General features: G+C 48.2%; 10 protein-coding genes, 2 non-coding genes and 1 pseudogene across 29 annotated transcripts; 6 read left to right on the top strand and 7 right to left on the bottom strand.

Annotated features, from left to right (window-relative positions):
- Positions 1–15,703: 15,703 nt before the first annotated feature.
- On the bottom strand, positions 15,704–22,959 carry TCF23 (transcription factor 23). The gene is made up of 3 exons (XM_037812613.1): positions 22,556–22,959; positions 21,551–21,793; positions 15,704–19,716 (listed from the first exon to the last, which is right to left on the bottom strand). The coding sequence occupies exons 1-3, from the start codon at positions 22,871–22,873 to the stop codon at positions 19,537–19,539; spliced, it is 741 nt and encodes a 246-aa protein (XP_037668541.1). The 5' UTR covers positions 22,874–22,959; the 3' UTR covers positions 15,704–19,536.
- A 14,199-nt stretch (positions 22,960–37,158) lies between these two features.
- On the top strand, positions 37,159–38,833 carry LOC119516412 (annotated as a pseudogene).
- Positions 38,834–40,859: 2,026 nt separating this feature from the next.
- Positions 40,860–41,132, top strand: LOC119516324 (non-histone chromosomal protein HMG-17-like). Its single transcript, XM_037812614.1, has one exon. It carries the CDS (start codon positions 40,860–40,862, stop codon positions 41,130–41,132), a length of 273 nt encoding a protein of 90 aa, XP_037668542.1.
- A 5,523-nt stretch (positions 41,133–46,655) lies between these two features.
- On the top strand, positions 46,656–47,937 carry PRR30 (proline rich 30). Its single transcript, XM_037812612.1, has one exon. The coding sequence runs from the start codon at positions 46,656–46,658 to the stop codon at positions 47,853–47,855; it is 1,200 nt and encodes a 399-aa protein (XP_037668540.1). The 3' UTR covers positions 47,856–47,937.
- Positions 47,938–49,444: 1,507 nt separating this feature from the next.
- Positions 49,445–53,271, top strand: PREB (prolactin regulatory element binding). Its single transcript, XM_037812608.1, has 9 exons — positions 49,445–49,788; positions 50,383–50,575; positions 50,766–50,986; positions 51,174–51,254; positions 51,369–51,493; positions 51,658–51,831; positions 51,937–52,009; positions 52,196–52,355; positions 52,555–53,271. Exons 1-9 carry the CDS (start codon positions 49,654–49,656, stop codon positions 52,647–52,649), a joined length of 1,257 nt encoding a protein of 418 aa, XP_037668536.1. The 5' UTR covers positions 49,445–49,653; the 3' UTR covers positions 52,650–53,271.
- Positions 50,327–58,492, bottom strand: ABHD1 (abhydrolase domain containing 1). 3 transcript variants are annotated; one of them, XM_037812610.1, is made up of 10 exons: positions 58,218–58,492; positions 55,458–55,618; positions 54,959–55,141; positions 54,726–54,771; positions 54,409–54,521; positions 54,110–54,283; positions 53,879–53,927; positions 53,617–53,782; positions 53,259–53,494; positions 50,327–50,597 (listed from the first exon to the last, which is right to left on the bottom strand). In XM_037812610.1, exons 1-9 carry the CDS (start codon positions 58,329–58,331, stop codon positions 53,283–53,285), a joined length of 1,218 nt encoding a protein of 405 aa, XP_037668538.1. In that variant the 5' UTR covers positions 58,332–58,492; the 3' UTR covers positions 50,327–50,597; positions 53,259–53,282. The 3 variants fall into 3 exon arrangements, with proteins under 3 accessions (XP_037668538.1, XP_037668537.1, XP_037668539.1); XM_037812609.1 differs by lacking the exon at positions 50,327–50,597 and having other exon boundaries at positions 53,218–53,494; XM_037812611.1 differs by lacking the exons at positions 50,327–50,597; positions 54,110–54,283 and having other exon boundaries at positions 53,218–53,494; positions 58,218–58,489.
- Positions 58,096–80,196, top strand: CGREF1 (cell growth regulator with EF-hand domain 1). Of its 6 annotated transcripts, none has more exons than XM_037812606.1 (7): positions 58,921–59,304; positions 61,707–61,825; positions 78,474–78,570; positions 78,885–78,950; positions 79,034–79,104; positions 79,237–79,361; positions 79,538–80,196. In XM_037812606.1, exons 3-7 carry the CDS (start codon positions 78,491–78,493, stop codon positions 79,985–79,987), a joined length of 792 nt encoding a protein of 263 aa, XP_037668534.1. In that variant the 5' UTR covers positions 58,921–59,304; positions 61,707–61,825; positions 78,474–78,490; the 3' UTR covers positions 79,988–80,196. The 6 variants fall into 6 exon arrangements, with proteins under 6 accessions (XP_037668531.1, XP_037668530.1, XP_037668534.1 ...); XM_037812604.1 differs by having other exon boundaries at positions 58,921–60,497; XM_037812602.1 differs by lacking the exon at positions 61,707–61,825 and having other exon boundaries at positions 58,098–59,064.
- A 1,043-nt stretch (positions 80,197–81,239) lies between these two features.
- Positions 81,240–91,822, bottom strand: KHK (ketohexokinase). 6 transcript variants are annotated; one of them, XM_037813108.1, is made up of 9 exons: positions 91,235–91,822; positions 88,022–88,138; positions 85,831–86,059; positions 85,528–85,662; positions 83,765–83,837; positions 82,947–83,093; positions 81,897–81,985; positions 81,617–81,774; positions 81,240–81,532 (listed from the first exon to the last, which is right to left on the bottom strand). In XM_037813108.1, exons 1-9 carry the CDS (start codon positions 91,272–91,274, stop codon positions 81,447–81,449), a joined length of 1,074 nt encoding a protein of 357 aa, XP_037669036.1. In that variant the 5' UTR covers positions 91,275–91,822; the 3' UTR covers positions 81,240–81,446. The 6 variants fall into 6 exon arrangements, with proteins under 6 accessions (XP_037669036.1, XP_037669037.1, XP_037669038.1 ...); XM_037813109.1 differs by having other exon boundaries at positions 85,831–85,965; positions 91,235–91,820; XM_037813110.1 differs by lacking the exon at positions 85,528–85,662 and having other exon boundaries at positions 91,235–91,821.
- Positions 91,823–92,088: 266 nt separating this feature from the next.
- EMILIN1 (elastin microfibril interfacer 1) lies at positions 92,089–99,611 on the bottom strand. Its single transcript, XM_037812653.1, has 8 exons — positions 99,173–99,611; positions 98,110–98,235; positions 97,404–97,627; positions 94,532–96,448; positions 94,002–94,118; positions 93,539–93,556; positions 93,244–93,381; positions 92,089–92,810 (listed from the first exon to the last, which is right to left on the bottom strand). The coding sequence occupies exons 1-8, from the start codon at positions 99,340–99,342 to the stop codon at positions 92,473–92,475; spliced, it is 3,048 nt and encodes a 1,015-aa protein (XP_037668581.1). The 5' UTR covers positions 99,343–99,611; the 3' UTR covers positions 92,089–92,472.
- Positions 99,612–105,958: 6,347 nt separating this feature from the next.
- OST4 (oligosaccharyltransferase complex subunit 4, non-catalytic) lies at positions 105,959–107,094 on the top strand. Its single transcript, XM_037812659.1, has 3 exons — positions 105,959–105,964; positions 106,076–106,213; positions 106,861–107,094. Exon 2 carries the CDS (start codon positions 106,077–106,079, stop codon positions 106,188–106,190), a length of 114 nt encoding a protein of 37 aa, XP_037668587.1. The 5' UTR covers positions 105,959–105,964; position 106,076; the 3' UTR covers positions 106,191–106,213; positions 106,861–107,094.
- Positions 106,968–127,656, bottom strand: AGBL5 (ATP/GTP binding protein like 5). 6 transcript variants are annotated; one of them, XM_037812654.1, is made up of 16 exons: positions 127,532–127,656; positions 126,159–126,419; positions 125,729–125,900; positions 125,239–125,402; positions 124,506–124,683; positions 124,081–124,259; positions 123,215–123,671; positions 122,548–122,717; positions 122,074–122,209; positions 121,213–121,415; positions 120,410–120,624; positions 109,973–110,128; positions 108,826–108,938; positions 108,478–108,524; positions 107,848–108,129; positions 106,968–107,486 (listed from the first exon to the last, which is right to left on the bottom strand). In XM_037812654.1, exons 2-16 carry the CDS (start codon positions 126,371–126,373, stop codon positions 107,315–107,317), a joined length of 2,859 nt encoding a protein of 952 aa, XP_037668582.1. In that variant the 5' UTR covers positions 126,374–126,419; positions 127,532–127,656; the 3' UTR covers positions 106,968–107,314. The 6 variants fall into 6 exon arrangements, 5 of the variants coding, with proteins under 5 accessions (XP_037668582.1, XP_037668583.1, XP_037668585.1 ...); XM_037812655.1 differs by lacking the exon at positions 127,532–127,656 and adding an exon at positions 127,168–127,519; XM_037812657.1 differs by lacking the exon at positions 126,159–126,419 and having other exon boundaries at positions 127,532–127,655.
- A 364-nt stretch (positions 127,657–128,020) lies between these two features.
- Positions 128,021–128,093, bottom strand: TRNAA-AGC. The gene has a single exon. It is a non-coding gene; the product is annotated as a tRNA-Ala (tRNA).
- Positions 128,094–128,458: 365 nt separating this feature from the next.
- Positions 128,459–128,547, bottom strand: TRNAY-GUA. Its single transcript is given in 2 exon segments — positions 128,459–128,494; positions 128,511–128,547. It is a non-coding gene; the product is annotated as a tRNA-Tyr (tRNA).
- Between the last annotated feature and the right edge of the window lie 8,182 nt (positions 128,548–136,729).

Below are 136,729 nucleotides of genomic sequence, written 5' to 3'. Positions count from 1 at the left end.
ACTTATATTTAAATTTTCTTCAGGAATTTTCTAGAATCAAACCCAGGTCTGAAGCAGACACAGAAAGGGGAATATAGTTGTGTGGTTGTTTTTCTTATGCTATATTCCCAAGTTTTTCAGACTCATTTCAGGTTAGAGTGGATAATGAATAGAGCCATGTTGGGTAGGCGTCTGAGCCATGAAGTATAATACTGCAGATGTGTTTATTCAGGAAATAGGGGAGAGATTCAAGTCATATAGATTCCTACTCTAAAATCATCATACCTAACTTTCCAGGATGCACATTTTCCTATATAGACCAGTCTCAGTTTCTTCAGTTAAGTCAAAACTTTATTTTATGTGTTCCTCTTTCCCCATATATTTTTACTCGTTAGTGTATTTCTTGAGCTGTTTCATATTATTTCTTTCCTTTCTGTGAAATGGTTGTTTTTTAAACTTGGGACCACCAAGCTGTAAAGATGTATGTTTTTACCTGACAGTTATACCACAGGTAGACTGTCCAGTTAAGTTGAGAAGAATGACTCGATAGCGGATACTCGTTTTAAAAATTAAATTAATCCTGGATAAGAGTTTGCTTTTTTTTTTCAGGAGTTAGTCCTTGACCACTAGTTTGGTATCATGTCTCTTTTTGGTGACCTGTTTCACCAGCAGGCCTGTTATTCTCCATGACTAACTGTGCAAGTGCTTATAATGGAATAAATTGCTTTTCTACATAAAAAAAAAAAAAAAAAAAAAAAAAAAAGAGCATGGCTTTTGTAGAGGACATGATACATCCAAACTGGCACACTAAGCTTTGCTCCAACTTCTGGTTTACTGAAGTCTTTCTCAGAAGGCATCATGTCTTGATGGTTTGACAGTCACCTGTCTTGAGTGCATCAATTGCAGCTGACTCCCTTCCTGAGCCCTATTCGAAGATTACATCTTTAGAAAGGTGCACCTGTATTTTCACAAGGACTCAGAGCGAGGCCAGCCACACTTTGCGGTTAGCTGCGGTTTCTGAGGTGTGGGACAGAATCTATTTTCATCTAACTTGGACCCAACCTAGAGGTTCTGATCCACCAGAGCTTTGATACAACTAAGTTTTTTAGGCCAACCTGATTTACACAACTTGTTTTTCTTCTTCATCCTTAATGTGGAGGACTGTTTCTGTTCTGATTACTGAGTCGTAGCTTTTTGTAATTTTTCCACATTAAAAAACTCAATGATCTTTGTTCCTTTATAACCTCACGGTGGCGAGCATCCTCGGTCCTCACTTCTGTCCCCACAAGAGGTCAGCTCCTACCTCTTTCAAGTACTTTCTTAGGTGACACACCCTCACACAATCCTGCAGCTCCTGCCCTGGGCAGCTGAAATGGTCATTGTCATTTGTTTTGCTGCTCAGCAGCTGACTCCGCTGCTCTGTTATGGCGCCTCCTTGACCCCCCACAGGGGCTGGGGAGGCAGCGTCTGGCTTTCCCATCTCCTCTGGCAGCCAGGCTGGGGGGGCAGCAGGAGACCCTGACTCGACCAAAAGATGCCAGACATCTTACCTGGGGTTTTTCATCAGTGATAGGGGGATGGAGGTGGTTCTTTTGGTCACTGCTTGTCTGCCTGGGGTGTGGCAGTCCGGGGCAGGGCAGCAGAGCCCTCCCTGGTCAGGTCCTGGGAGGGTCTCCGGAAGGTCTCTCAGAGGGGTCCTCAGCCTTGCTGTTGATTCTGTCAATTCCCCATATCCTTTCAGCAAATCTCTTTTTTGCTCAATTTGGGTAAAGGTGGCTTAGGGCTGTTTGCAGCAGGAACTTGCCCCTTGTGACACAGTCTCCACAGCACAAAAGAATTTGAAGTTGTGACATCAGCAGGGGTCTGGTGTAAGGGTGGAGATTGGCTGATGTCAGCCACTGTTGGTGATGGTGCTTTTATTACGCTTATGTTTATTTATGCAAATAATAAATGTTTTTGTTCTCCTTGTTAAAAAAGAAAAACAGTATGCATAAATCACAGATCCCCTTTGACCACCACCCCCAATGCCAGAACCTTCTGGTCACCCCTATCTCAAAACTATTATGGGTTTTTGTTACCCATTTATGTATGTATATAGAGTCTAGAGAAGATAGTCTACTACAGAAAATACATATTTTTTTCTATTACATAAAAGTTATGTGTTTTTCCCCACTCAAAAATACATGTTGGAAATCTATCCCTATTAGCCCATGGTGATCAATCTCATTTTTAAAAACTTGCTAGAAAAGGAGCTATAATTTGGACATACCTGGTTTATTTAACCATTATCCTACTTAGGTGTTTTCCAATTTTCCAGCAGGACATGCAATTTTGTAATTACACACATTCTCTGGGCATGTGATTGAATATTGCTACATATTGCCAAAATAGCCCCCCATGCCCACCACTTTTGATATTATCAAACTTTAAATTTTGTAAATATTTCATTGCTGATTTGGTCTGCATTTCCTTGGTTACCAGTATTTCCTTAATTCCTAGCAAAGGTGAACATATTTTCAACTATGGATCTTTTCTTTTTTCTTCTTTCTTTCTTTCTTTCTTTCTTCCTTCTTTTCTTTTTTTGGTAAGAATTTTCAGTAAATTGTCTCCACAGCCTTGGCCCATTTTTTTTCAGTCTTTCTCTTACTAATTTGTAAGATTTCTTTACCCAGTGTGGCTATTAATCCTTTGTCAGTAGCTCTCTTTTGATTTTATTTAAGATTATTTTTTTGTGGTCTGCAAGCACTTTTTTTTTTTTTAATGTAGTCAATTGTATCATTTTTTTCTCTATGTACTTTGCTTTTGGTATCTTAAGAAAGCCATCCCAAACCCAATGTCACAAATAGATTCTAATATGTATATTATAATGTTTTTATCATTTGTAGAAGGAAAACCAGGAAGCCAAGGAAAGACAGGACCAGGAAGTGAACAGCTGTGGCTGAAGCTGCAGGTAAATCAAGCACCGTGTGGCCTGGGAACCAAAACGCTGATTGTCATGGGCTTCAGAGAGAACGGGAGGGGCGGAATCAGAGGCAGTAAGTATAGACAACTCTTCTGAGAAGTTTTGCTATGAAAGGGAGCAAAGAAATGGGGTAGTATTTAGAGGAGAAAAGGGGGCCAAAAGAAGGCTTTTTTAATGCTAAAGATAGTTTTTATGTTGAAATAATTTTAAACTTATAGAAAAGCTGCAAGAATAAAACAATCGTAAAGCCCTTTCTCCATGAACCCTTTGTAAGTTGCTGGCATAATGCCCCATCACTCCTTAATACTTCAGTCTGTATTTCCTACAAACAAGGAGATTCTCCTTCAAATCTATCATATGAGCATTGTATTAGTTAGGGTTCTCTAGGGAAACAGAATCAACAAGATACATCTATAAATATAAGATTTATAAAAGTGGGGATGCATGAGTCCAAATTCCGTAGGGCAGGCAGCAAACTGGCAACTCCAATGATGTTCAATGAAATCCTCAGGAAAAAAACTGGCAACTTCGACGAACTCCTCAGGAAATGCTTCGCTGGTCAGCCGAAGAAGGAGTGAGGCTCCTCTTATCTGTCTCACGTACATGTTTTCAACTGATTGGATCAAATCCAGCTGACTGCATTCTCTCATTGTGGAAGACCCGCCCTTCACTGACATCATCAGTCACAGCTGCAGTCAACTGACTGATGATTTAACAAACCAGCCTTCCGGTTTATCAAGCAGATACAGCTGTCCTCACAGCAACGGTTAGGCCAGTGCTTGCTTGACCAGACACCTGGGTACCATCACCTGGCCAAGTTGACACAAGAACCTAACCATCACAAGCAACAAAAATCAGGAAACTAACATTGCTATATTGCTACCATCTAATCCGTAGACCCCATTCAGTCTGTGCCAACTGTCCCAATAATGTCCTTTATGCACCTTCATCCCCTAAAATATTCAATCTAGGATCCCCTATTACATTTAATTATGTCTCTTTAGTTTCCTTCAGCCTGAAAGAGTTTCTTGGTCTTTCCTTGACTTTCATGACCTTGACGCTTTTGAAGATTACAGGCTAGTTATTGTGAAAACTGTTCCTCAATTTGGGTTTGTTTGATGTTTCTTCATAATTAGATCCAGTTTCTGCATCCTTGTCAGGAACATCAGAGAAATGATGGGTCCCTCTCTTTGTAGCCTACTAAGTGGCACCTGATTTCAATATGTCCCATTCATGGAGTTAACCTGGATCACTTGATTTAAGTGGTATTTTCCAGGTTTCTCCACTGCAAAACTACTGTGTTTCTCTTTGTATAAATATTTTGTGAGCAGATACTCTGAAATTATATGAATATCTTATTCTTTATCAAACTTTTATCCACTAATTTTAACCTCTGTTGATGTTTCTTGGCTTAATTTTCACTGTGACATTTCCAAATAGTGATTTGCTAGCTCCACCTACATTTCTTGGTTGGCATTGTACTCTACAGAAAAGTTTTCTCTTCTTTCCATTTATTTAAAGAAGTATGGATTCAGGGATTACTATTTTATTTAATGCTTTCCTGATTATTTATTTTGATATTCAAATTGTCCCAGATTTGGCCAGTAGAAGCCAGTTGAAGTGTGTCTGTCCACCATTCTCTGTGCAATTCCTTACTTTCTGGCATACCAAGATGTTCCAAACTTGTCTTGACTGTCCCATGTCCCAGCCCTGGAATCAGCCCTTTCTCTAAGGAGCCTTGGTTCCTTTTAGTGGAGAACGGTCTTTAGAAACCAAGATCTGGGTGCCAGATGTGCATATTGTTGTTAGAGTGTTGGCGTTCCCAGGTTGTCTCACCAAACGGAGCTAGAGAATGCAATTTCTCTATTTTATCTATCTGTAAATATTAATAACCATGAATTCACACTGATACCTCCAATTCCAACCCAACACCACAGGGTTCACGCTTGTGTTTCCCCTCTCCATGTTTGCGATTCTGTTGTGAGACTCTTGACTCCATTTTCCTCAATATATTGACTCACTAGATCAACTCCTCCACTCCCATATATAATCGACCTCCCATCGCTGCTGCCATCCCCCCATGTGGGGGTCCTTTTCACCCTGCTCAGACTCTACCACTCCACCTTGAGCTATGCCCGGACACCCCACCCCCATCCCCACAATCACTTTACTCACCCTACTTGGCTACAGCATCTCACATCAGGCTGATGTCCCCCCTTTCCCTTCAAAGAACTTGTTTTGCTCAGCCCTACCTAATGACCTTTGGAATTATTTAAGAAGGAAGGAAAGAAAGGAAGGTGTGGCAGATTGAGTTATGCACCCCAGAAAAAAAACATATCCTCAATCTCAATCCGCATTCCTGTGGGTGTGAACCTTAGTAAGCAGGACCTCTCTGTGATGTTATTTTTAATTAGGGTGTGTGTATGATCCGTGGAGCATCTCCCACCTGACCCAGGATTGACCTCATCCCTGCCCCCCTCCTCACTCTTCCTTTCCTGTAACTCCCTGGAAGCACGCCGAGCTGTAACTGCTATAACCTTGAACACTGCCTGCCCGGAGCATATCTTGTTCTGATAAAAGAGCACGTAGCCAAATGCTTTCCCAAACTTGCATGTAAGCCTCTGGCATTTAGCCAGCTTTGTCCCCCAGCCCAATTTAATCTAAAGAGCAGATGCCATATATGTGGACATCCTTGCTCTTTTGCTGTCCGTCATGAGGTAGCTGCAGCGCTCCGTAAGTAAGTTCCCCTAATAAATGCTTATGGACTGATCACCCTGGCCTTTAGCGCCCCCTTCTTTGGAATCTCAACAGGCCCCATGGTGGGGCAGTTTGGGGCAGTCCCAGCTGGGTCTCCCCCTGTTTCTTCTTTCGGGGTGAGTCCTGCTACTGGTTCAGTGGGATGCAACTGTGTGTCCCAACTGAATGAGGCTGGGTCTTAATCTGGATTATTGGAGTCTTTTATAAGCAAAAGAAATTCAGACACAGTCAGAGAAAGACATGGGAAGGAGCCAGAAGCTGAAAGTCAATGGGACCCAGAAAAGCTAAGAGAAGACATCATCATGTGACAGGAAAGCCAAGGAACCCAAAGATTGCCAACCAGTCAGAACACTACCAACCCTGGGAGGAAGCAAGCATTCCAGCCTCTGAAATCATGAGCCAGTCAATTCCTATTGTTTAAGCCAAAGCCAGTTTGTGGTATTTGTGATAGCAGCCTAGCCAAACCAAGACAGAAGGAGAAGAGTTTCTTTGTTGTTTTTAATCCTGTTCATTTTTGTTTTTCAAATGTAGGAAATAACAGCATGTTGGTTTGATGATTGAAATGATCCAGTAAGAGGGAATGTTTGATAGTATAGAAAAGAGAAGGGAAGTACTATTTGAGCAATGCTCATAGTTAAGTGAGGGAAAGAGATCTGCTATACAAGTGTAAGTGTTGGCTTTAAATAAATGGAAAATATATTTAACAGTGAGAAAAGCTATAGTACCTATATACAGATACTGGTGGAGGGAAAAAGTGGTGGTGGTAGCTTATAGAAGGTCTCTTCTGATTACTTCAATGTTCTCAGTGAAATATCAAGCTAGAGCATCCACTGAGGGTGAGGCTGGGGAAAATGTGTTGATTCTTTGTCACCTTGCTGTGACCTCTCTCATTAGTTTTAATAGTTTGGGTTTTCTAGGTAGACAGTCATGCCATTTGTAAACAATGAAAATGTCTCTTCCTGACCTGTTTTATTTATTTTCTTCTTTAATTGCCTTGCCAGAATTTCCAAATAGTAGCTGTGATCATGGGCATCTTTGTCTAATCCTGAACTGAGAGAGAATGTTCCTAATGTTTGTTTATGAATGGGTTTGAGTTTTACGAAATGCTTTCTTGGCATCTGTTGAATTTGTATTCATCAGGACATACTGTAATCTGTTGTAACCAACAGATTTCAAAATACAGTGGCTTGAAAATAATAAAAGTTAATTTATGTCTCTCAGAACAATCTACAGGTGAGTGGGTGGGTGGGGGGTTCAGGACGAGGAGGGGATGCTGCTCCATGCTGTCACCAGGACCTGGGTTCCTTTCACCTTGTTACTCTCCATTACTAGGGATGTTGGTGTCCTCTTCGTGGTCAAAGCTGGCTCAACGTGACTTCCATATTGTGACTAGCATCAAGGGGGCAAGAGAGAGGGGAGGGCAGGCAACTTTCTTTTATGGAAACAACACGGAAGTTGAACCCGTCAACACTTCACTTCCACCTAGTCACATGGCCTCTCCCAGATTCAATGGCTGGGAAATGTGGTTGCCGTTACCATGTGCCTGTTACAAAGGGAAGAGTGGATCCTGGGGGACAATTAGCAGCCTCTGCCACGAAGATGAATACAATTTTCTACTTTAATCTAGCAAGGCAACAAACTACTTGAGAATTTATTGCTTTTGAATAATTTGTGGAAGAACAAGGTTTTACATTGAATTTGTGTCTAAATCTCTCAGAGACACTCTTTATTTTCAATTGGTCTGTGAGTTAACAATATGTGCCCAGTGCTTTTTAACTAAGAAACAAACCCTCCATTTATATATCAATGAATTTAAACATAGAGGTAGTGAGTTAATTTACAGTGTGAGAGCCAATTGTTGAAACATACTATAAGGAATATAATTTTCTATAGCAAACAAATTCAATTCCCTATAACATAGTCTAACAAATTAATTTTCCCCAATTAACATGTTTATGTTTTATGATCACCAGAACCTAGAAGTTGAAAGATACATTCCTGCAAGATTAAATAAAAACTTGTATGATCAATTGTTAAATGTCTTAGAAAGAATCTTAACTCATTATAACAGAAAACACAGCCTTTATAGATTTAAAATGAAATAAGAATTGCCAGCACTTAGTAAGCTTAAAATGTGTTCCTTATACTCCTATGTTTACGGGAATGTATATATTTTGTAACCCTCTCTCCCTTATCTAATTGACAAAGATTATTTTAAAATACCAAGTGATTTCCACAAGCATTCTTTTGTAATTTAGGCTTCTATAATTAAGGTGAGTCTATGACAGTGAAGCCTATAAATTAAAGAAATTTTTCTTTTATCTTTCGTTCCTGGAATAAAACTTCCTTGATTAAAATTGTATTACTCTTTTAGGGCAATGCTACATTTGATCTGTTAATGTTTATTTAGAATTTTATGCCTGTATTCATAAATAAACACTCAACTCTAAGACTTTTCCCCCCTTTGTTCTGTCCTTGTCCAGTTTTTCTATCAAGTTCCTGGTAACCTCCCCAAATCAGTTGGGTATTTCCTTATTTTTCTCTTCTCTGTGTAATATTGTTGTTAATTCTTCCTTGAAGTTTGGTAAAAATTGCCCATAAATCTGTGTATACCTAGTGCCTTTTGCAGGGGTGAAGTTTGCTTATCATTTTGAATATTTTGTGCCTATTGATCTATTCAGGTTCTTTGTCTATTGCCTACTTTTGGTAACTTAAAATTTTCCATGAAAACTATTTCAACTTGGTCTTCAAATTTATGGTTATACAGTTATATACAGTCTATGACAGAATCAAATAATTTAAAAATATAAAAAATCTTATAAGAGAATCATATTTTTGTAAATGCTGTTTATTGACTGGGTTGGGTGGTTGGTTGTTTCTATGAATTGGGGCCTGTTTTACATCTTTGGCTTGCTGTCTTTGAAGCTGCAGTGGTAAGCACAGCTCTTGAAACTTGCACAGAGCTTAGAAACTCATAGGCAGCTTTTTTAGGGGTAGTCTTCTTGAAATGAGCCAAGGGGGAAGCAAAAAGGTAATTACAGAAGGATGTGTGTTCCGTTTGTGAAAAGGGCCATTCAGGACCAGTCAAGCTCCTCCAGACCCCATCAGGAGGGGGTGGGCTGCCTGGACCCCAGACCCCAGCTCTGCTCCTCTCTGGGAGAAAGACAGGAGCCGGCTAAACCCAGACACCTGGGATTTCCAGGGTTTTCTAGGGGCTCCAACATTGGGTCCAGAAAACTGTTGCCATGTTTCCCTACACAAATCTCACTGAATGGGAGCAAGGGTTTGACATTTTAAGTTAAATCTTCCATTTAAGTCAAGTAAAAACATTCATATGACTGTATTTTAACTAAAATTGTGAAAATAGCAGGAGGAAAATGTCCAAATTATTAATAACCAGACAATTCCGTGGGATCTGTCATCACTTCTCTCCTGTGCCTCTGTGTTTTTTTAGGACAATCCAGCACTTTGAAACTTTTAAGTTTTATCTTGTTAGTTTTGGTCTAACATCCCAATTTGTCCAGGTAAGTTTGAAGACAGCCCTGATTTGACCATTTGCTATATTAAGTCATCTTCCCAGTTTTGCATTAACAGCAAATAAGTGGGCCTTTCATGTCTTCTCTCAAGCAGTGGATCAAAATGCTGAAGAGGAAAAGCCAAGAAAAACACTGACCGCGGTCCCTGGAGACCTCCCTCCTGCTTGAATTTATCGTATTAATCACACTCTCTGGGAGCCGCAGTCCAAAAGAGCTGGTGGTCCCATACCCAGTGTCCACCCCATCTATTCCCAAACCCTGCTCAGGTGACCAGTCAGAAACGAAGTTCATTTGGATCAACTTGTGCTGGGGGCTGTAGTTAGTTGTCCCCAAGCACTTGGAGCAAAGCAACGTAGACGGCTTCAGGAACTAACTGTAAAAGCCACTCAAAGTGGTCTGGAGCATAGATTGCAGACTCCTACGGAAGCCTGGAGGACAAAACCCAGCCCAGCATGTCCCCAGAATACCCAGTTTGATAGCACGGTCTTAGCTTACTTATTCCCTTCAGAAAGAAGGGTCCAGGCTGCCCGAGCCCATTTCAGCACGTTGCCAGTTAAGCCAAAAAATTAGAAGCTTTCTGACCTAATAGCAAGAAGGATGCATCAACTTTGTGACTTGAAAGTCCACCTAATTCCCCTTATCGCTGTCACAGCCTTAGTGGAAGTCTGCCCTTTGACACAGCAAATCTACATCTAACAATTTATCCTACGGATGGGAAGAAAGATGTCCACTGCAAAGATGTTTACACTAGCAGAAAACTTCCGCAACGACGTCATGCAGATAACGCGTGGAGCATGATGCCTGGTGCATAGACTCCCTACAAAAGGTGAACTCGCCCCGCCCTGTGCCTTCGGAGCAGGTGGCAGTCTCTGCTGACTCGCTCCTCCCCCAGGGCAGGGCCGCTGAGGACGATGTGGTGACAGTGAAAGGCCGGATGGACACGCCTGGTTTCCAGCCCAGCCCCTTCCACAGACTTGCTCGGGGACCCTTTGAGGGGCCCCTTCCCCACCGGGTGCTGAGGGCTGAGGCTCCCTGGAGTAAAATAGCTCCCCTGGAGTAGCCGCTCTCTGTTTCCTCCCTGCTTGGAAATTTCATATTTCCCTGGAAGCTGGTATAAACTTTGCATTCCAGTGCAGGGGGCAGAAGAACAGTTTTCCTCCCTCTCCACAGCTACCGGGGTCCCACATCGGTCAATGGCCACAGCGGGAGGTTGCACAGAGCCCGAGAGGACTTAAATGTCAAGGCTAATCCTTCTAGGAATGCTGCTGAATGTGACCTTCCTGCTTCCGGTTGTGGAGCCTGTTTGCTTCTCTCCAGAGTGGCCTGCAATCCTGAGTCTGAAACCCTGGCCCCAGCCCGCTGTTCTCTCACCTTCAACTCTCACCTTTGAACCCCACTCCGCTTCCGGATCTGCTGTGGACTGTGGTGTTATGGGTAGAGGGGCTGAGCCCGGAGTGGAGGGCTGAGGTGGGGTTGGGGAGGATAAGACGGGCGCGGAAGGGCTGGCCTGGGGTGGCTGGAATGGAGTTTGGGGCTGCCCCGGAGGCCACCCCCAGGGATCAGTGCTGAGAGGGGTGCTGTTAGGGGGGGTGATGTGGGATGGTGCGAGGCGGGGGGTGAGGTCAGGGGAGACGGGGGAAGCTGAGCTGCCCTGGTCTCCGTTTCTTCCTCCCGGCTGGGCCGTGGCGCCAGGCAGGGCTCCGCTGGCTCGGTGAGTTGTGGTGACTGGGCCTGTGCCTGCGAGGGGCGGCGGGGAGCTCTTCTGAGCAGAAACTGGGGCCAGCGTTGCCCTTCTTTGGTATTAGGGTGGAGGCCTGAGAAGGTTCTCGAATTTCAACAGTTCTGTTCACCCCAAGATCCTGGCCAAGTTACTGTCTCCTGCCGCCTCACGCTGCTGCTTCTCCCTCCCCTGCCTCCCCTCCCACACCCACTTCCAGGCCTTCTGGGGCCACCACCAGGCTGGCTGGTCCCGTCCGATAGGCACGAGGCCTGAGGGCAGGTGGCCTTGAGGGCCGCTCGGCCTGACTGGGCACTGCCTCCTGTGCAGCTCACCTGGCAGCATCACTCGGCGGAGGAGGAAGGTATGAGCCCGTGGCTGGGAGCCGGGTTGTGGCCACTGCCCAGCGGAACAGCAGCCGAGAGTCCATGTGCAGCCCCCAGACACGGGTCCTGGACACGGTGTGGACATGAGCGTGGCTGCGAGCACCTCCGCTCCCCCACCCCCAGCCGTAACTGAGAAAATAAGATTCAACAAATAGTTATGATGACTGAGTGATTATACAGCTGCCTTTTTCTTACTTTCTTGTATAGCGTAAGATAGTCAAAAGGAAATAACTGAAATTGATGAACTGTAACCTAGTGTTCCGGTTTGCTAGTGCTGCCATTTTGCAAAACACCAGAAATGGATTGGCTTTTATAAAGGGGGTTTATTTGGTTTCAAAGTTACAGTCTTAAGGCCATAAAGTGTCCAAGGTAAGGCATCAACAATAGGGTACCTTCAGTGGAGAAAGATCATTGGTGTCTGGAAAACTTCTGTTAGCTGGGAAGGCACGTGGCTGGTGTCTGCTTGCTCCCTGGTTGTGTTTCAAAATGGCGGTCTCCAAAACATCAGCATCAGCTTCAACAGCCGTCTTCAAAATGTCTGTCCTGGCTGCAGCTGCTCAGGTCCATCTATTCCTGAGCTTTTACAAGACTCCAGTGAACTAATCAAGGCCCACATTGAATGGGTGGGGCCACACCTCCATGGAAACATTCAATCAGAGGTCACACCCTAACCAAAGGTGTCACTTACAGTTGGGTGGGTCACATTTCCATGGAAACAATCTAATCCAAAAGGTTCCAACCTAATCAACACTAACACATCTGCCCCCACAATACTGCATTAAAGAACATGGCTTTTTATCAGGGACATAATATACCCAAACCAGCACACCCAGACACTTTGATATTTGAAAACGATTGTATAACTAGATAACCTTTATCTTGTGATTGTCAAAACCTCGTGACTGGCACCACTTGTACCCCCTTATCCTGTTTTACAACTTTAGGGTCTTATGATCACAAAGATAGTCCCTAATGTTTATTAATGAAGGAACTTGAGTCAGCCCAGAGCGAACCCTCCCCAATTCCTAAACTATCTTACTAGACAAAACTAGATCTAACCAAAATTGGCCTACCTGACATGCACAGTAGCTTAAACTTTAAACTATAAGTGAAGGTGAGAGAACAGCGGGCTGGGGCCAGGGTTTCAGACTCATTATAATACTAAAAATCACACCCATCATAAGGCCACCATTTTCTTACATATGTTCTGTGACTACGCTATCTGCACATGCTCAATAATTTGATCATCTCTAACCTTGTCATCTTGAGCCACTGTGCTCATGTGCCAGTTGGATATATTGTCCCCCAGAAAAGCCATGTTCTTTGATGCAATCTTGTGGGGGCAGACTTATTAGTCTTTTGATTAGGGTGGAACATTTTGATTGAGTGTTTCCATGGAGATGTCACTGACCCAACTGTGGGTGAGACCTTCGTTCAGGTTATTTCAATGGAGGTGTGGATCCCGCCCATTCAGGGTGGGTCTTGATTGGTTCACTGGGGTACTTAAGAGAGCTCAGGAGCCAACACAGGTGCTGATGCTTGGAGACACTTGGAGATGCAGACAGAAGGACGTTTGGAGATGCTGAGCTAGGAGATGAAGCCCAGAGTTTTCCTGGAGAAGCTAAGAGAGGATCCCCAGATGCTTAGAGAGAAACACCCTGGGAGAAAGAAGCATGGATACACAGGAGTAGAGAGAGAGGAGCTAAGACAGAAGGCCAGAGATACTTTGGAGAAAGCCATTTTGAAACACAACCCAGGAGCAAAGGACCAGCAGACACCAGCCACATGCCTTCCCAGCTGACAGAGGCATTCCAGACCCCTCGGCCTTTCTTCAGTGAAGCTATGCTCTCGTTGATGCCTTAGTTTGAACACTTATGGCCTTAGAATGGTAACTTTGTAATCTAACAAACCCCCTTTATAAAAGCCAATCCATGTCTGGTATTTTGCGTAACAGCAGCATCAGCAAACCAGAACAACTTGTTATCTTAAAACCTTTACATCTTTCGATACTATATAACTATCAGAGTTACTGGACTTCAGGGAGACAGATTTTAGGACGATAGGCCATCTGCTCTTGCTTCATGTAACACTAAATGCTTTCTCTCTTTGAAACCCGGGTGTCATAGATTGACTGTTATGTGCATCGGGCAGAGAACCCCACATTTGATTGAAATTGCAGCCTCGGGTGTAGACCTGGCCGCTCCCACCTTCTCCATCGCGGATTACGCCGTCTTCGTCCTGCTGCTGGTCCTCTCCCTTGTCATCGGACTCTACCACACCTGTCGTGGCTGGGGCCGGCACACCGTCGGGCAGCTGCTGTTGGCGGACCGCACGATGGGCTGCCTCCCCGTGTCGCTGTCCCTGCTGGCCACCTTCCAGTTGGCTGTGGCCATCCTGGGCGTGCCGGCCGAGATCTACCGATTTGGGACCCAATACTGGTTCCTGGGCTGCTGCTACTTCCTGGGGCTGCTGATGCCTGCACACATCTTCATCCCCATCTTCTACCGCCTGCGGCTCACCAGTGCCTACGAGGTGAGTGGGGGAAGAAGGGAGGCGCTGGGGTCACCAGGGTCAGGGCTGGAGGGGAGGGACGGGGCGTACACGAGAGATCTGGGAGCCTGGGCCCCTCCACCCAACGAGGGTAACAGCGAGGACGGCGTGTGCTTTCACGGCCTTGCTGGGGGAGGCTGGGACGGGGTGCCCGGCAGCGTGGGGCTCAGAGCAGATATCAGCTGGACATTCTCTCAGTTCCTGGGCCTCTTGAAGGAAGTTGGGTGTGAATTATGGAGGTTGGGGGGAGGGGAATGCATACGTGCAGACCTGCAGAACTTAATTTTCCAAAACACTTTTGCTTGACCTGGAGCTCCCATTTAACCAGGCTGTGTGGGTTTGTTGAACAGAGACCATCTTATTTTTTTAAGTGTACAAACCAGGGGGTTTTAGTATGGTCACTAGGTTCACTATTCAAAATTCAGTATTATTTAGGTTCCATATTTGAAATTTACTATTTTAACCACTTTTAAGTATGCAATTCAGTGGCATTAAATACTTTCACACTGTTGAGTAACCGTCACCTTTATTTAACTCCAAAACATCAGCAGTCACTCCCCCAACCGCTCCCCCCTGCCCCTGGTAACCACAGGTCTACTTTCTGTCTCTGTGGATTTGTCTATTCTGGATATTTCAAATAAATGGAATCATACAATATGTGGCCTTTTGCATCTGGCCTCTTTCACTTAGCATGTGTCAGTACTTTGTTCCTTTTTATGGCTAAATAATATCCCATTGTTTGGATTGACCACAATTTGTTTACCCATTCGCCTGTGCATGGACATGTGCGTTGCCGCCACCTTTTGGCTATTGTGGGCAGTGCTGCTCTGAACACACGTGCGCACATACCTGTTTTGAGTATATACCTGGAAGTGGAATTGCTGGCTCATATGATAATTCGATGTTTAACTTTTTGAGGAACTGCCAAACTCTTTTCCACCAGCAACAGGGATGGGGGCAGGGAGGGCTGAGTCCCGTGGGGGACTGCGGCTGTGTGACTGGGTGGTGTCCGGACCTCTTCATGTGGCACACCTTCTGGACCCCGGCTTTTGGCAGCGTCTTCATGATGCTCTCCTTACACAGGGTGAACCAGGCATGGAGGCGGCTGATGTGCTGGGAGCACAGGGGCAGGATGACATGGGCAGAGGCTGGGATGGCGGGTGGGGACAGTGGAGCCCAGAGGACAGAGGGCTGCCGGGTGGGGACTGGACGCACGTCAGAGACTCAGAAGCATCTTTGCCTTTAGGGGGAATGTGGGGCCGGACTCTGAACCCTCGGACCATTTTCCCAGGGTGGCCTTTGTCCTGCTTGAAGCAACTTCCCTGTAAAGGCTTAGCCAGGTAGTGCCTCTGTCATCCGAATTCTCCTCTCCCAGCCTTTCTCCACAGACTACTACCTGCCCTTCCATCCCTTTAAGCACGGACAGTCCCACAGCTGCCTCCCCGGCTTCTATCCCTAGGGGGCCGTGGGCTCAGTGGGCAGATGGGTCTTGGGCCCAGAGAGGGGTGCCGAGGGCTGGCCTCCCCCTGCCTGCCCTTCCTCTGCTCTCTCACCTGGCAGGGATCAAGCAATCTTGTCGTTTTTCCTGCCTTAGCTCCGTCACCATTCCTTTGTCTCCTGTTCACACCGCCCCACTCCCCGGGACCTCCCCATGGACACTGGCGTATGTCTGGAGAAGATGGGTGATGGCATGCTGAGGGGCAGCGGTGACGAGAGGCCGCAGCCGTGTCTGGGGCAGGCCACAGTCCCACCCTCGTCCTCCAGGAGCCCTCACTGTGACTGGGGCCCAGGCCCCAGGCTGCTGCCCACACTCACCCTGTGCCCCTCCCTCTGCCAGGCCTTCATCTCTCCAAGACCCGCCCCAAGTCCCGGGTCTGCTCCAGGGCAAGTGGCTGAGCTGTCTCGGGACTGGGGCAGGGCAGGAGGAGTGTCCCTTGACCATCAACGATCTGCTCTTCTGCAGTGGTATTAAAGATTTTGATCTCAGGACCCTTTTGCATTCTTAAAAAAAAGTAAGACCTCAAAGAGATTTTGCTTACGTGGGTTATATCTATTGATATTTACCATCTCAGAAATTAAAGCAGAGAAAACTTTAAAATAACATTAATTAACCTGCTATAAGTGATCATATATAACATTTTTGTGAAAAATCATTTTCCATATTGGGAAAAATTTAGTGAGAAGGGTGGCACTATTTTAGGTTTTTGCAAGTATCTTTAATTAGTAGATATTTTAATTAATAGATAATTTATCTATTAATATCTTAATAGACAGCTGGGTGTTCCTGTCTGCTTCTGCAGTCCATCTGCTGTGATATCACATGTCATGTGGCTTCTGAAAAATCCCACCACACCCTTGAGAGAATAAGAACGAAAAGGGCAAATAACATCTTGGTATTACAAAAATAGTTTGGGTCACCAAGATCACCCGTAGGAGTCTCAGAAACTCCCAGAGTTCCCAGACCTCTGATCTTGAGCAGAGATCAGCAAACTTTCTGGAAAGGACCAGAGAGTAAACATTTTAGGTTTTGCAGCCCATGTAGTCTCCGTCGTAGCCATTCAACTCTGCCACGGTAGCGGGAAAACAGCCACAGACATACATATAAATGAAAGGGTATGGTTGTATTCCAATAAAACTTTATGTACAAAATAGGAGGCAGGTTGGATTTGGCCCATGGGTCATAGTTTGCCAACATCGATCTAAAGACCAAGCTTTCAGGCCCTGAGTTTAGGGCTCGAGCCACAGAAGGGAAAGGACGATGCCACCTGGTGCACCATAGCTGGGATCCTCCCAGAGGAAGAGAAAAGGAATTTCTCAGAGACTAGATCTATTTCTAACTTCCCTATTTCCAATTTGGCAAAATTTATGGTCTCCGCCATAATACTGTAACTATCCTGCCACCAGATTTTCTTCTCCCACGGCCCAGTTCTAAGCCTCTCCCCCAATCCTGTCGCTCACCAGAAAGGACCCCTATATCCAACCCTTCAGGGGGAGAGCAGGAAAGTTTTCCGCACCATCATTGCCCCATCCCCAACTCAGTCACGGGCACATGGGAGGGGGCAGGTGATGCAAGAAGACTGTCGTGGAGCAGCCAGCCCTCTGACCCGTGCGCCTGCCACCTTCAAGTCATTTTGTCATCTGTGCTCTGTGCTTCTGTTTCCTTTTAGAGCTTCTTTCCCACGTATCCATTGTCCCAGGGAATAATAACTTCCATTGGGCCCAAGTCTCGATGACCTCTGCTGACCTTCACTGCTCTGGTCCATCCATGACCCTCACCCACTCACCCCACCCCCCTCCCATGGGAATACAAAACCCTTGGGTCCCAGAGAACAAAGGAAGTTGTTACTCCTGGTTCTGGTGTGTCTGGTCTCCTACCGGACAGTTCTTTCCTCCAGGGCAGCTTGTCAAGGGGGTGGGCCCCAGCCCTGCTCTGGTTAACTCCCTGCCTCCCCCGGCCTTGTCCCAGCCGGCTTGGTCTGCACCCCCGCAGGGTCCTTCAGCCCCTTGGCCTGACTGCCAGCTGCCATGTGGCCAGAAGAGGTGGCCTCTGGACCCTGTGGGGCTCTCCCGGGCACTAGGGGAGTCGGCTTTACCTGGAAAGAGCCTGAGGCCGCCCTAGAAACTTGTGCTGCTGGGCCCTGCCCTTCCCCAGCCCTCCACTCGCTTCCTCCTTATTTTGCCCTCCTGGTCTTCTCTGCCAGGGAACCTGAGGGGCTCTGATTTAACTCACCAAGGCGAGGCTCACCGAGGTTTGCTTCTGAGCAGGGCAGGGTGGAGCAAGCTCCAGACCGAAGTCTACTCAGTTAGGATACTACTGGGGGAGTTCTCCCCTCAAACACCACCCCCCAAGATGGTTTTCCCTTCACCCCAGAAAAAGATTGTGTGCCACAACCTGGAGAGAGAATTCAGCTGCTCCTCTTTCCTACCACCCCTGAACTCACCCAGGAGGACCCCAAGGCTTTAAAAATAGAACATTCAAGCTGGACTTTTATGGTCTTGTGGAAAACACTGCTCCTGCCCTCCCACACCTGGTCCCTATCCTGCCTGGCCCCCGTCCAGCTGCCCAGAAGGAGCTCTGGACAAGCTCTCCAGGGTCCCTCGGCAGATGCTTGGTCCCAGGCAGATTTATGGGTTCGACCTTGGCCCAGGCTTTCCCATGGCTCCCAGCCACAATCCAACTGCTCTCCCACGTCCCAGAAAGCACAGGCCTGGGACATTCTGTTTCTCTTCTACCTCCACCCCAACTTGCTGAGTCACACCCTCAGCCCCCTTTCTCCTGCCACCCTGGCCAGCCCGAGGCAGGGAGGGGGAAACAGCAGCTCATGATGCCAGAACCCAGAGCCCCGGCCACTCCCTGCCTGCCCGGAACTCATTCATTCCCATGACTCAGCAGCTCCATCTAAGGACATACCTGTTGGGACTCTAGTCTGCCTCCCTGACCCCCTCCTGCTCTGAGGTGCTGGAGTTTAACCAAAAGGAGTATCCTTCCCAATCTGGGCTTCAGGTAGCAGGTTTGAGGCTGGAAAGTTACTTTCCAAACGCGTAGCCGCTGTGAGTAGTCCTCTTTGGGCCAGATGGAGCCGTCTGTAGATCCATGCTGGGGCCGGACTTGGGGAGAAGCTGGAGGACGTGCCTCCGGGAGGAGCTGGCCCCCAGGGAGTTCATTTGCAGGTGGAATGTGGAAATTACTCCAGACACAGGGCCAGGAAAGCCATAGGCAAAAGTCACACAAGCAACCCAGACCTGGCTCGTTTCCCCTTGAGGTTACATTTCTAACATAATAGAAGATGACTATATTTATCATCACCTGCAAAAGATTAAACATTCTCCTTTTAAGGTCCTTTGAGGACGTAACTGACTCTACCGATACCCTTCTTATGCAAGGCCCTCGCTGCTTAGTTCAGTTAAGGTAGAGCCTCTGGGATAAGATCTCCAGTGAGACAGCTGGGACTAAACCAGATTTCTCTGGAAACTGGAATGTGAGCCGTGTACGCTTTATGGCTTAACCTGTAAATACTACTCATGTCAAGAAATGAGTGGAAGGGTACAGGGGGGCCCAAAGAGGAAAAACATGTAGGGATGAGGGGCAGCTGGAGAGACCCGTAACCCAGAGACAAAATCCTAAATTCCTGACTGCCTCTTTGATGTTGGGTGAGTGGATCCTGGTGCAATAACAAAGCTGATTCCCTTTAATTTCCCCTTTTGGCTATTGGGCCCAGCCCTGTTCTGTTCAGGCTCGCAGCTGCTAAGAGCCTCTCTGGCCCCAGCTTCCCCGTGGGACCCAGCGCTGCTGCCCCTACTCTACACCTGTGCAGCCATTCCTGTCCTCTTGTGCTCTCCAGGGAGTCTGTGGGAACCCTAGGGGAGAAAAGCAAGGGGTGGGGCCCTGACTCAACTGGGAACCCCACCAAACTCCTCTGTCTCCCAATTCTAGTTGCCACAGAAGAGCACTGGGAGTCAGGCCGGGGATGCCGGGGATGAGACTTTCCACCCTGGTGCTCCTCTGAGATCCTGCCCTCCTGGGAGCCCCTGCCCACTCCCCAGAGACCACTGATGCCGGTGGCTGAGAGTCAGAGTGAGGCAGGTGGGCCTGGGAGGAAGCCGGGTCCCTGAGCGTGAGCCGCAGTCTGGGAGAAAAGGGCAAACAGATCATTTGTCCCCAAGAGCTGGTGAGGGTGGCCCGGTGGGGAGGAGAGCAGCAGCCTCGCCCGAGGCTGGGGGCCCGGCCTCTGCGTCCCTCTTCCTGTGGCCCGAGGCGGCGGGTGGAGTCCAGTCAAGAGCGGGGCAGCCCAGGCCTCCAGCGTAGAGACGGGATCGCATCGGCCACTTCTGCAAGACATGGCCCGGGAGACAAGTGCTGTGCATTGCTGCAGGCCCCTGTCCTCTAGAAGGCTTGCAGCCCACCCCCAGCCTTCCCTAGCATCTCCTCGCGACCTTCCTCCACCCCCCACCCCAGCATCACAGCTCTGGTAACGGTGCCTCATGGCCCCACATGTCCTCCTGGACACCCTGAGCCTGGCTGTGAGGGGTGAGAGCCGTCTGAGGGGAGTGAGGCCCAGAGAGGGGCTCCCGCACAGCTGGGAGGGGAGTGGGCAGGGGGTCGGGTGGCCTGGGCAGAGCTGGCAACGAGCACTGGGGCGAGCAGTGGAGCTGGGAACAGAAGAGGCAGCTGGACAACCTGCCCCCTTTCTTTTGCCCTCCCCAAGCCCCCAGCGACTCTGGCCCCAGAGCTGTGCCAGGGCTGCCCACTCCCTCCAAGCTGGGCCCTCCAAGGACAGTGCATCTGTCCAGTGGGAATGTGGGCCACTGTCCGGAAAACACCGGGTCAATTCTGCTGAGCTCTGCCCTCCGCCCCGGCAGCCACTCCACGTGGGGACCTATGGGTGCTGCACTTGGCGAATGACCCACCCCACCAGTCACCAGAGTTCTAGGCCTGACCCGGCCCCTCACTGGTTCCTTCTTCAGCATTTCTAGTGATCACCAACTATACATACACAAGGCCCTTGCCTGGGCGGCATTTTATAGCTAAGGAAATTGCTAAGCCCAGCTCAGGGGGCTGCCCTTGGCATTTTAGAGTTGCCCCCATCTAGTTCCAAATTCTTGCATTTTAGCTATATTTGTATAGAAGAGGGGGAAAAAACTCAAGTTTCAAGACATTTCAGAACTAAGCTATTTAGGAGTCTGGTAAAAAGGATCCTCCATAAAGACAGAGATGTACCCATTACAATAAACTTTATTTATCTGTCAACTCATCCTTGGCGGGCAAAGGTGACCCCACAAGGCCCAACTCTTTAGCCAGCTCCCTCCCGCGCCACCCCCCGAGCCTGCCTGCTGGCTATGAGTGTGGGGTCTTGAGCCAGGCACCCCTGGGTTCAAGCCACACCCCCCACACCCCCACTTAACCTCCCTAAGCTTCTGTTTCCTCATCTTTAAAATAGTCCTCGCTTGCTTGTTGCAAAAATTAAAATGCACTAAAGCACCTCTCCTGGTCTGTCTTTGGCACTCAGTTAATGTTAGCTCTTAGGGTAATGGTGATTATTGTTAATTACAGTTTTCATTCATGATCTCATTTCATACCCTGGAGGAGAAGAAGGCTCCTGTTTTTATCTCCCATTTTATATATAATAAAACTGAAGTTCTGGAACGTCAGGCCACAGATTGGTGAGGGTTGCATGCCAGGATAGAAAGGCTGTGTGTGTTGCCAGGGGCCTCCCAACTATTGCACAGTGGCCCTCCAGCTTGGCTGCTTCTAGAGTGAGGCTTTGTCCGAGGACAGGATCTCTCCCGCGACAGTGGGCCACAGCACACCGAGGGCTGTGCAAGGGTGACTCCACCCAGGAACCTTAGGCCCCTTCCAGGTATGTGGTTTCCCTTCCCAGCCCCCTGCCCCGGAACAGGTTCCCTTTCTTCCTCCCACACTAAGAGCCCCGGAGGCTCTGGGCCTATGCAGAGTCCTTTCTTGTTGAAGAGACCACATTCCCAGGGAGGCCTGTGCAGCCCCCACCCACCCCACCCCAACAGCCAGGCCTGGCTCCTCAGCCTCTGAGACAGCAGGAAACTGCTGGCTCCAGAGTCAGCTCCGTATCCCTCTCTGCACAGCCCTGTCCCCAAGGCCCTGGGCGCCAAGGTCCCCACCCCCTCCACGGCCCTGGGCCCAGCCTACCTTGAGAGGATGCAAGTAGCGGAGTCCGCGCAGGAACGGTGGCCGGGCCGGGCCGGGCAGCTCGTGGCCGAGAGTGCGGGTGAGGTGGGCGATGTAGCTGGCAGCCAGCACCAGCACGTCCAGCTTGGAGAGCTTGGTGTCGGGTGGCACGGCTGGCAGAGTGGCCTGCAGAGCCAGGAAGGCCTGGCGCAGAGTCCTCACCCGGCTCCGCTCCCGCGCAGCATTCTCAGGGCTCACCTCGCCCTGCATGGGGGGCCTGGGTGAGTGCGTCTGACCCGGACCCCCACCTGCCCCTGACCTTGGCGGGCATTCTGGGAAAGACCTTCTGCCAGACTGGTGGTGGGCTGAACAGCGGGGACCAAAGGGCCTCAGGCCCCCGTTGTCTGGCTCTCAGCCCTGCCCCGTGTGATGCCTGAGGAGCTCGAAAGAAGGCCTTGCCTGGGGTCACATGGCAAGCGGATGGCAAAGCCGGGCTCCAGACCCCAGAGTCCTGGACTCTTCCTGAAACTCCACTCTGCCTCCCTGTAGCCCTTGCTCCATCCCACACCCAAGTCTGTACCCTGCTCATGCCAGGATGCCTGTGGGCGTGGGGTGCACAGAGCCATGCCCAGCTTGGTAGGGCCGACCCTTGGCCCAGCAAAGTCCTGAGATGAAGAGGCAGCTGTGATAAAGGGGAAAGAACACTAAGCCGAGGTTCAAAACGAAGGCCCTGCTGCTGATGGCTGTGGTGGGACCTTGGGGGTTCCCATCACCCCTGTGGGCCCCAGTTTCCTCATCAAGAGAAGGGAGTTGGGCTAGCTGTCTGAGTAAGGCTCTGGTTAAAACCAGCCTTGATTGATCCCAGCCACCCCAAGCTGGAACCTGGGTTTCTAAGGGGTCCCTGTCCCCCTCTTGGGGGGGAACGGTAATGCTCAGTGAGGCTCCGCTGTTGGAGGTGACATCTCATCCTTTCCCCCCTCCCAGCCCCTCACCCCAGCTATCTCCCCATGTCCAGTGTTTCCTTACCCTGCCATGAGCCCGGCTCCCGGCCCTGACCCCTCGAGGGCTAGGGGCAGGTCTGCTCCATCTTTGGTTGCTCCAGCTTGGCTCTTCCCACAGGTCCTGTCTGGCCCTGCTCAGGAGGCTCCTCTTCTTGTCAATGCCTGGTAGCAACTGAGGTCTGGCCTTAGCCCGGCCATGCCCCACTCCTGGCCTTGCTGATGCCCCTCGGGCCCCCCTCTGGGACATGCCACACCCCTGGGGTGTGGTGCTGCAGCCCACAAAGTGGGGACACAGTGCCTGTGGGAGCCCTTGGCCTCTAGCAGGCCTGGGCAGGCTGGCCATCCAGCCAGCAAGGGCTCTATCTGAGGATGCGCCAACCCCGTCCGGCTTCGCTCCCTGCTCTGGGAAAACCGCCCGCCCGGCACAGCCCCCGTGAGAAGCCTCTGGAGTGCGGCACAACCCCGCCAAGGGGTGGGGGTGCTGTGTGCTGGGAGTGGCCAAGCCCCGGGAGGAGGCCCCTGCCGAGGAAGGCAGGAGGATGCGTGGGGAAGGGGCTGCCTCCCCGGAGCCAGGCCCGACCTTGACAGTAGTCCTGGCGTGGGCCTGCAACTTCAGCTCTGTGACTTGAATCCCAAGAGGGCCAAGAGGCGAAAAGGAGGAGCGGGCCTGAACCTCCCTCCTCTGTGCCAGGAGACTGCCTGCACAATCCCTGAGAGGGCCTTTCTTCCCCTCGGCCAATGTGACCTCCCAGCCACACGGCGCCACTCCCCATCCCCGACCCAGAGCCTTGCCTTTTACCCTTCCACCCTCCTGGAACACCTTCCTCCAGCTCTGCCAAGTGAAATGCCCTCCATCCTTCGGGGTTGTGCCCTTTACTTGTGAGGACTTCTTCAAACCCCCCTGAGCACAGAGCCCCTGTCTCCCTGTTTGACACCTGTTTCAGCATGACCACACCCTGCCCTGGTTCCTAACAGTTCATGTTCACAGATCACTACGTACTGGGCACTGCACTAAGCAAGCTATATGTGTTATCTTATTTATAATGTAGGTAGAACAACCTTGTAAGAAAAAAAGAGACCCTTATAGCTTCATTTTACAGATGGGGAAACTGAGGCAAAATAACCTGCCCAGTGCCAAGCATCTACTAAGGTGGGGCAGGATGCAAACCCAGGCCCTCAGGCTTGGAAGGCCACCCTCCACCCTGACCCTCAACCCCTGCCATCCTGCCGCCCCAGGGTTCTCGCGTGGGTGTATGAGCCAGGAGCTCTTTGCAGGCAAGGACAGTGATGTTCGCTGAGTTTCATCATCTCCTCCATACGGCTAGTCAGGAGCAGGGAGCTGAAGGAACAGGAAGCTAAGTAGCCCCTGCCTGTCCCTGCAGCAGAATACATCTTCCGCGTCCTTTGTTCCCCAGTCTTGCAAAGACAAAGTGCAGAGAGTACAGAGAAGCAGAGGTGGACGCAGCTCCAGCCAGAGGAAGCCCAGCCAACCAGAGAGAAAGGAGAGAGAAGGAGAAGTAGAAACAGCCCGAATGTCCATTGACAGGGAAGTGATTAAGTAAACTTGGGTATTTCCATACCATGGGATAATGTGCAGTAACAACAAGAGTAAGACAGCCTGTTGTATACTGACCCAAAAAACTCTCCAAGACACCTAAGCGAGGAAACCTAGTTGTAGATCAGTATGTATAAGATTCTAATCAAGTAAAAAACCTCAAGATAGAAGGGTAAAGGGTTATATGTGTATGTAAATACATAGAAAGGAGACTGCCAAGATGCACACCAAATTGATACGGTGTGGCTCTGAGCCCCATCCCTCTAATCACAGAGCTGGTCCTTGTGGGTGGTCAGCCCCGCCTTAGACCGCAGCTATCTTTGCCCCCTTCCCCCAAGTCACACCCTACCAGGCATGGGGAGCGGGGTAGGGGTGGGGTGGGGGGGCATCGTGAATAGCAACGGCACGTCTATCATTTGGGAAATTCCAGAGGTTATCCTCCAGGAGTCAGGACAAAGTCTTACTATCCGGTAACCATACAGTAACCTTACAAGAGATCCTGAGACAGAATCACCCAGCTCAACTGCTCTGACCCACAGAATTCCCAACCCGCAGAAACCATGTGAGATAATAAATATTTGATTGTCATTTAAGGTTGGGGATAATTTGATAAACGACAATAGATAATGAATACAATATGTGTATGTGTTATCGAAACACATGTATTGTTGTATGAATGAATTTTAAAATTTCCATAAATGGTATTGTATTATATATTTCATTCTGTTAATTAATTCTTTTACTCAGCCCTATGTTTTTCTTAGATTGCCAAGAGTTTTTTTTTTTTTTTTACTGTGGGGGTGGGGGACTTACAGGTTACAGAAAAATCATGCAGAAAATAAAGTTCACATGTATAAAAACTCATTATTCACACCTTGCATTAGTGTAGTGCATGTGTTACAATTAATGAAAGAATATTATTATAATTGCACTATTAACTGTAGTCCATGCTTTACATTAGAATTCACTTTATGTTATACAGTGGGTGGTTTGGAGCTATATGTACCCCAGAAAAACATGTCCTTAAACTTAATTCATTCCTGTGGGTGTGAACCTATTTTAAGTAGGACCTTTTGATGAGGTTACTTCAGTTAAAGTGTGGCCCAGGATATGTCTTAATCCTATTACTGAAGTCATTTACAAGCAGAATGAAACTCAGACAGATGGAGAGAAAGCCATGAGAAGCAAGAAGCTGAAATTCAGCAGAACTTGTAGAGAACTGAGAGGCCAGGAGAGGCCGCCATGTGCATTGACATGTGACAGAGGAGTCGAGGACCAAGGATTGCTGGCAGCCAGTCTTTGAACACCAGTCTTACGGTCAAAAGCAATGCATTGATGATGCCTTGATTTGGACTTCCTCGTACCTCAAAACCATAAGGTAATAAATTCCCATTGTTTACGCCAACCCATTGCATGCTGTTTGCTTGAGTAGCCAGAGAAACTAAAACAGCAGTCCTATGTTTTGTTTTTTAATTTAATTCTAGTATCATACATGCCATCTAAAATTACCCCTTTAGCCATATTCAAATATATAATTCAGTGTATTAATTACAGTCCCAATGTTGTGCTACCATCACCACCGTCCATTACCAAAACTTTTCCATCACCCCAAATAGAAACTCTGTACAATTTAAGCATTATCACCCTCTTCCCTACCCCCATCCAGACCCTGATAAATGGTCTTCCAGTTTCTGACTACATAATTTGCCTATTCTCGTTATTTTATAACAATGAGAACATACAATATTCGTCCTTTTGTATCTGGCTTATTTCACTCAACATGATGTCTTCAAGGTTCATCCATATTGTCATATGCATCAGAACTCCTTTTCACAGCTGAAGAATATTTCATTGTATGGATATACCACATTTTGCTTATTCATTCATCAGTTGATGGACCCTTGGATTACTTCCATCTTTTGGCAATTGTGAATAATGCCTCTATGAACATTGGTGTGCAAGTATCTGTTTGAGTCCCAGCTTTCAATTCTTTTGGGTATATACCTAGAAGTGGGATTGCTACATCATATCATAATTCTATACATAACTTTTTGAGGAACAGCCAAAGTCTTCCATAATGGCTGCACAGCCTGAGACCAACAATGAATGACTGTTCCTATTTCTCCACATCCTCTCCACACTTGGTGTGCCCTCCATTTTTTTAAAATAGTAGCCATTCTAGTAGGTGTGAAATGGTATCTCTTTTTGGTCTGATTTGTAAATCCCTAATGATTGAAGATATTGAGGATCTTTTCATGTACTTTTTGGCCATTTGTATATCTTTGGAGAAACGTCTATTGAAGTTGTTCACCATTTTATAATTGGGTTGCTTGCTTTTTTGTTGTTGAGTTGTACAATTTCTTTATATATTCTGGATATTAAGCCCTTGTTGGATATAGGGATTCCATATATTTTCCCCCATTTTATGGGCTGTCTTTAGGTTTCATAATTAAGTCATTTGATTAATAAAAGTTTTAAAATTTTGAAGTCTCATTTATCTATTTTTTCTTGTGTTGCTTGTGCTTTGAGTACAAACTCTAAGAAACCATTGCCTAACTCAAGGTCCTGAAGATGCTTCCCTATATTTTCTTCTAGGATTTTTATAGTTTGGGTTCCTATTTTTAGGTCTTTGCTCCATTTGATTTTTGTTATATGGGAAATGAGGTATGGGCCCACCTTCATTCTTTTGCATATGGACATCCAGTTTTCCCAGCACCACTTGTTGAAGAGATTGTTCTTTCCCAATTGAATGGATTTGGCACCCCTGTCAAAAAGCAGTTGGCTATAAACATAGGGTTGATTTCTGAACTCTCCATTTGATTCCATTGGTCTATATGTCTGTTCTTGTGCCAATATCATGCCATTTTCATTACGGTGGCTTTGTAATAATTTTAGAATCAGGACGTGTAGGGCCTCCAACTTCATTCTTCTTTTTCAAGGTGGCTTTGGTTAGGTGGGGCTCTTTATCCTTCCATGTAAATTTGATGATTGGCTTTTCCATTTCTGCAGAGAAGGTTGTTGGAAATTTTATTGGAATTGTGTTGAATCTGTAAATAGCTTTGGGAAGAACTGACATCTTAACAATATTTAGACTTCCAATCCAAGAATATGAAATGTCCTTCAATTCATTTATCTTTTTTGTTTCTTTTAGCAATCTTGTGTAGTTTTCTGTGTGCAAGTCCTTTACATCCTGGTTAGATATATTCCTAGATATTTGATTTTTAGTTGCAAATGTAAATGGAATTTTTTTCTTGTGTTCTTCTTCAGATTGTTCACTACTAGTATATGGAAACACTACTCATTTTTGCATGTTGATATTGTACCCTGCAACTTTGCTGAATTTGTTTATTAGTTCCAGTAGCTTTGTCATAGATTTTTCAGTATTTTCTGTATAGGATCATGTCATCTGAAAACAGGGAAAGTTTCACTTCTTCCTTTCCAATCCGGATGCCTTTCATTTCTTTTTGTTGCTTAACTGCTCTGGCTAGAACTTCCAGAACAATGTTAAATAACAGTGGTGGCAGTGAGCATCCTTGTCTCATTCCTGATCTTAGGGGGAAGGCTTTCAATCTCTCACTGTCGAGTATGATGCTGGCTGTGGTTTTTCATATATGCCCTTAATCACGCTGAGGAAGTTTCTTTCTATTCCTGGTTTTCTAAGGGTTTTAATCAAGAAGTGGTAGTGGATTTTGTTGAATGCCTTTTCTGCATCAATTGAGATGATCATGTATTTTTTCCCTTTGTTCTGTTAATGTGGTGCATAACACTGAATTATTTTCTTACATTGAAGCACCCTTCTCTACGTTGGATATAACCCACTTGATCATGGTTCTTTTCATGTGCTGTTGGATTTGATTTGCTAGTATTTAGGATTTTTGTATTTATATTCATAAGGGGTATTGGTTTGTAATTTTATTTTCTTGTGGTATTTTTTATCAGGCTTTGAGAGATGTTGGTCTCCTAGAATGAGTTAGGAGTGTTCCCTTCTCTAATTTTCCAAAAGAGTATGAGCAGATTGGTGTTAATTCTTATTGGAATGTTTGGTGAAATTCACCTGTGAAGCCATCTGCTCCTGGGCTTTTCTTTGTTGGGAGGTTCCTGGTTAGTGATTCAATCTTTTTACTAGTTATTGGTGTGCTGGGATCTTCTATTTCTTTTTGAGTCAGTGTAAGCAGTTTGTGTATTTCTGGAAATTTGTCCGTTATATCTATTTTATGTAATTTGTTGGTGTACAATTGTTCATAGTATCTTCTTACAGTTCTTTTTATTTTTGTCATGTCAGTAGTAATGGCCCCTTTTCATTTATGATTTTAGTTATTTGAGCCAATATAACACTGCTTTTATTAGTGTGACTTGGTAACATGTCTTAATACTTACTAGGGCAAGACTTTACTTATTCTTGAAGACTTACCGTTATTTCTGGACCCTTATTCTTCCATACAGATTTTAGATTTCCTAAAAGAACTGAAATTTTGATTGGAATTTCAATGAATCAATGGGTTAATTTGGTGAGTAATGCTATCTGTATACTTTCAAGTCAATCCTTCCCAAACCAGCGAACATCTCTTCCTTTATTCTAATCATCTTCTATATCCTTTACTTGTTTTGTAGTTTATTCCATGAATGTCTGCATATTTTTGATGAAGTGAATCACTAAATAGTTCATAGTTTTTATTGTTACTGTGAATGCTACATTATTCTTATTGTATTTTCTAGTTGATTAAGCTTACTATAGCCAAATGCTATTAATGTTTTTAAGGTTATCTTTAATCCAGCAACCTTGTTTTACCTTTCTTGTTAGTTTTAATAGTCTGTTGATTCTGTTGGTTTTTCCAAGTGGATAGTCATCATCTACAATTAACGCCAATTTTATCTCTTCCTTTCTGATCTTTACATCACTTATTTATTTTTCTTTCCTTAGAGCTTTGACTGGTTCTTCCAGTATTATATTAACCAGAAATGGTGATAGTGAGCATCCTTTCCTTCTCTTAATCTTAAATGAAATGTATCTACAATTTCTCCATTAAACATATTTGCTGTGGGTTTTTGGCATATAACTGTTACTAAGTTAAGAAAGTACCTTACTCCTAGTTTGCTAAGAGGTGTTTTTAATCATAAATATTTGTAGAATTTATAAAATGTCTCTTTTCTGCATCAATTGAGATAATATGAGTTTTCTCCTTCAGTCTATTAATATGGTAAATCGTGTTGCTAGTTTTTCTGATAGAAAATTTTCCTTGAATACTTGTAATAAATCCCACCTGAGAGTGATTCTTTTTTTTTTAAATATACTTTTGGATTCATTTAGTTAATATGTTATTTAGCACTTTTGCAACTACTTCATAAGTGAAATAAGATTATAATTTTCTTTTCTTTAATTATCCTCATTTGGTTTTGGAGTAAAAGTCCATATGAATTGTAAACATCAATGATGTTGAAAGCAGTAAGCCACTCCCTATCCCTATGATTTCTCACAGCAAATCAACAATGTGGATTCTGATTACATTTTGACTTCCAAAATAGCTTGACTATAAAGATAGAAGATGCTAATTATTTCCTATTGGTGTGAGCTACATTTTTTAACATTAATTTATAAGTTGGCATTCTGAAGCTCACCTCAAATTATTGTATTTTTGGTGGCATGGTGAAGAGCATTTTCTAATCCTGGAAAGTAAAAGACCACAAATAACTGCCTTCCCTGAGATGACACAGCATACATGCCACTTCCAGATGGCTGACTGTCCTCAACAAGCTGCTTTATTTCAATCCTCTCTGGCCACTGTGTTCACCTGTTTCTCTTCTAGGGGCTCACAAAATCTCTGTTTAATAATCCAGCTTAAAAGTTTTCTAGCAAGCAACTAGAAACATACTGGTTTGAGATTCTAGAATTTATATTTTCTCCCTTTTTCTAAACTTACCAATCTGCTTTTGTCTAGATCTCTTATCATTATGATTTCTGCACAAATACAGTAGTTCTGCAAGCAGCCCCTTCCTACCATATTACAGTGGTGTATCCCAAACAAAAAAAGAAAAGAAAAAGGAAAGTGGAAAAGTCAAGCTATCTTAGATAACTATCAAGTTACCCATCCTCCCAACAAACATTTGTAGATTTCTGGGCAGAATGTACTCTATAGCATTTGAAGGAAACAGAACACTATGTTCCTGCCCAGAGGTGGAGTAGTGACAGGACAGGGGAGTGTGTGGTAGATACGTTCTACAGGAGGAAACAACTAGCAAACTAAAACAACTGCATGACCACATCATATTCACAACCTGGATGCCCAATGCTTAGAGAATCCATTTGCTTGGTCAACCAAGGTTTATTGAGCATATAATAGATAACGCAAAAAAAAGGAGACAGTTGCAGGCACAAATTAGAGTTACTCTGGAAAATTTTCTTGAGAACAGCAATCTTAAAATTCGGGTCTTCATATCTTTAGGAGCACATAAATACTTTCAAGAGGACCCAAGTTCTAGTGTGACCGACAATCCCAGTTATCTGCAGCTGTCTTAGTTTTAGCACTTAAAGTCCTGTGTCCCAGGAAAACCCTCAGTCCTTGTGGCCAGGCCTCAACTTCCATATCCACTCCTTCCTAAAACTCTTATGACTGAGATTTTGCCTGGTTTCCCTTTCCACCACCCACTCACAAATAAATGCCCTTCTTCCCGTTTCCAGAAGCCACACCTCTCATCCATTCCTAATTTCATGATGATGATTTGCCCTGGGGTGGATAAATCTTCAGGGCACCAAAAAGAGAGAAGGTTAGAAATACTTTATCAGCAAAACCTCCTTATATCTACACATCATAAACCCTTGGAAGGGCATCTCATCTTTCACTTATATATATTTCCATTAAGGGCAAACCCTGGTGTTTGAAACAAGATATTCTGGACTTCTCTGGGATAGCCCAAATTCAGATTTGCTATAGAATGGAGCAGAGGTAGTAATGAGAGTGTTTTATTTAATAACCTTGACTCTTCCATCCCTTGGCCTTTCTCTAAGGAAGCACTACTCCTGAGGGAGGGGGAGAGCAAACAATGCCAATCACAGAGGGCATCACTGAAGATCACAGGGCCTTGTTCCATCCATGGGACCAGCTCCTGACAAAGCTCATGCCTAGTCTGCAATTTATCTTAAAATTAGAGTATTCAACTATTTCCTGAGTTTTTTGGTGCCCCTTAAATTTGGGGCCCAAGGCAAATGCCTCACTATCCTTCCCTGCTTTAAAACCTGAAGCACACTTTTTTACTTTAATTATTATTCTGGTTATTTTTGTGCGTGTGGTAATGAGGGTGTTGGGGATTGATTTTGGTGATGAATGTACAACTATGTAACAGTACTGTGAACAATCGAATGCATGATTTGTTTTATATGACTGTGTGGTATGTGAATATATCTCAATAAAATGAATATTAACAAAAAAATTAGAGTATTCAAACAGTAAGGATATAGAAGACTTGAACAACACTATAAACCAACTAAGCCCAATAGACATCGATAGAACACTCCATTCAATTACAGATTATACATTCTTCTCAAGAGTACATGGAACATTCTCCAGAATAGACCACACATTAGGCCATAAAACAACTCTCAACATATATAAAAGTACTGAAATCATACAAAGTGTGCTATTCAACCACCTCAAAATTAGATTAGAAATCAACAATAGGACAAAATTCGGAAAATTCACAAATATATAGATATTAAATAACACATTCCAAAAAAACCAATGGGTCAAGAAGAACTCACAAGGGAAATTATAAAATACTTTGATATGAAGGAATGAAACGCAACACAACATATCAAAATTTATGGGATGTAGCTAAAGCAGTACTTAAAGGAAATTTATACGTGTAAATGCCTATGCTTAAAAAAAGAAAGATCTCAAATCAATAACTCAACCTTCCAACTAAGGAAACTAGAAAGAGAAGAACAAATTATACTCAAGGCAAGCAGAAGGAAAGAAATAACAAAGATTAGAGTAGAAATAAATGAAATACAAAATAGGAAAACACTAGAGAAAATTAACCAAACTAAAAATTGGTTCTTCATCAACCAGTTGCACCCCACCCCATAATGTTGACACCCCCTTTTCAACATGAAGAAGTTAGAATGGTAATTGCCCAAATATCCTTGAAGATTGAGAGAATGATCAAATGTGAGGGAGGAGATGTAACAGAGAAGATAGGATTTAACAAATGATTATGACTAATGAATCATTATGTAGATATTTCTTTTTAGTTGCTAGTGTATTAGAACAGATAGAAGGAAATAATTCAAACTGTGGAACTGCAACCCATACCATACTTTGAATTTGCTCTATAACTACTTGTTAAATTGTACTTTGAAAGTTATCACTTTTCTGCATAGATGTTATATTTCACAATAAACATTTTAAAATGTTGGTTCTTTGAAAAGATCAACAAAATTGGAAAAACTTTAGCTAGACTGACCAAGTATAAAAGGGAAGACTCAAATTACTAAAATAAGGAATAAAAGAGGGGACATCACTACCAAGCATACATAAATAAAAAAGATTAAAAAGGAGTACTATGAACAAATGTATGCCAACAGAAAAAGAGATAACTTAGATGAAATGAACAAATTTTTAGAAAGACACAAATTACTGAAACGAACTCAAGAAGATATAGAAAATCTGAAGAGAAAGGTAACAAGAGATTGAATTAGTAATGTAAAAACTTCCACGAAGATGAAATCTGAAATCATGTTGAGTGAAATAAGTCAGACACAAAAGGACAAATACCATATGACTCCACTTACATGAAATATCCAGAATAAGAAATTCATAGAAGAGTTACACATAATAAAATCTAAAATCAAGGAACTTCATGGGACCAAACAATTCCATTTCAGTTTTTAAAATTTTCTTGCATTCATTAAGTTGAACTGTTAATATACAATCTTAATAAATGCCCCCTTTTGCATAGAAATGGTCCAGGTTTCTTAGAAGCAAAAAGGAATATAAGCAGCATCTAAAACTTGATTAAATGTTATACCTCAGCAGTGGAATTTGAAAGTATAATGTACTATGTTAATACTCGTTCACAGAACTGGAAAGTAGAAAAAGAAAATTTTCACTTTAATCATTTTATGAATAGTTTAATTTAGAATAATTAAGATAACTAGAAAGTGACTTAATCTTTTATAAGGTTGCATTGATTTAAAAAGGCAATACATGATTGAAATTGTACTGTCCAATCCAGGGGGAAATCTTTTAATCTTTAGATACCATGAAAACGAAGATGCAGAATTTAAACAATGCTTTTTCAAAAAATAGACTTGGGGGAGGAGGGGCAAGATGGTGGCATAGAGAGGAGTGGAATTTAGTCAGTCCCCTGGAACAACTAATAAACAACCAGGAACAACTAGTAAATAATTTGGAGTAACTGCTGGGGGACAACCACGACTGTCCACACATTGTACACCAACCTGGATTGGGAGGAATGCCTGAGATAGCAGCATAAAATCTGTAGTAAAAGCTGCAGAACCGTGCCAAGAGCCCCCTCCCCCCACAGCAGCCTGAACTGCAAAACCTTGCTGTGGTAGAAACTAGCAGCACTCTCCAAACGAGTGAATATAGCTCAGCTGAGCTCCAACTGAGGTTTTTTTTTTTTTTAATTAACAAGTGTGGGCTGCTGAATACAAGCAGCAACCCCCCCTCCCCCCTGCCAAGCAGACAGAGGCTTTTAGTGATGACTGACCTTAAAGAACTAGAAGACCCATCTGTCCCGAGATGGGGAGCCCAGAATACCAGGTGTTACCTCTGGCCGATGAGTGAAACTGGGGGACCATGTACTAGCTCCAAAAGGGGGCTTTCTGTCCCTTTTTCCCCTTTCAACCTGAGGGACTCAGAGGAGAGAGCCACAGCCATTTTCAGTTCGCAGTGCACTGACCCAGACAGGGGTGGAGATAACAGATTCAGAGATACTATTCAAATGCAGATGATAACTTCCTAGGGGGTGTATCTTCCCTAAGAGTAAGGAGGTGGGGCCCAGCTTTCCCTTCAGAGCCAGAGCCCAGAGCCTGGGGGAAAACAGCCAAAACAGTAACTAAGGAGGCCACACCTCCTTACACAGTCGGGAGCAACAGGCTAACAGGCGCCACCTGCTGGGCAGATTAGGAAAAGCACAGTGACTGGAGACCTCACAGCAAAGTCTGTAATTCCCCTAAGATACACCTGAATATAACCCCATTCTGAGACCTGAACCCATGCTGGTCTGGGAAAATATGATTGGGGTAACCCAGGAAACCAGATGCCTAGACAACAGAAAACTACAATCTACACTAGGAAAAACAAAGATATGGCCCAAAGGAACAAACTTACACCTCAATCAAGATACAGTTGAGATATTATTTCACTTTAATGAAACAATCTATTAAAGACTTTCAGAGAAATATGCTAAATCAAATAAAAAACCAAATCAATGAGTTCAGGGAAGATATAACAAAAGAGATGAAGGTTATAAAGAAAATGCTGGGTGAACATAAGGTAGAAATCGAAAGTTTGAAAAAACAACTGGCAGAAGCTATGGAAATGAAAGGCACAACACAAGAGATAAAAAACACAATGGAGACATACAACAGCAAACCTCAAGAGGCAGAAGAAAACACTCAGGAACTGGAGAACAAGACACCTGAAATCCTACACACAAAAGAACAGATAGGGAAAGAGGAGAAAAATATGAGCATCTCAGGGAATTAAAAGACAACATGAAGCACATGAATGTATGTGTCATGGGTGTCCTAGAAGGAGAAGAGAAGGGAAAAGGGGCAGAAGCAATAATAGAAGAAATAATCAATGAAAATTTCCCATCTCTTATGAAAGGCATAAAATTACGGATCCAAGAAGCACAGCATACCCCAAACAGAACAGACCTGAATAGACCTATGCCAAGACACTTAATAATCAGATTATTAAACATCAAAGACAAAGGGAGAATCCTGAAAGCAGCAAGAGAAAAGCGATCCATCACATACAAAGGAAGCTTGATAAAATTATGTGTGGATTTCTCAGTAGAAACCATGAAGGCAAGAAGGAAGTGGTGTGATATATTTAAGATACTGAAAGAGAAAAACCACCAACCAAGAATCCTATATCCAGCAAAACTGTCCTTCAAATATGAGGGAGAATTTAAAATATTCTCTGACAAACAGACAATGAGAGAGTTTGTGAACAAGATACCTGTGCTACAGGAAATACTAAAAGGAGCACTACAGATAGATAGGAAAAGACAAGAGTGAGAGGTTTGGAACACAGTTTTGGTGATGGTAGCACAGCAATGTAAGTACACTGAACAAAGATGACTGTGAGTATGGTTGAAAGGGGAAAGTTGGGAGCATGTGGGACAGCAGAAGGAAAGAGCAAGATAAAGACTGGGACTGTATAACTAAGTGAAACCTAGAGTGCTCAACAATTGTGATAAAATATACAAACATGTTTTTACATGAGGGAGAACGAATGAATGTGAACCTTACAAGGTGTTAAAAATGGGGTGGTATTGGAGGAAAACATACAATCAATGCAAACTAGAGGCTATAGTTAACAGAAACTTTGTATTATGCTTCCTTTAATGTAACAAAGGCAATATATCAAAGCTAAATGCCTATAAGAGGGAGGCATAAGGGAGGGGTATGGGACCCTTGGCATTGGTGATGTCTGATTCTTTTATTCTACTTTAGTTTAATTCTATCTTTCCTTCCATTGCTTTTTAGCTGTCATGTTTTTTTTCTTTCTTTTTCTTTTGTCTCTCTACCTTCTTTGATTCTTCCTCCTTTGTGGAAGAAATGGAGATGTCCTTACATAGAGGGTGGTGATGGTGGTGAATACATAAATATGTGATTATACAGGGAACCATCGATTGTTTACTTAGGATGGAAAGTATGGTGGGTAAACAAAACTGTCTTAAAAAAATAAAAAGGGTTGATGAAGAAACCTTGAGAGCATTACATTGAGTGAAATAAGTCAGACACATAAGAACAAATATTGCAAAGTCTCACTGATATGAACTAATTATAATATGTAAACACATAGACATGAAATGTAAGTTAACAGGGTATAGAACAAGGCTAAAGAATGGGGAGCAATTGCTTACTATGAGCAGAATGGTCAACTAGGTTGAACTTAAGCGTTTGGAAAAGGACAGAGGTGACGATAGCACGTTATTGTGAGAATAACTAACAGTGCTGAATGGTGTGTGAATGTGGTGGAAAGGGGAAGCTTAGAGTCACGTATGTCGCCAGAAGGAAAGTTGGAGGTTAAAAGATGGGAATGTATAAAACAGTGAATCTTGTGGTGGACAATGTCCGTGATTAATTGTACAAATATTAGAAATCTCTTTCATGAACTAGAACAAATGTATGACACTATAACTAGAAGCTAATAATAGAGGGGTATACAGGGAAAAAATATATACCTATTGCAAACTATGTACTACAGTTAACTATTTTTTTATTCATTTTATTGAGATATATTCACATACCACGCAGTCATACAAAACAAATCGTACATCTGATTGTTCACAGTACCATTATGTAGTTGTACATTCATTACCAAAATCAATCCCCGACACCCTCATTACCACACACACAAAAATAACCAGAATAATAATTAAAGTGAAAAAGAGCAACTAAAGTAAAAAAGAACACTGGGCGCCCTTGTCTGTCTGTCTGTTTGTTTGTTTCCTTCCCCCACCTTTCCACTCATCCATCCACAAACTAGACAAACAGGAGTGTGATCCCTATGCCCCCCCCCCCAATCCCACTGTCTCCCCTCATAAACCACATTTTTATACAATTAGTTAACAGTATTTTAACATTCTTTCATCAACAATAACAAATGTACTATACCAATACTATGAGTCAATAATGGAGGGGGGGGTGGTTAGAGGTATGGGAGGAATTGAGTTTTCTTTTTTTGTCTTTATTTCTTTTCTGGAGTAATGAAAATGTTCTAAAAATTGGAAAAAAAATTAATTGCGGTGATGGATGCAGAGCTGTATGATGGTACCATGGGCAACTGAATGTGCACTGGGGATACTTGGATAAGTGTATGGTATGTCAACAATCACACACACACAAAAAAAAGACTTGGCATTGTGGGAAAAATCTAAAATCTCCTCAGAACGTAGAGGTGCCTATCAGAGATGACACCTTTATCCTGAGGTGGAACAGGAGCAGTGAGTCTGTCAGGAACGTGACTTTTTTAGCAGATTATCAAACACCTGGGATGGATAATTAATTGGACAAAATTGCCTGGGTGTCAATATATTACTGGTACCAAATGCAACTTTTCTTCTGCCAAGCTAAATGTTTATAAAGAAATTAAATTGTGTGTAAGTAAAAAAAGGATACAATACTTCTCCATGGTATGAGGTTGACTCATTTGTCATTTCAAAAAGCTCAGACTGGTCCTCCAGAAGTACATTTAGAAGCTGAAGGTAAGGCAATAATCATCAACATCTCCCCTCCTGGAACAAGATAGTGTCATGTGGGCCATGGATAGTTCCAGCTTTATATATAGTTTAGTTATCTGGAAAAATTCTTCAAGTGTAGAAAAAAGGACTGCAACTGTTTATTCTGGAGATAAGATTTATAAACTCTCACCAGAGACTACTTCTTGTTTAAAAGTTAAAGCAAGACTACGTTTGCAGAGAAAAGTTGGTTTCTATAGTCCAGTGTCTTGTATAAATACCACGGTGGAAAATAAACTGCCTCCACCTGAAAATACAGAAATTGGTGCTAAAAATCAGAGCTATATTCTTAAATGGGATTACTCACATGAAAACGTGACCTTTCAAGTCCAGTGGCTTCATGGTCTTTTTAAAAAGACTCTTGGGAACCATTCAGACAAATGGAAACAAATACCTCAGTGTAAAAACTTCAAAACTAACCAGTGTGTCTTTCCTTGGAAAGCTTTCCAAAAAGGGCTTTACTTCCTCCGTGTACAAGCACCTAATGGAAATAACACCTCTCTCTGATCTGAAGAGAAACAATTTGTTACTGAAATACAAACTGTCACGTTTCCATAGTCAGCAACACGGAATCTGGGAACAGTTCCTTGCGCATCTATCTCAGTGCCCCAGAAGAGTCAGAAAACAAGTCTGTAACCACTGCTACCCAATACTTTATGAAATTGTTTTTTGGGAAAACACATCAACTTCCGAGAACAAAATGCTAGAGAATAAAACTGATTTTACTCTTTCTAATTTACAACCGCTGACTGTGTATTGTGTCAAAGTGAGAGCACTTGTTGAAGATGAAAAATGGAATAAAAGCAGTGTTTTCAGTGATATGGTGTGCGAGAAAACACAACCAGGAAAGACTTCCATATCCTGGATTATAACTGGAATTTGTGATGCATTATTTTCCTTCCCACTTGTCATTTATGCTGTGAAAGCCTTCTTGAAATGTATCAATTATGTGTTCTTTCCATCACATAATGCTCCTTCCAGGATAGATGAGTATTTCTCGGAAAAGCCACTAAAGAATCTACTCCTTTCCACTTCTGAGGAACAAACTGAAAGATGTTTCATGATTGAAATACAAGCCCTATTGCTACCTTTGAAGATACTTATCAAATTGACAAAAATCACATAAAATACAATTCCCAGACTAATCAAGACTTAAGAAACGATTCTAATGAAGATGAAAATAGCGAAGATAAAGCAAGTGAAGAATTTTTACAGCAGGAGACCATGCGACCTGAAATGAACTATAAATATTAGGCAGATTGGTAAGAATTTTACTATGGGAGCCTAAGCTCTGTGCTCCTCTCAGTAACTGTAAAGAGAATATAAAATAAATACAAATAAAATAAAATATAAACTATAAATAAAAATAAAAATATCAGTAAGCAACTTAGAAGAAATTAATACCAATCCTTCACAAACACCTCCAAAAAACAGGAGAGAACACTTCTCTACTCATTCTATGAGGCCAGTTTTACCCTGATACCAAAATCAGAAAAAGACATCACAAGAAAAGAAAACTACAGACCAATATCCCTTATGATAATGGACACAGATAGATCCTCAATGAAATACTAACAAATCAAAACCAGCAATATATTAAAAGGGTTATACACCATGACCAAGTGGGATTTATAACAGGAATGCAGGGTTGGCTTAACAAACAAAAAGCAATTAATGTAATATATCATATTAATAGAAAAAGGGGCAGAAATCATCTCAATAGAAGCATCTCAACATTTGACAAAAGCCAACATCCTTTCACAATAAAATCACTGTGAGGGAAACTTCCTGTTCCGGTTTGCTAATGCTGCCCCTTATGGAAAATACCAGAAATGGATTGGCTTTTATAAAAGGGGTTTATTTGGTTACAGAGTTGCAGTCTTAAAGCCATAAAGTGTTCAAGGTAAGGCATCGACAATAGGGTACCTTTGTTAAAGACTGGCCAATGGTGTCCAGAAAACCTCTGTTAGCTCTGAAGGCACGTGGCTGGCATCTGCTTGCTCCCAGGTTGTGTTTCAAAATGGCATTCTCCACCTTGAATCTTGAAGACAATTGTATAAAAATGTAGATTATGAGGCATGACATTGTGATTGGGAAAGCCATGCAGATCACATTCTCCTTTGTCCAGTGTATGGATGGATGAGTAGAAAAACAGGGGCAAAAAAAAAAAAAAAGCACCTAGTGTTCCTTTTTACTTTAATTGTTCTTTTTCACTTTAATTTTTATTCTTATTACTTTTGTGTGCGTGGTAATGAAAACGCTCAAAAATTAATTTTGGTGATGGACACACAACTATATTGTAGTACTGTGAACAACTGATTGTACGCTTTGTATAACTGCATGGTATGTGAATATATCTCAATAAAATTGAATTATGGAAAAAAATACATCTTAAAGGTAACACTGTAATAAACAGATGTGGAACCTGAAAAAAAAGATGGCGTTCTCCAAAATGTCAGCTTTCAATGGCCATCTTCAAAATGTGTCTCTCAGCTGCAGCTAGCTATGAGCTCCTTCCGTCTGAACTTTCACAGGGCTCCAGTGAACTAATCAAGGCCCACACTGGATGGGTGGGGCCATACCTCCATGGAAATTATCTAATCAGAGTTATCAGCTACAGTTCGGTGGGTCACATCTCCATGGAAACAGCCTAATCCAAAGGTTCCAACCTAATCAACACTAATACGTCTAACCTCAGAAGACTGCATTAAAGAATATGGCTTTTTCTGGGGGACATAATATATACAAACCGGTACACTTCCTCAAGCTATAAAGGCATCTATGAAAAAGCCACCAGCTAACACCAAACTTAATGGTGAAACACTGAATGCTTTCTCCATAAGATCAGGAAAAGGAAAGGACATCCACTCATGCCACTTCTATCCAACGTTGTACTAGAGGTTCTAGCAAGGGCAGTTGGTAAAGAAAAAGAAAAAAAAAGGCAGACATTGGAAAGGGAAGAGTAAAACTATCTGTATTCACAAATAACATGATATCATAAGTAGAGAATCCTAAAGAATCCACTAAAAGAATATTAGTATCAATAAGCAAGTTGAGCAAGGTTGCAGAGTACAAGATTAGTAGGCAAAAATCAACTGTATTTATTTCCAGTAACAATAAACAAGCAAAAATGAAATCAAGGAAACAATTACCATCTATATTAACATTAAAAAGAATAAAATACTTATTCGAAGAGGTGAGAGCAACCCCTGGACCGACCAAAGCCTGTGCACTGCTGCATCCCCGCGTCCAGCACCTACGTCCTACTGCCGTTGCCACCATGCCCAAGAGAAAGGCTGAAGGGGATGCTAAAGGAGATAAAGCCAAGGTAAAAGATGAACCACAGAGAAGATCTGCAAGGTTATCTGCCAAATCTTCTCCTCCAAAACCAGAACCCAAGCCTAAAAAGGCCCCTGCAAAGAAGGGAGAGAAGGTATCCAAAGGGAAAAAGGGGAAAGCTGATGCTGGCAAGGATGGGAATAACCCTGCACAACAAGGAGATGCCAAAACAGACCAAGCACAGAAAGCTGAAGGTGCTGGAGATACCAAGTGAAGTGTGTGCATTTTTGATAACTGTGTACTTCTGGTGACTGTACAGTTTGAAATACTATTTTTTATCAAGTTTTATAAAAATGCAGAATTATGTTTTACTTTTTTTTTTTTAAGCTATGTTGTTAGCACACAGAACACTTCATTGTTGTTTTTTGGGGAAGGGGCAAATGTCACTAATAGAATGTCTCTGAAGCTGGATTGATACGGAGGAGAACACCTTTCCCCTCTAATTTTGAGAGACTTCCTCTTTACTCCCAGGAGATGGGATTCCCTAATGTTGACACACATTAGCCACCTTGGCACAAATGCCTTGTATGGAAAAACTAAAATTTGTTTTTATCTCCTCTTCTCCCTCTCAGCCTTCAGCATAGACTTGGCTGACCCAAAAGACCTGGTTACCAGAATGTCAGGCAATTTGAACCTTCCAGTGATGTCCCTGAGATGGCATCTTACAAAAGAGCAGTGAGGCCCTGTTTAGGTTGTGAATCTTAAAATTGATGATTCTGCTGTTTTCATTTCATTTCCTGAAAGTCAGGGTTGGCTCATGAAAAGTTGTCAAACAACATGCTAAATGTGGAATGTCAACCCTCACTCTAAACTTTCCCTGTTCAGAGCATCAAATGAAGACTTCATTGGGTTTTATAGTGGCTTTCTGATTTTGGTAGTCCATTGAAGAAGGGTGTTTGAAAGTTGTTGTATACTGTTACCGATTGTCTGCCAATGTCCTGCCTGAAAAACCATGATTGTTTATGAAAAGTATCTTTAATAAAGCTGGATACAGTCTGAAAAAATAAAAGAATAAAAGACTTAGAAATAAATTTAACAAAAGAAGTTCAACATTTATACACTGAAAACTACAAAATGTTGTTGAAAAAAATTAAAGACAATCTAAAAAAGTGGAAAGACATCCCATAATAATGGGTCAGAAGACTTAATATTATTCAGATAGCAGTTCTTCCCAAATTGAGCTATAGATTCAATGCAATCTCTATAAAAATCTTAGCTGGCTTTTTATCGGAAGTTGACAAGCTAACCTTAAAATTCATATGGAAATACAAGCGACCCAAAACAATCTTGTAAGAGAAGAGCAAGGTTAGAGGACTCATTGTTCTGGTTTGCTAATGCTGCCATTTTGCAAAACACTAGAAATGGATTGGCTTTTATAAAGGGGGTTTATTTGGTTACAAAGTTAACAGTCCTAAACCTACTTATAATGGTGCCTAAGAGTCACCCCCAGAGAACCTCTTTTGTTGCTCAGATGTGGCCTTTTTCTCTAAGCCAACTTGGCAGGTGGACTCACTGCTCTCCTCGCCCTATGTGGGACATGACTCCCAGGGGTGTAAACCTCACTGGCAATGTGGGACATGACTCCTGGAGATGAGTCTGTACCCAGCATTGTGGGATTGAGAAAGCCTTCTTGACCAAAAGGGGGAAAGAGAAATTAAATAAAATAAAGCTTCAGTGGCTGAGAGATCTCAAATGGAGTTGAGAGGTCACTCTGGAGGTTATTCTTATGCATTACATAGCTGTCCCTTTTTAGTTTCCAGTGTATTAGAATAGCTAGAAGGAAATACCTGAAACTGATGAACTGATGAACTTGAAGACAATTTTGTAACTATTTAGCTTACAAAGTGTGACCATGTGACTCTGAAAACTTACGGCTCACATTCCCTTTATACAGTGTATGGACAGATGAGTAGAAAAATGGGGACAAAAAAGTAAATGAATATTAGGGGGAAATGGGGGGATGTGATGTTTTGGGTGTTCTTTTTTACTTCTATTTTTATTTTTTATTTTTTTAATATATTTTTTCAGAGTAATGAAAATGTTCAAAAATTGATCGTGGTGATGAAGGTATAGCTATATGATGATTTGAACAATGGATTGTACACTTTGGATGATTGTATGATATGTGACTATATCTCAATAAAATTGCAGGAAAAGAAAAATACTACAAGCTACAGTAATCATTCCTTACTAGAATAACAACAGACATATAGATCAATGGAACAGAATTGAAAGTCCAGAAATAAACTCCTACATTTATGGTTCTGATAGGGAGAATAATGCCCTGCCTCCCCAAATGTTCATGTCTTAATCCCTGGAATCTGTGAATATGCTGGTTTCATAGGAAAGGGAATTCAAGGTTGGTAATCAGCTAGTCCTAAAATAGGAAGATTGTCCAGATGTGCCCAATGTAAACACAAGGATCCTTAAAAGTTGAAGAGGGAGGCAGAAAAATTCAGAGTCAGGGGAGATATGACTATAAAAGAATGGTCAGAGAGATACAGTGGAGCTGGCTTTGATGATGGAGAAGGGGGAGAGGCACAAATTGAGGAATGTGGGCAGCCTCTTGAAGCTGGAGGAGGCAAGGAAACAGACTTTCCCAAGGAGCCTCCGGAAGGGAGTGCAGCCCCGCCAACACCTTCATTTTAGCTCAGTGAAACTCATGTTGGACATCTATCTACAGACCATTAAGATAATACATCTGTGTTGTTTTAAGCCACTATGTATGAGAGAGCAACAGGAAATGTCAATTGATTTTTGACAAGTGTGCCAAGACAATTTAATGGGGGGAAGAACAATCTTTTCAACAAATGGTACTGGGACAACTGCGTATCCACAAAGAAAAGACTAAAATTGGATTCCTACCTTACACCATATACCAAAATTAACTCAAAATTGATCAAGGACATAAATGTAAAAGCTAAAACTATTAAAGTCATAGAAGAAAATATAGAGTAAATCTTTGTGACCTTGGGTTAGGAATGGTTTCTTAGATATGACATCAAAAGCCCGCAAGGAGAGAAAAAATAAATTGGACTTCATCAAATTTTGAAACTTTGGTACCTCAAAGGAGACCACCAAAAAAGTGAAAAGATAACTCACAGGATGGGAGAAAATATTTGCAAATCATATATCTGATAAGAGATTTGTATTCCTGAATATAAAAGAACTCTTAGAATCCAACACTAAGAAGACAAAACACCTAATTAAAAGATGGGCAAAGGATTTCAAACAGACACTTCTCCAAAGAAGATAAACAAATGACCAATAAACACATGAAAAGATACTCAACATCATTAGTCCTTAGGAAAATACAAATTGAAACCACAATGATATACCATTTACCTCACATAGGATTACTAAATCCTATGTGTTTAGGCAATAACATGTGTTGATAAGGAAAAGTTGGACTTCTCATACCTTGCTTGTGAGATTGAAAAATGTTGCAGCTAATTTGGAAGACCATTTGTCAGTTCTCCAAAATGTTAAACATAAAGTTACCATATGAGCCAGCAATTCCACTCCTAGATATCTACCCAAGATAGATGAAAACATACATTCACAAAACAACTTGTACCAGAATGTTCATACCAGCATTATTCATAAGTGCCAAAAATGGAAACAATCCAAATGTCCATCAATATTGAATGGATAAAGTATGGTATATCTATACAATGGAATATTAGTCAGAAATAAAAAGGAATACTGTACTGATACATGCTACAACATGGATGAACCTTGAAAGCAGGCTAAGTGAAATAAGCCAGGCACAAAAGGACAAATATTGTATGATTCCATTTATATGAAATGTCTAGAACAGATAAATTTATAGAAACAGAAAGTAAATTTGTGGTTGCACAGGCTGGGAGGAGGGAGGAATGGGAAGTGACTGCTAAGGGGTACAGGATATCCTTGGCAGGGGGTGGGGACAAAAATGCTCTAAAATCTATCTTGGGTAGATATCTAGATATCTTGCACAGCCCTTTTAATATACTAGAAAACACTGAACTGTAGCACTTTAAATAGGTGGATTATATGGTATGTGACTATCTCTCAATACAGCTGTTAAGAAAATAGTCATTAAAACATAATAAATATATCCCAAGGGGGAAAAGGTATGGAGTACAAGCAACTGCTCAGAAAGCAGAGGAAAATGGGAAACTGAAGGAAGGGCCCAGCCCAGATAAGCCGTACAGTTGGTAAGGAGAACGAGGATGTGGAAGAGGTAGTGGGAGCTCTAAAGTACATGGGCAGAGAGCTGAGGCGGGGATGAGGGCACCCAAGTGCACCCAAGAACTTCGTTGCCTTCACAGTTTTGTCAAAGGCCAGCCTTTGGAAGATGCTGGAGATTCTATGACATCAGCACCTGACCTTTGTGACATAGACAGTAGATGTCAGGGAGAGCTGCCCCCAGGGAATGGGGCCCCCAGCTCCCAAGGCGGGCAGCGACCTGTGCCGCCCCTTGGACAAAGTCTCAGTCTCCTTGAGGCTTTGCACCTGTGGGCCCCACATCCACTCCTGCTGCAGACTGACATAAGCCGTCCCAGCAGGGGCCAGGCTGAGCAGGACATCAGCATTAGGGGCAACAAGGGGTCAGGGGAAGCAGAGCAGCAGGAAAGCGGATGCCTGCAGAACCCTGATTCAGGTTTAGAAGAACGGAAATCTGTAACAGAGAAGACTTCTGCTTGGCTGAAGGAGGACCAAGGGCAAGGCTCAGACAGAAATCTGGGTCAGCCTGAGTTTAGGGTGACAGACGCTGCAGGCAGAGGAGGCTGGAGCCTCAGCTTGGTGTCTCTGTTCCTCTCTCTCCCAGGTCCCCTCATCCCGCAAGTGCCTCGTGAAATACAGCCCAGAGGACTCCTCATCGGTAAGAGCTCCCGGCACCAGAACTCCCTCAATTCCTAGTCCCATCTCAGCCCCCAGCCCCCGAGCCCACTCCTCCAACCCCACTCCACCTTCTCTCACTTCCTACTCCTCTCCTCCCCACTTCTCACCCTCCCTGAAACATTTTGCCAACTGTTCTGACCCCAAAGACTAATGTGAATTTAGGGTCTTGGTGAGTTCAGCCTGGAACTGGGCACAAGAGGCAGAGAGGAGAAGGATAAAAGTTCTCCTAGAGAAGTTCAGGGGCCACTGTAGTCCTTCTAACTCCACAAGAGTAGAAAAATGGCTCTGGAGCTGGGGTCAAGAAAATCACAGGTCACTCACTTCTTATAAAGAGGACAGCCAGAGACAATCTTGTCCAAACCTCTCATTTGTGGAGGGAAAAAACAGGTCCAAGGAGAGGAAGTGGTTTGTCTAAGGACACCCCAAAAGTGAGGAGCAGAGCAGAAATGGACCAATTCACTCAACATCTTGGCTCTGTCCCTTTCTCCACAGGTCCTATGAGCTGTGTCTTCCTCCCTGCCCCACCCAGAAAATCACCACCGCCCCAAGGCTCCCAGGAGGCAGCTGATTCTCCATCACCACACACACCTCATCAATGGCTGACTGCCGAGAAGGGAGAGGCCAATCTTAGACCCATGTTCCCAGCTGAGCACCCCGGAAAGCCTGGTACTTCAAGGATAGGTGTCTCCTTGGCCTGTCACCTACACCTGCCCCAGGTGGAAGCCACACTTTGCAAGCAGAAGGCGGCCTTGATTTCTTGGCCAAGTCCGGCCTCAGGGATACCAGTCCTGCCTCTGCCAGGTCGCTAATCCCTGGTGTCATCGCTCAAGTCCCTTCTGGATTCAAGGCAATGTTGCCTCAAAAGAAGGACCAGGTGCTGCTACAGAACGTGGTGTCCCCTGGGCCTCCCCCTGAGGGCCCCAACCTACAGCCTCCCTCTTCCCCTCAGTCGCTGCCTCCCTCCGGCCCACATTTCTCCTCCCCACCTCGATCCCACCCCTCCTGCTCCCCCCTCCCCCAGTCCTACTCTCTCTACCCACATTTCTACTCTTCAGACTCAAATTCTTTCCCACATCCCTACTCTTGCTCTCTCCCAAGTTCCCCCACTTTCTTTCACCTAAATCCCCCCTCTCCCACCCTTCCACATTCCTCCTCTCCCCCTCACACTCGCTCCTCTCCCTCTCAGCCGCAGAACTCCCCTCTCCCCAACTCCCATCCCTATACTCCTTCACATCCGGAAGACCTACCTAGCTCCACTCTCCCTTCCCCGAGCCCCAGCCTGTCTTCTCCTGGGGTCCACTCCAACAGGCAGACATGGTCCTGGCAACAGTACAGAGACACCGGGGTCCCTGGGGTGGCAGGGGGATGCGTGGCAAGCGAGAAGGACCCTGCGGAGTTCAGGGACCCAGGGGCCCTGGCCCAGGCCTTGGTGGTCCAACTGGGGCACCGCCGCATCGCACACGACCTGCAGCTACTGCTTTTGCAGCGTCTGTGGCTAGGCAGAACCGGCCAGGCCCCAGTTGTGGAGTACCCTATATGCCTGGTGTGTCTCCGACCCCGCAGTCCCTCCTGCCCCATTCCCAAGTACAGTACTGGGCCCAGGCTGCTTGCTTTCCCCCAACTACTGCCCTGTGCACAGAGCCAGGACTCTGGGCCACTCCGCATAGGCATCGGCTTCAGCCTCCACCTGCCTCGGGGCCAGGCCAGGGAGTTGAATCTGTTGCCAGAAAGAAGATCGGCACGAGTGGGGCATCAGGACGAAGCCAGTCAGGCCTCCGGGTATCAAGCCAGGGCATCTCAAGCCCCAGCAGCACAGCCCCCAACATCTCAAGTCCCAGCAGCTCAGGCCCAGGCAGATCTAGCCCCAGACACAGCCTCCCAGACCGGGAGCTCCAGGTCTCCAGGTACTCAGTCACCAAACTCCATCTGCTGCTCAGGGCCTCCACCCCAGGCACCAGAACAGGCCTCTGCCTCCCCGAAGCCCAGGCCTTCCCCTGTTCCAAAGAGGCCTGCCTCTCCAGAGCGCAGTCCCCAAAAGTCCCCTTTCTAGTTCCAGAGCCACGGAGGCTCCCTGGAATGCCCCCTCCAAACCCAGCCCTTCCTGCCAGGTCCCAGATCTCTGGGACCCCTGGAGACACTCTGAAGGGCTGGCTGGCTGGGGGCCAGGTATGTTCTCCAAACTTGAACCCTGGGAGTCCCTTGTGGAGTCTGCTCTCTCCTGGCTAAAGAGGACCAAGGGCACCCGAGGCCCTATCCAGCCTTCAGTGTATCCAATAAAGCCTGACCCTGAAAATGTGTGTTCGTGTCCTCCTGAGCAGACAGAATGGGTGGCTGTACCTACAGGGGCGCCAGACCCCAACAGGGCCCTCTGAGGGGTCATCAAAGAGAACAGGGGCCAGAAAGCCAGAGCCGTGTACTTGAAGAGGGCAAGGGACCCACAAGGCCTGAGCACCCAAGATGTAAGAAGAGGTCTGCCAGGCCCCTTACACTGAATTCAAGACTGGGGGGCAGATACTGGCATCCTCAAGATAGAGCTCCTGGACTCATTTCTCTGGATGCACCTTGGGTAAACACGAATGCCAGGTGAGGTAACCAGATACGCGAGCAGGGAGAAGGGCATTCTGAGCATCCATTCACAGGGAATACGCAGGTCCTCAGGAGATCAGAAACCCTCAGGAACCCTCAGGCCACTGGCGCAGGAGTGGAAGCATGAAGCCACAAGAAAGGTAGTGGGAGACCTCCACCGATGCCAACCATGGAGGACGGGTGCTTGGCTAAAGTAGAGAGTGGTTTCCTCTTACCAGGAAGCCGCAGATTCTGGGTGAAGCCAGGATTGTGACAAGGTTAAATTATAGCTTACTGCAAACACCACCCCTCCCCATTCCACATTCCCATTCTTTGCCTCATACATGCCCAGCTGAACCGCTTGTGCCCACTGATCAATCGTAACCAAATGCTTAGTAACCAAACTTTGGTTAAGCTTCTCTCCTTCTCCCAGAAAACAGGCTGCTTCGGCATAACATATTCTCTGATCCGCTATCTGATGAGCCAACAGCTCATCCCACTTCCCTACACCCGGTTGGTTCTTTATAAACGAAAACACTTTTTGCCTAATTCTTATTGCAAAATAGTCCCTTTCTCCTCTTGCAGTGACCCCTTTCCGCTTTACGGTAATCGTTCTGAATAAAGTCTCTGCTTACCAAGTCCGGATTTGCTTTTTATTTGATATTTGGTTTTAAAGTCCGTGTTGCCTCCTTTATGAGGCAACAGACGCGGATCACGGTTCTGGTGTGTTATCTTGAACGAATCACTTCCTCTCTGGGATAAAATGGAAAGCCTGCGCTTGTATGAGTCAGCGTATCAACCCTTTAAGCGAGAACACTCCTAACCCAAACATGTCTTTAGTAAAGGTTTATTAACCTTCACTAGCCTCACCTCCTCAGCTTCCTAACTCTCACTGACGTTCCCTCGAAGGGACACGCCCTGACAGCCCCGCACAAAGATGGCGAAGTCGACGTCACAAGGGGGCGGGGAACTAGAATTCCGCCGCCAGCCTTGCGTCACCCCGCGGCCGGCTAGTGCTGACGCGTATTGGCGGTTCTACGCTTGCGCGGAGAGTGGCGGGTGGGTGCGCGTGCGCACTGCGGCTTTGGGAGACTGGGGTAGGCGGATCTTAGGTAGAGACGCGAGTTGTCAGAGTTTTGATAACCTCGCGGGTGTGAAAGGAGCCTGTGTTCTTCCCGGCGGCTTCGGAACCAAGTTCAGCAGCGACCGGGGCGAGAGTCGGAGTCCGGGCGAGGCATGTCCCGGGGGCAGCGTTGTGGGCAGTGAAGCGCGCGGTTGCCGGGATGGGCCGGCGCCGGGCGCCGGAGCTGTACCGGGCCCCGTTCCCGTTGTACGCACTTCAGGTCGACCCCAGCGCGGGGCTGCTCATCGCTGCGGGCGGAGGAGGCGCAGCTAAGACAGGCATAAAGAATGGCGTGGTGAGTGCACGGGCCACTGGGGCCGGGCCACGCCGAGAGCTGAGGGCGATCCTGGGGTGGCTGGGGTCGTGGTGGTGGGCCGCATCGCATCTTCGGGCTCTGCCCATCCTCCGTGGGGATCCCCGGCCAGCCGGGTGCCTTGGCCCGAATATCAGCCGAGGACTAACTCACCGGGCAGTCGAGAGACTCCTAGAGGAAGTGAAAACCGCAGCAGCGCTGCACAGGCAGGGGTGCTTCAACTCGACCTCAGGAACAACTCCAAGGGTCTTATCCTGTCCTTTTCCGGGGATGTCACAGGGACGTGTGCGCCCTCTAGCAGTGACCCAAGTTGCGTCTTTGGCCTTTAGGCCAGGTTCTTTCACTTTTCTGAGCTTCACTCCGTTGTTCTGTAAATTGGAGGTAATAATCCCAGCCCTACTTGCTGTACAGATACACATAAGGTCCAAATAAGATAAGGACTCTAGAAAGCCTTGTGAACTAGAAAGTGCAGTGGGCAAAGGTGTCAGGCTTTGCCCTTGAGGTGCTCTCTGGTCACCCAGAACTCTGCTCTGTGGTTACTCTGAACTTTGCTCATCCTAGTTCCCTCTCCCACAGCACTTTCTGCAGCTTGAGCAGATTAATGGGCGCCTGAGCGCCTCCTTGCTACACTCCCATGACACGGAGACACGGGCCACCATGAACTTGGCACTGGCTGGTGACATCCTTGCTGCAGGGCAGGATGCCCATTGTCAGCTCCTGCGCTTCCAGACCCACCAACAGAAGGGCGACAAGAAGGCAGAGAAGGCAGGTGAGGAATCCTCTTTCTAGCCCTTTGGGAAAAAAGGGTTAGATGAGTCAAATCATTCCCAGCCTGATTTCTCTCAAGAAGTGTGGCTGGAAGTGGGGTTATAGTTGCAGGCTGGAATGTTCACTTGTCGTGTAGAAGAAGCCAGTACTACTGTAGAAACCTAGTACCCAGCAGGCTATTTGTGTTGCAGGTTCCAAGGAGCAGGGGCCTCGACAAAGGAAAAGGACTGCCTCAGCACAGCAGAAATCTGGAGCTGAAACCCACCGTGAGGGGGTAGAACTCAGTGTAGAGAATTTGCAGGTGGTGCAGACAGACTTCAGCACGGATCCACTACAGAAAGTTGTATGCTTCAACCACGATAATACCCTGCTTGCCACTGGAGGGACAGATGGCTACATTCGTGTCTGGCAGGTGTGGTTTTGGGGGCTTAAGGAGAATGGGTGTCAGGAACAGCAAGGCCAAAACTGTGAGAAACTAAATGAGGGTTTGGGGAAACTTGTGAGGGAGGCAGGCCTATGCTGAATGTAGAGAAGAAGGGTGGGGATCATTGTGTTCTTGCTGAGTATCTGCGCTAACTGTGGTGGTGGTTTGGCTGTAGGTACCTAATCTGGAGAAAGTTCTGGAGTTCAAAGCCCACGAAGGGGAGATTGAGGACCTGGCATTGGGTCCTGATGGCAAGGTGAGGAGGTGGGGGCCAAGGGGTGCAGAAAGGGAGAAAGCAGGTGGTTTATGCTGCTTGCCCAGTAAATGGATCTCCTAATTGTCCATCCTTGGAATCTTTATTCCTGACTAGTTGGTCACTGTGGGCTGGGACTTTAAAGCCTCAGTGTGGCAGAAGGATCAGCTGGTGACACAGCTGCACTGGCAAGAGAATGGACCCACCTTTTCTAACACGCCTTACCGCTACCAGGCCTGCAGGTGCGAAGACCGTGGAGGGTGGCTAAAAGAGGCACAGCCTGGATGTGGTAGAGGAAGTGGGAAAAGATGCAAGGGAAGGACTGTGGCCTTGGTGGGTGTTAGCACAGGCCTGACCAGGTTGGTTAGTCCCCAGGGAGCTGAACAGCCCCTCTCTGTGTCCCCAGGTTTGGGCCGGTTCCAGACCAACCTGCTGGGCTGCGACTCTTCACAGTGCAGATTCCCCACAAGCGCCTGCGCCAGCCCCTACCCTGCTACCTCACAGCCTGGGATGGCTCCACTTTCTTGCCCCTTCGGACCAAATCCTGTGGCCAGGAAGTCATCTCCTGCCTCAGCGTCAGGTGCAAGGCAATGGTGGCTTGGCCGGGGTGGGGTGGGGGTGCTGCTGGCGATTGAGGGTTGCTGCTCAGGCCTCAAGACAGTGAGCACTTTAATGTTTGTTGCAGTGAATCGGGCACCTTCCTAGGTCTGGGCACGGTTACCGGCTCTGTCGCCATCTACATAGCCTTCTCTCTCCAGGTAATGGGTGAAGGTGGGCACAGCCCTGAGGACTCATGGTGGGCACTCCAGAACTGCCGCTAACCTGAGTGTGCTGGAAGGAGTCTGGCGCAGTCTAGAGGGAAAGCCTTCTGGGGACAAGTAGGCCTTCCCAGTAGGAAGGCTCTCGACTGGGCTTCCCCTCACTAGTTCTTCTCCTGCCCCCAGCGCCTCTACTATATAAGGGAGGCCCATGGCATTGTGGTGACAGACTTGGCCTTTCTACCTGAGAAGGGTCGTGGTCCAGAGCTCCTTGGGTCCCACGAAACCGCCCTTTTCTCTGTGGCTGTGGATAGTCGTTGCCAGCTGCACCTGCTGCCCTCACGGCGTGAGTCTTTGCGGGGGACCAGGGTGGGGAGGTGGAGGGGAGGTTACCACTGCACCTTCGGATATAGCCAAAACATGTCCCCTAAAGACTGGGCTGCTTGATTGTAGCCGTCTTCCCCCTCCTTGAATGGACTAGGGTGAGGGCTCTGTTCTTCAGGCTGTGACGCCTGCTCACCTGCTGATTCTTCCCCCTCCCACAGGGAGTGTTCCTGTATGGCTGCTGCTGCTGCTGTGTGTCGGGCTCATTATTGTGGCCACCCTGCTGCTCCAGAGTGCCTTTCCAGGCTTTCTTTAGCCTCCCTGCTCCCCTGGAATCGTGGGTCTGGACACTGTCACCTTTTAGACCATAGAGTGGAGGCCTGGACTCCCATTGCCTCCAAAGCTGATGTGGCCCCTGATGAGACTGATGGGTACTGCCCACCTTTCGCAGTTAGAGCTGGGCTGTGGCCTTGTGACTCTAGGTCCTGGGAACCCTGCATTCATCATCTGAGAATCAACCCAGGATGATGGTGTCAGAAGCCCCAGCCTTACTACTTGCCCCTCCTCTGCCCACCAGAGGCTCCAGAGTCAAGCTTGTCCTTCTCTGGAAATGTGAAGATGCCCAAGAGCCTGGAGGCACTGCTGTCCTTACTATAGAAACAATGAGTTTCTCCCCTCCCTGTCACTGTTTTGTGCTAGTTTGCTGGCATTTGCTGAGTCAAGGACTGGCCTAGGACTTGCTGTTAGGGAAGGAAAGGGCCAAAGAAAAGCCCAGGTAGGAATCCAGCTGGGTTAGCTCCAAGCCAGTTAGGCTAAAGATGCAGTAAGTTCCTGGAGAGTCTACCACAGCCTTGAGGAAAAGGAAAATGAACCTTAGCCTGTTGGGCAGGAAAAGTTGATATTTAATAAACAAGGGAAGACTGACCTAAGGCCCCAAACAGTGTTCCTGTCAGCTTTTGTCTCCTTCAGAAGGTGGGAGAGCCCTGAGGCTGAGTAGCTCCTCTGGGTGCTGGAAGATGGCTCTGGCATACTGATGCAGGAGGTGGCTCATATAGCAGTGCTGCCAGGGGAGCAGCCCTTCCAGGAAGCCAACGTGGCCACCCCGGGCAGTGATGAGCAGTGCCACGTGGGGAGAGTGCTGGGCAGCCTGGAGAGGAAAGGCTGGGGGTGGGGGCAGAGAGGAGGTGAGGAACCCTGACCTTTCCCGAGAGCCCAGGCTTTCTCCACATGTGCTCATGGTCCATTTTCCCTGGGGCCCAGGCATCGATATTCACGGTACTCACCGTGGGCTGGGGAGAAGGGGTCGTCTGTGGCATTGAGGCACAGCACAGGGACCTGGATGGCATCCACCTTGGTTCTTGGGCTCGCTGCTTGGTAATAGGCCACACAGTCTTGATATCCAAAGGCCACGGCTGTGTAGCGCTCATCAAACTGGCGGATTGTGCGGGCCTGGGAGTGGCAGAGGTGGGGGAGGTTAGGATGAAGAAGGGAAATAGGAAAACAGAAGTAATTTGGGGGAAACGGGGGATGTTTGAAAGACTATACCTGTAGCACAAAGTCTACATCCACCACCTGTTCAATCACCCTCCTGTTTCTGTAAAAGAACAGACAGAGGTTTGGTACTAAAAGATTCTAATCTTTATCCTGAGGCCTCCCTCCCCTCCCCCTTCATTACTCCAGGACCTGACCTGAGCAAGGGGTTCTGAGGAGAACCCAGCGTGTCTGTCTGCCATCCTACCCTGTCTGCTGCACGCTCCCCACCTGCCAAGACCCTACCGGTCCACAACGCGGCAAAGGCTGGCAGTCAGGCGCTGATTGAAGAGCAGTGAGTTGAGTGGAGTCTCCAGAGAGCGGGTCGTCTCAAAGAAATCCCAGCATGCAGACAGGGTCAGTGCTGCCACCACCCCCGCAGCCCGCCCAGCCCGTGCCAGGTAGTTCAGTACCAGTATCCTGCAGGATTGGACCAGGAGCCACAGAAGAAGAGTTTGCCTTCATGAGTAGGGACAGAAGGAGAGGGAGAGGATGAGGAGGAGGGAAAAGACTGGGCCTTTGGGTTAAATCGAGGCAGCCTTTACCCTCCAAGAGAGATGCCCACAGCCAGCAGTGGAGCTTGGGGGTAGTGGTGCTTTATGTGGTTCACAGCCATCTCCAGATCTTCAGTGTTGCTGGCACAAAAGGTCCTGTGAGTCTGTGGGCAAACCGGATTATTGGGAAGGGAGGGAGGCCCTTGCCAGAAGACAGAAAAATGGAAGAGCTGAGAGATAGGAAAGCTGAGGGAGGATAGGCAGGTAGAGCCCCAGGACTTAGGATCTCTGGGGGGACGGTGGAGGGAATGGTCGGGGTGGGGGGTGGAAGGCGGCTGCTTCATGCTGAGAGGGGAGAGGGGACTCACCAGCAGTCTTTCCCCACGGCAGCCTCGGTTATTGATTACGACTGCCCTGTAGGACACACAGGTCCATCTTAGCCAGACCCTCTCTCACTTGAAACCCCTCTCCTTTTGGTCATCTTCAGAAAGACCCCTGGCAAAAAGCCCCCTTCATGGAGCACTCCTCTCCCCATGTCAGTGTCTGAATTGGCTGCTTCTCAGACACTACCCTATGCTTGCTGGACTGTGCCCATCCTTACCTGTAGCTGTCCCTTAGAGCTTGGTTAACAAGGTGCAGGATGTACGTCTCCTGGCTGCTGCCTGTAATGCCAGGAAGCAGCAAAACAATGGGCTGGGTAGTAGGGTCAGGGCACTGACTGCCGCCATGCTGGTCAGCCCAGTCTAGCAGGAGCTGTCCTCCGTCCGGGGTTTGGAGGACTTCACTATGGTTTTGGAGAGAGGACATTGCAAAGACATGCTTAGGAACTTGTACTTCAAAAGTCTGACCCACAGACAAGTCCCAACTTGCCAGTGGCATCACCTGAGGGCCTGCTTCATGCAAAGCATAAGGCTTTAACCAGGTGCAGTGGGGACATAAAGGATTGATGTAACCTTGTGGCTGTACAGTTTTGTTTACATGCTCTCATTCTCATGACGATGTAGGTGGGGCAGTGATCACTTTTGTTTTAATAGAGGCAGATGGCTAGGGGTCCCCAGTATACTTGGGCTCCATGTTCACCCCCTGCTGTCCCTTCTTACCTCCAGTAAGAGACCAGGGGCCGAGGCTGCACTAAGACCCGGAAGATGGTTTGTAGCCGCCCCTCAAAACACCACAGTGTAGGGTAGAATGTCTCCACAGTGACGGGACAGTGTTGCTCCAGGAAGGCCAGAAACTGGGGCCCAGACACCAGGCAAGGCCTCTGTAATCACCCAACACGATCTGCCTCACCCCCCTGGCTTTCGCACAAAGCCAGCGAGGCACCCAACAGCAGGGAGTGGACTAGAGGGCACTGTGTGGTCACCTCTGATAATGGGGTCCAGCTAGAGGCTGCGAGAACCCTAGTCCAGGAGGGTGGCTACTCCAGGATTGACCCTGCACTGACTCAGAACCAGGGCTGGGAGCTGCCTACCCCACCCAGCCCACCCAAGACAATCTGGAGAGAGGCAGGTAATACAAATGTAAGGTAAACAGTGCCCAGTGGATCCCTGGTGGGAAGGGCTGGGATTCTGGGCAGGGACTAAAGAAATGCATCCCCATTCCGCCTGTCACCTTTGCCGTGCCATCTGCCCTAGACCACTGGCCACGCTGTCTTCTGGCCTTAATACCCAGTGCTCTGCAAATTCCTCTGATTCCCTAATGTGTGTGCCCCTTGGCCCCCTGCCATTAGACCATCCTCTAAAGAAAGAATAAATCCTGATCTGAGCAGTTTTTTCTCTTCCTCCATGCCAGCCAGGGGCAAGGCAGCAGGATTGGATGACAGGAACAGGTGAAGTCAGTGGGCACTCAGCCCAGACTTTCAGCCCTGCTGCTTGGTTCATCTGGAGGGGCGTCCAGCACCTGCAAAGTTTCCGGGGCAGAAGTATGCCATACAAAACCCAAAGGCCTCAGGCTCAGTCAGAGAAATCTCATGTCTGTAGCAGACCCTAAGGAACTGGAGGACGAGATTCCTCTCCCTTCCAGTCCCCAAACTCAAAAGTCGAGGCTGGGTAAATAAGTAAGGGAGGCCAAGTGGATAGTGTGACCCTAAGATGCAACGTGTATGCTGGTCCTTAAGCCCTAGGATAATAATAACCATGATTCCCTGTGTGCTGTATGCAGGTCCTGGGCTCAATTTGATCTTATGTGATGGGGTATTTTACAAGTAAAGAAACCATGACTCACAGGGAAAGTCTTGCCCAAAGTCACCCAGCAGGGGAGAGGCAAAGCAAGATCGATAATAACCACCACTAATACTAGTGGGTAGAACTTGTTGAGTGCTCACTCAGTGCCAGCATTGTGCTAAGCACCTTACGGGATTTGACCTCATGATCTTCACACCAGCTCTCTGGAGTAGGGTCTGCGACCCCTCTGTGGAAACAGGTTTGTTTAGTAACTTGTCAAGGGTCCCAAAGCCTGCCAAAGCTAGTTAATGGCAGTGCTGGGGATTCAAACCCAGGTCTGTCTGATTCTAGACCCTGGGCTCTTAGTCACTGTACTAAATTGCCTTTTTGTTGCCAAGATTTTTGAGATAACAGTTTACTAAATCTTTGGTCAAGTTCAGTAGCATAGAACAAGGTGGTAATAAATGAGTTCAGAGGTTTGATTTATGAGGATTAATTAGTTTCATTTTAGTCCTAATAACTCACTCATTAATAACATGTCATTGGATGAATCAATACTGTAACCACTGCAGAATAATCCAAACTCCATGTTTTCAAGACTTCCAGAATGACACGTTTCCTGCCTTTTAACCAGTCTTCGGAAATCAAGGAATGGTTTGGAGTATAATGTGTGACTAGTTGCAAGCAAAGGAAAATGTTTAGTTCCAGACACACAATATTTGTGTTCAGACCTCAAAAAAAAAAGGTCTGTAATGACTGACTTTCCAAATCAGACGTGTAAGATAAGACTTATGCGGTATTGTGAAGTTTTGATTTTTTAAGTGTTTTATTAAGGAAGATTTATTTTATAAACAATACATGCTAGTGTAGAAGCTCTGGAAAATCAGAAAAATCTTGGTTACATTAAGATCCCCTATAGATCTTTAAAAAGAGGATTTGAATCAACAGACTTCTTAGACCCTGGGACCTAGAATAGAGTTGAATGAAGATTAAACAATTTAGCTTTTCCTGGATATGCATAGTATGTATTTTATCTAACTTTCACCGAGAATAAAATCTCCAAGATCATGAAAATCAACCTGTTCAGACTTTCTTCACTGCACTGTTCATGGAGAGTCTAGAACTTGAAACAGGGCTGAATGGGACTGAACAGTTAGAATCTCCATCAGCCCTGAGCCTCAGCCAGCCCTTAAGGGAAGCCAGGCCCTACTAAATCCAGGCAGGTGGCCCTGACGGTGTTGGGGGACAGCCGCAACCCCACAGGCCCCCAGCTCCTTCCTTCAGTGCAGCGAGACCACCTAAAATGAAAAGGAAGGCATAGTGTGCATGTCTCCCTGACACCTCAGGATGCCTTCCACCCCATCTTTCCCCGAATATGTGTCCCCGTCCTGGGCAGCAGCTGCCTTCCCGTGCCTGAAAGGCTCAGCTAGAATGGGGGGCACGCAGGGTGCGGAGAAATCTAAGCAGGCAAAGAAGGGGCTTTCCATTAGGTGATAACAGCAAACTGGAGCCTACCTGGAGGAGCGGGGGGAGGAGGGGAGGAAGGGGTGTCACACGACGTCATAGTTCCCCTGGTGCGGGAGTGCAGGAGACCCGACCGTCCCAGTTCCTTGCAAAGCGCTCGAGCCCCGGGTGGGAACTGCGCCCTACACCCGACTCTCCCAACCCCGCCGGCCAGAGCGCCGGACCCGCACCCACCTGGGGCACGCATGCCCAGTAGTAGCCCAAGTACAGGACGGCGCCAAGACCCAGGAGCAGAGGGACGGACTCTATCCAGGTGCCGCTGTGGAGGCTCAGGGCTGAGGTCAGCATCTCCTGTGGCTGGGTCCCCACTCCCAGGCCGCTGGCTCGCTCCAGCTCCCCGACCTCGACCCGTCGGCCCGCAGGTGCTCGCGGGGCCCCGCCGGGGACTCGCCATTGGCCGCCCGGGCAGGTCCCGCCCCCTCTGCCCGGGGCTCGGGGTCCCAGCCCCGCCCCCCGCCCGCGCGGCCCGCGCTGCTCCCGCCCCGGGGCGCCCAAATGGCCTCCGCGCCTTCCGGCTCCCCCTTCCCGGTACGCGCGGAGCCTCCCGGTCCCGGGCCGGGCCGCCTCCCCCGCGGCCGCCATCTTGGTGAGCGGCGTCTTCCGCTGCGTCTCCCCCCACCTCTCCCGCCGCGGGGCAGTGAAGCCGCCTGGTCGAAGCCCGGCAGCCTCGGCGGCTCCTGTGTGCTGTTCTGCTCGTCACCCAGACAACGAGCATTCACGGTGACCTTCACACCCTGCCCGGTGACACCCTGCAGTCTCAGCAGTGTTGAGCCATTCACAGTGACCCTCGCGCCCTGGACGCCCGTGCGCTCGGGGACACACCCGCGGACTCCAGCTCCTCAGTGGGTGGCGGGTCACAAGGTGCTCGCGGCCAGCGCGGCCAGTGTCCCCACACGGTGCCCCTCGGGACTGCCTCACACTCGCACCCACACCAGGATTTTCCTCAGCGGCCACCCTGGACCAGGCACTGGAGAGATCGCAGAGATACTGTCCCCATCCTCAGTGGGACAGGGACAAACAAGTAACCTCTTAGCACAGCTTTCCACCTTGGCTGCGGGAGGGAATCCTCAGGGAGGAGACTCCTGGGGGAGCCCCAGTTTTCTGGGTGCCAGAGGCAGGGGTGGGTGGCCCTGGGCTTGGGAAATCCTGGGGAAAGGTGATGCATTCAGACTCAGGCATGTAGAGGTTGGGGTGCCGGGAGGACCTTCAGTTCCTGAGGAGGAAGAGATTTGGCAGCCCTTCCGGTGGTGAGAGGAGCCAGGTGAGCAGGGGAACGCTGGGCAGGTGGGTAGTGAGGTGAGCCCCTGAAGAACTCAGTGTGACACGTGAAGGAAACTGAGAAGACGTGACTGGCGAGGAAGGTGGAGGCAGCAGCCAGCACTGCCCACTGTAGGGAGGACGGCAGGGGTGGCCTTGATGGGGGGGGGTTTGTCACTGCACTACATGTGGCCCAGAAGGAGCTGGTGGAGGGGGAGACTTGGAGGGTTGCAGAGAGATAAGAAGCTCTTCAAGGAACCAAGTCCCTGGGCCAGTGAGCAAGAATGTGGTCCTGAGCCTGGGTGGCAGGGCTGGCCACAGTGACCAAAGGAGGTGACACTCCATTCTGACCACAAAGGAGCTGCAGCCATGTGCTGGTGATGCTCTGTGCTGGTGAATGTCTGCCACCATCAACCTGAAGACGATACTTTCTCTGAACCCCCTCCCCACACACCGTGTCTCACCTGGAGCCACCCCTCAGAGATGCACATCGCAGTCAGACAGCCACACTCCTCTCCAAACCAGCAGTGGCAGCCCAGTGTCAACGGAGTATCACAAACAACTCAAGAAGACTTCACCCACACCCCCCTGCTCAAATACCACTAACAGCCTGTACTGTCCCACACCTGGACAGCCACACATTGGCCACCCCAGCCGCAAGCCTGTACCATCCCACTGGACACACAGTCACACAACACCCCCTAATGTGTCACAGCCATGTACACCAGTAACAATCACACACCCTGACACTGTCACATTCCATATTGTCACGCACATCTCGGACCCACAGCATCACCACAGTTAAATATGCTTCTCACAGGCACCAGCCCCACCGTCTCTCTTTGTCTACCCACACACAGACACTCACATCCCTCACCCCCATCTCTCCATCCCCTCCCACCCAACCCCCCCATTCACCCACCCCCCACCCCAGCCTCCTGCCTGGCCCTCAGGGAGGCTGCGGAGAGGCGGTCCGGGGTGGGGTGGGGTGGGTGGGGATGGAGAAGTCGGGCGGCGGCTCTACCCGCGGTCGCTGGCGCTGAGGGCGGCGGCTGCCGCGGGGAGCGCGACGTGGACCGGCCACGTGGAGCGGCCGGGGGCGGACCTGGCTGCAGGGAGCCGAGGAGCCGCCGGCGGCGCAGCACCCTGTAGCCACCACGAAGCCAGGCCCCCGGCCCCGGGGCGCCGCCGCAGCAGGTGGGTCCGAGCCCCGCCCCAAGCGGACGGGCCCAGGGTGGGCGGGCTGGGGGCCGCCCGGGACCCGCGCCCATCACAGCCAGCGGGGACGCGCGGTGCTCTGCGGCAGGCACCGCAGTGGGCTAGGCTGGGCCTCCTGGCCTCTGGGTCCGGATCCTGAAAGCGCAGACCCTTTGCCTGTCCTGCGGCTTGGAGGCGGTGGGCAGCGCCCCTGGCACTGCTTGGGAAGAGTATATTCCTGAGAGCAGGTGGAGGAAAGGGCTGCGTGTCCTGGTTTGGTGGTGGGGTCTCACAATACCTTAATACTTTTCTCTCCAGTGTCTCATTTGTTGTTTAACAGACCCAGGGAGGGGAGGCAGTGCTGTGTGTGTTGTGTGTGTGTGTGTGTGTGCCATGGGAGGAGGGAGGTGCTGGCTCCAGGCTGTCACCCAGCTGCTGGAAGTGGCAGGGTAGTGCCCAACAGTCAGGTATGGCTGTGTGGTCACAGTGCGGGGCCTGGGAGCACAGGGGGCCCAGAGGGGTAGGTTAAGGGAGACAATTCAGTTCCAAATAAGAACTTCCCCACTGTTAGACTTAGCCAGAAATGGAATGGTGCCAGGTGAGGTCCCAGCCTCCTGTCCTGGAAGAGTCAAGGAGAGGCTGGATGGCCACTGGACTTGGATGCTGTGGAAGAGATTTTGCCCTGATGAAAAGTTACACAAGATAACCTGAAAAGCCCCCTGCTGCATCCTAGAGCCCTGAAATACTCGAGGGGCATTTATCTGCTCACTGCCAGCCCCTTGATCTCCTTATCTCATTGCATCCTCCCCAGGCTCCCACCGGGTAGATACTGTAATTCCCATTTATAAATGAAGATCTTAGGGCTTAGAGAGGTTATAATCTCTGTCCAGATCGTAGAGTTGCCGAGGCAGGATTTGAGCAGAGGTTGCATCCCAAAGCCAGGCCTCTTCTGCACATGCTAGTGCAAAGGCTTGAAGAAATCCGAGGCCAGAGGGTCATTGTGAAGGGGTGTGTGTGTGCATGATATGAATAACTCTATTGAATTACATCAGGTTAAATTAACAGTTGTGGTGGCTTTCATGGGGTCATTAACAGTAAATTATGTTTATGCACATTACACTGATAGAAAATGGTTAGGAACATTTTTATTTGATAGGCAGTCATTTAATAACAGCTTTATTTCTTTTGCTGACTATCTTGGTTTGCCAGGGCTGCTATAACAAAGTACCACAGAGCAGTTGGCTTAAACAAGAGGAATTTAAAGTCTCGCAGTTCTGGAGGCCAGAAGTTCAAAACCAAGGTGTCGGCTGGGCTGTGCTTCCTCTGAGGTCTGTAGGGCTCTGGAGGTGGCTGACTGGAAATCCGTAACTCAGTCTCTGCCCCCATACATCATGGCTGTCTCCCCCCCCCCCCCCCCCCCTCTCTGTCTCTGCTTCAGTCATCTGTATCTTTGTCCAAGTTTCCTCTCCTTATATGGATGCTAGTCATATCGGATTAGGGCCCCCATAATCCAGTTTGGCCCTATTTTAACTAATTACATCTTCAGAGATCCCATTTACAAATTTCACATTCACAAGCCTGGGGTTAGGACTTGAACATGTCTTTTTGGGGGACACAGTTCAATCCATAACACCTACAAAAACTTTTGTAAATGCTTAGAAATGGGCAAGCCTGAACAAATCACAGTAGACCAGCCTCTGAAGAGTACCTTAGCCTGACTTTCTTTAAACAGTGAGGTGGGTTACCTCTACTAAAAATGGCAAAGTCGGAAGCATCACTTAAGAGAAAATTACTTGGATGACACTACAAGTTTACATTCAATTCAGTTTTTGAAGTGGACAACAACTAGAATGTTGACGTGGTCAGGGGGGCCCAGGATATTGCAGGTTGAGAGTTGAAGAGTTTGAGCAAAAACTCTGAAGAGCAAAAATGAAAAGCTTTTTAGAAGACTGTAGTAACCCCTCTGTTTTGAGCAGAGTGTTAGCATACTAGAGTGCTAGAAAATGAGTCTAAAGTGGTAGCAATATCTTATTGTAGAAGCCTTGAGTGCCCAAACCTCTAGCCTGTTTTGGTAATAGAGAGCCATTGAAGGATTTGGAGCAGTGGAGTTCTAGGCAAAGGAAGATTTATCTGATGTGTGTATGGAGGGTGCTTTAATGGAGAAGATTTCAGAAGCAGGGACCACAGTGAGACACAACTGCATTAATTTGTTCAGTAATTCATTATCCACTTAATAGTCACTGTAACCCTGTGAGGTAAATAATATTATCCCTATTATGCAGACAGAGTAAGTGAAGTTTAGTGAAGATGATTAACTTGCCCAAGGTCGCTGAGACAGTCAGTGCAGGGGCTGGGATTTTTTTTTTTTTTTTTTTTTTTTTTAAATCATCATTTTATTGAGATATATTCACATACCACGCAGCCATACAAAACAAATTGTACTTTCGATTGTTTACAGTACCATTACATAGTTGTACATTCATCACCTAAATCAATCCCTGACACCTTCATTAGCACACACACAAAAATAACAAGAATAATAATTAGAGTGAAAAAGAGCAATTGAAGTAAAAAAGAACACTGGGTACCTTTGTCTGTTTGTTTCCTTCCCCTACTTTTCTACACATCCATCCATAAACTAGACAAAGTGGTGTTTGGTCCTTATGGCTTTCCCAATCCCACTGTCACCCCTCATAAGCTACATTTTTATACAACTGTCTTCGAGATTCATGGGTTCTGGGTTGTAGTTTGATAGTTTCAGGTATCCACCACCAGCTACCCCAATTCTTTAGAATCTAAAAAGGGTTGTCTAAAGTGTGCCTAAGAGTGCCCACCAGAGTGACCTCTCGGCTCCCTTTGGAATCTCTCCGCCACCGAAGCTCACCTCATTTCCTTTCACATCCCCCTCCTGGCCAAGAAGATGTTCTCCGTCCCACGGTGCCAGGTCTACATTCCTCCCTGGGAGTCATACTCCACGTTGCCAGGGAGATTCACTTCCCTGGGTGTCTGATCCCACGTAGGGGGGAGGGCAGTGATTCCACCTTTCAAGTTGGCTTAGCCAGAGAGAGAGGGCCACATCCGAGCAACAAAGAGGCACCCAGGAGGAGACTCCCAGGCACAAATACAGGGAGGCCTAGCCTCTCCTTTGCAGCAACCGTCTTCCCAAGGGTAAAACTTATGGTAGAGGGCTCAACCCATCAAACCACCAGTCCCCTATGTCTGTGGTCATGTTAGCAACCATGGAGGTGGGGTAGGCGAATACCCCTGCATTCTCCACAGGCTCCTCAAGGGGGCACTACATCTTTTTTTTTTTTTCCCCCTTGTTTGTCTTTTTTCTTTTTTTTTTTTTTTTTTTTTTTAACTTTCCCTTCTTTTTTCAAATCACCTGTATGAAAAAAAAGTTAAAAAGAAAACAAACATACAATAAAAGAGCATTTCAAAGAGACCATAGCAAGGGAGTAAGAAAAAGACAACTAACCTAAGATAACTGCTTAACTTCCAACATGTTCTTCCTTTACCCCAAGAAAGTTACATAATATAGCAACATTTCAGTGAACTTGTTCCTACTACAACCATCAGAAATTAACAGACCATAGTCATTTCTGGGCATCCCCAGAACGTTAAATAGCTTATCTGTTCTTCCTGGATTATTGTTCCCCCTTCCTTAATTGCTCTCTACTGCTAGTTCCCCTACATTCTACATTATAAACCATTTGTTTTACATTTTTCAAAGTTCACATTAGTGGTAGCATATAATATTTCTCTTTTTGTGCCTGGCTTATTTCGCTCAGCATTATGTCTTCAAGGTTCATCCATGTTGTCATATGTTTCACCAGATCGTTCCTTCTTACTGCCGCGTAGTATTCCATCGTGTGTATATACCACATTTTATTTATCCACTCATCTGTTGAAGGACATTTGGGTTGTTTCCATCTCTTGGCAATTGTGAATAATGCTGCTATGAACATTGGCGTGCAGATATCTGTTCGTGTCACTGCTTTCCGATCTTCCGGGTATATACCGAGGAGTGCAATCGCTGGATCGAATGGTAGCTCTATATCTAGTTTTCTAAGGAACTGCCAGACTGACTTCCAGAGTGGCTGAACCATTATACAGTCCCACCAACAATGAATAAGAGTTCCAATTTCTCCACATCCCCTCCAGCATTTGTAGTTTCCTGTTTGTTTAATGGCAGCCATTCTAACCGGTGTTAGATGGTATCTCATTGTGGTCTTAATTTGCATCTCTCTAATAGCTAGTGAAGCTGAACATTTTTTCATGTGTTTCTTGGTCATTTGTATTTCCTCTTCAGAGAACTGTCTTTTCATATCTTTTGCCCATTTTATAATTGGGCTGTCTGTACTATTGTCATTGAGTTGTAGGATTTCTTTGTATATGCAAGATATCAGTCTTTTGTCAGATACATGGTTTCCAAAATTTTTTCCCATTGAGTTGGCTGCCTCTTTACCTTTTTGAGAAATTCCTTTGAGGTGCAGAAACTTCTAAGCTTGAGGAGTTCCCATTTATCTATTTTCTCTTTTGTTGCTTGTGCTTTGGGTGTAAAGTCTAGGAAGTGGCCTCCTAATACAAGGTCTTGAAGATGTTTTCCTACATTATCTTCTAGGAGTTTTATGGTACTTTCTTTTATATTGAGATCTTTGGTCCATTTTGAGTTAATTTTTGTGTAGGGGGTGAGGTGGGGGTCCTCTTTCATTCTTTTGGATATGGATATCCAACTCTCCCAGCCCCATTTGTTGAAAAGACCATTATGGCTCAGTTCGGTGACTTTGGGGGCCTTATCAAAGATCAGTCGGCCATAGATCTGAGGGTCTATCTCTGAATTCTCAATTCGATTCCATTGATCTATATGTCTATCTTTGTGCCAGTACCATGCTGTCTTGGCAACTGTGGCTTTATAATAAGCTTCAAAGTCAGGGAGTGTAAGTCCTCCCACTTCGTTTTTCTTTTTTAGAGTGTCTTTAGCAATTCGAGGCATCTTCCCTTTCCAAATAAATTTGATAACTAGCTTTTCCAAGTCTGCAAAGTAGGTTGTTGGAATTTTGATTGGGATTGCATTGAATCTGTAGATGAGTTTGGGTAGAATTGACATCTTAATGACATTTAGCCTTCCTATCCATGAACATGGAATATTTTTCCATCTTTTAAGGTCCCCTTCTATTTCTTTTAGTAGAGTTATGTAGTTTTCTTTGTATAGGTCTTTTACATCTTTGGTTAAGTTGATTCCTAGGTACTTGATTTTTTTAGTTGCTATTGAAAATGGTATCTTTTTCTTGAGTGTCTCTTCAGTTTGTTCATTTCTAGCATATAGAAACATTACTGACTTATGTGCATTAATCTTGTATCCCGCTACTTTGCTAAATTTGTTTATTAGCTCTAGTAGGTGTATCGTTGATTTCTCAGGGTTTTCTAGATATAAGATCGTATCATCTGCAAACAATGACAGTTTTACTTCTTCCTTTCCAATTTGGATGCCTTTTATTTCTTTGTCTTGCCGGATTGCCCTGGCTAGCACTTCCAGCACAATGTTGAATAACAGTGGTGACAGCGGGCATCCTTGTCTTGTTCCTGATCTTAGAGGGAAGGCTTTCAGTCTCTCACCATTGAGTACTATGCTGGCTGTGGGTTTTTCATATATGCTCTTTATCATGTTGAGGAAGTTTCCTTCAATTCCTACCTTTTGAAGTGTTTTTATCAAAAAGGGATGTTGGATTTTGTCAAATGCTTTTTCAGCATCTATTGAGATGATCAATTGATTTTTCCCTTTCGAGTTTTTAATGTGTTGTAATACATTGATTGTTTTTCTGATGTTGAACCATCCTTGCATGCCTGGAATGAACCCCACTTGGTCATGGTGTATGATTTTTTTAATGTGTCTTTGGATTCGATTTGCAAGTATTTTGTTGAGGATTTTTGCATCTATATTCATTAGGGAGATTGGCCGGTAGTTTTCCTTTTTTGTAGCATCTTTGCCTGGTTTTGGTATTAGATTGATGTTAGCTTCATAAAATGAGTTAGGTAGTGTTCCATTTTTTTCAATGTTTTGAAAGAGTTTGAGTAAGATTGGTGTCAGTTCTTTCTGGAAAGTTTGGTAGAATTCCCCTGTGAAGCCATCTGGCCCTGGGCATTTATTTGTGGGAAGATTTTTGATGACTGATTGGATCTCTTTGCTTGTGATGGGTTGGTTGAGGTCTTCTATTTCTTCTCTGGTCAGTCTAGGTTGTTCATATGTTTCCAGGAAATTGTCCATTTCTTCTACATTATCCAGTTTGTTGCCATACAGTTGTTCATAATATCCTCTTATAATTTTTTTAATTTCTTCAGGATCTGCAGTTATGTCACCTTTCTCATTCATTATTTTGTTTATATGGGTCTTCTCTCTTTTTGATTTTGTCAGTCTAGCTAGGGGCTTGTCAATCTTGTTGATCTTCTCAAAGAACCAACTTTTGGTGATATTTATCCTTTCTATTGTTTTTTTGTTCTCTATGTCATTTATTTCTGCTTTAATCCTTGTTATTTCTTTTCTTCTACTTGGTTTAGGATTGGTTTGCTGTTCATTTTCTAGCTTCTTCAGTTGATCCATTAGTTCTTTGATTTTGGCTCTTTCTTCCTTTTTAATATATGCGTTTAGTGCTATAAATTTCCCCCTTAGCACTGCTTTTGCTGCATCCCATAGGTTTTGGTATGTTGTGTTCTCATTTTCATTCGTCTCTATATATTTAGCAATTTCTCTTGCTATTTCTTCTTTAACCCACTGATTGTTTAGGAGTGTGTTGTTTAACCTCCAGGTATTTGTGAATTTTCTAAGTCTCTGATGGTTATTGACTTCTAATTGTATTCCATTGTGGTCAGAGAATGTGCTTTGAATAATTTCAATCTTTTTAAATTTATTGAGGCTTGTTTTATGTCCCAGCATATGATCTATTCTGGAGAAAGTTCCGTGAGCACTAGAAAAGTATGTGTATCCTGGTGATTTGGGATGTAATGTCCTGTAGATGTCTGTTAAATCTAATTCATTTATCAGATTGTTTAGGTTTTCAATTTCCTTATTGGTCTTCTGTCTGGTTGATCTATCTATAGGAGAGAGTGATGTGTTGAAGTCTCCCACAATTATTGTGGAAACATCAATTGCTTCCTTTAGTTTTGCCAATGTTTCTCTCATGTATTTTGTGGCACCTTGATTGGGTGCATAGACATTTACGATTGTTATTTCTTCTTGCTGAATTGCCCCTTTTATTAGTATGTAGTGGCCTTCTTTGTCTCTCAAAACATCCCTGCATTTGAAGTCTATTTTATCTGAGATTAATATTGCTACACCTGCTTTCTTTTGGCTGTAGCTTGCATGAAATATTTTTTTCCATCCTTTCACTTTCAATTTCTTTGTGTCCCTGTGTCTAAGATGAGTCTCTTGTATGCAACATATTGATGGTTCATTTTTTTTGATCCATTCTGCGAATCTATATCTTTTAATTGGGGAGTTTAATCCATTTACATTCAACGTTAAAACCGTGAAGGCATTTCTTGAATCGGCCATCTTATCCTTTGGATTATGTTTGCCATATTTTTCCCTCTCTCTATTAATATCCTTTATTGTACCCATACCGAATCTCTTTAGTACTGAACCTTTCTCCAAGTCTCTCTGTCCTGTCTTTGTTTCTCTGTCTGTAGGGCTCCCTTTAGTATCTCCAGTAGGGCAGGTCTCTTGTTAGCAAATTCTCTCAGCATTTCTTTGTCTGTGAAAAATTTAAGCTCTCCCTCAAATTTGAAGGAGAGCTTTGCTGGATAAAGTATTCTTGGCTGGAAATTCCTCTCTCTCAGAATTTTAAATATATCGTGCCATTGCCTTCTCGCCTCCATGGTGGCTGCTGAGTAGTCACTACTTAGTCTTATGCTGTTTCCTTTGTATGTGGTGAATTGCTTTTCTCTTGCTGCTTTCAGAACTTGCTCCTTCTCTTCTATGTTTGACAGTGTGATCAGTATATGTCTCGGAGTGGGTTTTTTTGGATTTATTCTATTTGGAGTTCGCTGAGCATTTATGATTTGTGTATTTATGTTGTTTAGAAGATTTGGGAAGTTTTCCCCAACAATTTCTTTGAATACTCTTCCTAGACCTTTACCCTTTTCTTCCCCTTCTGGGACACCAATGAGTCTTATATTCGGACGCTTCATATTATCTATCATATCCCTGAGGTCCATTTCGAGTTTTTCAATTTTTTTCCCCATTCTTTCTTTTATGCTTTCATTTTCCATTCTGTCATCTTCCAGGTCACTGATTCGTTGTTCAACTTCCTCTAGTCTTGTACTATGAGTGTCCAGAATCTTTTTAATTTGGTCAACAGTTTCTTTAATTTCCATAAGATCATCCATTTTTTTATTTAGTCTTGCAATGTCTTCTTTATGCTCTTCTAGGGTCTTCTTGATTTCCTTCATATCCCGTACTAGGGTCTCATTGTTCATCTTTAGTTCTTTGAGTAGCTGCTCTAGGTGTGTCTCTTCTGGTCTTTTGATTTGGGTGCTTGGGCTTGGGTTATCCATATCGTCTGGTTTTTTCATATGCTTTATAATTTTCTGTTGTTTTTGGCCTCGTGGCATTTGCTGTCCTTGATAGGGTTCTTTTAGGGTTTGTAGACCAGTTGAAGTCCTTATCTCTAATTTATCAGATCTACAGCTTCGTGGAGTACACTTTCTCTAACTAACCAGCAGGTGGCGTCCACGAGCCACCTGTTCTCCACAAGCCAGATCTCCCCTGCTTAGCCTTTTAGGTGAGTGGGGGAGTGAGTCTTGTGGGGCCCAATTGGTGTCCCAAGCTTGCGTGTGTAGTTGGTGTTGCCTGCCCTGTATGTGGGGCGTGTTTCTGGGCAGTCGGGGAGGGGGGGTGGCCCTAACAATCAAATCTCCCTGATGATCCTAGAGTTTTAAAGCTACTGCAATAGTCTAATCCTTCAGTTCAGTCCTGCCACAGTTTGTCTCTGCCACTGACCCACAAGTCTTTGGTATTGGCGTATGGCTCCTGAGACTTGCAAGTGGGCCCCTCTTCCAGGCTGTGCACCCCGGGTCCTCTGTTGAGGGATGACTGTGCTATGTCACAGGTGAGTGCCGTCCCCCCAGGGCAGTTCTGGGCTGCTGGGCTGTGTTGGGAGGCTCCCAGTCTGCTCAAATGATGGCTGAATGGGGCTCTGTTAATTCACACTGCTCCCCCTTCCCAGCTCTGGGACATTCAGCTGAGGTTGCAGGGAAGGCTAATGTCCACGCCCAGTTTTGTGGTGTGTGCCTGTTATTTGAAGCACTTCCGTCACACTGGGTTGTCTGGGGCAGCTCTGGGCTATGGGGCTGGCGATGGGCAGGAGTGTTTCCTGTCCACCAGGATGGTGGCTGTGAGCGGACACCCCCCTTTTCTTGGGAAGTTGTGTTGTTTAGTGAATTTTCTCAGCCACTGGATTATTGCCTTTTGTCTCAGAGCTCTCTTATTTCTGCTCTTGACTTGACGTGCCCAAATTTCAATTCTTTGAAGCTTTCTGTATTGAGCTTCTTAGAGTAATTGTTTTAGAAAAAGCAAAAAGGATTTAAAAAAAAAAAAAAAAAAAACGGCCCTCCTCAGAGATCTAATGGGTTATTGAAATGCTAATAGACAAAGCAACCAGGGCCATTAAGGAAAGGTGCCCTGGGCAGAGAGATCAGCCTTGCTTTGGGATTTGCATCTGCGCCTCAAGGCCTGATCTCCGCCCTTCCCCTTTCTGTGTTCACCAGAACTCCAAAAATCCTCTGCTTTTACTTTGGAGCTTCTCGTGTTGTTTTCCTTCTATGCCCGTCTCCTCTCTGCTGGGCTGGCTGCTCTCAGAGTCTCTGGTGTCTGGCCTCAGTCTATCTATGGTTGGAGTTTGAATCAGTAGAATGAGTTTCCGATGAGAGCAGCCACTGCAATTCTCCCTTCTCCTTCCTGGAGCTGACAGCCCCTCCTCCCCCGGGACTGAGCCTGGCAGGGAGGGGCGCGGGTCCCCTGGCCGCAAAAACTTACAGATTTCGCTGATCTCAGCAGTTCCACGTTTTCATGAGTGTTGTATGAAGTATGCCCAAAGACAGATTGCTCTGTGGTGTCCAGTCCACGCAGTTCCTGGCTTTTTACCTACTTTCCTGGAGGAGTAACTAAAACATACAGCTCACCAGTCTGCCATCTTGCCAGGGGCTGGGATTTGAACTTTGATCTAGTTGGTTCCAAAGCTCTGTTCTCTGCCTACTGCACATATGGAAGAGTTACCTACATAAGAAGACCAAGAGAAGGAGAGTGATTCGTTTAGTAATTCATCAGTAATTAATGTGGGCTAGGTTCAGAGCAAGGTATGTAACTTGCAGGGCCCGGTGCAAAACTGACTTAAGAATTTCACGATGGTGACAGCAAAGCATTAAGCCAAGCATGGGGCCATCTGAGAGCAGAGCCTCTGCAATAGCCCAGGTCTGGGTTGGTGTTCCAGTTTCTATGGTTGCTTCAAAATGTAGTGGCTCAAAACAATGACGTTCATTTTGCTCATGAACCTGCCGCCTGGGCAGGGCCCTAGAGACTGCCCATTTCTGCTTCATGGAGTGTTGGCTGGGGCAGCCCTGGGGATTGGAGTTGTCTCAAGTCTGCCTCTCACTTGTCTGCTCCTTGGGCTAAGAAGATTTGAGCAGCTGGAGGCTAGAGCAGCTGGGGCCCCGCAGGCAACCCTGTCTCTATCTGGTTTCTCCATGAGGTCTCTCCAGCGTGGTGGCTTCAGGGAAGCCAGACGTCTACCATGCCGCTCCAGCGGTGCACGTCCACATGTCAAGAATGTCAAGAGAGGGATAGGGAGAGAAAGAGGGAAGCTATGTTGCCTTTTATGACTCAGCCCTGGCTGTCATGCAGCATCGTCTCAGCTGCATTCTGTCTATTAGCCGTGAGTCAGAACGCCCAGATCATCTTCAAGGGGAAGGGACTCAGACCCCAGCTTTTGTGGGAAGGAGTGTCAAAGAAGGTGTAGACATGCTTGGAAAACTACCACCATTTGGTAGTGAGTAAAGGAGTGGGATTTGAAGGGGGCTTCCCCCTGATGCCTGAGCAGCCTCCATGGTCAACTTTGGGGTTCACAAATTGATAACGTGTTAAGCCTGGATTATTGGTTTCAACCTCTCCGAGGGATTTAAGTTACTCTGCTGCCTCCTATCGGCCTAAGGTCCTGGCAGTAAACAGATGGAAAGGGGAAGACAATTTTGGGGTCTCCTGGTGGGAAGACCGGGAGGGGGTTAGGTGTGAAGCCATTGCAGAGCAGTCCAGGGAAAGTTCTGGAAAGGAAAGGCCTTATTGTAAACGGGGCACTCCACCTGCCACGTCTTATCTCATTTCACTCTTACCACATTCCTGTGAGAAATATGTCAGCCCCACGTTACAGATGAATCTTAGAAACACGGAAAAGGCCCCTGGCCTGCGAGGCAGAACCTGGACTTGAAGCTAGGCAGTCTAAATTTAGGGTCCATTCCCTTAAACACCAGGCTACACCACCTGTTGCTTAGCAGTTCTGTTTCTGTTTTTCTCTTAATTGTCCTTTTAACATTTGTATCTATTCTACTTATATATTTATAAACCTTAAGGGGTTGGGAGTGGGGAGGATAAATAATTGTACCTGAAACCATCAGCTCACTTAAAATATAGTGCCGCACGTACATAGGGGCTCAATATATGTTAAAGAAATCAGAGCACATATTCTTATTCCAGTAACGGGTATTAACACGTGCCTGCTCTACAGCCCCTCCTGCTTTTTGTCACTTGGCACCTGCTGCTGCTCCCCGTGGTGCCCTCTGGGTCCTTCAGTCCCAGGGTTCATCCTGGCCCCTTCCGGCCAGCTGTCCCTCAGCCATTATGCCCCCCTCCCAACACCTGAGAGACTTGGGGACCCTCAGCTGGCCTCCTCCCCAGCCCCAGCAATGCTCTGAGACATAAAGGACTGGGTGAGGCTGCGCTCCGGCCCGGCCACCTGGGCCCTGCTTCAGTGGTTGCCTCCTGACCATGCGGGCAGGGCAGGAGCAGGGCTTCTCCGAGTCTCCCTGGAGGCCAGGCCCAAATCCCCACTGCTCTTGGCCTTCCATTCCATGGCTCGGGGGTTCCATGGAGATTTACTGAGGCCCAGGTAGTGGCGGGCTCCACCCCACTGAGAATCCAGGTAGCCCCCAAACCCGGCCACATCTTGCCAGACCTCTGTCACACGTCTCGTTGAATTTGACTGACGGTGCCTTTCATCATACAGACGTTTAAACTTTGCATAAACTCACATCTGCCCATTTTTTTCCTTCTGAGTTTGGAATATTTGCCATATGTATGATTTGCTTAGGGGTTACCTAACTGTTAGACATTCATGTTGTTTCCATTTCTTGGACTAATTTTAATAACACAGCTATGAACACCTTTAGAATTTCTTTGTTGTTTGTGTTCTTCCCTTTGTAACTCCCAAAATGCTATTGTTGGGTCAGAGTTTTATGACAATTAATAAACATACACAGACTGCTTTCTAAAAACAGTTCAGACTGACAGTTCCACAAGCAATATAGGTTAATACTCACAGATTTCTTTAATGGATTTGGATTATTAATGTTTGCTAATTCTTCTTGAGCCAGTTTTACTATTAAGTTCTTCTAGGAAACTAGTCATATCCTCCAAGTTATCAAATCTCTGCTTTGTCTGTAGTTATGTCCCCATTTTCATCTTAAAAGTGTTTATTTGTGTCTCTTTGTTCTTAATAAATATGTCAGGTTTGTCTATTTTCTTAGTCTTTTAAAAGATACAGCCATTTTTGCCTTTGTCTCTCCTCTCTATTGTATGTTAAATTTCTGATCTTTTCTTTATTATTTCATTTCTTCCAATTTCTTTGTTCTGTTTTTCTGCCTTCTTAAGTTGGAAGCTTAACTCATTAACTTTTGGTCTTTCTTCTCATATAAGCCTTTAAGTCTATATGTATTTCCTGTAATACTGCTTTAGCTATACATTTTATTTTGACGTGCATTTTTCCAATGTATCTATTTCTAAGTATATAACAACGTCCATTATGATTTTCTTCTTTGATCCATGAGTACGTTTCTAGGTGTGCTTTCTAAATTTCCAAAGATATGGGAATTTTTACATCATTTTTCTTATTGATTTCTCCTACTATTGTATTTTGGTCATATAGCATGAGACTGATTCTTTGCTATTTGTTCAGCATACTCTATGGCCTATTACTTGTCAGTTTTTAATAACTATTCATGTGTGCTTGAGAAGAGTATGTATTCCCTAAGTGGTTGAAGCGGGGCTCTCTATATATTTGTTAGTTCAAGCTTATTAAATGTTTTATTCAAATCTGCATTCTTACTAATTTTTTGTCTGCTTAATATTTCAAATATGAGTGAGGTATGTTAAATTCTCCTGCAATAATGGCAGATTTGATTTTTTTCCTTGTAGCTATACCACTTTTTGCTTTAGATATTTTCTGTGTTATTAGGGGCATGCAAAGCTCAGAATTATTATCTCTTCCTGGGGGATTAAAGTTTTTGTCATTTCATAATGATACTTTTTTTAAATTCAGTTTTATTGAGATATATTCACATACCATACAATCATCCATGGTGTACAATCAACTGTTCATAGTACCATCATATACTTGTGCATTCATCACCCTCATAATAATACTTTTTATCTATAATGATGCCTTTCATCTTAAAGTTTATTTTGTCTGATTTCAATACAGTTATACTAGTTTTCTTTGGTCTAGTATTGCTTTATATAGCCTTCTTCCATCCTTTTGCTTTCAACCTTTCCATCTGTGTCTACTTTTTTGGTCAATCTTGAAAACTGCATATAACCATATTTTGATTTGTATCCCTTTTGATAATCTCTATTTCTTAACTGATTATTTTTTCAATTTGTATTTATTATGATTACCAATATACTTAGATTAATGCTACCAACTTACTTTATGATTTGTTCTTATTATTGTCTTCTTTTGGGAGTGTCTTTTTTTCTCTTCCTGTCTTCCTATGGATTGATTTTTTTTTTATTTCCACTTATTTTTTTTTTCTCTACTGGTTTGAAGTTATACCTTCCATTTCTATTTTGCTGGTGGTTATCTTTAAAATTTTAACATGCATATTTAACAAAATTAATCAGTATGTCTTCTCTCTTCAAATAACCATCCTCATTGCATATGTTTTCGCCCAATATTGTGTTTCAGTCTTCCTTTTTATCCGCATATATTAATATAATTATCACTGTTCAACATTCTGTTTGCTTAGATTTTCTGATTTCCTTGCTCACCAATTTTACCTTGCATTCCAAACTTTCCTTCTAAGATCATGTCCCTCTTTTTTCTGCAATATATCTCTTAGAAGTTCCTTTAGTAAAGGAATGTTGATGTGAAACTCTCCTAAGTGGTTATCTAAAATTGCTTTTTTCTCTCCCCACCTCATTCTGGAAAGACAGTTTTGCTGAGATAGAATTCTAGAATTCTAGAATAGCCACTGTTGCACCTCTCTCAGCACATGAAAATACTATCCTCCATGCCTGGCAGCACTGCTTCAGTGAGAAATAAGCTCCTAGTAGAATTACTCTTCCCTTTTTTCTTTTCTTCCTGGCTACTTTGAAAATCTCTTTTTCTTAGTTTTCTATAATTTCAGAAGAGTAGGTCTAGGTGTGAACTTAACCCACCTGGGATTGTTGGGCTGCTCAAGTTGAATATTAGTATTTTGTAAGGTGCTGGAAAAAATCTCAACTATGATTTCTTCCAATACAGCTTCTACCCAATTTTCTCTATTATCTCCATTATCCTCCATGTTGCTTAACCTTTGTTTTACATTTCTAATCTCTTGGACTCAATGCATTCTGGATAATTTATCCAGATTTATTTTCCAGTTCATTAATTCTCACATTGGCTGTGACTATTTAACTCACTTATGGCATTTTTAAACCATTCTTTTTTTGTTGTTTCTAAAGTTATATTTGGTTCTTCTTCAAATGTTTGGTTATTTTTATGTTCTCATTTTCTTTCTCATTGTTACAAGCTTCTCTTTAATTTCTAAAACATATTAAAATACTTTACATTCTGTGTGTGATAATTCTAATATCTTTGTTTTCACAGGCCTGGGCTGTCTTCCTCACAGGGTCTTATTTCCTTGTAGGTTCATGACTTTTTGTCAGTGAATTCACATTCCTTGGAACTTTACGGAAATTCTTTGAGGCTTGGGTTAAAGTTGTGTTCCTCCGGAGAAAATGTACGTTTTCCTCTATCAGCCAACAGAGGGCCCTATCAACCAGGGACCACTTCAAAATAAACGGTCTCCTTTAGGTTTCCAACCCACACAGGCATATTAATTCAGGCCTCAAACCTGCATTAGAGTAGGCTTGTTATAAAGTCCCAGGAAAGATTTTTTTCTCCCTTCTACCCAGCACCAAGGTCAAGATAGGTAAGATCTTTGCTGCCATTCTTCATGGCAAATTTACTTCTTGTTCATCCTTTTATTAAGGACGTAGCTGTTTAGAATCCCAGCTTTGTGTAGAGAACCTCCTCCTAGCACCCCCATGTTGGTGGGCCCAGGTTTCACTCTGGTGTCTTCCACTGTGCGCAGCTCTCAAAACGATAGTTCAGGAGCACCTGGGTTTGGTTTGGCAGCTGCTCCTAGGGCAAAAGCTGACGTCAAGTGGTGGAAAACAGTTTGGCGCTTCCTCAAAAGGTTAAACACAGAATTACCATATGACCCAGCAATTCCACTTTTAGGTAAATAGCCAACAGAAATAGAATCCTATTTCCACACAGAAACTTGTGCATGAATGTTTAAGCATCATTACTTATACTAGCCAAAAGGTGGCAACAACTCATCTGTCCGTCAATGATGAATAAACACATTCACACATGTAGAGACAGTGGAATATTATTCGGCCCTAAAAAGAAATGAAATACTAATAGATGCTACAACTTGGATGAGTCTCAAAAGCATTATGCTAAGTGAAAGAGGCCACATATTGCATGATTCCATTTATATGAAATATCCAGAATGGGCAAATCCATAGCAAAAGGCAGATTAGTGGTTGCCAGTGGATGGGGGAAGGGAGAAATGGGGACTGACTACTTAATAGGGGCTTTCATTTGGGGTGATGGAAATGTTTTGTAACTACATAGAGGTGGTAGCTGCACAGTTTTGTGAATGTATTAAATGCCATTGAATTATTCATTGTAAATTTAATTTTTGAGCTATGAATTTTACCTTAAAAAAAAAAAAAAGCTGACTCCAAGCTCATGTTCCACCCAGGATTACTGTGTTACTGTGCTTTTTGTATTCTGAGCGCTTCTTACTTTTTTGCCAGTTCAGTGCATTTGAAAAGATCCTTTTTATTTTTATCCAGCTTTGTCAGTTGCTTTCACTGGGACATTTACTATCATACTCCCAGACCTGGAGGCTGAATTCTTTTCTGGTCCATTCTCTCACTGGGGTGTGTCCCTTTGAGGGTCCCCGGCTGACATGGAGATTGCAGTTCTGCCTTCCTGGAATGGGCCCAGGACTTCATCTTCTCTTCTGGACACAACTAAAGCCCAAGGAAGGATCTCTGTCGCCAGCTGATTTTTGTGGCTTCAGCACCCATTTGGCAAGGAAATTTTTCTTGCATTCTATTGCACTTAACTATGCACTTATCATGCTTTTATTCCTTTTGTAAAAGGAACATTCTCTCAAAATGTCTAGTCTGTCATATTGCCAGAAATAGAAGTCTTCAACACTTATTCTGGACTCCAACAGGTGTGTACTCACTCTATCTGTTGGGGCCAGTTGTCGGCATGGAGAAGTGCAGGGCATTCTGTGGCGCTTAGAAGCTTCACCTTCTTGTGATCTTCCGAGTTTTGCTGCTGCTTCTCAGTACAGCTCTGCTTGTGCAGCCTACACCCAGGTTTCCACCTGTACCAGGCCAGTGATTTTGGTTTCTCACACTGTTAGCCAGATGCTCACCTGGTCTATTCCTCATCTCTTAGGAAACATGTTCACCTTTCCTGTGGCTTTGAACTTTACTAGGGTCACGGAGCTCTTCGAGAATCTTCTGAAAGCTACAAACCCTTTTCCCAGTAAAATGCAGTGACAGCAAGAGGGCAGGACATGATGTCAGAGGGTTCCTGGACCTCCACTTTAGACACCAAACATCTGATGATTTTTCTTCCTGGAGATGGGTTTGGGGTCTCAGGCCTCAGCTTTGGTAGGTTTCACTTCCTCGGGAATTCCCAACATACAGACACACACCTGGGACTAAACAGAAAGCTTGGTGCTTGGTGCTTTCAATGATCCTCTGTATTTTCCTGTTGTTTTCATACAATCCACTTAGTACTTTGGCCAATGGGTGTCCACAATGTAAGCCTAAGGGGAAGTTTGGGTTTTCTTTCCTGGGGCCACCGATGCAGTGACCCTGATATATCATGTTTTTAATCTGTACCTGAGTTCAGACCTAATTTTTAAAAAGAGCCCCTTTTGGTTAGTTCTTCAGTGGGTAGCCAATAAAAACAAACTACAGTCTGTTTCCCTGTTGCCTCTCTTTTTAAGTCTGGGTCTTTTTGTGTCTCCCTTTGCTTCTAATCTGAGCTAGTTTCCTCATCTCTAAAAGCAGTGGACCCAACTAGACGGCAGGTATTTAACCTGAGCATCTCAGAGCCCCTCAGAGGCTGGCAAGGGCCAAGGGAGTGAGGTATGGGGCGGCCACATGGGGGGCTCCTGCCGCCAGCGCCCCTTCGGCTAAGCAAGCCTGCCCATGTTCTTTACGCACCGGCTGTGGATGTGGCTGTGGCTGTGGCTGTGGTGTGTGCAGGTTCCACCACCGACACAGCGTGGCAATTGCTGATGTCCACGGGGTCCTGCCAGGGAGAGGAAGGTGCTCCCGACAGACCCATCTGAACCCCCCAATCTCAAGGCAGACACCCCTTCCCCTTCTGACCCCCTAACTGCTCCTAGCTGCAGTTCCTGGAGGGATGGCACCTTTGGAAGTGAGAGTGCTGGTGGTGCTGCTGCTGCCCCTGGGCCAGACTGCTCCCAGGGATGGAGCCTTGAGGTAACAGGGCATGGGCTGGGAGCGGGGAGCCTCCAGAGAAGCCGAGGACATGGTGGGCACCTCTGGGAGGCAGGAGATATGGGTGCAGACCCCTAATTTGGATTTTCACTTAAAATCTAAGTCAGGCAGACTTAGGGAGTAAGGTTCTGCTTCCAAGGGGATCAGAAGGGCCTCCACCTTCCCCCACCCCAGGTTTTGGGGAGTTCGAGGGAGCAATTCCCTTTGTGTCTGGGGAGAGAATGCTGCCAGGAGTCTGGGGTTGGAGGGCTGGTGGGCTGGGTCCTGCAAGGCTGGTCCTTCCCTCCGTCCTCCAGGCTGGCCTCTCAAACATGGCATCAGCCCCTGCACAACCCCTTCCAGCCTAGCGAGGAGCAGCTGCAGTGAGTAGCTGGGCTGGGGCCTGGGGTTCGGCCTGGGGCTGCACACTGGTCTCCTCAGGACTGATATTCCACTTTTTTAACAGATTTCTGCAGGGCTACCTCAAAGGCCTAAAGAGGATGGAAGAGGAGCCGCAGCACATGAGCTGGGAGCAGGGTGAGGGTTGGGGCTGATGGGGCCAGGGGGTGGAGGCTCGGGGCACCCAGAGCTGGGACTGACCCCTGGCGACCCACCGACCCCGCCTTCTCCTGCCCTGGTGCCTCTTCTGACCCGGCCTCTCCTCCTCAGTTGTCCTCTGCCTCTTTGCCCTCCATGACTATGACCACAGTGGACAGCTGGATGGCCTGGAGCTGTTTTCCATGTTGACAGCAGCCCTGGCTCCTGGAGCTGTCGACTCTCCCACCACCAACTCGGTAAGAAGGGCTGGGGAGCCCCCTATCCATGGAGACCCAGCACCTTGGGGCTTTGATCCACTTCACCCTGACTCTTGTGGTGAATCCCCTGTCAAAGGATGGGGTGGAGGGTGGGCCAGGCTCCCGAGAGACCCTCTGGTCACGGTGGACCCCATGGCAGCTGTGTGCTCCCACAGGTGGTCCTGGTAGTGGACGAAGTGCTCGCGACCCAGGACCTGAATGGGGATGGGCTCATGACCCCTGCAGAGCTCATCAACTTCCCAGGAGAGGTCCCCTGGCAGGCAGGGCCCAAAGAGCCCCTTGCTCCATCTCCCCAGGAGTCACAAGCTGTCGAGATGCAGCCCTTGTTAGCTGAAAGCCCAACAGGACAAGAAACGCAGGAATTCCCGAGTCCCGGAGAAGAAGCTGGGGGACAAGGAGAGGGCAGAAGGGAGAGCCTAGAATCTGCACAGGAGGCTGGGGGACAGAGAGAGGCTGAAAGAGAAGCCCCAGGTCTTGGAGGGGAGGCTGGGGGACAGGCAGAGGCCAGGGACACTGGAGGGGAAGAAGAGCTTCTGGGAGAAATGCTAGAGTCTGAGAATGCCCCAAATGAGCATACTATTCAAGTGGAGTATGATGAAATGTAAACCTTGAGGATACCAGCTTGCCCCTCTGGGGGTCTCGAAGCCAGAACACATGCCCCTAGGGTGGGGTATGTCCATTGCAGTAATGACTGCTGAGGTGTCCCCTTCCTGGCCTCAGCCCGGTGGCAGGTCTTTCCACGCAGCTCAGGGAGATGCTAAGTTGGAGGGCAGCTTTAGGGGCTGGACAACCAATAAAGAATGGAATGAATTTAGCCCCTGGGCCATCACTCCACAGGACCAACTTGCCCAGATGCCCACAGGGGCACAAGGCAGCATCTATGGGACAGAGAGCAGCATCTGTGGGGCTGGGCTACAGCTGGCTGCAGACAACCCTGTGAAGAAAGCTCAGTCAACCCAAACACTCACCTGTTCCTTCCTCACTTGGTGTTCAGTGCCCTCTGCAGCTCAAAGCAAGTCTCCTCTCACCCTGTATCTGCCTCCCCTGCCCATAAGAACAGCATTTAGCAAGAGTCTGGTACACATCAGGCACCATATTATCTGATTTGATCCTCACACAAGTTTTATGAGCCAGACAGAATTAGTGCCGTTTGACAGGTGAGGAAACCAAGGAATTAAGTGGCTTCCCCAAGGTGACGCACCTAGTTAAGTGGCAGGTTGGAATTCAGGGCTGTCTGCCCCCAAAGCCCCTGCTTCTTATCACATTATATGGCCTCACCCCACCACCCCTGCCCCAACTTCCATATTGGAGTTGGTCTCCAATTCCTGTAAACCTTCTGTCCTGCTGTCCTCGAGGGACAGCACCACTCTCCCAAGTCCCATCTGTGGCTGAGACTTGGCCTTAACTCCACTGCTGGTGAAGGGTGGGGCTCTCAGGCCCTGGGGCCGTTGACTGTGACCGACCCCCCCCCCCCACCAAGTCACTGAGCCGGCTCCGGCCCAGGCTGTTGGGTTGCTCGGCTGTGTGGCCCCCACGGGGCCGTGGGAGTGGAGCGTCTGCACAGCACAGGGGTCCACAGGGGCTTGTCTGCTGGCGTCTGGTTATCTGGAAGGTCTGCTGGGGCGCGGGAGGGAGTGTCCCCCACCCCCTGCCAACAGGGCTCAGGACTCAGCCCACTAGGGCTCCTTTTCCCTGGGAAGGGCTCAGCTGCCGCTCTGGCCCAGGCAGCCCCTCCTCTGGGCAAGGAGGTCAAGTTGGGGCGTGGAGAAAAAAGAGAGGCTGCAGTGGCAAAGCCTCAGGAGTCCCCAGCAAGAGGAGTTTGGACATCCAGAAGGACATAGACAGAAGGAGGCCAGCTCTGGGAGAGGAGATTTATTTCCTTGGAGGTACTGCAGGGTGAGATGGATGGGGACACACACACAAGCAGAGCCCACCCTACAGCCCCCATCTGCCCAGGGAGTGGGGCAGCTGGGAGGCCAGGCTGGACAGAGGGGAAAAGGCAGCGGCAGCCAGGGATGCCACCTGCATGGAGGGGTGATGAGCCAGTCCTCCTCTGCAGGGCTCTCACACGATGCCATCGAAGCCCTGCAGCCCACACTTCTTACCAGCCACCTGGCAGCCAAAGCTCAGTGCCTCCTGCATGCTCTTTCCTGGAGAGAGCGACCAGTAACTGGGCCAGCCTGCTCTGCACAGGGGCAGGCCCCAGCCCTGTCCCCTCCTGCTGGGGCACTCACCCTGGGAGAGGCTGAAGATGACAGAGGCATTGAAGGTGTCTCCGGCGCCCAGGGTGTCCACCACCCGGGGTGGGGGGAAAGCGTCCGAGTGGAGCAGGCACCCATCAGGACCCAGGGCGTCAGCACCCTCCTCAGCCCAGGCACAGACCAGCCAAGCCCTGCGAGGCCCTCCACTCAGCGGGGGTGTTAGCCCACCCCTGACCCCCAGAGCTGACCCCTAGGGCCCTGGCTCACATGCTCCCCAGCCCCCAGGACCACTTCCCAGCTTCCCCCAGCTCACCCCTTCCTCACACGACCGTACAGTCCCCTGATAGCATCCTCCGCTGACCAGAAGCCCAAGTGTCTGGCCACGTCTTTGCTGACAAACACCTGTGGACAGCAGAGGATTGGCCGATGGTCACCTCCAACCCCAGTCCCAGCTCAGCCACTTCCGGTGCCCAAGTGTGGTCCCCATATTATAACATGACTCCCCATCAAGGCCACATCAGTCCCCAACAAGCGTCTCGCTGTCCCTCCCACGGGAACACATTTCTATACCTGCTTAAGATATGCTAGAGCACATCCAGGTAAACTGTGACTCAAAAGCCCTGGTCTATTTCTTCCAAGTTTCCTCCCGATTGAAACCCAAAAAGAGCCTTGAGCGCAACCTTGGGGTGACGCCTTTCACTGCAGGCTTCAACCTGCTTTCCCGAGCAGCACCCCAACCCTGCCACCCCAAAAGGGGAGGGTTCCACGCTCCTCCACACCCACTATGCTTTAAAATTATCCGAGGGAGTTTTGTTTAAAAATACATCTCGACTCCACCACAACCCACCAAACAAGAAACGAGATGGATGCGGGACGTGGCAGCCCAGGTTGAGGCAGCAGGCTGGGGGGTCACCCCCCAGTTTGAGCTCTGATGCTAGGAGTATCTCCCAACTCCATCTCCAGCCAGCCCTGCTGGCTTTGCTTTGTGCAAGCCCCTTCCCACCCTCTCCGTGCCCCTGCGTGGCTCCCACAATCTGCCCCCCACCCCAGAGTTGGAAGAAACCTCAGAACAGCTCCATCCTCTCATTTATAGAGGAAAAGGCTGAGGAGGCCCAGTGAGCAGACGCACGAAGGTGGCCCCAGCCAAGCCCTCTGGCCACCCTCACACCAACGCCCCCAGCTGAGATGCATAAAATCCCTGCTGCAGCCTGGATCAGAGCCCAAGGCTCCGAGTCCGCCCCTTGGCTTTGCCCCCCACCTGCCCTTCTAACACCACCAAGCAGGAGTTGTCACTCTAAGCCTAAGAGTCCCCAGATTAGCTGCTGAGCTGGCTGTGGCAAGGAGGGCTGCAGGGCGCGCTCACCACGTCTCCACAGCTGAACAGCTGGAACAACTCCTCCCGGGGCTTCTCCACCTCCACGGACATCTGGATCCGCTGCCCTGGAGGTTGCCTGGAATTGTGCTTTTCTATTCGTTGCAACATCTTGACTTGCTCCGAGGCGTTCCGGCCCTGGGGCAGGGCAGGGTGGGGTGGCTCAGGACCAGCCGGGCACTGCCCAGGCCCCCAGCTCTTTTGCCCCCCTCTGCTGGATCGCTGGGTGGGGAGGGGAGGGGCCGGGGGCCGTGTGGCTGAGCCCAAGTCACACACTTCTAGAGCCCCCATGGACCTGGGAGATGTTGGCGACCAGCCCTCCCATTTCACAGATGAGAATAAGGAATAAGAGAGACTTTCCTGAGGACTCCCAGTAAATTAAATGACGGGGCTGGGATTAGAACTCAGGACTTCTCAGGGTTTCATCCCACCCACTATCCAAAACTTCTCTCCTAGAATGAAGATTCTAGTTCCCTTGAATTGGAAGCCAGGTCAGGTCCTCTCTTCCTGCTCCCCCAGAGGTCAGAGAGTAAACCACGTGGCCCAGCCAGGCTCGTGACAGAGGCAGAACATGGAGGAGGTGGGAGCCCTGGGCATGGCCTGCAGCCCGCTGTGCCCACATCCTGCTGTGACCACGGGGAAGCCACCCAGGTTTTCTGGGGCACCCGAGAACTTGAGGAAGGATGGTGAAGGGATTGGATTCATTTATCTCCAAGGTACCTCCTGGGTCAAAGAAACCAAGAAGGAGGCAGAACTGGTGGTGGGGTCGGCAGGTGGAGACCCTCACAACAAGCAGGGCCAGGGCTTGCCTCGATGTGGATCCACTTGAACCGGGTCAGATCAACCTTCTCAAAGTCCTCAGCAGACACGTCGGGCAGGTTCCTGGGCCAGGGGATGGAAGGGACAGAGGAGGGGCAGGTGAGGTCAGCCAGGGCCTGGCACTCCAGCCGGCAGCCGGGAGCCCTGCCTGCAGCATGGCCAGAAGCTGGATCTACTGCACAGGGGCCCCAGGCCAGCTCAGGTTAGGTCCTGTCCTAGGTGCGACTCCTGACCACTCCTTGCCGCTCCCCACCCCCCACCCCAGCTCCATCCTCGGGGATCTGAAGGCAGTTTGCTAAGGTGCCCCTTCCTGCCAGCTAATCGACCCCGTGTTTGAGACTGTAAGATTATCTAAGGACAAATCAGCTGCAACATGCTTCAGGGGGCCAGGTCCGCTGTGTGCCTTGGAGATCACATCTCCCAGAAGGCCCCAGGCGTCCCAGAGACTACAAGTCCTGGCATTCTCTTTGCCAGATGTGCACGCAGTTCTGAGCGCGCAGTGCCCTGGCAAACCATGCTGTGGGAGCTTGGGAAAAGTCCCACTGGCTTCTGGTGCCCCAGTGTTGGGAGCTCACCCGTGGCCCCCTCAGCTCCATTGTCCTGAGTCGGGCAGCTCGGTGTCCCAGCCCTGAGGTCAGGGTCGATGGGTGAGGATGAGTTTATGTTCGGTGTGCTTGGGTGCGGAGACCCCAGAAAGGGTCTGCGTTGGTCCTCCCTTGGGCAGGAGACCTACCACGGCCCAGACCCCCTCCATGCTCTGGGGTCCAACCCTTTGTCCCCTTATCCAGCTGTGTGCCGTGGGCCTCCGGGAAATGGGGGCCACAACCCATGCCTCCCAGGCTTGCTGGAAGTGGAGTTGATGTGTGCAACGGCCTGCAGTGAGGCCAAAGAATCCCCAAGTGATGCATCAAAGCAGTTACAGATTGTTGCTCAGTGGGCAGACGAGTCTGCAGGTCGCCTCTAGCACCTGGGCCTGCCCATCACTCATGAGACACACGGAACCCAGGGACCCCGGGCCAGAAAGCTCATCCTGCAGCGACAGCCCCTCTCCCTCAGGTCCAGTGGTCACACTGGCCAGGAGGGACGGTGCGAACCCAAGGGCAGCACCTGGCACCTCTTAGGTTCTCCGTAAATGAAACCTCTGAGATTCTTCAAGAGGGAATTTGGGAGGGTCGAGAAGGGCATGGTCCCACAGAACCTTCTCCTGAGCAGCTCGAGACCCTGCAGGGATCCTGCTTCCCTCAGATTCGCACATCAGATGCCCAAATGTCGACCCCTTCTCTCTCTTGCCACAGCTGCTGCAAATTGTGTGTGCAGTGCTCGCTCTGGCCTCTGGGTGCTAGGCCTCTTAGTCCCAGCCCTTTGGCATGTGCTGCAGGCTGGCGGCTCTGGGGCTGACCCCGGAAATCCCAGTGAGCCACAGCCCCACCCCTCTGCCCTCAGAACAATTTCCCCACACCTGCCCCAGCTGCGATTGACGGATGAGCGAGGAATCACATGTCAATTACGTTCTGTGCGGGCTGCCTGCGCATCCCTGGCCTTGACTGAGGCCACGTGCCAGGCAGAGCAAAGCCCCTCCCTTCCCACCTCGCTTCTCCCCTGATTGAAAACAATTCAAAAATCACTGTTGAGTTTAGCATGGGGACAATTTCTGGAACAAACAGAGAGGCTGCGATGGGCGGGCAGTAGGGATGCCCATGCGAGTGAGGGAGCTGACTGGTGGGTGTGGCAGGATGAGGCCAGGGGCCCTTACGTGTCGTAGAGCACAATGGTGCGGGAGCCATTGGAGTTGTTGACGATGCAGCAAGAGCAGGGGGTCTCCCCCCTTGTCTGCCAGGCCACCTGGGACACGTCCACGCCCCGCCGCCCGAAGTCAGCCACCAGGAAGCTTGGGGTGGAGCCCGAGCCAGGGAAAGGGCAAGGAGAACGGATTAGAGCCTACGAGTGGCCCAGCCTGCGGGGTGGAGTACATGGGGCCCCTGAGAGAAGCGATGTCCTGATTTGGGAGCTTGGTGGCGGCAGCGGCAGCTGGCCAGGTGCAGGCAGGTGTACAAACCTGTAGGCGTGCAGGATGGTGCGGCTGCCGCTGGCCTCGCTGATGATGACCGTGGAGGTGGGGATGGAGCCCCTGGTCTGACAGACCGTGTAGCGTAGGTCCACGGAATAGCGGCGGAGGTCCTCCAGGACAAAACTGCCAGGGTAGGGTAACCCGAGGGGAGGTGCAGTGTGACAAGGGTTTGGGGGACAGCAGGGTAGCTGGTGGGGCCACCACGATCCCCAAAAGGCTGGGGTGCAAATGGAGAAAGGCTAGGTTGGTGAGAACTGGAAAGTGCAGTCCTGTTCTGGAAGCGTCCCTGGCTGTGCAGGGGGGCGGGAGGGAGCGCCACAGCCTGGAGCTCAGCGAGAGGAACACCAGGGGACATTGCTTGAGGACCTGCCTAAGCAAACGCCAACCCTGACCCCTTCTTTCAGCCTGACTCAATCCATAAAGCTGGAAAGGGAGAGATGTGGGGCCTAGAGCCTGCACCCCATTTGAGCCAAGCCAGTGGAGGCACCATGCCCTGGGGGTTTCATGCTAGGCCCAGGAAGAATTAATAATTAATCACCAAGGTGACAGTGATACTTTGCTCCCTGGCTGACCTTGGCTTGTCCTCACAGTACTCTTCTCTCTAAAGTCCCTTCCAGTCCTAAAACTGCGATTCTCCTTCCTACACCTGCCCCCAGGGCACGCAACCAGGAAGTGGTGCCCCCTCGGGGGCCTGCTCAGCGCCCTTCCTCCTGCCGCGAGGCCAACCCTCCCGGGCAGCCAGCCAGCTCCAAGCACCCGAGACCCCTCACCTTGTCCAGGGCTTGTTTCCGGAATCCCCTCCTATCAGAGTGGGCCCAGGGGGTGCCCCCTAGGGAAGATGCTGCAGCCAGAGAAGGAGGAGGGCAGCACTACCCCCCAACCCCGGCCCTGCCTGGAAAGGGAATCCTCTGTGCCTGAGAACCGGCAACCGGACCCGGCCGTCCACCCTCACCCTGGCCCTTCTCATGGTGGCTGGTCCACCAAAGCTGGACAATTCCAATCCGTACACAGCTAACAGGGCCTAATTCCTTGTCCCTCACCGCAAGGATCCTTTAAAAAGTAGCTTTCCCAGAGTGTGGAAAATCTGGTTGGATTTGTCGACTAACTTTTTGTACCCACAGTGCCTGGCACATGGTGGGTGCCCAGTAAATGTTTGTTGAATAAATGGGAGAGTTCTGCACGGCCCCCCCATCAGCACAATGGCTGCATAAAGGAGCTTCCATTAGACAAACCAAGGACCTCGGTCTTGCCCCCAGCTGGGCACGGTCAGCAAAGTGACCGGCCACTGGCTCTAAGTCCCTCTGTCCCGTCTCACAGGGTGGGTTCTCTCCTCTTTTCTCCTGTCTGTGCCAGTTCATTAAGGCAGGGATTTGGCAGCGGCTCAGGAGGCTGGGCCCCAGCAACAGTCCCCTTCAAACCGGGGTTCAAAGGGCTGTGCTCTGCAGGCTAGCAACCTGGCAGCCTGCCCCGGGCCCCACGGTGGGCAAAGTGTGGGCCCCACCTCCTGATAAGCGCTTGCTGAGTCAGCAGCGTCAGGGGCAAAGGGCTCTTGGGTCCTTGCAGCAGCCTTCATGGAGGAAGCATGGGGGGCACTTAGGGGCTTGGCCTCGACAGCAGTAAGCTATGGGACCCGGGTTCTGGGCCCAGCTTCAGCAGCTGGCTCTGGGGTGCCCTTGGATGGGGTCCTCTTGATGCTTCAGTGGACAAAGGGGGCATGAGCTCCCTCAACTGGGAGATAAACTGTGGGCCTGGACCCTGGGCCCACGGATGCTACACCTCCCGGAGGGCGGCAGGTACAGCATGTCCCTAAGTGTCTCCTGCCCCAGCACAGCCAGGACCAGGGGCTTAGGAGGGGCAAAGGCAAATCCACCGTGGAAGGTCTGTAGAAAGCAAGGAAGGAGAAGGCAGGAGCTTAAGCAGGCTCTAGGGAGTAGCCAAGGAAATAAACTGTGCAAATGAAACTCCAGCAGGAACAGCACTGGCAGTGACACGGCAGAGAAGCCGCAGCAGGGAGGGGATAGGAGGGGCTGGGAGACGGGCACCCATGCCGCCCCCTCCGACCCATTCTGGTGACCACAAACCAGTTCTTCTAGCTGCCCTCCTGGGGGTGGGACTTCCTTCTTCTCCCCACACCCTCGCACCCTCCGGGCGAGCCTCCCCGGCTCTCTCCTCCACTCACTTGGCAACATGGCCCGGCGCCAGCGAGCCCATGAAGGCGCAGGGGGCTCCGAGCAGGGAGAGGACGGTGCAGGAGTTGGACGCGTTGCCTCCGCGCTGCCATCTCTGCGACAAGCACCTGCATGGCACAAGGAGGTGAAAGCCGGGAGATGCCCCTCGGAAAGCAGCCAGGCCGGCCTCCCACTTTCCCGACAGGGCAGCTGAGGCTCTGGGGTGGGAAGGGGCCTGGCTGAGGTCCCATCTGTCATCCAGCCCAGCTCAAGGCCAGCTCCCAGCACTTCCTTTCCATCCTCCCCCCTATTCTCATGGCGTCAGCCCATCAAAAGCTGAGGGTTTGGCTAACCCCAGGTTCTGTCCTCAGCTGAAGCCACCCCCCTTCCCCCCGAGTCATAGCTGTTCCCCGCGGCTGATCCTCCAGCCTCCTCCTGGGGGCTGTGACAATTGCAAGGACCCTAGAGACCAAGTGTCCTTCCCGAAGGTGTCAGGTCTGCGACCTTCTCCTGACTCAGGGAAGCCGTCCTCAATAGTAACTGCAGAGTAACATGAAGAAGACAGGAGAGCAAGCCCGGAAATTGTGATCACTTGAGAAGATGTCAAAAGTTAAAGAGATTATTAGGTGGTGAACTAGTGTTTCACCATCTTTACTGAAAACCTCACAAAGGGAAACTAACTCAAGATACACCTGAAGCGCATCATGGTCATCCTCAACGAAACTCAGAATTTACACATATACTGTCAAAGCATTTCGTGATTTCTCCTTTGTGCTCCAGTAATGCTGTGAGATAAACATCACAGGTTATTTCCATTCTTCCAGTTCCAAACAGACAGAAGAACATGGTGGCAGCTTGCAACAACAGCAACAATCCCGAAGAACCACCAGTTATGAAAAATAACCGACTCGAGAATTTTAGGCTAAGGTATATTTGTACCCAAAACTTAATCCCGAAGTTCCCCTCGGCCTTAGAGAAAGAGGAACTCAAACTCATTAGAAAGGAAGCACACTAATTTGTAAAAAGTTCAACATTTTTAAAGCTTTGAACATTGGAGAAATTTCCATGCAGAGATGAAAGAAGAGCCCAGAGGGATTTGACTTGCTCAAGATCACACCAACAGATAATGACAAAGCTGATATCAGAACCCAGGTTCCTGATCCAAACACCACTGCTATTAACTCTGTATTTTCTAAACAGAAAGCAGTTAGGTCCTGGCTTTGATGGGGCTTCTAAGGATGGGTACAGAATTTTACTCTGTGGAAACCTGTCCAAGTCAACTGATAGCCAACTTCAGGCACAGAAATGCTCAGCTGAGCATGACGGTGCTTTCTGGAAGGCTCTCCTCCGCCTGGACCCAACAGCACAGAGTCCTGAGACCCCATGGGGTGAGATGCCTGGGAAGGACTGGGAGCCCCTCAGGCTTGCCTACTGGGAGGCACAAGCCCAGGAGCTGGACCATGGGAGAGAGAAGGCCCTCCGCACGGCCAAACCATGCTCTGCAGAGGGGCAGAGCCGCAGGTTGGAGGGAAGGGGAGACACATGCTGGAAGGCAGGGCCAAGGGAGAACACTCACACAGAGAGGCGCCTCACTTGGTCCCCACTTTCAGAGGCAGCCCCAGGCAGGGTGGAAGCCAGCAGGCCTTCCTTACCCTAATCCCCCCCATGACGGATCCCAAAGGGAATGGGATGTCAGCTCCAGTAGAGAGAGGTACTCTGGGTCTCCCCCACGCTCTCACGCTCTCCATGGTCCTTGGAGCCCCATGGCCTGGAATTTTCCCTGGTCTCCTGAGAGAAAGCCTCAGTCGTCACAGCACACTGTGGGGCTGGCCTGGCCCGGGTCGACAGCCCGGGGGGGTCTGCCTGGAAGCACAGCCCCGTGCCCCTCCCCCACTGTTCCTGCTGCCCTGGCAAGAGGCCCTAAGGGCTGGCAAACAAAGTAGCCCAAAACAAAGGGTCAACTCCATAAGTCAGGGTCAGCAGTAAAAGGAACAGGGAGTACAAGGGACAACAGAGGGTTGGCGCCACTGAACTGAAAGTTAGGAGACTTGAGATGTCATTGCTGCTCGGCCACTAATTAACCATTTGGCCTTATAAACATCATCTAATTTCCCCGAATCTTTAGCGTCCTCATCTATACAAATAGGGTTTTGCAGACTCTTACATACTTCGCGTGGGCCATTGTGAGGAAAGCATGTGATGATGTGCGGGTCACTGCTTTGGGGACTCTTAAAGCCTGAAGAGTGTTGGGGTCTTGCCCTTGTGGCCCTTGGGACCCCAGTGACTTGCCAGAGCTCGATCTCGAACTGCCTTTTGCCCAGTTCTTGGCTGAGACTGTCGAGGGCCACAGAGCTATTGGTCTCAGTAGTCTAAGCATGAGGACAAAGCCACGGATCCTGCCCCTTCGGGGGAGTGTGACGCGGAGACTCTTATCAAGGGTACATAGACGAAGCAGCAAATGACCTTCAGCTTCCACCAGACTACTGAGGATGCTTCCCACTATGTTGTCCACTGACCTTTGTAAGAAGGACTTCTGGTAAATTCCTTTGGGAATTCAGCACCAGGGAAGTTCTGGGAGCCCCGTGAACCAGCCCTATCCCTAACTCATGGCCTCTCCAATTTGCCTCCAGGGCCAGTAAGCCCTGAGCTATAGCTGAAGCTCAAATGCCAGGGTTTTAAATATTCTTTGAATGGTCTAAATGCACATACCACTAATTGTAAGCTGCCTTAAATTTTTTTTTTTAGAAATACTGAAACAGGTGTGATTTTATATATCTATGCTATTTAGTAAATAAATTGAGAGTAAATGTTGGTGGGAGGCAAGTGCCTAGGTCTTGGATTAAAAAACAAAACAAAGCACAGGTTCTGCACCTACCAGCTGTGTGCCCTTGGATACATCATTTCATCTCACTTCACTTCTCAGAGCTTCTATTTGCTTATCAGTGAAATGGGGACAGTGATGCCTGACACAGCTCCAGGTTTAAATGGGAACTGCCTAACACAGTGCTATCAAAGCCTGGAGCTTATTATTAAAGGACTCAATTCTCTTCTCATCTCTTCCACTGAGAGCCCCCCAGGCTCCCCAGGCAGCCACCGGCTCCCGAGGCTGGACTCGCAGGGTCTTGCGGGGGCCCCTTGCCGGAGGCTCTGCAGCCTTGGCCGCGGGGCACAAACGTAGGGCTGCAGCGGCGCCGGAGGTCTCGGAGGGGCCCGGGCGCCCCTACCTGCTGTCCGTGTCTTCCTCCGGGTACTTATCCACCACATTGATGATGTCCAGCACCACTAGCCCCACGCACAAGATCTGCTTTTCTTCCATGAGGCTGCTCCCGGAGCCTTCTGCCTGCCGGGCTGCCGGGGTTCCTGCCGGGCTCTGCCTCTTATCCGGGATGACTGCGTCCCGGCTCCCTGGAGCCGCCGTGGCTCCTCCTCCGCCCCCGGAGCTCCTCCCCCAGGGAGCCTCCGGCAGCGGCGAGGGGTGAGGTGGGGTGGGGTGCAAGCAACGCGGCACGGCCTTTGCTCCAGCGCCCACCGATCCAAGCCGGTTTGGGAGCGCAGACCCCGACGTCTGGGTTCCCGGCCTTCCCTTAGCAGGTCACCGGGTCCTGCAGATGGCCAAACCTCCCACTCCTCGGCCTCGGTTCCCTAACTAGTCAGACGGAATCGCAGCTAACGTTAAACCTCTTTAAAGCGCAGCGAGGCAATCTCAGGGATGCAAAGAGAAAGCGCAATAGAGATGTGCCCTCCCCTGCACCCGCGGACCCGACTCACGCCCCTGGACCCGCTAGGATGAGCTCGGCCTCCCGGAGGCAGCCCCTCCCCGACGCCGAGTTCTTCCCGCCCAGCCCCGCCGACGCGCGGCCGCCAGGTGGACGGCGGCGGTCACGTGACGCGGGCCCCGCCCCCGCCTGGCTCTCGGCGCCCCCTGGTGGCCGGCGGCGGGCTGGGCGTGGGCGCGGAGAGTTCCGGGGACCCGAGCGCGCACGCAGCCCGCCGCCGGCACCCCGGCCCCCGGGCTCCCCCAGTCAGTCCCCCCCACACTACTGTCCCCTGAACACATACTGGAGCAGAATTGCTTGTGGATGGTTTTTTGTTTGTTTCTTTTTAGAAAAAAAAAACCAAGTGTCTTTATTCCCGAATAGCTTAGTGTGGCGGTGGGAGGGACAGGAGCCCAGGGACTCGGCCTCGAGGGTCGGTTGAGGGAGCCTAAACGCGCGGATCGGCTCCTGCGCAGTCCGAGCCCTTGAAGGGGCCCTGAAGGGGGCGGCGATCAGGCCAAAAGTCCGGACGAGGGGCCCCGGCGTGGCCCAGGTAGGGACGAAGCTCTGGGCGCCTGTATCGCGGCGGGTCCGGAAACGGCGGCTGGCCGGGGGGCTGGGGTCCCGGAGGGGACCCGGAGGAGCCCGCCGCCCCCGCTGCCTCTCCGGCGCCGGAGACACTTGGGGACGGTCGGGCCCGCCCCTGTCTATGCCTGTTCGAGCTCCAGGTCCCCGTAGAGCAGGGCTCCGCTGAAGATGGTGAGCGGCTCCTCCGAGTGCGCCAGCTGCCCCATGACCAGGTCGATGCAGACCGTGTCCCCGGCTTGCAGCGGCAGGATGAGGCTGAAGACGCCCAGGGCGCCCGGGCTGGGCTGGCTCTCGGCCACCGGCTTGTTCTCCAGGCCCTCGGGCTCGTAGCCCCCGGAGTCTATGCGGGCCACGCCCAGGTTGGAGCGCGAGAGCACGGCCTCCACTTTCTCGTGCCGGTGGCCGGTCAGCACTGCGCTCAGCAAGTAGCGGCCTGCCAGTGGCGCGGTGAACACTCCTGGGGACAGGGATGGCGGTCAGGAGGGAAGACGGGTGGCCGGGCCAGCAAGGCTTGGGGAAGCCCACCCGGAGCTCCTAGGCCAGGGAGGGGCCGGCTGGGCCTTTTCATTTCTATTCCACGAGAATGTAAGCTCCAGGAGGGCAGGGAATTTTGTCTCTTTTGTTCACTACTGCATTCCCAGCTCTTAAAGCAGCCTGGCAAGAGTGGGCCCCCAATAAAGATCTGTTGAATGAATGATCCTCACCCCACCTGCCTTCCCACTCCCAGCCCAAGCTGTGCTGAGAATGAAAAAATAAAGGAAGAAGTAGGGGTCTCCTCAATTAGAGGATGAAAAGATGCATACTATCCAAAGAGGCAAAAATGACAAGCTATCAAAGCCAGGTCCGGCCATGTCCCCAAGCGCCCAACCCCAGCCCCCTCCCTGGCTCACCTGTCTCTGGGTCATAGTAGCCCCCGTCGTTGAGCAGGACTCTGTCAAAGGGGACTGTGCCTGGTTCAGACCGGGGCAAACTCAAGGCAGCTGAAAAAGCCACTCTGGGCACATAGGCTGCTGGTGCCCCTTCCACTCCTGGGTGGGGGAGGAGGTAGGTGGGTGTCAGGGTGGATGCTTGGAGCAGAGCTGCCCAGCCCCCTTGCCTCCCAGGACCTCCACTGCCTGAGGCCCTCCCTCCTCCAGTCCTTAGCTCAGGCTCCCCTCCCTCCAGCAGCCAATGTGGAGAACTCACCTTGCTCCCCTTGGGCACCTGTGGAAAGAGAAGAGGGGGCAGTGAGAAGGGCAGCTCTCATAAGGCACAGAGCAAACATTTGCAAACATCTGCGGAGTCCCTCCTGCTGTGCTAGGTGCTAGGAGGATTGGAAACAGGAAGGGAGCTATCAAGAAAAGGAGGAAAGGTGGGGCCCACTCTGTTCCACTGCTGGGCCATGAGCCCTGGGCCCCAGCCTTTCACACCCTAGATAGTCCTTGTGGGTTCAGCCTCCCTCCTCAATACAGCAGTGAGGCCATATCCAATTAGCCAAACACAGTGACTGGCCCACCCCCTAGTCACTTTCCTCCCGCTAGCAGCCATGTAGAAGCCCCCATTCCCTACCCCCTTTCCCCCTTCTCTGTCAGGTTCAGCATGGAATATTCAGCCTGGGGTTCCCAGGAGGTGGCAACCCTGGATGCAGCAAGGGTCTTTGCCCACATACCTGGTGGTCCGACAGGCCCCTCTTGTCCATCCTTGCCTGGTGATCCTGGAGGTCCAGCAGGGCCTGGGGGCCCCTGTACCCCAGGAGGTCCTGGGGGCCCAGCCTCACCTGCTGGCCCTGAAATGACAAAACTAAGTTGAAGGAGAGCTGTAAAAGGAGTTTCCAACAGACAAGGACAGTGGTGGCTCCATGGATAGGTGATGGCTAAAACAGGTGGGGCTTTGCAAGTTGAAGCGGTGCGGGGGGAGGTCCCTCGCTGCCCATGCCAGATCCCTGGTTCACAAAGCACCCTCCACCCCCAACTCCCAGGCCTATCTGAGCAGCCAGAAGGAGGGCAGGGGCCTGAGACCTCAGATCATCTCTTGTGGAAAAAGTGTAACCCTTGGGACAGTGGTTCAGACTGCAATACATGCTGGGCAAAGCAAGGTAAAAAGTAGATGAGACCAAGGCTGGGCTGTTGTGGGGTGCGGGGAAGAAAAAGAAAGGGCTTAAAAGGGGGTGCCCCCCCATGCCTCCTCTTGCCCTCTCACCAGTGAGGTCCCTCAGGCTGAACTGGCGCAGCCGATCCTCCAGGAGCAGCAGGGAGCTGTTGAGGGCCCCGAGCCGCTTGCCCAGGCCAGCCTGCCCCCCAAGCAGCTTCTCCAGCAGGGCCGCCTGTGTCTGGCTGGTGCTGTTGGACTCCCGTAGCCCGGCCCAGAGCCCGGCCACGTGTCTGGAGAGGCCCTCGCGCAGGCCCTGCAGCCCCCCCGCCACCGTGTCCAGGCGCTCGCAGACTCCCTCCAGGCGGCCCACCCGCCCCTCTAGCCCGGGGCACTGGCCGGACAGGGCCTGTCCCTCCTCCAGGTGCCGGAAGCGCTCCTCACTCTCTGTGGAATGCTCCGTGGCCTCCTGCTGCAGTCTGTTAATCTCGGAGATGATGCGGTCCTTCGTGGCCCCCAGGTCAGCCAGATCGGCGCCCTGGCCCTCCACTGTGGTCTGGAGCTCCCGCAGGGAATCATTGAGGGAGCTGAAGGTGAGAATGACCTCGGAGAGTTCTCCCTGCAGGGCCTGTAAGGCTGAGCCTGAGCTTCCGCCAAACACGCTGAAGCCATCCAGGGGCCCACGGCTTGGTCCCCCCCCACCTGGGCCGGCGCCAGGGCCCCGCGGGGGTAACAGGGGGCAGGAGCAGCGCTCCACGCCATCCCGCAGGCGGCCCAGCTCCTCTTGGACACCGCCGCAGGCCCCACAGCCCTCCTCCCCACGGGCCTGCAGCAGGCCCTCCAGCTGGCCTAGCCGGGCTGCTGTGAGGTTCAGCCGCAGTGCCAACTCTGCAGCTATCTCATCCTGTGCGTCCACGCGGCCCTGGAGCTGGCTCACGGCACCCTGCAGTCCCTCCAGTGCGGCCTGCTGGGCTTCCCCAGCCACTCCCACCTTGTGCAGGTCCGAGCCCACCTGCCGCAGCTGCTCCTCGGTGTCCAGGACCCTGCGCTCCAAGGCATTGAGGATCTCCCTGCCCTGAGAGTCCTGCTCCCCAGGAGCCCCCGAGCAGAGCTGGCTACATGCCTGCACGGCCCCTGCCACCTGCTCTTCCAGGAGATCCAGCCGCCCACCCAGCTCCCCGCTCACGTTGGCCAGTGAGCCCTCTAGCATCTCCAGGCGGCCCCAGGCAGCCGGCAGCCAGTGGCCCTGTCCCCCAGGTCCCCCAGGCCGAGCCTTTTCTGGATCCTCAGAAGGACCAAGGGTGGAGTTGAATCGATCCTCCAGGCGAGAGAGGCGGGAGGCTAAGCTGGTGTAGCCTGGGGGGTGGCCGCCCTGCCCGGCTGCTCCTCCCAGCTCAGTGCCCCGCCGGCCACTCAGCACTGTGACGGAACCGACCACGACATCCAGCCTCCGCTCCAGCTCTGCCAGTCGCCGTCCCAGCTCTGGAGGGCAGCACTCCTGCAGGGGCCGGCGGGCCATGGCCAGCCCGCTGAACTGCCGCTGCCTCTCCTCCACCGAGGCCAGCAGCTTCTCCAGGGCTCGCAGCCGCTCCCTGTCCTCCTGCTGCTGCCTGCGGAAGCCATCCAGCCCCGCCAGGCATACCGAGCAGGACTCCTGCAGCCGCTGCTCCAGCTCCCGCAGCGGCTCCTCGCTGTGGCTGGGAGGCGCTGGGGTCGGGTCTAGGGCCCTGCCACCGCCGCCCCCGTGATGGTTGTTGAGGTGGCCCAGCTCCTGTTCATGGGTGGAGACGCGGTTGTCCAGGAGCTGCAGCTGGTGCTGGATCTCGTTGAGGGTTTCATGCACGCCGGGGCGGGCAGCTGCGTCCGCTGGCTGCTGCCTCCCGTTAAGGGCAGTCTCCACGGCCCTCTGGACATCTTCAGCCAAGCGCCCACTCAGTCCCTGCAGGACACCGCGGAGACCCTGCAGCTCCTTCGTCAGGCTCTGCACCTGCTCCTCCAGCTGCTGCACCTTCTCTGATTCCCCAGGACCTGGCAACAGGGAAGGGCATAAGGCAGAAAGGCCAGACCTCAGAGCTCAGGGCCTACCTCTGGGGCCCTGCTCACCCCAGCTCCATTAAGAGGATGGAGTTCCTAGGCTGGGCCATCCACCCCTTAGCAGGGTGATTTGGGCAAGAAAAGAAGGAAGGAAATGGCATTCACTGAGTGCCTCGAGGCCTGATTTATGCCGTAGTACTTTCCCCATACAACAACGCCACCTGGCAGATATTGTTAACAGTTCCCATTTTATACATTGGGAAACAGAGGACCAGAGATTTTGGGTAACAATATCTGTCTGACCACCATGCCCTTTCCACTGTCCCAAGTGCCCCTCAAATTTCTGGAAACTGTTACTTGATCTGTAAAATGGGAGTGACACTGGCAAGAGTTCCAGGCGGCACCTGGAAACAGCGTGGGTGATTATTACTGGGAGGCGCTCCCCCACACCACCACAGGGACAAACAAGGCAAGCCTCCTGGGGCTCTAGCTGGGTGGTCAGTCAGCCGGAAGTGCCTTTTCCCGTGATTACAAGGGCTGCTATCTCTCTGCTAGGGAAACACAGCACATCCGGAGCGCCGGGCACATGTGCCAGGGAAGGCGAACCACAGGGACGGCGGCATTCTGGGACCCGCAGCCTCTAAAAGCCACAGAGAGGCCTGGGACCTGTAGTCAGCTGCGATGCATGCTGGGACTTGTAGTCTCAACCCTCTTTCCCCAGGGACCCAGATCCTCCAAGGAACCCCCTTTTCCTCTCACAGCTGTCCCCGGCAAGGAAGTATCTTGGCCACACATAGGCACATGTTCTCCCTCCTTCCCTCCCCCCCCACACCACACATACACACGCACACACAGGGAACCTCAAGGGGTTTTCCCTCAGCAGCCAAGCCCCACATTTCCCACCTGAGTTTCCACCCCTGCTTCTGTCCCTGGCAGCCCCCATACCCACCTTCTCCCCCGAGCCCACTGAGGGCGCTGCCTGCACTGGAGCCGGAGAGGTTGGGGCGGCCGGCCGGCTGGGGCGGGGGCCGGGGCGTGGTGGGTGCGGGACCCAGCGCGGGGGTGGGACCCTCCCCACAGTCGTCGCCCGTGAAACCCTGACAGCACCGCCACTCCATATCCGTCACCGTTTTGTAGGCCACCCGGTAGCGAGGACGGAGGAAGCTGCGGTACCTGGGAGAGGCAGAGGGTCCTCCTCTGTATTCCTCCCTGTACTGTCGGTGGCCCTGGCCCCTGTCCTCAGAAGTGGGCAGCTGCTGGTGGCCAAGGCCTGTCCCTCAGGCCGGGGCCCTGAGTGCCCAGTGTGTGGTCTCGCTCAGTTGACAGCTGTCAGCCTGTTGGCCAAGGGCCAAGTGCCTGCTTGTCCTACCACTGCCCAGCCTTGGAACCTCGAGGGCAACCCAGCCCAGAGAAGTCAGTCCCCCAATCCCGAGATGGCATTTGGGGGCTGGCAGGGTGGTCTAGGTGACTCTGCCCTCCGTGTCACAGCAGCCAACCCCTTGCCTCATGTCGTCTCAGAATGGCTCTGAGCAAGGCCCTGCCCCTTGCTACCTGCTTTGGACAAATTCTCTGAGCTGGCCCCCCACCTTCTGCCCCTTGCCAAGCCCCCACCAAGTGCCCTCTGCCCCGGCCCATCCCTGGCACCAGGAGCTCACGTGATGCTGTGGGGACACTGGGGCTGGCCCCAGCCACAGGGCTGGTAGTCGGGCTTGATGAAGGTCTCCACTCCATGCTCAAGGACACAGCTCACGGTCCGGGTCACCACGTAGGCACACCAGTTCCTGTAGGCACAACCCCACCTGGGCAGGAGGGCCCACGACACAAACCCCGGCAGGGGGCTGGGGGGCTCCTAGAGGGGCTGGGTGAGGGTCAAAAGATGAGGGGCCCTCGGGGAGCAGCGAGAGCTGGGGCTTTGGCGGGACAGCTCCCCCTCACCCCCACGCTTTCCTGTGCACCAGGAGCGGATAAAGACTTTTCAAGATGGGGAGAGGTGTAGAATGGAAACCCACAACCACAGAGCAGTCAGTCCTCCTGGCCATGGGCTCCTTAGAGCCTCACACACTCATTTGTGCTCCTTTGTGGCCCTGTGTCGGTCCCCAGCTTGGTGGGCTGTGTACAAGTCGGCCAGTGGGTGCCTGTGGGTGACCCTCTGGATGCTGGCGTCCCTTGGGATTCCTCAGGGGAGAGGACAGGGCAGGCCAAGGGCCAGTCTAGGGCAAGTGGAGGGTAAACCTCAGATGAGCCCTGCCCCACTTGGGCCCTGCAGTTCACACTCTCCACTTCCCTTGTTCTCGCCAGCCTGTGATCTGTGTCTGGCTGGCTGGAGAGCCCAAAGGGGCAGAGTAGGAGTGGTGTCAGGGTTATAGATTGCTGGGCTGGGGCCCTGGGAGCCCTAGGAAGGGACAAAGGTCTGCCCGAGTGAGGCACCCAGACTGGTGCACTCCCAGCCGCTGTCAGCAGGGCCTGCCCTGCTCCGTCAGGGTGGCTTTCCTGGGCAGCTAACTGCGGGTCCCCATGGGGAGGACTGGAGAGCTGGTCCCCCTGCCATCAGCAGGGAGCCTGTGTGTTCAGGGGACCCCGGAAACGGCCCTGGGGAAGGTGAGCATGTGAGGAGCCAGCCGATGGAAGGCTTTGCTCGCTCCCCCTTTGCCTGCATTAGGGGGTCCCTGGGAGGGGTCCCACCCACCATCATCCTCGGCCTAGGGCCCAGCGTCTTACCTGTGGCGGCTGGCGGGCCGGGGGGCACTCTGGGCCTGGGGTCCCCCAGGGCCGAGGGCCCCGCCGCCCCCCGTGTAGAGGCTGTAACCGCGGGGAGGGTAGCTCACCGCCCCTGCGGCCGTGGTCAACAGGCAGTAGAGGTAGCAGCTCCAGAGGGTGCCGGGGGCCATGGCGGGGGGTGCTCTGCGGGGGTCCTCAGAGACACATCCCTGCCGGCTGCCTGGCCACTGGCGCCTCTGCCGGGCCCCGGGGGTGCCGCTGCTCCGCAGGACACAGCCGTCCTGGTCCCCGGCTTCCTGTCGCGGCCCCGAGCCACAGGCCTCCTGCTTGGCAGCCCAGCCTGACCCCTCTCCCCCTCCTCTTTCCTCCTCAGGCTCCTGTCTGTCCCCCCCTCGTTCCTTCCGCTCTCCTCTTCTCTGCTTCTGAGGGGAGTTTGTTCTCGGTGCCCCCTGGCCTCCTGCACTGGTCCTTGCCCCTCTCGGATGCTGCTTCCTGGGCCTCCGCCCCCCGGCCCAGCTGGCCCTCCTCTGGTCTCTGTCTCCCCCCCCACCCCGATGGCCGGATCCTGGGGGTGACAGGGCTTTGCCCCTGTGGCCGTTCGGAGGCGCGAGAGTGACTGTGGGGCGGGCCTGGCCTCCCGCCTCCCTCCCCCTGCCCCTCCCTCCCCCTGCTCCCCCTCTCCCCCCCCAAGTCTGGCTGGAGGTCCGCCCCCTCCCCCCACCTCTCCAACCATTGCGGGCCACATCTGCTTCTTGTTAACTTCGGGAAAGAGGGAAAAAAAGGAAAAACAGAAATGTGGAGTTGCTGCCGGGCTTGGGGCCAGCCTCTCAGATGGGCCACATGGAGCCGGGGCCAGGGCTGGGGAGGAGGCCTGGGGCTGGTGGCTTAGACAGGGAACAGGAGCAGGAGCCACGGCTCTCCTGGGGCAAGGGCCGGCCTCTCCTGGGAGACAGGACCCCAGACCAGGAGCCAAGAGGGGAGAGGAGGAGGGGAGGGCTGGAAAGGGGAGAACGGACTTCTTGGGCTCAGCTGGACATCACTCACCACCTAGTCCAGCTGTGTCCTTTTATAGATGTGAACACTGAGGCCCAGAGTGGGAGAGTAACTTGTCCAAGGTAACACAGCCAAGGCAATAATCGGGATGCAACAGCCAGGTCAGTGACTTGGGAGAAATAAGGAGGAGAGAGTAGGGCTCCTGGGCCAGAGAGGAAAAAGTAAAGGATTCCACTGAGACAGTCAGGAAATGCAAAGAATACAGAAGAAGAAAGGAATCTGGAAATAGGGGAGCAATCTTCTGTCAAGCAGTGGAGAGGAGACAGCATCTCCTTCTTAAAGGGCTAAATGAATACGGGAGCCAGGATTGCGGTGGTGAGGAAGGTCAGGCCACAGCTGAGGGGCAGGGATGGGTGGAGGTGAACTGGGACCTAGCTATCTAGGAAGGAAGTCACACGCTAGCCCAGAGGCATGTGTGACAGCCGCTGTAGCAAGGACAGAACTCAGACACATCCAACCAGCTGCCTGCCCTGAAAGCTGCTTGGGGGACGTCCGAATCTGGAAGCTTGATCTGCTTTCACTAGATGGCCTTCTGTGTTGTGTCCTGGACCAGGCTCTCCCTGTGTGGCGGGATGTAGGGAGAGAAAAGCTGGAGCACGGGACAGAAAGGACACAAGGAAGCACTGTGGGCCTGGCGCCAAGGAGGTCCCTAGGTCCCAAGGGCCTGTCAGACCCAGTCGCCATCCACTGAGAAGCTGTTGGAAGATGGGAACTAACACAAGGCAGGCAGGTACACCGAGTGCCAGCAGGGCAGGCCAAAGGGACGGTAAGCGCTCTGGGTAAGAGGAGGGGGAAGATAACTGGCTGCTCTGGGACTCTGCGAAGAGCTATTAGAAGAGAGAAAACCACACCAGTATTGGAAAAAAAGAAAGTGAAGAACAGAGAGGAGGGGAGGGGAGAGATTTCAGGCTTGGGGAAAGGTCTGCCTCTGGTTCCTTGTCTGTAACTTGGGAATAATAACAGCATCCTCCTTCCTAGGTTTTGAGGATTAAGTCCGTTATACATGTAAAATATTTTGAACCATGCCTGGCAGAGTAAATGCTCAATAAATGTTAGCTCTATTTGTGTCAGGAAGAGGTGGGACAGGAAGAGAGGTAGACTGTGAACGAATTGAGAAGAGGCTCAAATGCTGGTTAAGAGTTTGGATTGCAAGTTTTTGAGTAGAGACGTACACACATACACAGAAAAAAAACAAGGAATTATCAGCAGGAGCAATGCACAGAGTATCAGGGCTCGAAGACGCTCATCCCAGCCCTTCCTCTACCCAGCATTATAACTTTGGGAAAATCCCATAAATCTACTGGGCATGGGTTTTCTTAAATGAGGAAGGGACCATTTGTTGTATAAGGTCCCTTCCAAATTCTACATTGCAAAGTGATGCAGATTTGGTCTTTAGCAGTGACAGAGAACACAGAAAGGATGGGAAGGCTGTGGCTGCTTGGTGGTTGCCTGGGTAAGGAGGGGCCAGACGAAGGGAGACACCAGAGAAGTTTCTGGGGTTTGAGCCAGGATGGAGAAGTGTGGAAAAGAAGCAGGTTTATAAAAAAGAAAGACATCCTTACTCTGAACATCTGGGTTTAAGATGAGGGTAACACATCGCAGTGGAAATAAATGTCCAGGAAATGTGGGCCTTGATGCTGGGGACCATTTGGAGAGATACTAGTTGGAAGCCATGGGAATGGATACCATCAGATCTTCAACATGACCCAGAGAGTTGCCCCAGAGGTCCTATAGTCTAGAATGTGACCCTGATGGCTGGGAGAAATGCTGGCAAAAAAGATAGGCATTGGTGAAAGTAAAGGTTGGAACCAACAGTAACAGAAATCTGTGGCTGCCTCTTAGAGGTCTGGGAATCAGCACACAGGGAAACTTGGAGAAAAAGGTCACAAAAGGTCTTGGTTTCAAAGGAGTTGTCCCTGGAAGGTTGCAGCTTTGTCCCTGGATTCTGTATCAGTGCTAAGCTCTGACCCTGGCCCTGGCAGGAAGCCAGCCTACTTCCCCTCCAGACTGCCCTGGCTGCTGCTGTGAGTTTTCTTTCCCTCATCTTCCTTCTCTTCCATCATGGGGCCTTTGGCAACCTGAAAAGTTATGCCACCCCTCTTGTCACTGCCTCGTTGTCACCCATTCCATCCATAGCCTAACCCCTGAAGTTTAAAAACTGTTGAACATTTTAAGTATCTCAGGTCAAAAATGTAGGCTTTGAAATACAATTGCAGTAGGGTGCATTTCATTGAGTCTTGTAATTAGGAGCTGTTCCGGTTTGCTAAAGTTGCCAAAATGCAATATATCAGAAAAGGATTGACTTTTAAAATGGGTGTTTATTAGTTCACAAAGTTACAGCTGTCAGGTCATGAAAATGTCCCAATTAAGGCGTCAACAGGACGATACTCTGTCTGAAGAAAGGCCGATGGCATCTGGGTTCCTCTGTCACATGGGAAGGCACATGGCCAGAGTCTGTTGGTCCCTCTCTCTGGGTTTATCTTCTGGATTCTGTGGCTTTCTCCAAAATGTCTCTGGGATTCTCTCTTAGCTTCTCTTGGCTCTCTGCTTGTTTTTCCTGGGGCATTTCTGTCTAAGTGTCTCTCTTAGCTCCTCTCAGCTCCTGTGGGTCCTCCTTGCTTCTCCCAGAGGCAAACTCTGGATTACATCTCTTCACTCCTTTCCAAAATGTCTCTGCCTTTTTATCCTCTCATAGAGGACTCCAGTAAAGATGATTAAGACCTACCTTGAAAAGATGGGGTCACATCTTCATGGAAAAAATCTAATCAAAAGGTCCCACCAAATAATAGGTCTGCCCCCACAAGATTGGATTAAAAGAAAATGGCTTTTCTAGGGTACATAACAGATCCAAACCAGCACAGGAGCCAAGAGCTAGGAGCTAAAATGAATGCTTGTGAGATCTCAAATAAATCAGTAGCTCCGGGTTCACTGGGGAGGACAATTCCCACTGCTGGCCTGAGGTGTGGGCAAGCAGGCTGCAAGGGAAGCTAGGATTGGATAGAAAGCAATGGTGGCAGTGTTGGCAGGCAGACACAAATTTCCAAAGCAATTGGCAAGAGAGTTCCTGAGACCAAAAAAGGCTTTGTCCCTGCAGCTCTAGGACAGGATCTATTTTCTAACCTCTCCAAAATGGGGGATTTCCAAGGGTCTAGTGCCAATGGGAAATCCTGGCCATACTGAGCCATGAGCTTATGTTCCCAAGGCCAGGACAGCCAGGGGGCACCAGCAAAAAGGAGCATTTTATGTCTTAATGCTCTCTCTCAGAGGACTGAATATTGGGAGGAAAAAAAGGGGAATAATAAGAAGTGGACCTTGGGGCATTGCCAACCCAGATGGGAATTCAAACTTGTGGGGACTCTTAGGCAAAAGTCTGCTCCTCCCTAAATGCATATGTTTTCCTTCCAACCCTTGCCCATAGGTACAACTTTAGGAGCATACATCCCTGGACTTGGGGTCCAGTCCCCTTTTTCCCATGTCTTTCTTGTTGCTTTTTCACTCCTGAGCCTAATCCTGGCCTCAAGTCCTCTCCTGGAAAATATCACAGTAATTCCAGAATCCCAGAGATTCAGTTCCACAAGTGTCTTCTCCTCAGTTCTCCCCGAGCCCCTGCCCAGGATGAGGCTCTGCCTGTCTCACTTCCCGCATACTTTTCCACCCAAGCTTGTTTCAAGCTTTGTCAGTTCTCTTGGTTGAGCCTAGTTCAGTACTAGAGTCCATTTTTTGTTTCACTTTCTCCAGGCACTAGGCCAGTTGACCCATCTAAGGCTGATAAACTCACTGGCCTAGGCACAGGAAGTCCTGGGAGGTGAAGGCATTTCTGCGTGGTTCTAAAACAAATCCTTTTCCTCATCCCTAGCTCTAGGACAACCTGTCTGACATGGAATGTGGGCTAGAGGAAAGAGGAAGAAGTGACACTTGGGTTCTAGCTTGGTTCTGTTGCTAATCAGTTGTAGAATGTTGGTCAAATCAATGACCTTCTGGACCCCAGTTTCCTTCTTTATAAAATGAAGCTCTGAGAATCTAGGTCAGTTGGTTTCAGGTCAGCATGAGGAATCTGAAGCACTTCCAGGGCCTTTCCTCAAGTCATTTGCAGTCTAGAAATTCTGCTTTCCAGGGTCAACCTAGCGGTTGGAGCTTTTCAAAGAGAGGGAAGGCTAGTCTGATTCCACAGCGGACCTGAGTGCCTGGGTACACTTGGATTTCCAGGAGACGTGCAGCTTAACAACATGTAATTCTTTAAGACCTGGCCCCTCTTCTCCCAGAGCCGAGCTGGGAACAGACTGCTCTCTGAGGGGGCATGAGGGAGGACATGTCTGGGTTTTCACTAATATTATGTAGAGGGGACGTGGGTGTGGGATTCTAAATAAGAAACTTCTGGGAAATAATGGGTGAGGGCTGGGGAGGAGGAGGGAGGGGAGGCCGAAGGAACTACAGAGTCCTAAAGGCAGAGACTGAGCTTAGGAGCTGCTGAGCTGAAGCAGGGAGGACAAACTGCCGCTGGTCCCAGGCCAGGGAGGCAGACTCTGGGCTAGTGCACCCCCACTCTACACATAGGCGACAAGTTGGTCTTCTGTCCCAGCTGTTTCAGCCCCATAGCAGCTCCTGTAGGGTTTTCTTTGGCGCAGAGAAGGAGGGGCGTCCCCCTCCAGCGCAGAGCAACTGGCTTCCATTACCCCTGACAGCTCCAGAGCAACAGCCCAGCCCCGGCCCCAGCCTGGGTTCCCTTTTATGGTGAAGCTGAGAGAAAGCAAGGAGAGGGGAGAAGGTTCTGGCTGGGCACGGGTTGTAAAGCCCCAGGGTGGCTCTCCCCTCATCAGAGCCCCTCAGACGACTACCCACAGCCTCCTCTGTTCGTCCTCCTCGGCGACCCACTCTGCCCTGAACCCGCGACCCCTCTTTGCTTGCCCCAGCCCTTCCTCCCCTCCCTTCTCCCTCACATCCGGGGGGTGATTTCCCACTTGGCCTAAGTCCCACGGTTTGGGTTTACATTCCGGGATGGCCCGTCCTATTTCCGACGCCCACCGCCAGGGGTGGGTGGGGGGAGAGAGCCTGGGTAAGGCAGGCGTTGGTCAGATCCTAGGCAGGACCGTCCTGCTTGGTGGGCTGTGCGGCAGAAAGGCTGGTGCAGCTGGGGAGGAGGACCCGGCAGCCCCAGGCCTATCCCTGCGCTGCATCACCCACCACCCCCTGCCCCGCCACCCGGCCCGGGGAGGGGACCCTCAGGGCAGGACCCAAAGGAAGCACCTGGCCGGGCCGGGAAGCGACGGGAGGGCAGCAGCGGAGGGGAGCGGGGCGGAAAGGGGGTCGGAGCCCAGGCGGTCCGACCTAGTCTCCCACCCGGCCCCGCCGCCGCACTCTAGCCCTAGCCCACTCCGGGCCTCCGGGGAGGCGGCCACAGTCCTGTAGCCGCGTCCCGGGCCGCGCCAGCTGCGGGCAGCTGTGAGGCTCCCAGCCCGCGGCGCGTGTCCCCCGCCGGGCCCGCTCCCCTCCGGCGGGACTTCCCGCCCGGCCCCGCCCACTCCCCCTATTGAGACCCCGCCCCTCCCTTCCAGAGACTCCGCCCCTCACGCGCCCGTCTGCCGAAGCAGTAGAGAAAGCGGGCTAGAGAGGCCTCTCCGACTGAGCCGCGGGGCCGGAAGTGCCTGCTTTGGGACTGAGGTGGCGCTACAAAGTTCCGGTCCAGGGCTCCTACCTCGAGCTGGTTCGCTGGCAGCTTCGGAGTTGAGCGACGCTAATCAGGTGCGAGGCACCAGACGCGGCGCCACGGGCCAGCCGGGCTAGTGGCTGGGCCGCGGGGGCGAGGAAGGGGGGCGCGCCGGCACGAAGCTCAGCCCCTCCTCTTCTCCGCAGGATGATCACGGACGTGCAGCTCGCCATCTTCGCCAACATGCTGGGCGTGTCGCTCTTCTTGCTTGTGGTTCTTTATCACTACGTGGCAGTCAACAATCCCAAGAAGCAGGACTGAAAGTGGCGCTTTCTCCACCCCAGGTAACGGTTCGGGGCTGTAGCGCCCAGCCCCGGAGAGTTGATGGCGAGGCCGCGCCAGGGCCTGCAGGGTTCGAAACTTCAAATCAAGAATGTGCCGGGCCAAGCCCGATCCCATCCAGAACTGGGCCCGTTTGAACGCACAGAGTAGGAAGTGCCTTACAGAGCCCTGCCCCCTTCCCCTTAAACTGCTTCCCGTTAGAATGGGGGTGGATTCCCTTGTCCCCCTCGGTCCCCATCTTGTAGTTCCCAGTAGGTGGATGCCCAATTTGGGAGTAAGGGTACAAGGAGGCACTGACATCAACAGGGACAAAGGTACTGAGTAAGGGTGGTTTCCGAGTAGGATTTGGGCTCTTCATTTAAATAGCCCCCACTTTTCCAAGGTGGTTCAGCCTTTTATTTAGAAAGCACTTTTTTTGTGAGGGGGGACAAAGTTGTCGAATTCTGTTTCCATGTTCTGGGGCAAGAGGACTGATTCAGGGGTTGGTTACTGTAGACCGAAGCCATAGAGGGGTCATGGGGACCAGTCTTAAGTGTGGGTCAAAAACGTAAAGGGGAACAGCCTGGATGGCAGTTGATTCTTGAAGGATTTCCCCCAGAGGAAAGCTGCAGCATTTTCCTTACCTCAGATCTTTCCCCCTCTTTTCTAGGGTTCCAGGACATAGTCTGAGGCAAGATGGAGGGTGTGAGGGGCCTTCACCCTTCACTTCATGCCTTCTACCCAACACAACATACAAAGCAACTACACCTGGATTTTTCCAAACAACTTTTATTTCCTCAAAGCCTTCCTTAACCCTATGGATCAAGAAGCTGCCACTGAATAGGGGCCTTTATAAGGGCTGCTTTCTTGTCTTCTCCCCCCAATATAAAAATATAGATATATATTTTTGTGGTCCCAAAATCTTGTGCTGAGGAGGGTGGAAAGGGGTAGCAGGCGCCCACTTTGGTCTGTCTCAAGTTGATGCTCTGTGGTGCCTCAGACAGTGTGGCTGGCATTCCAAAGAGTCATGGTTGTCACGTGGAATCAGCAGCAAAAGAGGGGACTAGCATATTTCTCTCTGTGTCTCCCCATCTCGGGACTATATCCTGGGTGTGAAGGTCAAATCAGACCCGGGGAGAAATAGTGAGTTGGGGGGATTTAGGGACAAAACAAACCTCAGGTTGGCCCAAGGGCCCCCCACTGTAACAAATCCAGGACTGGGAGTCGGACAGACTACAGGAAATAGGAGAAAATGCAGGGGCAGAGCGGGGCCGCGGGGGCCCGGCCTGAGGCAACCTGCAACAGAGAACAGAGAGGAATCAGGTTGTGAAAACTCTGCCCCTCTTCGGGTGCCTCAGCCAGGGGCTGGGGGTAAAAAGGGGAGAGGTGAAGGGGGTAGGAATAGGCAGGTGGATTACTGCACAGGGGTCTTATGCTGGAACCAGCCAGCTCCTAGGCCTTAGGCCCTAACAACGTCTTGTCCTGGGAGTGGAGACATGCCATGGTGGGGGAAAAAATCAGGGACTACATTCTCTATGAAAGAACATTTAGAACTGGGGTCAAAGGGAATAGGGAAGGAAGGATTATCTCAAACAGCAGCATTGGGAATAAGGGGGCAGAAGAAGGGTGGGGAGAGGGAGTGGACCCCGGTGCTCACCCTGGTGCAGCAGAGCGGGGTCCTGGCTCCAGCTCACTGCTGCTCTCCCTGGTCCGGGGAATAGGGGATGTGGGGCCCGAAGAGCCTCTCATCCCTCTGCGAGTCGGCGGTGAGCCCTGGCCCAACCTGGGCCTAGCCTGTGTGGACAGGGGTAGGCTAAAGGGCTGGATTCTTCCATGAGCTCTTTTGCTTCTAGGTTTGCTTCTAGAGTTTCCATGCATAAGTGTTGTGTAGGGGTCAACACAGCTACTGGAACCTTGAGTTCCTGGGCACTGTCTGTAGCTAAGAAGGGGAGGCAAGATAACAGCTCAAGAACTCCTGGGTTCAGTCTATGACTGTGTGCTCCGAGGCTTACTTAACTAGGGGTGGCAGAGGATCCAGCATCTAACCTCCATGGCTGTACCATGGCCGAGGTGTGGCTGAGTAGAGAACACTGTGTGGAAAGATGTTGGATCATTAGCACACCTCCCTCAGAGCCTTCCATGCCTCAGCCCCTGCTAGAGTAGCTTAAGCTTCACCCGTCCAGTCACTTTCACCCATACCCAACTTTAGCCAAACTAGCAGGGGGATCAGGACTGAATCGGAGTTGGTGGCACAGCTGTTCTTAGGAGCAGCAACCAGATGTGTTACCTGGGGAATCCGGGACCCCTCCTGGCGGAAACTCTCCTCAGGCAGGTCTGGGCAGAAAGAGAGGAGAAGCTAAGGGCAGGGGCAGGGAAAGCCAGAGCCAGCAGGCTGAGGTTGGGGTGTATCTGGCAGGGACGCTGGGATTGGAAGTGAGCAATATAGAGACCTGGCTGGCAGGGATGGGGCACTGGACAGACAGGCACTCAGGATCTTCTGATTTCCTAGAGGAGCTCCCTGATACGGTTGTGGGGAGAGGCTGTAAAGCAGTGTTGGGCATCTTCCCTCCCACTGCCCAGATGAACAGTGCCTGAGTTGTTGCTCTGGGGACTAGGGAAGACCCCAAACTGTTACCTGCAATCGGGTCCTGATGCAGGGGGTCCGAGGTTCCGTCCCTAGCAGACTTTTCCCAATCACCATGACAGTCTCTGGCTTGTCCCCTGAGGACAGGAGTGAGCAGCTATTTCCTAGAGAACAAAGGAAACTGATCATCAGGTAGGGGTTCCAGAGAAGAGGAGGCAACTCCTTTTAGATCAGTTTCTCAGTCTTGGTGCTTTTTTTTCCTTCCTTATGCTGGCTGGTTTGTTGTGGAGGGCTGTGCACTGTAGGATGTTTCAGAGCATTCCTGGCCCCTTCTAGCCACTGGATGCCACCCCTTACCCCCCTACCCCAGTGTCTCCAGACATTGCCAGATGTCTCTTTGGGGGCATATACCCCTGGCTGAGAAACACTGCATGCTCTAGTCTGGTACAAGGGGTGGAGCAGCAACTTGGGCTTGAATCCACCCAAACCTAACTGCTGTGTAAATATACCAACATCAGGGTCTACCTATCCCCATCAAATGTTTAAGAATTTAAGTTTCAAGTCAGCAGTACCCAAGACTGGTGGGTTGAGGGCTACTTATTGGGGAGAATTAATAGTAGTAGTGGGCTCTGAGTGAGGTAGAAGATGCTGGACTGGAGTCTTAGAAATCCTTCCCATCCAGTCCTTTACACTAATCAGAGTAGACTGCCTAAGTCTGGATGGACGAGGTTGTCACACAACATTTGCAGTGATGGCAGGCAAAAGGCCTAAGCCAGCTTTCATTCTTTGGTTCTGTCTAATGTTGCCCAGCTCCTGGGGTCAGAAAAATGTAGGAAAAGTCCTCACTGTAAAGTGAGGATTAAATGAGATAAAGTACTTAGAGCAGTGCCTAAGGAAATGCTCAGTAAGTGTTGGCTGTTATTTTATTATACCAAAACATTCATTAGGTTCCAGCTTCCTATACAAGGTCACGGGTGCTAGGGGTTTAGGATGATCCAGGTTCACGAGCAGGAGGGTAACTGATTGCCCTGGTCTGGAGTGGCTTGCATTAACTTCAAGTCAAGGAGGCGGTCCAGGTCAGGTGGCAGAGTGGCTGAAGGTATTTCCACAAACCTAGTCAGGAGCCTGGTCTAGGTGGTAGGTGGCAGGTAAGGGAGGATGGTGGCCAACTCAGATTTCAGTGGCAGTGGGTACAGACCTGATATGCTGAGCGAGTTGGGCAGGAGGCAGGAGCCCAGGTTGCATGGGGAGGCTGGGCCAGTACTAGCGGGAGTTGGGGAAGGGACCAGGCTGCTTGCAGTAGGGCGATAGGTCAGTGGCTGCTGCCGCCGTCTCCTGTCCTGGCTTCTGGGCTCTAGGGGAAGGGACACAAGCAGATAAAAGGGCAAATAAGTGAGGCTCTGTGAGAGGGCTCTCGTTGCGCAGCTGGCTCTCCTTCGTTATAAGATGCCTGTTTTCAAGCTACTCAGAGTAGCATCCCTCTTCTGAAGTAATTTTGAGGTGGGCAGAAAGACTGCTAATATTTATTCCAATTGTCCAACTCTCAGCCAGTCCTCATCCTCCTTCACCTCTCTGCAGCATTTCTTGAGCTAAACAACCTACTCACCTATCAATTCATTCTTCTAGCAAAGAAATTACTGAGCTTGGCTTCTGAAATACAGCTTTCCTAGGTTTCCTCTTACCTCTCACTACTCCTCTTCCAACTCTTGTCCCTTATATGTCAGTATCCCCACTGTTCCCCACCAGAGCTTGTAGAAGACTGCCGCTTGGGCACCGCATACTCTCAACTCCTAAATCTACGTATAGCTCTTTTCTCCAGTTCTAATTGCCATTGCTACCTAGAAGTCCCCCACAACCAAAGCAAAACTCATTCTCTCCTCCCTATTGTTCTCCCTATCTTGGTTCAGAACCTATCTGCTAGAAACCTTGTTTCATCTTTTGACTCCTCCCTTGCATTCAGATTTGTGTTTAATCAAATTCTGACACCTTGATTCAGAATTCTTGAATTCTTCCTTACTCTCCCTTGCCATTGCCAGTATCTAGATACAGGTCTTTATCTCTCACTCAAGCTTTTGAAAAAGTTTCCTTTCCCATTCTCCACAGCTGGAATCTTTTTCCTTTTCCAATCTGTCCTTCACACAGATGCCAGAACTTATTATTCTAAAACAGAGACCTAGTTTTTTAAAAAAATCACTTTGGTTTAAGCAAGGCGGAGATATTGAAGGTCTTTTAAATCAAGTGTAAACCTTTTAACATCACATTTGGCGCCCTCCCCACCGTGGTCCTAGTCTACACATCCTTGGTGGGATGCTGACTTGATCCTTCATACCCTCTGCCAGAGCCTCTAGACTCCTAACTGTGTGGTTTATTCTGGAATATCTGGTTCCTTTTCTAGTGCAACCTTAGACATCTTTCATATCCCATCTCAAATGTCCCCTCTGTGAAGCCCCCTTGACCATTAGAGGCACAATTGTTTTCTTTCTCTCCTTGTCTTTTGTTCATATAGGTAGTTGTTGGTTTATGCCTTCTACCTTCTTGTTTAAATAAGTCAGTATACATAAAGTCCTTCTACTGGTGCCTGGCACCTAGTAAGCACTCAGTAAATGTCAGCTGATATTCTTAGTTGGAACTTGAGTCTCTGGATGCTGGAGACTTCTCTAACACCATGTATCCCAGTGCCTGCCAGAAGGCTTCTGTCTAGAAAAGCAGAGCCCTTAATATACATGTTTACTTTAACAGGGGACGTCCACAACAGACCGTGAGCTGCATCAATAATCTCTGAGTCTAGGGGCATATGGTTATACTCTCGGGGCTCTCCCAGACCATTCCTTGCAGATGAGCAGTGGGGTCCCAGTAGGGAAGGTGCTGACTGGATGGGGTAGGGAGGCTTGCAGGTTTGGCAGGTCCTTCCTCATCACAGAGGGGCAACAGGTGCCAAATGTACTCAAACTGAATGAACTCTTAACATTCATAGAGCGGAATTCAGTGGAGGTTCCAGATGCCAACTGACCCCTCCTAAAGCAACATGTGTTGAATGTGAAAAGCCTCTAACTTGGGAAGTAAGTGACAATAACTTCCTCTTGTCTTAGCTACACTGGGCAGTAGCAGGCAGTAACAAAGCTACTTCTGAAAGGTCCCAAACCAAATAACAAAAAAAATCGGTATCTATAATGAATAAGGGCTAGAAGAAAGATAAGGTCTCAGGATGTAAGCTACTGTAGCTATGAGCATGTGCCAGGATTCTGGGTACCAATTAGAGTCTAAGGCAGTAGGCAAGACGCAAAAGCAGCCAGACCTTAGGGGCTAACAAGCGTTTGCATGGGGATGTCAACAGGACAACAGAAGCCAGAGACTCGTGGCTCCCGTCAAATAACCTGAAACATTACCTCCCACCAGTGACTTCAAGCTAGGTACTCCAGGGCCCAGGCCCGGGTAATGCTGGGGTTAAAACAGGAACGTCAGGATGAAGTCCAGGAGACAGTGCACAGTCAGCAGAAATAATAAACTTAATGGAGAGGGGAGTATCAGGTTTTAGATGGTCTGAGAAATATTTATATAGAGGGGCATGTTGAAGCCATGTTAAAGGATGACTGCTCATCCCAACCTGTTGCCTAGGAAAGGCTGAGAGAAAAAGGGTAAGAAAGTGAGTGAGAGCCTCTGGGATGTTTGTAGACTCTAGTAAGAAACTGACTGACATTCAAAAAGGTATGAAACAAAACAGGCAAATGATGTTAAAAAACGTCAATAAGAAATGTCGACATAAGGGATCATGGTAAAGGTACTAAAGGCACAACCCAGAAATCCTGCCCCAAATGAGTTTCAGGATAGGAAACTGTCTGGTTTAGGAGACAGGACTTGGCTGCAAAGTATAAGGCATTTAAAATGGTATTTCAAGCATCACTTAAAACACTCTTTAGACCTGGCCAGGCCTACCTATAAATGTGTTAAACATGAGCACACAGCTGAGTTTCTCATATTTTAACTTTTAGCCCCAGGTATAATCCAGGCTTACCAAATTCCCACTGGGACAAGAAGTAAAAGATGGAGCCCAACTCTGCAACTCTGCATCTGCACTATAGAAACAGCAACTTGAGGCTGAAAGCTGGAGTGATGTGTGATCAACTTTGCTTCCAGGGGTTGGGAGATGGTAATCAGCTATAGGTTCCATTTCGGGAGTGGCAGGCTAGTCCAGAGGCACACCGATCCCACCACTGTATGAGTGAGAATGGCTACTCTAAGGCCTTGCAGATTAGAGTAGCAGTTATTTGACTTGTTCCTAGCTCATGCATCATCCTTCCAAAACAAACCTGGAACTGCCCCTACCTGTGATAGCCCAGATCTTACTGAATTCTTATATAGCAGTGAGAACAAGGTCAGTGACCAATACCCTGAGATGACCACAGACCTGACTTAAGCACTCTGAGGGGTGGAAAGATGAGACAAGCATTCATTTGGCTCCAATTTCTTGCCTTTCATTTATTCCTTCATTCATTTAACAAATACTTACTGATTATTTAGTAAGTGCTAGATGCTGAGGGAGTAAATAGATGTGTTAGGAGACATAACCTGCCATCAAATACATTTTAGTCTGGTATTTAGAATGAAATTTGTTGCAGTGGAGGCAAGCCTTCTGTTGACTCACCTCCTGGAGGAGCCTCCATGCACCACTGGACTTCAGCTGCTCTACCAAAAGCTGCCTGTCAGCTGAGCCGAGGTATTGCAGAGGCCAGGAAAGAGTCCTAGAACCTCTGGGTTCAGTGACAGAGCTGGAAAGGATAAGAGTAGTGGTGGTAGGGCAACACTGAGGGCCCTGCTTTTATACTTGAATTCAGTACCTTGTCTTCTATACCAGTATTCAGCTGGGTAGGCTGCAGGATCAGGGATGAGTTTCAGTTTCAGAATGAGGTTTGTATGACTCCAGGGCCAGGACTAGAATGAAGTGAGTGATCTGAAATTTAAGGGGGCATTTGCATGACCCAGAGTGTGTGTCCTTGGAAATTCCGTGTCCTAGGTGCCTCACTAGGCTCACCCTAGTTCTGGCCCTGCTGGAATCAATACGTAACCAACGGAAAGAAGCTGGCGATGTACCTATTTTCCCCTCTCCCCAGCAGGCCCTTTTAGCTCTGTTTGTATCTGCTTTTGCACCAGTTATCTTGCAGGCTTCTGACTTCCCTCATTCCATCACTGTATTAGCTGTTCCCCAGTGACCTCCTCTTCCTGTGTGACAACAGCTGCTGATAGTACTATCTGCCTCCTGAACCAGGTGGTTGGGAACGGGTCTGGGAAGGTAGGGCTCGAGAGAACTAGGTAGAGAAGATCCTGGCAGTAAGGTTGGGGTGCTTGGAGTCAAGATTTACTCGGAGGGTCTACCAGCCTCCTGCCCAGGGAACATTCCTGTTCACCCCAAGTTGGCACTCGTTGGCCTTCTAAAATGTCATCCCCAGCCCCTGGGGACAGAATTTGTCAGACTAGTTTCCTGAACCTCTGACTTAAGCTTCTGGCTGGGCTGTCTAGATCTTTTCTGAATTTTTCTAGATAGGCCAATCTCATGTTTTCTAGCCAATAAAGGATGTTATTAAATACAGTTAATTGTGATATTTTTATATTTCAGTGGGAATTTTGTATAAATAAATTCACAAGTCAAGAAGATCCTTTGTCAAATCTCAGTCCCCAGTTTTAGGTTTGGAAACTACTGCTGCTTCACAGTTACATTTCTGAGGTTATACGGGGTCGTATTCCTTCTTTGGATGACAAAGTATGCCTGGGTGCGACAGGGTCAAAGAGCCAGATGTGTGGAACTAGGAAATGTCATAAAGCTATGGCACAGAACAGATCACAATGGACAAATGATGTTTTTTCAAGGGCTGGTTGAAGGTGCCAAGTCCAAATGCCACAGTCTGTATTGTAGGCCTGTATCCCAAGTCAGGGCCAGTCTCCCATCCTGGAGGCATACAGGGGCTTTTAAGGGATGAAGCTGCAAAAACCATAGTGCCAGCAAATACCCAGGAGAACACTGGAGTCAAGATTTCTGGGATGTGGCCTGTCAACTCCTTAAGTATTCCTGTTTGGTAACCCTCTAATTGACCTCTTAACTTTAGAAATATCATTTCTTAGTTTTTACAATGATTTATCTTAAGTCCTGGGTGTCCCTGTACTCCAGCCAGGGCCTGTCTTTCTGCTTCTCTGCTCCTCCACCTGGGGGAAGAGGCCTTCTCACTTGGTTTCATGGCACCTCTGTGTGGGTGACTCAGAGATCTCCTACCTCAATGGCTCACTTTTTCTACAACTCGACCCTTTTTCTGCCTGCAGGATGTCTCTATGTAGATAGTCTAAGAGCCTCAAAACCATATCTAAAATAGACAGCACGTTACTTTTTCTTCCAAAAATGTCTTAATGTCAACATGACTTTCTCTTTCAGCTTGAAGCCCTCTTAGGTCCTCTTTGTTCCCCCTCACTGAATCCTGCCACTTCTATTTCTACCTCTCCTTTCCAGACCCTGGAACAGGCTCTCACCATCTCATGTATAAACTACTGCAAGGATCCTTCCTCGTCTTTCCTGTCCAGTATATACAGTTCACAGGCAGCTCTAGTCCTTAAGTCTTTGTCTTTTTCTTCCCATCATATTCGGTAGCACACAGTTGTTGCCATATATCTGTTAACTTGTAATCCTGGTTTTCAAGACCTTTCAACTTCTTCCTCCCACCACTTTTCACCTAATTGCCTTGGTGAAGGGCTTGGCCTTAGAGCCAGCTGGATATACCTGCTTTTGGTTCTCTGCCCAGAAGCTGTGTTCCTGTTCCTGGCTGTCAGTTCTCATCTCTGGAATGTTTTTGTTAAGCCATATAGCAACCATTCTTTAAAACTATTTCTCAATGGAATATTCTTTAGTTAATTACTCTTGTGTTTATTACCATAATAGCTGCTCAAGTCCCCTGTACTTTTATAACATGCTTTTATGTTATGTTTATTGTCCTGTTTTCCCTATTAAGTTTCAAGTCAATCAACAAGGAATTATTAATACTGACTGCAGATTTTCTGTTAGTATTTGGGGAGTTAACAGAGGAATAGAATACATGTCCTTCACCTCAAGGAGCTTAATACAGTACTTGGAGCTTAATACAGTGCTCAGCACTGGGATGTGGGATAGGGAGGATGACAATAAAATACTGATTAAAAATTGCTTAGAGATAGAGCCAGGAGTTGAGAATGGGAGGAGGTACACACAATCAGCTCCGATGCTGTTGTAAGCCAGCTCCAGCACACCAAGCCATTCAGTGATTACTTGCTATGTGAGGTGCTGAGGTTAAAATACCCTAGCCCTTGGGCCCCTACACGGATACGATTGTGGAGTGAGATGCTGCAGGGTTCCATCTTCCCACAGAAGCTTGAATATCTGGCAGAAACATCTTTCTTAAAATCCCAGAAAAACAGGTAAAGGACTGCAGTAACAGGGTGAGCACAGGTTCAAGAAAAAGAATGCTTAAAAGCAGTAGGATCCTGTGGTGTCCTGACTGACCCCTCTCCCACCCCGCCCTGGCTCAGTGTGGAGTTGGCCAACACTCTCAGTGCGGATCCCTGGTCTTGGTTCTGGAGGGAGCATAACTCCTCGTACACATCCTGAGAGCATGTATGTCTGGTCCAATCAGTCTGGTGATGTCCCGAGGGACTCACTGTTACAGAACTTGTCCTGCATGTAGAAGGCGGCTCAGAGGGCTCTCCTACAGAATGCTATGGGAGAGCAGTCAGGTGGTTGCCTGGGGCAAAGGGATTGCTAGCTGTAGGACATTATAGTGCAGTGCCCAGGACCCGGAGGAAACTTTCCTAGGGAAAAGGGACATTACAAAATGTGTAAGTGGGGAATTCCTAGGGCCACAGGTGCATGCCCAGGACAAGACCATGCCCAAGACAAAACGCATGCGCAGAAAGGATCTACATGTGCAGAAAGGATCCGGGAGGCCTCTCCATTTTGGCCTGGAGCTATTCTCTAAACTCATTGTATATAAACCCTAAAGGAGAGCATGCAACACAGGTCCATCTGCAAAGACTGGAAAAGATGTTTTGTTTCTCTTTTATTTTTCAGTTAGCTCTTGGCATTCCAGGAAAGCTCTGTCATAACACTAGCTGGATACAAGCTTAAGGAATAGATGTCTCAGAGCCTAAATTCCAGCAATAATACATTGAAATATCAAAATGTCTGTGTTTCAACAAGAGGTTACAAAATATACAAAGATGTAGGAAGCAATGGCCCAGGCAAAAGAGAAGATTAAAGCCCTGGAAACCATCAAGGAGGAGGTCCAGACCTGGTCCTAAATGTGCTGAAAGAGCTCAAGGAAAACATGGACAAAAGACTAAACAAAATCAGGAAAACAACAGAGGAGCACAAACAGAGTAAAAACAGAGAAAGGGAAATTATGAAAAGGAACCAAAGTGAGCTAAAAACCACAGTATCAGAAATTAAAAATTCCCTAGAGGGGTTCAACAGCAGATTGGTGCTGGGAGAAGAAAGAATCAGAGAACCTGAAAATAAGACAATTGAAATCATTCAGTCTGAAGCAGAGAAAGAAGAAAAGTGAACAGAGCCTGAGGAACCTCTGTGGGACACCATCAAGTGTATCTATATACACACTGTGGGAGTCCTAGAAGGAGGAGAGAGGGACAGAGAGAATATTGGAAGAAATAATGACTGAAAACTTCCCAAATTTAATGAAAGACATGGATATACACATCCAAGATGCTCAATGAATTCTGAACAGGATAAATCCAAATAAACTCATGCCATGACATATTAAAATCAAACTCTCAAATGCCAAAGATAAAGACAGAAGTAACGTGCCATATACAAGGGAGCCTCAATAAGATTATATGCCAATTTCTCATTGGAAAATTGCCAACCAAGAGTTCTTATATCCAGCAAAACTGTCTTTCAGAAAAGAGGGAAGGATTAAAACATTCCCAGATAAACAAAAGCTGAGGTTAGTTTGTTATCACTAGACTGATCCTACAAGAGATGCTAAAGAGAGTTCTGCAGGTTGAAAGGAAAGGACAATAGATAACAGATTGAAGCAGCATGAAGAAATAAAGATCTCCAGTGAGGGTAACAACATGGGTAAATATAAATATCAGTACTACTGTGTTTTTGGTTAGTAACTCTACTTTTTACTTCTCACAGAATTCAAAATGCATATGCATAAAATATAGTGTTAAATCAGTGGTTTTAGACTCATTATGTATAAACATTTAATTTGTGACAAGAACTACATAAAGGTGAAGGGAAAGAACATAGGAACATAGTTTATATATAAAAGTTATTGAAGTTAATTAAGTTGGTATCAAAGCAAATGGAATAGACTTAGGATGTTAAATTTAAGCCCTGTGGTAACTATATAGAAAATATTAGCGAATATGCAAACTCAGAGACAGCAATTAGAGTACAGGTTGCCAGGGGTTGGGGGCAGAGAGAATGGGGAATTAGTGTCTAATAGGTATAGGGTTTCTGTTTGGGAAATTTTGGTAATAGAAGGTGGTGAGGATACCCCAATACTGTGAATGTGATTAATCCCAGTGAATGGTATGCTTGGAAGTGGTTGAGATGGGAAAATTTGTGTTGTACATATGTTCCCACAATTAAATAAAAAAAGAAAGAGGAACTAAAGAGATAATGGCAATTAAATGTTGTACACGATCCTGGGTGGGATCTAGTGAGGGAGGAGAAAAGGCTCAAAGGGAGCTTATTGGGACATATGAAAAAATTAAAATATAGACTGTAAGCTTTGTAACAATGTTATATTTCTTGAACTTGATAATTGCACTTGAGGTGGTTAAATCAGTGAATATTATTTTCCTTAGGAAATATACATGGAAGTATTAAATGTTCAAGAAGCATGATGTATACAATCTACACTCAATTGTTCAGAAAATAATTAATAGACAAGAAATAGACAGATATAAAGAAAGAAAGAAGAGAGAGAGAGGAAGATAGGTAGATAGATATAGTTAATAGATAGATAGGGCAAGTGAGCAAATGTGACCAAATGATAAAATTGGTGTATCTGGGTATCTGGGGGTAGGGGTGTGTTGGAGTGCTCTCTTGGGGTCTGTATTATTTTTGTAACTATATTGTAAGTTTGAAAGTTTTGCAAAATAAAAAGTTAAAAAAGGAAAAAAAAAAAACCTGCCGAGAATCCTCCAGTGAGGACCTACGGAAGGCTCTTTACTATTCCCCTTTTGTAGTCGGGGAAGGAGAACTTACGATGCTGATATTCCTTCCCAGGAACTAGGAGTTGAGAGCTACAAGAGGTTAGTATTTAAAAAAAGAAAGAAAGGAAAAAGAAAACAAAACAAAAACAGAAGAAAAACTATCTAGATTCAAGATAGGGAAACTCAGGCATTCTGGAGTAGGAAAAAACCTAAGTTTGAATGACTCGGCCACTTAAATAGTTGGAAAGTCTTGGACAAGTCATCTTTAAACGGCCTCAGTTTCCTCATCAGAAAAATGGAAATAGCATCTACCCCACAGGGTCCTCATGAAGACAAAATGAACTTATATATGTGATACTGTTTTGTTCACTGTTAAATGCTGTTCAAAGGTAAGGCATTGTTATTACTTTAATATTCTTCTTCAAAGACTAAGCAAAAGGTCCTTCCCAATGAAGATAGAATCTCAAAGGAAGGAGCTTGGAATATAAGAAGAGATCATCAGATTGGATATCAGGGCACAAATGGTCAAAGTTGGGAGGGCCCTCTGCTCTCTGCTGTGTGGCTGCTCTGACCAGCGCAGTCAGATTCCCACAGCTATTAACCCAGTGCCTCCTGTTCTAAACCAAAAGCTCGACTGTACACTGAGTAGCCAGACAAATGTTAACAAGGATGAGTGCAGCTTGAAGACCAGCAAAGGTCGTAGCTCCAGCTTACTAGCCTTCATATTATGGCAAGATTTCTGTAGCCCAGAAGCCACATCACTATTGCTTTGTGGCCTAGTGTATTTCCAGAAGTGGCATTACCACAGTTTTTCTCTACCATGGTCCAGGTTACTACTCCCTGTAGTTACTTCCTCTTATTTTTACATAAAGGCCCTTCTGTTTCTGGTATAAATTTTTGAACCAGAATCTCTTGACTTATGGCAGGGTCTCATCAAGCAAAACATAGGGGTACTAAAGCACAGTGGAACAGTTGTGGCTACTGCTAGAAAATGCCCAACTTTTGCTTCCTAAATCTAGAATTTCAGCCCATGGAGATCCTGGATAGGACTGTCCATCATTCTGCAGGGCCACAATTTGGATTCTGAGGACATGCCCTTATACTGCCTCCAACAAGATCGACTGAACACTGTCCTTCACATAGAGGCTCCGTCTCAGTGTTCCACTGCTTCAGCTAGTGTTTCACCCTTAGAAACTCCCGTGGTCCCAGCATGTGCTGAAACCCAGATACCCAGGACTCCCACCGATAGCCACAGAGAGGACCCAACTGGAGCTCATGCCGCAGGGAATACCAAGGTTGCAGGAGAGGCTGCTACAAACTAATTTTATTGATTCATCCCTTGGTCCTGGCCCAAGTGTATTATCTTCCAGCTCTTACTTCCCCCAGCAGTGCCCCAAACAACTGAACATCTGTTGCAGGGGCTCCCAGACTGGCTTACCTCTGACAGGGCCCAGCACCTGGTGGCTGACCTTTTGGGTACTAGAGCCTAGGCTTGGCAGCCCTGTAGGCCGACTGCCATGAAAAGGAAAGCTGGGGGAGTTCTTCATCTGTGGCGAGTTTTGTTGGCTGCTGCTGCTACCACCAGCACTTGTGCCAGTGCTAAAACTTCGTGCCCGGCTCAAGGTGTTTTCAGAGCAGGAAACAGGCAATCCACTGCAAAAAAGCAGATGCCAGTTAACCCTGGGTAAAGGAAGTTGTGTCCCAAGTCTTTTCCCAAAGTCTGATGCTCAGTAAAAGGCACAGAGTTCTGTTCTGAGGGAGAAGAGAGGAATTTGTGTCCAGGAATGATACCTAGTAACTTGGGGCACACCAGCAGATCTCAGAATGCCTGGAAGACCCTGTTCCCACCTGTATTTTCCTGCAAATACATGAAGAGCCTCAACGGCACTCCTGAGCAGCTTTTCGTCTCCTCTGTATGCCCTGGCCCTGGCCCTTGGACTCCTTGCAGTCACCTGGAACCACTGGAAGCTGAGACCTGTCTGCACCCCTAATTATTATATGTGGTTTTGTGTGGGGCCTAGAGCAGAAGTTCCTGAGCCTGACTTTCAGATATGAAGGATGTATGTCTGTGTAGCCCTCGGTGAAAGGGAAGAGGATCCCATTCTCAAAAACTGAATTTATCTTACTAATTTTAATTTACCCTGAAAAGACCCACCATATGGTACTTTTAGGAGGAGGGAAGGAATATAAGTCCCTTGGAAATCCCAGCTCTAGAGCTCTGTTCCATCCTGCCAGTCTTACTTGTTACTTTTGGGTGGCGTTCGAGAGCCCTTCTTCTTGTTGGCACCCACGTTCACAGAGCTGCTCAGGCCTCGGCTATTGCGCACGTGTTTTAGCATCCAGGCCCGGAGGTTAGTGAGGCTGTTGTGCTCTGACAGCACAATTCGGGGCCACGGATTACATTCTGCCATGTCCAGAGCTGCAATGGCCATAGCTCGTCCCACCTGTGGGGGAGTCCAAATTGGCTAAGCATCTTGGTTCTCCACTCTAGGTTGCTGGGGTGGGGTGGGGTGCCCAGCACAGTGGAGGGGAATTAGAAGCTAGGCCTAAAATTTGCTCAGTGGGGTACCCTAACTTTTATACCCAAGGCTGTATATCTCAAGTGAGTTGACATCTGTTCTCTAAACCACTTCCCATTTGGGGGAATGAGAAGGGTAAAGTGTGCTTTCTGGATGACACCATAAAGGAATCCTCCCAGCAGGAGAAGTTTGGATTTTTTCCGTAGCCTGCAGTGCTTCCCACTTCTCCTGGTGTGCCCTAGGACACCAGAGGTCATCGCAACCACTGTAGAGGGTGCTTTTAAGCCCAGGAGTGGAAAAACCCAACAGAATGATAAGGGAATGTTCAGGGGCAAAGAATCTCTGACTCAGATATGCTGAGGGATTCCCCATGGCGAGGGGTCAGAAATTGTGCCTGTTCATCCTCTCCCAGAACCATTCAAGTCAGAGGCATGCTCCTACCGACTGAAGACAGAAACCACAGTGGTCAGACGGTGACAGTGGCGAGTGTCTCTTCAGAGGCCCTTAGGGTCAGGCAGCAGGAGTGAGGGCCTTTGCAGACTTTGAGGTTCCCCCTTTGCCCACTTATCCCATACATTCCTACCTGCTCAAACAGTTCCACAGTGTATCTGGAGGGGAAGGCTGGCGGGGGAGGGGGGCTGGCACGCCCATTGTCGTGGCAGGCAGCAGGGATGCTGTTTACTGAGCGTCCAGTGTTGTAGTTGCATTCGAGTGTGTAGCTAAGACACAGAGACCTTTATCAGTGTCCTGCCTGAACAGTCATCAGGACAGAACCATGGGGGTCAGCCTACACAGTCTAAGAAGGTAACCACTGGAACAAAGTAAACACAAGTATAAAGTGCTATTCTAGCACTAGCAACTAGCAACTGACCTAGGCATTAGACACATGCCACAAGTACCAAGAAGGTGGAGTCCCAGACTTAAGACGATGATGCTGATTTTGAGCCTCTCTTCTGAGAAGATCTGGGCTGTCCCCTACCTCTCAAATACCCTAGACTGGGTATTGTTTTCCTTAGGGAAGCTATTTTGTTAACTCTATCCCAGACTCTACCCCAACCTGTGGATTATCCCTGAGGCTTTGTAGATTGCAACACGGCCGCTTCCCTCCTTAGACTGGCCATCTCTACGGTCTCGGGCATACATGTTCTTCTCTGAGAAATTGCAGCCCTGGAAGTCGAAGTGGGCTGAATTCAAAGAAATGAGCTTTGGATACAGCATGTTTTCCACCTGTTTGGGGGAAGAAAGGCAACTCAGAGACAAAGAGAAAGAAGTGACAAGAGGCAAGGAAGAGATGGCAGGCACAGGGCCAAGTGACTCAGTATACAACAGATACCATCATGCAACGTTTCTCTACTTCTCACTGAATGTTTGACATTCTTCCTAGGTTTTGGGAAAGTACCGTTGTACCTTCTCTTAAGTTCTTAGCTTCTTCCCTGCAAGAATGCAAAATTTTCCTTCTCTGATTCCCAAATTCTAGGAAAGACTACAATGCTGACAGGTTGAGCCTCGCTCAAAGGCCCAGGATGTAATGTCTGAGACAGAAGGGCCCCATGCCTTCCCTTCTCTACCCCCCAAAGATTATTCAGAGGCAGTCTACCACTTGCAGCCTTCAGTCTTCCTACCAGTGGCTATCTTCCCTCTTTGCTCAGGCCCTAACCCTTATAGGCCGGTCTCCCCCAACCTGCCTCCCTTCCCATACTCAGTGCCATTCTTAGGATTCCTACCTGGGTACTCTCATCACTAAAGCTGTTTCCATACATGAAGCAGCCCCTTTTGGAAGCATGTCCATGCAGGTCCACATAGTAAGCAACACCACTCTCCTTGGGGGGGATGGTCTCAGGGGCTGGCACCTCGATCTCAGTAGATTGTTGTGGCACAATCCAAACACCATTGGACTTCTTTTCTGCTGGTTCGGTCTGTGTCCAGGCCTCTGTGTTATCCCCATCAGATGAGTGCCCAAGGTGATCTTCATTCTGGAGATTGTTGGCTTTCTCAAGGTCAGAAAGGGGAGCACCAGGAGGAAGATGGGGACTGGACTGGTGCTCAGAGGGACTCTGAGAGTTCAGACGGGAGTGCACGTGGTGGTAGAGCAGCACAGCTTTGGCCCCATAGATGGCCGGGTGCAGGACTGCATCAGGCTTCAGGTATTGGCGGTTCAGATTCACTCCACGTGAGTCTGTGCTGTAGGAAGACAAGGACTGAAGCAAGGTCTAGAGGACTGGACCAGCAAAGGAGACACTAGATGAAAAGGCCTATAAAATGAGAAGCTAAAGTTGCATTAGGAAAGGAAGAACTGATGGGTTTCTCCTTGATCTGCTCTCACCCCACCATAGAATCCTAAGGATAGCTCCCTCTATCCAGATGGGCCTGCACCTATTCCAATTCTACTCTTTCCAGGGAGGGCCAGCAAATGGGATCACTTTCCTTCCCAGGTCACTGGAAGAACAGATGGGTTTGCCTTTGTTAGGGTGCAAGAATTGGGACTACCAGAGAAATGAGATAAGAAGGCTGATATATTTCATGGAGATGTAGGGTACGAAGGTACGAAGGGGGCTGGGAATAATCCAGATAGGCTGGGGAGGCTTCTTACCGGTAGTGGCCCCGGACCACACCATCGGGGTTCAACATGGGAATCAGCTTAAAGACAAAGAGGCGACGTAAGGTTTGGGCCCGGGGGTCATCGGGTCGAAGGATGAAATCCAGAAAGCCATTGAAGACAAAGCTAGATGGAGTCTCCCCAGGGTGTACCCTACTGCTTAAGAAGAATATCTGAGATGGAAAGGAGAGCAGTTGTTAGGGCAGTTTCTCTGCAGTTCCACTCTAACACTACATGGGAGGTGAGGGGTAGATAAGGCAGGCATGACTACTGGAGTTCCAGTTGGCTGAGTTGGCAAGTAGAGTAGGAACTATCACCCTTGTCTCAGGCTGCTGGTTGAGGCTGTGCCCCAGATGCCTGGAGATAGCATGGCCTTAAGCTATCAAAAGTGTCTAGAGCTTTCTGGTATACCCACTTACCCTCTTGCCTATGAAATGGAATGGTCGGGGGGTGCTGGTGTCAGGAAACAGCTGCTCTAGACGGGGCTCTCGATCTTCTCGAAGCCCATGGCAGGAGCTAACTGTTAGCAGATCGACACGAAGTCCATCCAGAGAATAGCAGAGGAGCTCCCGGTGGTAATAGATGGTATCCAGGGGGCTGTAGGGATAAAAATCATTAAGCCAGAATTCCCTGAAGTCCTAGCAAGGGTGGGCCTCATCGAGAAGAGCCCAAGATTTGTAGGACCTGGTCCTTAACCCTCACCTTCAGGGCCTTGCAATCCCTCACCATGTTAAATGTGGCTGAGGATTTGGGTGGGTCTGCACTGCTAGAATGCAGAGGACAGGACAGGATTGTGGATTGTGGCTCCCTGGGACCGATTACTTTGTGTAGACAGAGATGAGTTGCCTTCTGTTAGGACAGATGAAAAAAGTGTGCTGAGCAATGGCAGTGCTTCCTAAATTCTCATTAACTACTAGTTGCTGGGAAATTAAAGGTTTGAACTGGGCTGGTGGGTAAGCAGAGTATAGGCAGGGGCATGCAGAGATGAAGGTCATACAGAAAGTTATTTTCCAAAGATACCCAAAGTCCCACATTCTTTACAGAGAAAAGACTGGTGAGTTTTTGTTCAGAGCTCTTAGAGCAAGTCCCAGAAGTAGCAGAGGTGCTGTATGATCCAGGACTGTGTGGCAGGAGTGAGAATGAGGTTGGCACCTGCTACAGGTAGGGTGATTCTCCAGAAAGCGCTGGTCCAGCTGGTTTAGCAAATCCTGGCAGTCACTGTAGGAGAAGGGGTAGCAGAAGGCAAAGAAGGTGGTAGCCCCACGGCCCTCTGCGAAACGGTGAACAAAGGATAACACAAACTGTGTCTCTGTCATCTGAGGAGCAGAGAAGGAAGAAGGAAAAGCAACATGCCATCGGTGCCAGAACTAAGCTCCTGTTGGGGCCACCAGGAACCAACCTCACACCCTTATCAAGTTTACCACCTTCCCTCCCTCTGATACTTTCCATGTGCCAGCTGGCTCCTTCCAGGCTTTCTGAGGCTGAGCCTCATATTAGACTCTCGAGAGAGCTGGAGGGAAAGCTGATACTAAAACCTGGTGTCCTTCCTGCCTCGTACTATGTATCAAGGGCAAACTCCCTTTCCTTTCCCCCTTCTACCTTCAGCAGCAAAGTCCTTCTTTTCTCCTCAGTGAGAACATACCTCAAAGGTGGGCCGGTCTCGAATGCGTTCCCAGCGTGGCCGGGTGGGCAGTGTGCGCACAAAGGGGGCCATGCCCTGGGAATACAGCTTGCTCTGCTTGTTCATGTTCATTATGTTGATCTTGATGAGTTTCCCTGGAGTTCCTCCCCGGACACTGAAGTAGAACCATGACCTGAGGACCAGAGTTGGCAAGTCAGGTCACTGCATAAGGTAGGACTGGGGGCAGGGTATGTGGGGAGCTAGAGCAAGCCAGACAGGGAAAGGGCAATTTAACAGAGAGGAAAGGAAGGAGAGGGAAAAAGGGTAGGGAGAGGAAGGATGGTATGCTGGTGTGAAGGGGGTAAGTCAGGGGGCTAACAGAGGCAAGGACTCGGGGACCTGGGAATCCCCTCTCTTTTCCTTGTTCCACCCTCCATTTCTTTCCTCATACCTGTTCCCATTCTCAAATTCCGTTTCAGCACAGTCCGGTCGGGTCCACACATTGAACTCGTAGTCAGGGAAAGAGGCAATACTGCTGGTGGGGGCTGCTGCCCCACCCCCTACTCCTTCCCCATCACTACACACAGATTCCACCTTCTCCACGTGGGCTAGGTTCCCTGAATCAAAGCGAGAACTGAACAGCAATCCCCCACAGCGTAGCTCCATGGTGGGGCGGGGAAAGCATCCTCCTGCCCCACTGTGGCCCTGAGAGCTGGGGAGAAATGGGGGTTGGGGTAGGGAAGAAAAATGAAAAGTTTTTTTTTGGTATCTTTGGATAAATGAGAGCTATCCTCAGGGAGCACCTTAAGAAGCAAGAGGTTCTTGCCCCCTTAGAAAATCTGGAAGTGGTCTTGTGGCAAAGGCCAAGAGAAAGCAACACTCTTATCCCCCACAGTCAGGGTTATAACGGTCCTAAAGGGACTCCATTTTACTACAGCTAGGCTGTTCCAAACTGAAACGCTCAGTAGGATTTGTTGGAGACTCAAAGCTTCTTTGTGGCCCAAAGATTAGAGAATATAATTAGAGAGGTCAGATTTCCCAAGTCTAGCCAAGATACTCCCGCCATAACACATAGCCATCTTTAGAGATGGGCCATTCTGCATCTGTTTCCTACAATGGCTCCGCCTGCTCCAGCACAGAGCTGAGAAGACCCAAGCTTCTAAGATTAAACAGGCAGCTTCCTCCCTGCACGCCTCTGTCCTCACAAGTCCTGACCAGGAATTCTCCTGCTCCCGAGACTGGGAAGCGCTGGTTCTCCCCATCCACCCCCACCCCTTTTTGGTTAAACCACCCTGAACTTATTGTGGAAGAAAACCAGGAAAGCGTGGCCTTTACCAAGCCAAAGGAAACTGGGCAGATGCCATCCGCTCGCCTAGATTGTGGCCCAATTCCAGTTAGGGCGTGGGTCAATTTCCAACCCCCTCCCTCCCTGTAAGCATTAGAGCCCCGGCAAAAACTACCCTGGTAGTTGTGGGTGAGCATCGGGTGTTTTCCAAGCACCCCGACAAAAAGTGGGCTGGCAGGGTCCCACTGGGGGGTGGGGGCGTGGCTTCTCGACCCGCAACTCTGGAGGACCCCAACAACGATAGAGCTTGCCCTGGGCAGGGTAGGGACGTACCCACACTTGAGTGAGGACAAGAAGGCAGGGGCTAGGGGTCAGAGGTGAGGCCACAGGCGGGGGGTGGGACAGGGGGCGCCGGGGTCTGCCAGCCGGGCCAGCCGTGGAGCGGGGTGTGACCCGAGAGGGGCGCAGGGCGAAGGGGGCTGCGGCAGGGGGGCGGGGCCGGGGCTGGCGGGGCCCGCGCTCCACGCGGAGCCCCTCACCTCTCTCCGGGCCGGTGATCCTGCTCCCTCTCCCGCTAGCGAGGCGGCACCTTGGGCCCCGGCACCCGGGCCCTGCACCCAGGACCCACACAAAACCCGAGCGCCGCGGTGCCGGGACCCCGCTCTGCCAGGAAACAAGAAATCACTCGCCTATTGGCCGCGGGTACGCCTGGCCACCCGCCCAGTAAGGCTCGCTGCCATTGGCCAGGACGCCGGGATACCTGGGCTAGGGCCGTTTGGTGGCTCTGGCGGCGGGTGGGGTGTGAGGGTTCCACTCACTTTCCCTCGGAAGACGGTTAACGGCCTCCTGCCGGGATAAAGAAAAGGCCAAGTAGCCAAAAATTAACCCGGAAAAGGGTCACCTGTGAAATGGAGAGACACTGTGTGAAGCTATGCATGGCTTCCGGTGCTCCACGATGCTGGTGCTGTATCTTACTGTATAAAGAGAGCCCTGAACGTTTCAGGCCGCGGGAAAAAAAAAGGCGTCCATGGAGGATGCGGGCATCGATCCCGCTACCTCTCGCATGCTAAGCGAGCGCTCTACCATTTGAGCTAATCCCCCACTTATCATACAGTGTCTTCCCTTTGCCTTAAAGATTTTACTAGGCTATCTTGTGCCCCGTGGATTGACTGCAATTTAGAAAGTTTATTTAGCAGAGTACAGTAACACAATTGGGAAAGGTTTTTGAGATCAGGCACATAACAGCTAAACGTATCTAATAGTAATAAAGCCTTATTTTAAAACATACACTAACATGGCACACAAAACACAAAGAGAACTGTGTTATAAACGGGCATTTACTGCGTGTCTTACTGAATATAGCCAGTATTCGTGCAAATTCAGGGCTGGCTACCAGGTAAATCTTATTCCCCGAGAGTATTAAATGGAAGTTAAAAAGGAAGAAAAAACAAAAGAGCCATTCGAAGTCCTTCGAGCCGGAATCGAACCAGCGACCTAAGGATTACCACGGTTAGTTCACTACAGTCCTCCGCTCTACCAACTGAGCTATCGAAGGCCTCGCCGACCGCGATTGCTGCCGATTCCCCACAAATGCTCGTCGAGGCCACAGCCTTCCTCGACGTTTTAAGGATTTTCGGTTAATCTGGTCTATACCGTCTTCATCCCCTGGAGCCCTCTGGAGCCGGGGGCCCTCGGGCCTTCACAAAGCGGAGATAAGCCTGAGACAGAAGTGCGAAGAAAGGACGCTATGAAAATACCCAGGAGGAGACAGGCACTGGCGTTGAGCTTCCTTGCGGTTTCCCTGCTTTTTGCAAAACAATCCAAATAGCCGGTGGTGGTTTCCACCGGGCTGCACACGCCTCCTGACAATGCGCAAACACCGTCTGCAAAGCCGATGGATTCTTTTTTTTTTTTAATAATTCAATTTTATTGATATATTCACATACCATATAGTCATACAAAACGTACAACAAATTGTTCATAGTACCACCATATAGTTGTGCGTCCATCACCAAAATTAATTTTTGAACATTTTCATTACCACACACACAGAAGTAATAAGAATAAAAATTAAAGTGAAAAAGAACAATTAAAGTTAAAAAGATCACTGGGTGCTTTTTTTTTTTTTTTCTTGCCCCCGTTTTTCTACTCGTCCATCCGTACACTGGACACAGGGGCGTGTGCTCCACATGGCTTTCCCAATCACATTGTCACCCCTCCGATGGATTCCTTTTGCTCCACACTTTTCCTTCGGTTTCTACAGACGTGCCAAAAAAAGGCAACTGCCTTCCCTATGTGAGGGACTAAAGAACATTTAGTGAAGCTCTGTTCTGACTACAGTAAGAAAAATAAAAAAAAATCCGTGAGCTGCTCGAGGAGAGCCGGGCGCGCAGCACCCCGCAGCGCCGAAACCCGTGGGCCCCGGGGCCAGCGGGCGCGGTCCCGAGGCTGGAAGAGTGGCTCCCCGCCCTCGGGGGGTCCGCGAGCCCAGGGGCTTCCCCTGCAGGCCGCGGGGTGGGGGCGGGGGCGCGCCCCTAGAGACCCAGGAAGGAGTCCCGGTCGGCCCTAGGGTGCCCGGCACAGGCCACTCGGTCTCCCTCGTGGAAGCACAGGTCTGCTCGGCCCTGGGGATATCCCCTTCCCCTGCCGCTAGGGCTGCTCCCCGTTGCGCTTGCACCTTCACATCCCTTTCCGCGGGCCTCAACGACAGCCCACAATCGGCTCCCTAAACGCCACGGCTTTTTTAAAGCATGGAAAGAAAGAAACCTAAAACCCAATTCCTCTGAACATCCGGCTTTGTAGTCTGGCGGGTGGGCGGGCGAGGACACCCGGCCCTCATTTGCAGATCTGTCACCGACTTCTTGTCACATCGCCCCCCTGGAATCCACTCTGCGCCCCAACACTCTATGGCTCTGCTCCGCGTGAGCTCCAAATCCCAGCTCTCTGCTGTCCGTTGAGAACTTTCGTCCTTGCGCTCATCCACAAAGCGTGAGGCTGGCATCTTCCCACTGATTTCTTGGTTTAACTTTTCCTCCTGCTATGGCAAATGCTACCGTTGTGTTTGAGGGCTTACCTTGTGGTAGTTTTCTTGGACGGTGTTTAGCACGCCAAGTGATTTTTTTTTTCCTCCCTGGGGAGCAGGCATTTAGTTTTTATGTTGCCTTTTTTTTTTTTTTTTCGAGGTGAAATTTATAGAACAGACAATTAACCATTTTTAAATGAACAATTCAGTGGCATTTTAATACATTCACAACATTCTGCAACCACCACCTCCCTCTACTTTCAAAACTTTTTCATCATCCCCCCCCCAAAAAACACCCTTTAAGTTCCTCCCTTCCTCCATCCCCTGAGTCATTAATCTGCTTTCCCTCTATGATTTGCCTATTATGGATATTTCCTGTAAAATGAATCATAACAATAAATATATAACCTTTTGGGTCTGGCTTCTTTCACTTAGCATAATATTTTTGAAATTCATCCAGGTTGTAACATATGTTAGTACTTCATTCCTTTTTATTATTATTATTAGAGAAGTTGTAGGCTTACAAGAAGATCATGCATAAAACAGAGTTCCCATATACCACCCTATTACTAACACCTTGTGTTAGTTTGGTACATTCGCTATGATTCATGAAAAAACATTTTTGTAATTGTACTATTAAATACAGACCATCGTTCACAATAGGGTTCATTCTTTGTGTTGTACGGTCCTATGTGGTTTAAAAAAATTTTATTCTAGTACCATATATACAACCTAAAATCTCCCCTTTTAGCCACAGTCAACTATATAATTCAGTACTGTTAATTACATTTGTAATGTTGTGGTTTTTTTTTTTGCCCCCGTTTTTCTACTCATCCGTCTATACACTAGACAAAGAGGCGTGTGATCCACATGGCTTTCCCAATCACATTGCCACCCCTCCGATGGATTCCTTTTGCTCCACACTTTTCCATCACTCTGTGCAATTTAAGCATTACTCCCTATTCCACACCCCTACCCTCACTCCTGGTAACATATATTCTAGTTTCTGACTCTATGAATTTGTTTATTCTAATTACTTCAAATCAGTGAGATCATACAATATTTGTCCTTTGTGTCTGGCTTATTTCTCTCAACGTGATGTCTTCAAGGTCCATCCATGTTGTAGCATGGATCAGACCATCATTCCTTTTTATAGCTGGATAATATTCCCTGTGTATATATAACACATCTTATTTATCCATTCATCTGTTGATGGATACTTGGATGGCTTCCATCTTTTGGCAATTGTGAATAATGCCACTGTGAACATTAGTGTGCAAACATCTGTTTGAGTCCCTGCTTTCAATTCTTTTGGGAATATACCTAGAATTAGATTGCTTGGTCAGGTGGCAATTCTATACTGAACTTTCTGGGGAACTGCCAAACTGTTTTCCACAGTGGCTGCACGATTTTACATTTTTATAAGCAATGAGTAAATGTTCTTATTTCTCTGCAACCTCTCCAGCACTGGCAATTTTCCATTCTTTTAATAGCAGCCATTTTAGTGATGGTGAAATGGTATCTCATTATGGTTTTTATGTGCATTTCCCTAATAGCTAATGATGTTGAGTGTCTTTTCATGTGTGCTTTTTGGCTCTTTGTATATTTTCTTTGGAGAAATGTCTATTCAAGTCTTTTGCCCATTTTTAAATTAGGTTGTTTGTCTTTGTGTTGTTGAATTGTAGGATTTCTTTATATATTCTGGATAGTAAACACTATCAGATATGTGGTTTCCAAATATTTTTCCCATTGTGTAGGTTGTCTTTTTACTTTCATTATAAAGTCCTTTGAGGCACAAAAGTTTTTAATTTTGATGAAGTCCCATTTATTTTTTTGTTTGTTGCTTGTGCTTTGGGTGTAAAGTCTAAGAAACCATTGCATAACACAACATCCTAAAGATGCTTCCCTATGTCTCTTTCTAGGAGTTTTATAGTCCTGGTTCTTATATTTAGGTCTTTGATCCATTTTGAGTTGGTTTTTGTATATGGTGTGAGGTAGGAGTCCACCTTCATTCTTTTGCATATGGACAACCAGTTTTCCCAGCACCGTTTGTTGAAAAGACTATTCTTTCCCAACTGAGTGGACTTGGCACCTTATCAAAAATCACTTGGCCATAAATGGGAGGGCTGATTTGTGAGCTCTTAATTTGATTCCATTGGTTTATATATCTGTCCTTGTGCCAGCTCCATGCTGTTTGGATTACTGTGGCTTTGTACTAAATTATAAGATTGGGAAGTGTGAGTCTTCCAACTTTGTTCTTCTTTTTCAAGATGGCTTCAGCTATTCGGGGCCCCTTATTGTTCCATATAAATTTGATGATTGGCTTTCCCATCTATAAAAAGAAGACTGTTGGAAGTTTGATGGGATGGTATTGAATCTGTAAATTGCTTTAGTAGAATTAAACATCTTTTTTTAAATTTTATTAAAAATTTTTTTTAACATTTTTTGTTGTGAAATATCACATATGTACTGAAAAGTGATAACTTTCCAAGTACAATTCAACAAGTAGAGAGCAAATTTCAAAGAATGTTATGGGCTACAGTTCCACTGTTTCACTTTTTTCTCTATTATGAAATATAACTATATACAGAGAAAGTGATAACTTTCAAAATATGATTTATTAGGTTACAAATTTACAGTTCTAAGGCCGTAATCAAAGTACAATTTAATGAGTAGCTACAGAGCAAATTTCAGAGAATGTTATGGGTTACAGTCCCACCATTTCAGTTATTTCCTTCTAGCTATTCTAATACCCAGCATTAAAATATATATATATATATTTATTTATATAAAGATTAAGTATTCTTAATCCTTTGTTAAATTCTATTTTGTCTGTTGTTACCACTTCCTCTTGTTTAATCACTTTCTCGATCTTCAGGGATGTCTAGACAGTGACCACTGTAAACTGTTCATATTGAAAAGGGGTGTCAACATTATGCAGAGGGTTCTGTATCTGGCTGATGTTCTTGAAGAGGCTGTTGCCTCTGGGTTTGGGGACTTATCTGGCAAAGGAACACTCTGGAGGATTTAAATTTCTGAAAAAATAAACTTAGTGAGTGAAACTTTTATAGAATCTTAGATAGGGACCTAGGTATTTTGGGACTATTGTTGGTTATGGCTTGGCATACTGTGGCCATATGAAATATCTAGCTGGAGCTTGCATAAGAGTAACCTCCAGAATAGCCTCTCGACTCTATTTGAAATCTCTTAGCAACTGAAATCTTATTTCATTAGCTTTCTTTTTGCCCTTTTGGTCAAAAAGGCACAGAATTGGCACCTTACCACTATTTAGTCTTCCAATCCATGAATATGGAATGTCTTTACATTTATTAGGTCCTCTTTGATTTGTTTTAAGCAATGTTTTGTAGTTTTCTATGTACAGGTCCTTTACATCCTTGGTTATATTTATTCCTAGATGTTTGATTCTTTTAGTTGCTTTTGTAAATGGAATTTTTCTTGATTTCTTCTTCAGAATGTTCAGTACTAGTGTATAGAAACACTACAGATTTTGCCTATTAATGTTGCACTCCACTTCTGATGGTTTGAAGCTGTCATATACCCAGAAAATCATATTCTTAAAGCTAATCCATTCCTGTGGATGTAAACCTATTGTGGGTGGGACCTTTTGATTAGGTTATTTCATTTTAGGCATGCTGCAGGTGGGTCTTGATTCTCTTACTAGAGTCCTTTATAAAAGGATGAAACAAACAGAGAGAAACACACAAGCTGAGAGAGAAAGCCACAGAAACAGAGAGGAAGTCACTGAAGCCAGAAGCTGGAAGCAACGAAACCCAGGAGAGAAGGGAGAGCCCAGCAGATGCCGCCATGTGCCTGGGCACGTGACAGAGGAGTCTGGACAGCCAGCAGCCTTTCTGCAGGGAGAAGGTATCGACTGATGATGCCTTGATTTGGACATTTTCACAGTCTCAGAATGGTGAGTTTGTAAACTAGTAAGTCCCCATTGTTAAAAGCCAGCCTGTCTCTGGTATATTGCATTTTGGCAGCTTCAGCGAACTAAAATACCATCACTTTGCTGAATTCATGTATTAATTCTAGTAGCTTTGTGGTGGATTTTTCAGGATTTTAAGCATGTAAGATTATGTCAACTGCAAATAGGGGAAGTTTCACTTATTCTTTTCCAATTTGGTTGCCTTTTATTTCCTTTTCTTGCCTAACTGCCCTGGCTAGAACTTCTAGTACACTGGTGAACAGCAGTGTGACAGTGGGCATCCTTGTCTTTTTCCTGATCTTAGAGGGAAGGCTTTCCATCTTTCACCATTGAGTATGATGTTAGCTGTGGGGTTTTCCTATACGCCCTTTATCATGTTGAGGAAGTTTTCTAAGTGTTTTATCAAGAAGGGGTGCTGGAGTAAAACTTCGTTTCTTTTTATGGTTTAATAATACTCCATTGCATGGATATGCCACATTTTGTTTATCCATTCATGTATTGATAGACATTTGGGTTGTTTCCATTTTGGGGCTTTTACGAATAATGCAGCTATAAAATTTCATGTACAAGTTTCTGCATGCACGTATCTTTTCATGTCTCTCGAGTAAGTACCCCATTGGATGGTCTTGGTAACCTTGTTGAAACATCGATTGGCCATAGATGTTTGGGGGGTTATTTCTGGAATCTCATTTTTATTCCATGGGTCTATATGACTACACTTATCTTAGTAGCACAATGTTTTGAGTTCTGTAGCTTTGTCATAAGTTTTGAAATTAGGAAATGAGTCCTCCAATTTTGTTGTTCTTTTTCAATATTGTTTTGTGTAAGTGATTTTTTACGGAAAAAAAAAAAAAAACTAAATAAACCAGTGTTGGACCTATTTTATATTCTGACTTTCCTTTAAGCTTCTACATCTCAGGATTAAGCTTCTACATCTCAGGATAAGTTGATTAATTCCACATCAACTTGTTGATTGTCACCTCATTTATTATAAATAATTTTATTATCGAAGTAATAAAATGCCCATTTTAGAAAAATCTGGAAAATTTAAGTAAAACATACCACAAAATTCCTATCCATAATCCCACCCTTCAGAAACAAAGGCGAATAACATTCTCACATTTCTGTTTCCATCTTTTTTCCACTTCGTAGTATTTTGGGTCTATGATGTTTAAAAAGAATAAAACATGGGCACTGTTTTTGAGGAGATTACAATCTAATTGGGAAGGGTTTTAAATTGCCATCCCACCATTGTATCTGTGAAGTTCTTGTGTAAATTCCTTTTCCCCTCAACTTCTGGGCAATCTACCAGCTGCACGGGTCCCCTTCTCTGTGATGTCCTCCCTAACTCCCTGCAAAACAGAGCAGGTTACCCATCCCTCCATTGTGCCAGCACTTTCTTTGTACATATCTCTCCCACCACAGTGTGCATTCTCTTCTCAGCGATTAGCTTCCCTCCAATTCTTACTGTTTTTGCTCAATTAATTAGAAGCATTTCCCTATGTCATCCAAGATTTTCTTGAAATCACCATTTGAATAGCTATCTTCTATGTTTGGTTGTACCACCATTTATAGAAACATTCATCTTTGTAGACACCTAGTTTATATCTAAATTTTCACTATTATTAATACTGCTACGATAAATGTTCTTATACATAAATCTTTGTCCACATTTCTGCTTACATCTCTTGAATATATTTTTAGAAGTGGAATTACTTGGTACAATAGTATGACACTTTTAAGCCATTTGATAAATACTGCCAGATGACTTTCCAAATCGTAATACCAACTTCTGTCATAGCACTCACTAGGTCTATTATCAAATTTTAAAAAAAGCAAAGCAACTTGTTAATATGATAGGCAAAATAAATGGTATCTCTTATGGGTTGAATTGTATCACCCAAATAGATTTGCTGAAGTCCTGACCCTTGTTCATCAGAATGTGACCATATTTGGAAATAGCATTGTTGCAGATGAGATTCGTTAAGTTAAGATGTAGTTGTTCTGGAGTAGGATGGGCTCTTGGATGGTGTCCAAGAAAAGGCACAGTCTTTCTAAGAAAGAATGCCACGCGATGCTGGAGGCCAACATTGAAGTGCTGCATCTGCAAGCCAGGGATATCCAAGGATTCCCAGGAGCAACCGGAAGCTGGAAGAGACAAGAAAGGATTCCTTCCTACAAGGTTCCAAGGGAACAGGGCGCTGCTGAAAACTTCCAACCTCCAGAACCGTGAGACCAGACATATCTGTTGTTTGACACCACCATTTTGCGGTAACTTGTTAAGGCAGCCTTGGAGAGTATCTTATTTTAAATGAACACTTTACCAAATGAAGTGGACCTTTTCTCAAGTCTATTGCCCATTTGCCTTTCTTTCTTTCTTTCTTTTTTTTAATATTCATTTTATTGAGATATATTCACATACCATGCAGTCATACAAAACAAATAGTACATTCGATTGTTCACAGTACCATTACATAGTTGTACATTCGTCACCAAAATCAATCCCTGACACCTTCATTACCACACACACAAAAATAACAAGAATAATAATTAAAGTGAAAAAGAACAATTAAAGTAAAAAAGAACACTGGGTACCTTTGTCTGTTTGTTTCCTTCCCCCATTTTTCTACTCTTCCATCCATAAACTGGACAAAGGGGAGTGTGGTCCTTATGGCTTTCCCAATCCCATTGTCACCCCTCATAAGCCACATTTTTATACAATTGTCTTCAAGATTCATGAGTTCTGGGCTGTAGTTTGATAGTTTC

This window comes from Choloepus didactylus, chromosome 20, assembly GCF_015220235.1.
Source record: "Choloepus didactylus isolate mChoDid1 chromosome 20, mChoDid1.pri, whole genome shotgun sequence".
Classification (NCBI taxonomy): Eukaryota; Metazoa; Chordata; class Mammalia; order Pilosa; family Megalonychidae; genus Choloepus; species Choloepus didactylus.
The sequence above is the reverse complement of the archived record's forward strand: the minus strand, read 5'-3'. Positions and strand labels throughout refer to the sequence as shown.

Bases quoted from the DNA above. Each gene is read 5' to 3' on its own strand.
- TCF23 (XM_037812613.1), bottom strand. From the start codon at position 22,873: ATGGCCAGCCTGCCCAGGCCTGCTAGAGGCCAAGGGCTCCCACAGGCA. The intron at 21,794-22,555 runs GTAAGGAAACAC...CCCCCCATGCAG, and splicing joins GGAGCCGGGCTCATGGCAGG to GGCGAGGTGAGCCCTGAGAA. The intron at 19,717-21,550 runs GTAGGCTGGGCC...CATGTCTTGCAG, and splicing joins GCTACTTGCATCCTCTCAAG to AAGTGGCCGATGCGATCCCG.
- EMILIN1 (XM_037812653.1), bottom strand. From the start codon at position 99,342: ATGGCCCCCGGCACCCTCTGGAGCTGCTACCTCTACTGCCTGTTGACC. The intron at 96,449-97,403 runs GTGGGTATGGGG...CCCTGTTGCCAG, and splicing joins CAGTGGGCTCGGGGGAGAAG to GTCCTGGGGAATCAGAGAAG. The intron at 94,119-94,531 runs GTGAGAGGGCAA...TTGTCATTTCAG, and splicing joins CAGCCTGAGGGACCTCACTG to GGCCAGCAGGTGAGGCTGGG.
- PRR30 (XM_037812612.1), top strand. From the start codon at position 46,656: ATGTTGCCTCAAAAGAAGGACCAGGTGCTGCTACAGAACGTGGTGTCC.
- KHK (XM_037813108.1), bottom strand. From the start codon at position 91,274: ATGTGGTGGATAAGTACCCGGAGGAAGACACGGACAGCAG. The intron at 85,663-85,830 runs GTTTGTACACCT...CTCCACCCCAAG, and splicing joins ACCATCCTGCACGCCTACAG to CTTCCTGGTGGCTGACTTCG. The intron at 81,775-81,896 runs GTGAGCTGGGGG...AGGGCCTCGCAG, and splicing joins TACGGTCGTGTGAGGAAGGG to GGCTTGGCTGGTCTGTGCCT.
- CGREF1 (XM_037812602.1), top strand. From the start codon at position 58,539: ATGGCCTCCGCGCCTTCCGGCTCCCCCTTCCCGGTACGCGCGGAGCCT. The intron at 59,065-78,473 runs GTAACCTCTTAG...AACTGCTCCTAG, and splicing joins AGTGGGACAGGGACAAACAA to CTGCAGTTCCTGGAGGGATG. The intron at 78,571-78,884 runs GTAACAGGGCAT...TCCGTCCTCCAG, and splicing joins CCCAGGGATGGAGCCTTGAG to GCTGGCCTCTCAAACATGGC.
- OST4 (XM_037812659.1), top strand. From the start codon at position 106,077: ATGATCACGGACGTGCAGCTCGCCATCTTCGCCAACATGCTGGGCGTG.
- LOC119516324 (XM_037812614.1), top strand. From the start codon at position 40,860: ATGCCCAAGAGAAAGGCTGAAGGGGATGCTAAAGGAGATAAAGCCAAG.
- PREB (XM_037812608.1), top strand. From the start codon at position 49,654: ATGGGCCGGCGCCGGGCGCCGGAGCTGTACCGGGCCCCGTTCCCGTTG. The intron at 51,832-51,936 runs GTGCAAGGCAAT...TGTTTGTTGCAG, and splicing joins ATCTCCTGCCTCAGCGTCAG to TGAATCGGGCACCTTCCTAG. The intron at 52,356-52,554 runs GTGAGTCTTTGC...CCCCTCCCACAG, and splicing joins GCACCTGCTGCCCTCACGGC to GGAGTGTTCCTGTATGGCTG.
- ABHD1 (XM_037812610.1), bottom strand. From the start codon at position 58,331: ATGCTGACCTCAGCCCTGAGCCTCCACAGCGGCACCTGGATAGAGTCC. The intron at 55,619-58,217 runs GTGGGTGCGGGT...GGGTGATTACAG, and splicing joins ACTGGGCATGCGTGCCCCAG to AGGCCTTGCCTGGTGTCTGG. The intron at 54,284-54,408 runs GTAAAGGCTGCC...CCAATCCTGCAG, and splicing joins GTGGGCATCTCTCTTGGAGG to GATACTGGTACTGAACTACC.
- AGBL5 (XM_037812654.1), bottom strand. From the start codon at position 126,373: ATGGAGCTACGCTGTGGGGGATTGCTGTTCAGTTCTCGCTTTGATTCA. The intron at 120,625-121,212 runs GTAAGACTGGCA...GCTTTTTTGCAG, and splicing joins ACGCCACCCAAAAGTAACAA to TGGATTGCCTGTTTCCTGCT. The intron at 108,130-108,477 runs GTAACACATCTG...TCCCCTTCTTAG, and splicing joins AGGGGTCCCGGATTCCCCAG to CTACAGACAGTGCCCAGGAA.